General features: G+C 44.5%; 4 protein-coding genes across 8 annotated transcripts; 3 read left to right on the plus strand and 1 right to left on the minus strand.

The window, feature by feature from the left end:
- Positions 1–40,383: 40,383 nt before the first annotated feature.
- On the plus strand, positions 40,384–61,983 carry LOC134395021 (glutamate dehydrogenase 1, mitochondrial-like). Its single transcript, XM_063120962.1, has 12 exons — positions 40,384–40,639; positions 44,864–44,944; positions 46,190–46,245; positions 47,153–47,216; positions 49,264–49,358; positions 49,623–49,802; positions 55,321–55,458; positions 55,718–55,855; positions 57,018–57,098; positions 59,905–60,120; positions 61,548–61,610; positions 61,867–61,983. Exons 1-12 carry the CDS (start codon positions 40,399–40,401, stop codon positions 61,981–61,983), a joined length of 1,470 nt encoding a protein of 489 aa, XP_062977032.1. The 5' UTR covers positions 40,384–40,398.
- Positions 61,984–68,748: 6,765 nt separating this feature from the next.
- Positions 68,749–96,576, minus strand: SNCB (synuclein beta). The gene is made up of 6 exons (XM_063123347.1): positions 96,403–96,576; positions 95,155–95,289; positions 74,451–74,492; positions 73,785–73,903; positions 69,918–70,007; positions 68,749–69,539 (listed from the first exon to the last, which is right to left on the minus strand). Exons 2-6 carry the CDS (start codon positions 95,273–95,275, stop codon positions 69,507–69,509), a joined length of 405 nt encoding a protein of 134 aa, XP_062979417.1. The 5' UTR covers positions 95,276–95,289; positions 96,403–96,576; the 3' UTR covers positions 68,749–69,506.
- On the plus strand, positions 95,298–108,704 carry EIF4E1B (eukaryotic translation initiation factor 4E family member 1B). Of its 2 annotated transcripts, none has more exons than XM_063123344.1 (7): positions 95,298–95,362; positions 104,616–104,699; positions 105,319–105,414; positions 106,707–106,770; positions 107,045–107,158; positions 107,592–107,731; positions 108,585–108,704. In XM_063123344.1, the coding sequence occupies exons 1-7, from the start codon at positions 95,319–95,321 to the stop codon at positions 108,697–108,699; spliced, it is 657 nt and encodes a 218-aa protein (XP_062979414.1). In that variant the 5' UTR covers positions 95,298–95,318; the 3' UTR covers positions 108,700–108,704. The 2 variants fall into 2 exon arrangements, with proteins under 2 accessions (XP_062979414.1, XP_062979415.1); XM_063123345.1 differs by lacking the exon at positions 95,298–95,362 and adding an exon at positions 103,208–103,225 and having other exon boundaries at positions 104,611–104,699.
- A 7,699-nt stretch (positions 108,705–116,403) lies between these two features.
- Positions 116,404–140,019, plus strand: TSPAN17 (tetraspanin 17). Of its 4 annotated transcripts, none has more exons than XM_063120958.1 (8): positions 116,404–116,533; positions 130,232–130,282; positions 130,535–130,681; positions 131,568–131,738; positions 135,276–135,401; positions 136,056–136,103; positions 136,415–136,531; positions 138,399–140,018. In XM_063120958.1, exons 1-8 carry the CDS (start codon positions 116,447–116,449, stop codon positions 138,462–138,464), a joined length of 813 nt encoding a protein of 270 aa, XP_062977028.1. In that variant the 5' UTR covers positions 116,404–116,446; the 3' UTR covers positions 138,465–140,018. The 4 variants fall into 4 exon arrangements, with proteins under 4 accessions (XP_062977028.1, XP_062977030.1, XP_062977029.1 ...); XM_063120959.1 differs by having other exon boundaries at positions 116,439–116,482; XM_063120960.1 differs by lacking the exon at positions 130,535–130,681 and having other exon boundaries at positions 138,399–140,019.
- Positions 140,020–143,537: the final 3,518 nt, after the last annotated feature.

Here is a 143,537-nt window from a genome sequence, read left to right on the forward strand (position 1 = left end):
ATGGCCTCTTCTTATGTTTATGTCTCCTTCTCCCTTGCTAATGTGTGATGAAAGAGAATGCCTGATGTGACTTGCGCATGCTCCAGGTTCTCCTGGACCCACTCCAGCCAACGGAGTCAGACAGAGAGAGTGTATGGCATACAGGACTGAGAGGTACAGAAGCCTAAGACTATAGTTCAGCAGACCTTTTCATCTTTACTCCAGCCCTGCATTGCCATAAGTGATTGTCTCTCAACAGTGAGCATAGAAACAACTATTTGCAATGCAGTATTGGAGCTGATATAGGCGCTCAAGTGCCTTGCTGTGGTGCACTCTGCCTTTCTCCCTTGACTTTTGCTGAACAGAGTCCTACTGGAATCCTCCCTAATTGCTGTTTATTGCTGGATCCTCTTTTCCTTCCCTTCTGAGCCTGAACATGCTCTCCCAGAGCCCAAGGCAAAAATGGCAGGGATTCCAATTAGTGGATGCAAACTCTGCGGGAAACCTGAGCAGTCCGTCCCCACATTTATCCAGTGTGAGCAATACTGGGAGGGCACCATATGATTGAGAGGCACCTCAGCCATCCCAGAACACATGCTAATCCAGCCTTGTGCAGCCTGGGTTGGACTACAACTCCCACAATCCTCAGCCAGAGAACAGTGGACATTGTAACCTAACCCATTCGGTGAGCACCACGTTGGGGGAGGCTGTGCTAATCTAAGAACGTGACTTTTTGATTTTCCAGCCAGCTGATTCTGCCCACTCTTGCTTGCTTAGAGTAGGGAGAGCAGAGGAAAGATACAAGCCGAGGGAAGAGGGCCCACTACCCTTAGTACATAAAGTAAACACATTAGCTGCTGCATCCTGACATTTGAAAGAGGCTAGGGCCGGGCGGATGCCCTATAATTTATCTGATGCTGATGCCACCTGTGCTTTGTGCTGTGACTCACACATGAATCACTCTACAGTTGCTAATTCACACCACCAACATCACTGCTCCTTTCTGCTGGGTGGGTGGAAGGGAAGGGGCCAGGGTGCATAGGAAGAGGGCTAACCAGGGTGCCCTTTCCTTGGGGAACGGGAGCCAAAGGATGCCTCCAGTCTTTGCAGCTCTTATGAAACGCTACGATGACGACACCATGGCAGTTCATCACCTGCCTTCGCCTGGTATTACTACTGTGCCCAGGAGCCATGCTGCCCTTCAGTAATCTGGGGAAATGGCAACACAAGGGAGATCTTGAAGAAGGCCAAAGCCAGTTATGGGTTAAAAGGTGCGTTGCTTCATTGGATTCTGTCATGCAAATGCAAAAACTGCATCAGCTAGGAGGTTTGTTCACATTACAACTCTCTCTCCTAAGCTTTCTTTTCCACATGAACAATGTTCAGAGAATAATAATCCGTAACTCCCCTCCGGCACTCATTTCACAGCCCAACCATGTGTACTGTTAAGTGGCTTTTGTTTTCTGATTTGCATTTTTAATCTTTGCTGACTAGTGGATGCACAGGTTACAGATCTGATGTGCTGAACAACAATTCCCATGATCCCCATCCAGCACAGACATGGGAGTTGTAGTCCAAAGACATCCGGTGGGGGGCACCATATTGGAGAATACAGTGGCAGGGTCCCCTGTAAACAACAGAACATATGCATTTCACCCTCAGAGACCTGAATTGCGTTCTTGATGCATGAACAGCCGAGATGCATGGACTCCTCCTTTGCCCACGAAGCCAGGGGCGTTGGATTCGCAGGATTCTCCGGTTTCTGGTAAGTGGCCCTTTCCCAGTGTTCTGTGACAGCATTTTAAAGATTTGAAAAGTATGGTCCTATTTCATTTCTCTAAGGTTTCCCTATCTTTTCTGTAGCTCACTTTCCCTCTGGCTTTACTCATGACATGTTATTAATCCGAAACCCTTTACTACTGTTATTGCTCTCGCTGGAATTCTTTCCAATTTGTTAAGATGTGTAAAAGTATGGTGACAATAACTGGATACCACCCCAGAGACTTAACCAGTCCTGAATAGCAGGGCCAGTTCTACTATTAAGCAGAGTGAAGTGGTAATTCTTAAAGTGTTCTGGGCACGATAAAAGAGCAGCAGATCGCCAGTTATTCAATTACTAGATGTTTACTGCTGGGTGTGGATGCATAAGGAAGTTGGATTTTCTGTCGCAGCAGGCCTGGCACCAGCTCCACTGTCACGGACAGGCAGCTGCCAGGATGGCCACATTTTCCCACAGAGTGTTCCAGGGGTGCTGCCTTGCCTGGGCTCCTGCCACCATCCACCCAGCGTTGCCATCTCCCAGCAAGCCCTCCTGCTGCCATCTGGGGGCCCCAGTGGCACATATGTTGTCCCTGGCAGCACTGCATCCACCCCGTCCCTCTGGCTGGGCTTACCTAGTGGTAGTGTAATGGCAGGCCAGGAGCCAAGCAGTCACTCAGCTTCCAGCCCATTATGGCACTGCCATAGCCAGGGAGGCCAGCCTGCCCAGGAGAGGGTGGTAGCTGTAGGTAAGGTGGCCAAATATGAATTGTCAAAAAAAGAGGACACACATCACCAAATAAGACAAAAAAGAGAGAGAGATTTGCGTAAAATTTGCATATGCTAATTTATATGTATAAATGCAAACTTTAAAATATTTACTATAATTTAAATAGAAATACAGCCCATCTTACCATAATGTGGACAACAATTACCAGGTGGCCTGTGTGCCTGTGTCTTTGGTCTGCTGTCCAGGTGCTTCCTGTTGATGGGCAACAGTTCTGATGGTTCTTTAATAAATCAGAATTGGACAGGACAGTTCTTTAAATAGAGGATGAGAGGCAGTATATTCACCAGTTGCTGGGGAACATGGGCAGGAGGATGCTGTTGCATTCATGTCCTGCTTGTGGGTTCCTGGTCGTCAGCTGGTTGGCCACTGTATGAACAAATGCTAGACTAGATGGACCCTTGGTCTGATCCAGCAGGGCTCTTTTGATGCTCTTTGGGTGGTCCTCTGCAAAAAGAGGACACATGGCCGTCCTAGCTATAGAAACATTGCTAGGTGGTCCAAGTAGTACAGGGTGCTGGCAGCAATATTGGGGGGGGGGCAAGTGGGGCATTGTTGGAACTTATGCTTCAGGCACAGGACACTTGCCTGAAGCATTGTCTCTTTTGTTGTTCAGGCATTTGCCTGAGCATGTGAGGGCTTAATGTGTGCATTGGGATGGGACTATGTATGCTGGCTGCTCCCACCACATCTCTGGGCCTGCCCCGCTCAGTTGTTGAACTGAACGGAAGGTCTGAAAGGAAGTTCTAGTCATGTTTGCTTAAATGCCAATATAACACCTGACCAGAGCTTAACGCCAACCAGTGATGGGGTGAACTTCTCTGGGCAGTCTTGGGACTCAGTTCAGAAACCTGAACTAATTCCCCCTTTAGCTTGGGGGAGCTGAATATTTTCTTTCAGAGAATTTCTGTTTAGAGTCCCACAAGTGGCATTCTTCACCTCAGGAATGCTCCTCTTCCTGGAGGAAGTAGGCAGGGTCCACATTACGAAATGCCTCTTTGCGGGGATGGACCGCTCTCTTCCCCAGGCTGGGCTATCCCAGTTTGTACCTAGAACACAAATGAAATCAGATGGCTTGTGCCGAATGACCTTTAATGCCAACTAGAACGTCAAACAAACTGTAAGCTTAGAGGAAATCAGATAAACACAGTTTCCACAAGAGTCCGGACTGGAGGATCTTCCAGGGGAGGCCTGACTACTAGACCCACATGTGTAGTGAAGCAGACACCTTTAATTATAGCTGCTGATCCTGGAAGCAAAAGAGGTGGGAAGAAGGCCCTCCACAATACTCAGAGAACAGAAATGTATGGTAAGAGAAATTTTCTGTTTCCTCTTGAGGCTCACAGAAGGCATTGTCTAGGGTGGGTTTGTCAGGAACAGCATAACACAGTGGAGGCTGGTGGTTCCAATGTCAGTGGGGGCAGTGAATCTGCTCCGGGTTTCAGTCAAAACCAGCCAGAACTCTAGAGGAGCTATCGGATAGCTCCTTTAGAGTTCTGGCTGGTTTTGACTGAAACCCGGAGCAGATTCACTGCCCCACTGACATTGGAGCCACCAACTTCTACTGATGTGGCACTAAGTCTTCACTCTCTGCAGGATCTTTCTCGCAAAAGCTGCCAAGGCTTAGGAGAGTTTGCCTATCTTACAATGTTTTAAAAGGTGTTGTACAGAAATTTCCCCAGAAGGCGGCCAACCCTAAGGAGGGAGACCTGCAGTACCCTCTGGTAGGTGCTTGCTAGGATCTGATATATGCCTGCACTATGCACTCCTTCAATCAATTGAGCCCTGTCTAAGTAGATAATGGAGGACCCTGTGTACATTTAGCTTGTGCCAACTCTGTTCCTCAGGTTGTGATGGATTTAGGCAGATAGATTTCTTCTGAGGAAAATGGAATTAATCTTGGGCACAAATGATGGGTTGAATCTAAAGATCACTTTGTATGAGAAATACATTGTTGGGTGCCAAAAGATAAAGCCCAGGACTCACCAGGCCACAATAGTCACAAGGAGGATGCAAGAAGCAATGGGAAAGCAGGTTTAGAAATGGAAGACAGTGTCATCTGGATCCCCCATAAAAGTCCATGAATGAGGCAGGGCGATTGTACAATAAAAGCCTCATCTGGAAGCAGCCCAGGTCTTTTTGTAGCTCAGTTTGCCATGTCGAGAATTTTGTGTTAGAATTCCTGATCTATAGTAAATATAGATTTGTATATATAGTGTGTAGCTTAATGGGGTGCAGTAGGTAATTCACTCCTCTGCCCCCCTCCTGATTTGCACCTGAGACTCTGATGAATGGACATCAAGGTTAGTGTAAAAACAAAGTAGATCCCACAAGGTTTCAGTCTGTCCACTTCTGGCCTAAAACAGTATACAACAGCAGGTTTGTGTTCATAAATCACCGTTTTGACCATGTACTACCTTGCAAGCCAATTTGAGCACATTGTTGCCTATACTGAAGTGGATACAATGCTTGGTTCGTTGTGAGTATGTTTTCCTGTGTAATATAAGTTATACCTCTTGTTTTTACTATTTTTTTATTTTTTTTAATTATTTTTATATGAATTGTTGTACATCTTGATGTCTTGTTACAATGTATTCCAAAGATTTTGAAATATTTTGTTTGAGCATATATGATTTCATAATTCCTTACTTTTGTAAATACTATATTATTTCTTTTAGATTGCCTTGAAGGACTTTGTCTGAAACACGTCGGCAAGTCACCAATAAATAACTTATAATATATCTCCATTTCCACCCCTTGCCTTTGGCTTTTCCTCATGTGTTACTTGGGGTTTCCTTTCCTTTTGCTGGCTTTCATTGTGAGTGCCACTAGAAATTATATATTGTTGAAGTCCAGCACAGCTGGACTCCTTCACAGATTGTTTTCAAGTGACTCTTAGGGACGGGAAATAAAGATCTGAATGAATTCATTCTGGTTCACAACAGGATGACACCAGGATGGAACTGATAAGATCACTCAGTAGGAGGAGCTTGTTTATCTGATAGTGGTTTGGGGCATAACAAGTGGCACAGACAACTCCTTGTACCAAGGTACTATCATTCTCCAACCCCAGACAAGGATTTCTCCTAAAATCTTTGATTCCAGCAGTGGGTGTGCTGAAAAAGTATGAAAAGTGATGAAAGTTGATGAAAGCAAGGATTTAGAGCTTCTCCACACAAGTGATTTATTGTACGGTTGTGATTGGTCACTCACGGACATTTCTAGATCCTTTTCATGACATAGTCAACCCCTGATGCATCTTCTGACATTTTCAAGTGGGAATCTGCCATTTTATAAAACCCCAAAATGCAGCAATAAATTAAAATCACACTGTAAAGCAACGCCATCTGCTGGAGTTATAATTGAAATATATGGGAAGGAACCAGCAAAAAAAGAGTATTGTTCTAATCATGAAGCCCATGAAAATTCTGGAAGTCAAAGCCATGGTAAGGCTGGAGGATTTTTGCTAAATGTGGAAAAGCTTATAGAGTCAGGAAGGAGTATTCCCCAGAGCACCTTAAGGCTCAGTCTACATTACAGAGTTAAAACACTTTAGGGCTTCCTCCAGAGAATCCTGGGAGCTGTAGTTCCAGGAAGTGCTGAGAAAGAATTCTTCTAGAGATCCTCAGGCCCAGGTTCTTTGCGGAAAGGAAACGACCATTTGCTGTTTTAGTCTGTAGTATACAATGAATCCTGGTTTTAAAATTGATTTCTCCTGTAATGCCTGATATCAGTCATAACAATCTAATTATATTTAAGTATGAACAATTACTGTTATTTCAACGTCAATGTCGGTTCTGCAGCGACAAACAACGAGGAAAGAATCCAAAGTTTGTGGTCGAAGAGATCAGAAGTTCAGAAAAAGAAACTTGATAGTCCACTGGAGGAGGTAAAGATAATAACAGAAAACCAGCCAGCTGATAAGGTTCATCTTGAAAACTCGCCTCAAAGACAAAGCCACAAACAAAGAATAATCAGAAATAGATGCGCAACTCTCAGAGGACGCTGCTGCTGCTCAGAACGCTGGAAACCAGAAGAAGCCCCACCCAGGCTCCACCTCCAATTACTGCTATTTATTTTGTGTTTCATGGACACTGCAGGCACAGCTGATATGAGACTTCTTTCTTAAATGATTACAACCCAATGTTGGACGAGTGTTAGCGGGGAAAGGATGGCAAATATCAATATTATTTGGTATTTGCATTAGGGTTATGAGAAACTAAGGGTGCTTTCAGACTAGGCTTTCATTGCGCCATCATCCTGACTCATTCCCGGAATATTACAGGGGTGGTGGTGGTCCAGATGACATCTCGTTCCAGTTGTTACCCTTCCTGCATTTTTCCTTTGCTTCTTCTGCCTTTTCCTTGACTGCAGAAAATCTGTTAAGCAGAAAAAGACAGAACAGCTATACAATGTCTTAACAGTAGTACCCTAAGTTCCCAAATTTCTTACTATACATTGAGGGTGGGGTGGGATCTTTCTCCAGATGCCTTCCTTATTGGAAGACAGGCTGCCTTTGTTCTGAGCAGAGCCCTCTTTGCAGTGGCATTTTCTCTCCTTGTGAAGCCTGTATAGGCTAGCTCCCTTCTTCTTTTAAGATAATAAGCCAAAGTGTTTATTTTTCACAGTCACTTGGATTGCAGCATGCTGTTTCCTTGTCCTGCTGGTGTGTGTGTGTGTGTGTGCGTGCGCGCCTGCGTGTATGTTTTATTAAAGGTTTTTATAATGTATTGGTATTGTACTGGCCCCATTCAGAAGACACCTTAAACCATGGCTTTAACCACAGTGGTTACGCCAGAAAGCTGGGCTTTGTTCAGAAGACACCTTAAACCACAGCCACAGCTCTAACCATGATGAACAAAGCAAAAAGCCTTATTCACCGTGGTTAAGGCCATGGTTTAAGGTGTCTTCTGGACATGGCCTGGCTTTCTCGCTTAACCACCATGGATAAAGCCATTGTTTAAGGTGTCTTCTGAATGGGCCCAAAGTTTTGTAAGCTGCCTTGAGGGCTCTCTGGGTGGAAAGGTGGGATAAAAATGGAAACAACATCATTGTCATCATTGTGATCTCAGAACCCTGCAAGTTAGGAGGATTAGTGTGAAGCTTGGAAGATAAATGTTTTCTCTGTATGGGGAAGGAAATGAATTGGCCCTGGGATGTAGCAAGGAAAGAAAGGGGGATCGAAAGCCGGCCTACCACAGACCACAGTGCACTTGGCAGAAAGCTGGTGATTGCCTCCAAGGACATGCTGGGCTTGAGTGAATCGTGAGCCCTGAGAAGCACCAACGTCTCCTGCCTGAGTGTTCTGTTACACTGTCTTCCACAACCAGCCCCTTTCGCCACCCACGCTCCCCCTTCTATCCAGATCATGTGGTGGCTCTTTACGAAGAGGGGAGGGGGGAGGGACAATGCTTCCAGTGCTTGCTGAATCTGCCTCAACCAATGGGCATCCATGGTGCACCTGGTTGCTAGGCAACACAGGGGATGCAGAAAGAGAAAATGCTGCTTCCAGTAAACAGCGAGGTGGGGGCGGGGGAGGGAGAGACCTAAAAATAGGGAAGGAATAAAAATAAAGTTTATTAAAGTACCAGAATAGTGGGGCCCCCATGGGGCAAGATGGGCTTGGGAGATAAAGAACCCTAGTTTGCAGACAACAGGTGCATGTAGGGATGTGATAGCTTTTTCAATCTTTCATGCAACACGCAGCCCAACAGCTTTCACAGGACTGGATCTTACACTTCCTCCTCCATCCAGTGTACTGTGACTTTTAGCACAGCATTGTGAGTGTATGTGTATAAGCATGTGCATCTTACCACATTTATTTATTTATTTATTACATTTTTATACCGCCCAATAGCTGAAGCTCTCTGGGAGGTTCACATACACGCATATGTGTATGCGTAGACAGTTCTAACTGGATGTGTGTTGGCACATTGTACTCTTTAGATTTACATTCCACTTCATCCTTGGGGCCGAGGGTGGTTTATACTAGCACGGAACAATAAGAGTTACAGTCTTGAAGGTTTGCAATCAATCTCTGTCAAAGACATTTGCTTGACTCTCAAACAAGAGTTAGCTTTCCCCTTCTTATCCACCTGTCATTGTCATCACTATCCAAAACCTCCCAAGCATCCTCCTCACCTCTGACACATTATATCAAAATAGATTATCCATACCACCACAACAAATCTGTTCCCAGTTTAGGCTTTACCCAGGAAATTCCCACTCCAATCCCAGTTATCATAGTCCTTACCTTGACCATCCCTCACCTCCTAGCAGATATTTCCTGTCTCCTAACCCAAGCTCTCCTGGTTACCTGTGATAAGCATCCTCTAGAATCCTAGAGTTGGAAAGACCCTTGGAGGTCATCTAGTCCACACTAGATGCAACTACAGCATCTCTGACAGGTGGCTGTCCAGCTTCTGCTTCCATATTTCAGGTAGAGGAGAGGCCACCACCTCCTTGGGCAGTCTGTTCCACTGGCCAGTTCCTGCAAAAGTCAAAGACAAGCGTGGATCAACAATTGCTACTCTGCTATTGTAAGTAAACCATATTAAACCATAGACAAAATGGATATTGTCGGTTTTTGTTTGTATTTTAGGCTTTTTATGGTTTACATTTTGTATATTTCTTTTTAATGTTTACTGTTTTTAACTTTTGTAAACCGCCCAGAGAGCTTCAGCTATGGGGCAGTATATAAATGTAATAAATAAATAAATAATACACTTCAGCAGCAACAGCTAAAAGACATACTGTACCTTGATCCACCATCTGTTTGTCAATCTTCCTGTTGTTTTCAGCAGTATGGGGGAAAGCAAGGAAGAAAAGGAAGTAAGGGCCCTGCTACTTTACTATTCTTCCCCCAACTTGTTCACCACAGATGTGGTGGAGGAGGTTTCCCCATCCTGCTGCATCTCCTTCCTGCTCAACTCTGATCCTTAGAGAGGGAATGGAGATACATCAGCAGCCTCCCTCCTGCAGCTGCTTATGAAGCTGGCAAGGTAAGCTGTGAAGGCCTGCTTACATTCCACATCTTCCCATGAAACATCGGGTTCTTGTAGGGAGGCTGACTGCTCCTTCACCACCATGATAATGGTGCTGTGGCCAGCTGCAACAATAACCAAGATGCCTCTGTCAGTGCAGCCTGATATGGACCACCTCAAAGCTTCACACCTCTGGCGACTGTCCAAGGGGCCTCCTTCAGCAGCAGCAGCAGACCATCTTACATCAGGGGTTTGGAGTGCACCTTCGTGGCCTTGTGATGGGCTGGAATCCAGACACATCCCCTCCAGTCTTGTAGCCTCAGGGTCAGAGGCCTGATCTTTGTAGTGGCTGTAATGATGATCCAAACGAACATCTGCGGTGATACTAAATGTCAAAGCTGAAAGGCAAAAAGGAGATGCACCAACATTAGAGAAAGGGTTGTGTGACATTATCCAATACATCCACTGGAGGGCAAGACTGGTCACCAGTGTAAAAGATTATCAGTAAAATAATACCAATCTGAGGGTGACAGCTTTCCTCTCTACTGGAATATAATGCTCTGCTGATTGGAGATGCCAAGTTATGTATAGCTTAAGATGTTCCTGCTTTGCCTGTTTCTGCCCCAAATCCTATCATGGAGCCATCCTTCTCCCCCCGCCCCCAAATCTGTTGAAAATACAGGTTCTGCAAAATAGGAGGACCATATGGATTTGTTGGATGTTGTCTTCATAAGACTGGTTGCATCAGAGCTGGTTGAACTGGGTATTTGTTTGTTCCCCCGTCCCTTGCAAAAATAAAATAAAAGAAGGCTGTTGAAAATCTAGGGGCAGATCTACACCAAGCAGGATATAACACCTTGAAAACATTTTTGAAAACGGTATATGAAATGTGTCCTGGGCCCAAACAGTTGTTAAAACCATTATAACCCATTATAAAGAAGTAGTGTAGATCCTGCCCTGGTTCTGCAAAATAGGAGGACCATATGGATTAGTTGGACGTTGTCTTCACAAGATTGGTTGCATCAGAGCTGGTTGAACTGGGTTTTTGTTTGTTTCTGTTTTGTTTTTGCAGTAGGATTGCACAGAAAGCAAAATTAGGAACAAATAGATTGTGATGGCCCTCCAGTCAAGCAAGTGCTTCTTGATCTGCAGCTGTGATACGGTCTGTAATCTTGTTAAATGGTACATGGATTCATTCATCGCCTGTTGAGTGTCCAAAGTACTTTAATTGCTCAAAGCCTACCTTGCTCTTACAAGGGTTAGTTTGTTTCTTCTAACTGACTGAAGATAATGATGTCATTAAGGTAGGAAAGGTAGGAAAGGGGAAAATCCCAATGCGCTCCAGCACAGCATGCTGTCTTTTAAGTGTTGAAAAGGTAGTTGCTGCACTATGAGTCCAAAAGGCATATTGAGAAAATGGGAATAGGGCCTGACGGGTGGAAAACTCCATTTTCTCTCATTCCTGTAGTCACAAGGGGAACTGCTGATTTATTTTTGTCAAGTTTGCACATCTCTATGTGGCATCAGGTAGGCATTAAAATTCACTATTTTATTTACTTCCTGAAAATAGATATAAAAACTGCGGCCATTGGGCTTTGGCACCAACTTTGATTGGTGTTGATAGTCACTTTGAGAGAGTTCAATGATACCTAATCACAGCATGCCTTGAACTTCCCAGGCCAGACCTATGGGGCAGGGCATGTTGTGGAGAAGCAGCTGTCATGCTGACTGTACTGCTCAGCCTGAGGATGTATTTCTATAGTGTGATACACCAAGATCAAATGGCCAAGGGTCTGGGAAAGCCATGAGTTCCTCTTTCTGGGTTCCTGTCAGGTCATCCCTAAACCTGGAAATGGATTTCCACTGGCAAGATGTGGACCTCAGGGAGGCTCCCAGGTTAGTAGTCCACAGGGGTGTGATGTCACTTGGGATTCCAGAATCCTTCCCTTGTTTGCCAGGTCTTAAGATAGTTGACACGTAGATGTCTGGTTTTAGCCAATCCACAGTCCACACCCCAGCCTATCGCAAGAACCCCTTCCTCAATGTGCCTCTCTCAATTCCCATGTTTATACTTTAATTTCTGATCCTTTTTTTTCGTTCATAATTAACTAGCAATCACTACCTGAGCACAAATGAGGTTTCCTTGGAGCTGCCAAACACAAAAACTATGGGAAATGACTCCCTAGAGAATTACAATTGGTCCCCACTATTTTGGCCTTTTAGAAAGGCTGTAAAGATGCATCTTTCCAATTTAGCCTTTTAAAATGTATAGTTCTAATGGTTTAATATTTTTACTGTTTTTAATCATCTTGTTTATAACGTTTTAAAACAAGTGTTTAAAACTGTTGCACACCACCTTGATGAATTTTTTTGGCAGATAAGACAGTAAATAAAAGTAAGAAAATAAATAAAAAAATGCCTTGGGAGCAAGTCTTGGTTGGCTTCCTCCAAAACAGGAGGTGATGGCCACACAAAAGTTCAGATGTCTGCGAGGTCCCATCTTCTGCAAAAAGGGGGTGGGGTTCAGGTACACGTCCCATTGAAAGGGAGAGTCTTCTGACTATTTCTGGTTAATTGTCTTCAGTAGCTGATTCAATCTTCCATCTGGGGGTGGTATGGATGTATACAGCTGCTTAATCTGCAGCACCTGGCATAGTTGTTTCATGATGGATGAAGTAAAAAGAGTGCCTTGATCTGTTAAGATCTCCTAGGAAAGTCCTACTCATAAAAACAATGGCATTAGGGCCTGGGCCACCCTGATATGTGCATGTTCTTTAGAGGCATGGCCTAAGGGCATCATTTGGCATAGTCACTACTAATGGAAATGTATCTGTAACCCAGGTGATCATGGTGAGGGCTCCTGTAAAGTCCATAGTAATCTGTTCAATGGTGTCTCAGTTATGGGCATGGGGGTCAGAAGTTTCTGGAGCTGTCCTCATAAAAATGCCTTCTAGCAGACCTGGGCAAGATTTACAATTGAAGACCAAAAGAAATGATCAAGAATCCATGCTACATATTATTATGTCCTTCAGCAGGGGTGGTACGAAGAGACAGGCTGCTAACACCTTTGCTGTTTAGGATACTAGCGCTGGCCACCTCCTCCAGGCCCTTAAAACATCATGCTACCTTCCACGATGCTCTCCCTTGCTTCTCAATGCAAGGAGGTCTGGCTGCCCACCACTGATTTACCACAACTATTTCTTGCTGTAACTTTTCCAAGAAGGCATGCTCCTCATGGCCTAGCCAGACGTCTGGTGATGCCTACTTCAAATCCAGTGATACAGGGAGTTCAATTCACTTCCAGCAGGTGAACCCATGGGGAAATTTAAAACAAATATTGGGATGCTGGGCTGGCCCATCCCCTAGTTAGGGCTGGCTTCAACCTGCGCCTCCTTTGCTGTGTCCCCCCATTGCTGATAACAATGAGTAGCTTGGCAGTAGTGACTCCAGATGCAGTGTACACTCCAGCGAGAATACAAGCGTGACACATCCTGCTTGCATTCTCAGACTTCTGAGACAGTAATAGCGTACAAGGTAAAGAACAGTCATTTGTACACAACCAATACTGTGACTGCATGGCTAGTATTCCTGCAATAGAAAAAACATTCAGAAGTCAGTCCAAAGGGTACGGTGTACATTTTCTCCTGCTGAGTTTTATCTCTGTAGAAGCAGCCCTAATTCTATACCAGTATCTTTGTGTGTCTATCAGAATTTATTTGAATTTGTCCCAGTTGTTTTGATCTCTAAAAAAACAGTGTTCTTCCCTTATTTGAGAGGTGACGGAAGAGGAGTTAGCTTTCTAGTAGCCCAATAAACCAAACTGTGAGACTTAACACAGGTGGGATCCAAACTGTAAGGTTAGTATTCAACTATCCTTTTGTTAGTCAGGTAATGGTATGAGAAACCAACCCAAATCCAAACTGCCATTCTCACCACCTACCAGCTCTTGCCCTCTGTCTCTTGTTCTCCTCCTCCATCATCTAGCTCTGCCAGTCAGAAAGCTTCATATATGCTTAAAACAAATCCATCTGTGTTAAGATCAGAGCAACAGGTGCCCTGATCCCATAATCACCATGACAACTGTGTGTTACACAAGAAGGATGTGAAATTATAAACTGCCATACCTCTCCTAGAGCTGGGAATAGCATCAAATGAGTGCTCCCAGTCAATGACTTTAACCATCCCTGCAGAGGTGTGTGGTGGTGGTGGTGGTGGTGGTGGTGGTGGTGGTGGTGATGGTGATGGAGAATAGAGATGTTTTGGAAGGAATCTGCTCAACAAGGCTGTATAACCAGCACCTATTTCTTTTGCCACTCACCCTATGTATCATGCAGCTTAAGGACAAAAAGGTTGATGCCATTTCAGTCATCATTTTGGAGTGGGTGTTTAGGTAGAGGTGAACAGATTCCAACCCCAAATCTGTAAAGGCGTATACCACTTGAGAAAGATTTGGCCTTGAATTGCATAACTCTATGTAACTGTCTTCTTGGGTTTTCACAAGTAGCAACTGTCTACAACTGCACACCTGAGTGGCAAAACTGATCAGTATAAGTAGCCAACTAAACACTGCTGCCAATAGCACATGCAGAGAGAGCCTTAACTGACTGGCTTCATTTTAGGTTGCCCGAGTAATCCCTCTGCTTCTCTTTTGTACAGGGCTTAGTGACCTGAGACGGCCATCTTTCTGCCACAGTTTCGCCTATCTTATGGTTCCAGATAGTTGGAGGCAGAGAATTGGTCCTTGTGCTTGACTTCCCCTTGTGGCTGAACAGAGGAGTCAACTGCACCCATCACTTTGCCTGGACTAACACATTCAGGAGAAAGGCTTATATCACATGGCAGTAGATGAGGTGGTAAAAATGTTCCTGGCTTGTAACACTTCAGACTGCAGGTGGGGGATTGTGTGGTTGAATAGGGATAGCGGGACATTTTTCTCCTGTGCTCAAAATACTAGGCATGTGCTCCGCTCTGATTAGAAGCGCAGAAGCAGGAGCGAATTGGCCTGCTCCGCCTTGCCCAGAGGCGGAGTAGAAGCAGACCGCAGACCCCCTAGAAGCAAGGTGAAGAGAAGCGCCCATTTTCGGAGTGCGCCTCTTTCCGCGGTCCGGTCCGATTGCCATCTTGAAACATTTCGCCCATAGGATTGCATTGCGGAAAAGAAAGGGGGATAACTGTGTTGTTTTTGAAGCTATCTTTCTGAAAATTCTTGTGCTTGCAGAGTCGTGGATGGGGGTCATTTTGAGACTACTCTCAGCTCTCTGCGTGGTGCAGGTCGTGTGCTAGAATTTTTTTTAAAAAACGGCGGGAAATACCTTTTTCGAAGGGCTGAGGGGCAGAGTCAACTCCCGGTCATGATCACATGATCCCAAAGTTGGAGGAGGGGATAGGCAAAACGGGTAACTTGGGATTCTGGGAACTTCTCTTTCTTAGTCTGAACGGACTTTTCCAAGTGTTTTTTAAAACAGTAGCCCCACCAAATGCACAAACACAACCTGTGAAATCATATACTAAGCCAATAATAAGAGATAGAAACACAACACTGCTACCCACCCTAACTTTGGGGAAGAACTGAAAAGATGTGGTGCAAGGGGATGAGTTCCCCTAGGGCATCCCATGTGGACGTGCCCTCACTCTCTCCTGTACTTGGAGGGCCATCAGAGCCTTCCAAAGAGAGTAACCCAGTGGAGCAATGCCTATCATGAGTTGAAGTGAGAGTTCTATTTCTCAGAGCTCTCGTGGTGAAGCAATGGCTTTCATGAGTTGAACTGACAGCCTTGCTTCTTAAAAGACTGGACCAGTCAAATTGGCAGCTGCTTCCCCCTCCCCTGGGCACGTCCCCCTATTGCTGGTAAAAGACAGATATAGCCTTTTTTTTAAAGTTCTTCTTGTTGTTTATTCAGCAACACTGCTGCTTTTAATTCCACCCCTCCTTTGTTTATTTATTTATTTATTCCATTTTATATGCATTACTGGCTTATCCTTGGCTCACTTCCTTATGCCCCCAGAAATGTCTGCTGCCTGCCTGCCTGCCTTCCCTCTCTCCTCCCCTGCCCACCTCGCAGGGATGTTGTGTGTGTTTGGCTTTGACTCAGGGGAGAAGTCCTTCCTGCGCTCACTTGGAGTTTTGGAAGTTCCAAATCCATTTTTCAAGTGTGGAAGAAGATTCATACTCCCCAGTTCATGGCATGTTGGGATTTCCTTTGAAATGGCCCCATTGAGATATCTGCAGGTTTAAGCCCCACCAAAAAACAGGGGATGATGGGACTGCCTTGAGTCTGGGCGTGTGTGTGTGTCCCTGGATAAGCTATCATGGTGGCGAGTTTGAGGTTTCTAACGTGCAAATTGACAGAGCTATCGAAAGGGGTGTGAATGGGGTGTTGGATTTTCATAAATTCCCCCAAAATCAGGGGATGACAGGACTGCCTTGAGTCTTGGCGTGCATCTGTATCCCTGGATAAGCTATCATGGTGGCGAGTTTGAGATTTTTCACGTGCAAATTGACGGAGCTATCAAAAGGGGTGTGAATGGGGTGCCCGATTTTCACAAATTCCCCAAAAATCAGGGGATGATGGGATTGGCTTGAAACTTGGCGTGCGTGTGTATACCTCCATGAGGTGTCATGGTGCCAAACTTGAGGTTTCTAACTTTCACAGAAAAAAAGTTGTATACTTTTTTAGCTTAATGCAAGCCTATGGGGAGGGAAAAAACGGATCCGGAGCTCCGCAGCGGAGCGGAGTGGACATGGGCAGAGCGGGGGCGGAGCGAAGCGGCCCAATCCGAAAATTGCAGATCTGGAAGTGAAGTGGAGCGGGGGGTCCGTGCACATCCCTACAAAATATTAGAAAACAGACTCATCCCATGAAGCTGATTAGTGGGAGATCCAGGACAGATCAAAGAAAGTACTTCTTCCCACAGTACATTGCCAAACTATGGGATTCTCTACCACAAGATGCAATAATGGCCAGCAATTTGGATGGCTTTAAAAGGGGTTAGATAAATTCCTGGAGGAGAAGGCTATCAATGGCTACTATTCCTGATGCCTCTATGATACCTCCAGTAGCAGAGGCAGTAAGCCCATTTGCACCAGTTGCTGGGAAATATGGGAGGGAAGGTGCTGTTGCATTTGTGTCCTGCTTGCGGGTCCCTGGTCGACAGCTGTTTGGCTACTGTGTGAAGAAAATGCTGGATTAGATGGACCCTTAGTCTGATCCAGCATGGCTCTTCTTATGTTCTTAAGGCTTCCACATGAAAGGGGAAATCCTTATACATACCAAACCATGATAGCTATGTGTATAAAACCTACGGTTAACAAAACAATGTTAAGGCTCTACAGCTTTCAACCAAGCACCAAAAAGCAGGGAAATTGGGAGTTAAGGCTCACAAGCCTTAACACTACATCCTCCCTAAGGAGGCACAAAGTGCAAGTGAAATTCTCATTTTCCCAAAGCACTTAAACCGTGAGGACAGGATGGAGAATATGATATGCAGAGGTGACTGTGGGGTTGTCGAAAACTGATGATGAACAACTTAGGGCCACCTACTTCTCTTTTTTTGTTTACAGCAGCCCTTCCCCAACCTGGTGCCCACCAAAGGTGTTGGACTACAACTCCCGTCATTGCAAGTCAGTATGTCCCATGGTCAGGAATGCTGGGACTTGTAATCTCAAACATCTGGAGGGCAGCGGGTTATGATATGCAATATGATATGCAGAGGTGACTGTGGAGTTGTCGAGAAGTGACATGAACAACTTCAGGCCACCTACTTCTCTTTTTTTTAGAGCATCCCCTCATGTTGAGAGTTGCAACCCAACACATCTGACAGGCACCAGGTTGGGGAACATTGTTCTACAGCAAGGGCAGGCAGAATGTAGATCTCCAGATATTTTAGAGTTCAACTCGTAAAAGCCTCCATCAGTAAGGACAGTGATCAGGAATGCTGGGAGTACATCAGGGTGGATCTATTTTCTGCCCACATGTGTTCTAAAGTATGATGTTTTCCAGCATTAAGATATGTGATCCATCAAGAAATTCCAAAAGAGCTGCATCACTTTAAATAAATTTTCTTAAACCATATGAAGCAACAATGAATTAATCTTGAATACCTAATCCAGATAGTTCTTCAGACATCAAAATTAATTTTCAACACATGGCATAGGTTGTCTGTTTATTGAATATCAGATATATGGTGTTGGGGGACTAACATAGAAAATTTTTCTTATGTGTTCGGCAGGGTGAGATCAAAGGCAGAGCTAGCACCTAATATTTTCATGCATAAGTATTATTTTAAAATTGTTAATGAAAACGATTTTTGTCTTCCCCATAACACATAACATGGAAGTTGCAGTGCAACACATCTGGAGAGCACCAGGCTGGAGCAGGTTGGTTTACACTTGAATCCTATACATTCTTCTCAAAAGTCAGTGCTGCTGAGTTCACTAGGGCTTCCTCCCAAGTGGCATAGGATTGCAAACTAATCTCATCTGAAAGGAGTTCAAGACAGCCAAACTAATGCTTTTCTGTTCCTCTGTCACTCTGATGAGATGATGTATTGTGGAGGGATTGTAGGGAGTGAACAGTATATTTTGTATAAACACATTTTAAGAAAAAAAAAACCCTTTGGTTCTTTGAAGGGCAGGATATTGACGAAAAGTTGAAAGTGCCAGCACATGCTCTAGTTCTACGTCTGCAACACATAGTGCCCCTTTTGTTATCAATTGTGCTGCTATATGTGAGATGTGTGTGAGAGAAAAATATTGGGCAGACCCTGTATTTGGAAAAGATATAGAACAGCGTTCCCCATCCTGCTGCCCTCCAGATGTTTGAGATTACAAGTCCCAACATTCTTGACCAGCTTTAACTCCCAATTTCCCTGCTTTTTGATGCTTGGTTGAAAACTGTAGAGCCTTAACGTTGTTTTGTAAACCCTAAGTTTTTTATTTAATGAATTTCATGACTTTGTGTAACAGATGACCAGATATTATACAGTTGACAAGCAAGCCAGTGTCAGCCAGGATATTATACCATGTTGACAGCCAATATAAAATCAAAGCTAGTGTTATGTGTTGAACTCATTTTTCAAATTAATAAATTAACCAAAATGCTTACATCTCCCTCATTTTTAAAGATAAAGAGATGCAACTGGGCACCATGATAGCTGTTAAGTAGGGATTTAGCCATGCCAAGTTTGAAACAGATCTGTTCATGCCTTGGTTTTTAGGATTTTTTTAAATTTCAAACATAAATCTCCTCTTTGGGGTCTAGGACTTTGAGCAGTACAAGTTTAAAAAAATGGAAATTAAAGATAAAGAGATTAAACTTGGCAGCATGGTAGCTCTTAAGTAGGGCTTTAGGCATACCAAGTTGGAATCAGATTGGTTCATGCCTTCACTTTTAGGATTTTTTTTAAGACAAACTTTTTTAAAAATTCTAAAAATCAAGGCATGAACCAATCTGATTCCAACTTAGCATGGCTCAATTCTTGCCCAGGTTGCATTTCCATCCCTAGATATTTACTCAAAGTAAGACCCATTGAATTTCCTTGGTTCTTGAAAAGCAACATACTTGCTTTTAGATTTGCCATTCTCAGCACTCTATGTGTGCTATGAATGCCTGCTCTATCTGTCCCTATAGTTTACTGCAAGGCCCAGCCAGGGGAGGCCAATAAATTAAACCCGGGTGTGGAGGGTGGGATTCCATCAAATTCATCTGAGACTGGCTGCTGTAGAACATGGACCTTCCAGGAGGGTTGAGGCTGGATTTCTGGCAGACCCAGCCAAGCAACTTTATGGCCTGTTATTCCCTCTGTTTGGTAGTCCGCAGGAGCACCTGCCTCATAAAGCAAATGGCCACATGAGAACTGTTATTATGGTCTGCTACTTTGCTTGTCTTTAGTAGTCTGTGGTCCAGACCTCTTCAGAAGGGGGAATAGTGTTATGTGGTTGGGGTCAGTCTAAATTATCTCCAGGGGTGCCTTACTCAGTGCCTCTGATCACAAAGAGATTGAGAATTTCCCCCCAGCTCTGTTACTCTTGAAGTTACTAGGCCTGTTGAAAATCGATTTTATAACATAAGCAGGAAAACAGTGAATAACCCTTTTAACTTGTTAAACCAATGAAAACATGCCACACAAGAAATCTTAAGATATGAATGGTTTATAAAGAAAAGTTACTGCTGCTGAGGCATTGCTTTTCTGTAATTAAAAGTGAAATTAAAATGAAGGTTCTGCTCAGAATGTAGTTCAGATGACACACTATGCCAAGCTGGTTAAGCATTTTGAGCTAAATATTATGGCTTAGCGTGCCTTCCTTTCCCCTTGATCAACATCCTTCTATTTGTCGACTCACAAGTAAATCCCATTTGGTAAAGGTCCTTCCCAAGGTTAAGTAGAAGTATTCTGTTTATAGGTCTGCCCATTTTATTGCATATTGAGCTCTGCTGGGGATTAGTGATGAAATGCCCCTTGAATACCCCCTCTTAATTGCCCTGATGGTGTTTGTTCCTGTTGCTAAGGGGGAGGAGGGGGCTTTAATTACTGCTTTCCCTGCATTTTCCTTGTATTTGTTTTTTAAAATAGTGAAATAGCCTCTCCCAAAGCAAACCCCTTTGACTCTGTTAAGAATCTTGTATTTTCCATACCGAAGTATCCTTCCTCGCAAATGCATGAGGATAAACAGCTTTAATTGCAGGTGCTTTTCCTGATATAGCCAGCACTGGGCCTTGTACCAACAGCTGGTCCATCCTCCTTTCTCAGCTAAAAGAAGTGAGATTGGCAAGATAACAATAGCAGAAAGGGATGAGTAAGATGTTGCCGATTGTCTTGGAAACGCATGCTCCCCACCCCGTGTCATAGAAGGCTAGCATCCCAGGCAGAAACACATCCATCCCTCAGCCCCAGACTCTCCTCTCACTTGTGCTAAAAGGAGCATGGAAACATATGCCCCTGTCACCAACACCACCAGGATTCTTCATTTACTGACAGAAATAACACAGAGTGAAACAGCTACACAGATTTTGTAAACACACCTTGCTCTAATTTATCCACAAATGCTGAGCCCAGCCGGGGATTAGTGATGAAATCTCCCTTGAATACCCTCTCTTAATTGTCCTGCCAACCACAAATATTCAAATATATGAGTGAGGACCTCAAAAAAACAGGCTACTAATGACATGATGAAAAAGACACAACAATTAGGTATTCTGATGTGTGTGTGTGGGCATGTCTAGACGGGGCGATATCCCGGGATCATCACTGTGCGTTCACATGACACACAGGGGATCCCAGGGGCAGCGAGGGATGATCCCTTCCTTTTCCAAGGATAGCCAGGATGGCTTTAATCCCAACTTTTCCTGTGGTCTTGAGATCGTCCCGAAACTGCAGGATGTGTGGGTAGCTGTCCCGGTTCCTCTCGGCTCCTCACAAGTAAACGCGAGGAGCTGGGAACCGGGCATGGGTGGGAGGGGGGAGCAGGGTAATTTTTAAAAAAATAAATGCCTACCTTTATTGATCAAGTGTTCATGAGCTCATTTTCGATAAAAAGCAAAAACAAAATGGCGGGCATGACGTTTTCTTCCTCCCTGGGAGTCACACGTTGCATCTAGACTGAGGGGGAGGATCTCTTGATCACCATATCGCAAGATCCTCCCCCTCCAATCCCTAGGTCTACACATGTCCTGTGTGTGTGTGAGAGAGAGAAAGAGAGTTCAGAGTCTAAGGAACACTACATATATAAATACCACCTTTGCTCTGGAATGGTTGTTAGCTTTTCATTTCATTTTCTATCATTTCTAAAAACGCAACAACAAAAATCATCAAGATTTCAAAATGTGAGGCTGTGAATGTGAATACTTCAAAAGCAAGAATTGGCAGCTGTGCAAATGAAACAAGATGCAGCTCTACAAACGCAGTTAAGCTCCCATGAACCCACAGGTTGCTTTACTTCCACACGAAGAAAACTCGTTCAGAGCAGACCAGGTTCATCATAAAGCATCACCTTTCACCCTCCATCATCACACATCATTCATAGTATCCTCACATACCAAACTATTGCTTTAATTAACTATTCTTTTATTGCATCTTAGACTTTTCATTTTTATTGTTGTAACCTACCTTTTGTCTGCTTCACATAGAAAGGAAGCTATTCCTTCTCATTCATGCCCCCCCCCCGCCCCAGTCCCCATCCCCATCTGAGTGAGGCAGATGATGGCCCAAAACAGGGCTTTCTCAGTGGTAGCACCTCACTTTAAAAATACCCTCCCCAGAAAGGCTCACTTTGCACCATTTTTTCAATACAAGGCAAAAACTTTTTTATTTGCCCAGACCTTTTAGCTGCATTGTGTTTTTATCTTGCTGGTTCTGGTTTTGTGTGGTTTGTGCCCTTAATAAGTGACCCAAAAGCAGGGGGGTGGGGGAAGAGAAAATGTACACAGTAACTAGCTGATACAATTAAGTGTTCTGGTGATGTGAGGTAACAGCACAGTTGACAAGGAAAAAGTGAGGGGCGGAGAAATGCAAAAAAAAAAAAAAAATCAAAGATGAATTCTCAAAGAGGCACAATATAAATTAAAGGATTTCTTTATGGGTTTGTATGGCCACTGATTCATAAAGGAGGATTATGGAAAAGTAGGACTTGTTTGATGACAATATAATAATGCTATGGGTCTGGAAGGCAACAATTTCCCTTAATATGGAGGCACAGATGAAAGAATGGCTGCATTGTGGCAAATGGGTATGCAGCTTTTAAAGAAAAGAGAGAAGCTACAAACCTACATATGCAGTTACTTTGTGAATTGGAATATCCTTTAGGCATCAGTCCTGCTACTTTATCTCTCTCGCTTTTGCTTTTTAACTGGGCATTCCTATGCTCACATTATGCCACAGATGGTGGGGAAGAGAACAGCCACCATATCCAACACATGGGCCATAGCTAGACCTAAGGTTTATCCCTGGATCATCCAGGGGTCAAACCTGTTCATCTAGGTGACACACAGGGGATCCAGTGCTCAGGCAGGGGCGAACCCTGGATGATCCCAGGATAAACCTTAGGTCTAGCTGTGGCCATGGTCAGCACTGGAGGGGAGAGGAAAATGCACAACCAGAAAATACAAAAAACAGTCAAAAAACCAGCACAGAGATCCCCAATCAAGGACCATGCCAGCGACAACACCCACATTCCACCTAAAAACAGAGGAGTCAATGCAGTGCTAGATTTAGGAACAAGTCAAATAAGCCATGGCTTAGGGCTTCATAGTATGAGGAGCCTCTGAATATGTTAGAGATAACTAAGATGTAAGATAACTAAGATGAAATCGCTTTAGCTTAAATATGTTGGAAAGTTTGGTGTGACTTACAGCAGAGTTGCCCTATATAGAAAAAGCGTGGCAACACAGCGTTTAGTATTGGAGGCAATAAGTGCAAACTAGAGCAAGTTTAGAAGAAGTTCAAACCAACTTACTTTATGGTTGAGTTCGGACGACACACTAATCAACTGGGGTGGGTGGGTAATAGGAACAGAATGGGAAACAACTGTTGATTAGTGTGTCATCCGAACTTCGCCTATGAGTGTTTTATACCCATCTTCAGAGAAGGCTATCTAACACTGATTAGCTACAAGCACCCCATAATGCTGACTGCATGCATAGAATTGTACCCTAAGTTAGTAATATACACCTAAGCAAACATCTGAATTGACTAGTCAAAGGAAAAATAACTTGTCATGGCAAAGACAGCCTTCAACAAACCTACTGGCCAAAAGGGCCAGGGGCGAGAAAATCTTTGAGTTTGTCTGGCAAGAATGCTCAGGGAGGGAGATTGAGTCATAGCAGCTAAATTAGGCTGGCAGAAAAAACAGGAGTAGAGCTTATACTCTATAGTTCTGAATGTCATTGGCAAGATTTTCTATCCCCCTGCCCCTCCACGACCTTTCTAAGAATAGTATAGATCTGATTGTGGGGACAGGGAGGGCTGGCTGCATCATTTTCACTCTCTCTCTGGTGTTGCTCACTATTGAATTTTAGATTCTCTCCCTTTCCATGTGCAAAGATGCTTCCCCCACATAGTCTGAACATCCCCAGTCTTTTGCTTCCCTCCCCCAGTCCTATCCTCCTCCTGGAACTGAGCAGCTTCTGCTAAAGAACCTTTGAGGCCAGCTCCAGCCCTAACCCTGAGAAAATATTCATTCCAAATACCGCCCAATCAACAAGCTCCTGCCACTTCATTCCAACTGCAGGTAGACTTTTTAAAGAACAACAGGAAGGTTTGCTTATTAAACTGATTGGCTGGCTGGAGAAGACTGGGATTGTAGGGCTTTTTTTTCCTGTCCAAACATGCATAGGGTTGTACCCGCAGTTGTTTAGTGCCTGCTTCCTTCCCTCTCCCTCTATGTCCCACAGCATTTCTCTATTCCTCAGCCTTCTCTCTCTGGCGACATTCAGACAACGGCTGAGTTCGGACGACACACGTCTGTTGTGTTGATTATTGTGTCGTGTGGGGGGCAACACACAACGGTCACACAACTCACAGCACATTATTTTCTGGAATTAAACAATGGGGGGAAACAATGGGATGCTCCGTTGCTTTTCCGCAGACCCGTTGATTAACATGTCATGTGGCTGGCTCCATTGTGTAATCTCCCCTGTCGAGTGCACTATTCTGGAAGGTCATAGAGTGGCTGAAAACACCATCGCTGTTCCTGTACAGGCAGCAGAACTTGCAATGCATGATGGGACAGGGCAGGGGGGGCTGAGGGCAGGAGGAGCACCAGCTGCCCAGAAGGACGCCAGGACTTTCAGCTGCATGGGAGGGGGAGGGGCAACATGTTTTGTGGGGAGAACCTCTGAAATAAGGTACTGTGCGTTGCCCATTCTTTCCTCTGTTGCCTAAAGTGTTGGTTGGTTATTTTGGGGAAATAGTCAACCATGGGGTGGTTTTTGCCCAACAGACAACACAATGGCTGAGTTCAGACGACATGCTAATCAACGGTTGTTTCCCATTCTGTTCCTATTACACACACCCAGTTGATTAACGTGTCATCTGAACTCAGCCAATAACCAACCGTTGACCACTCAACTGACGGTTGACTACTTAAACCTAGTGATATAGCGCAGGATACAATTTTTTAAAATAAAATAAATAAATAAACCACCATTGGTTATTGTGTTGTCTGAACCCACCTCCATCCCCTCTCAGTCTCTATTTCCACTCCAGAAAGGAGTAGGAAGGCCTATTCCTTTTCTTTTGTCTTTTGGAGGGTAATTACATTTTTTTTTCATAACAACAAAGACTGGGTTGTGAAGGTGAGCTGCTGCAGGGAAAGTGTTATATGTAGGAGGCCTTGTTGAAGATAGGTAGATTTATTAGGAATAGTTTGGAATGTCTGTGCAAGCAGGTCTCGGTCAGAAGTTCCCACTGGAGTAGCTTGCTTTCTCCATGTCTAAGCTTTGAAGCTGCTGGTTCTCTGGGAACATGGAAGTGTTTTGGAAAGGTGGGGGGTGGGGGCCACTTATTGAAGGAGTAACGTCACCCTAGTGGGTTGTGCACTGCCGCCCTGGGCATGGTTTACAGGTCAGAGGACCTGTCTGTCAAGTGGCTTTGAATAGGCTTATTACCAGGGTAGCAAAGCTGAAACTTTTGCTAGGTTTCATCTCTTGATGCAAGGCCTGATTGGATCCATCTCTGCTTGGGACTTTGAAAGCACTCTGCACATGGATGCTTTCCTATTTTGACTTTGGATATCTAAGAACTGTGAGGCTTTTCATAGACTTGGACTTGCATTTGCTGTGTGTGTGGCCCGACTCAGCTGGCAAGGAGCTCCCCTGGAGCTAACATTATGTGCCGGGGAGTTCTTGTGCCTGAGATATTGCCCTTCCCTGTGATCACGCCTACCAAGGTCAGCTCAGTGTTCAGCGGGCTGGGATTGACTGGTGTGTGATCTTTCTCTCTGCCCGACTCAGGTGTCAGGGAATTGCCAGTGCTAAGCAGAAAGCATGGGACTCCTGTGCCTGGGTGTTTTACCCTACACGTGATCTTGTTTAGGTTTTAGTCATGTCCCCATGAGTTACCAGCATATGCGGCGTCTGGAGAAGCTCCCTTGGGATGGTTTGCTCAGCCCGTCAAGAATTCCACCCACCCCCCTTTGTGATTGCCTGAAGCATGGAGCCTACAGCGTTCTGACCATCATTCAGCTTTAAGTGTGTTTTTGGAGTGTGTGACCATTAAGTTTGTTACCGTGAGATTTCCTCAATAAAAAGAAGGCTCACTAATGTGAGTGTCTCATGCCAATTTGCCAGCTTGTGTGAATGCCAGAGGGAACGGGCATGCACACGACAGAAAGAAGGAAAACCCAGAATGGATTTCTTTGGAGAGAACAGAAGACTGTATTTCCTAACCATTTTAACCTTGGCTTTGAAAACAGATGCTTGCTGAGCTATGCTGTGTTGAGGCTTGCCAGGGAAGATGGGAAAATATTTAATTTTCAGAAAGAGATCTGCAAGAGACTCAGGCTTATGGTAAACAATGTCATAGGTGCTATTGGCTCTTAATTCTGTGGGAGGGGCAGGATGCCATTTGCTGGGTGAAAGGGAACGATACTCAGCGGCCCATTCAGACGACACTCAGGGCTTTGTGGTTAGTTTAACCATGTTTACCAGTGGTTAATGCTAACCACTTGTGGAACCCTAACAGACAACACGGTTAACCCTTTTGTGGTTAAGTTTTCCTTAACTACAAAAGAGGTCCACCTGGCGCCTACACTGTACTCCTTTCGTCGCCAATTGAAGACCTTTTTATTTTCTCAGTATTTTAACACTTAATTTTAACTTAAATTTAAATTTTACTGTTTTAACTCTGTATTTTAATTTTATATCAATTTTGCCACATGGTTTTTATTCTGGTTGTGCTTTTTATATTGTATTTTGTATTCGTGCTGTTGGTTGTCTTACTATGGTTTTAATTTTTGTGAACTGCCCAGAGAGCTTCGACTATTGGGTGGTATAGAAATGTAATAAATAAATAAATAAATAAATAAATAAAATTAACCACACGCTAACCACAAACCGGTTAGATGAGCTCCTGAGTCCTCCGAAATCTCCAACCTGTATCCTAGCAGTCCTTTCGCTAGGAGCCCTGGCAGTTGCACCCACCATTTTAGGTCAATCGGCAGTGTCAGTAGCCGTTACTTGTATTAATCGGCCCGTAAAGTTAGTGATTCCTGCGCTATGTGCCTCGCAATAAGATCGCCCAGCAGTATTAGGCATCCCCAATGCTATAAGAGGCCAGGACTTATGCATTTTTCCCTACCTCGAAGGCGCGGCAGTGACATTTATTTCCCATTTGCCATTTTGATGCTGTCAGCCATTTTGAGAGGGGAGCCATCATAGGGGAGCCGAGAGTCATCTGAAACGCATGGACGAGCATCATCATCTACCCAGATTAATTTTAAACCAAGAATTTTAAGATTTCTTGATTGTTTTTTTGATAATTGCATTGGTTTTATATGTTCTTTTAATTAATTTTATGTAATTGATTTATATCGTATTGTTGTACTATTGTTGCTCCCCACCTTGATCCAAAGGGAGAGGTGGGTAAGAAATCATCATCATCATCAAACTGCAACATCGCAAATGTGGAACAAGCGGCCGGATTACTGCGCTTTGGCAAGGTATGAAAGTGGGCCAGTTAATACGGGGAAGTGCCCAGGGGAAGTTAAAAAGTTGAACTAACACTACATGCCCCATAAAACTCCATATTCCGCTGGAAAAACTTGGGCGAATATGCAAAATGGCAGCTGAAGTGGCTGTACTAGCAGTGGAGGGGCTGGAGCAGCGATACAGCCTGCAGCCTAGAGCAGCCCAAAGAAGTTAGGCTGCTCTATACTAATTCTTCTATCATTTTGGCCCATAAACCACAGCTGCAGGTCAGATGTTAATGCCACTAATGCTGCATAATGTAGTTAGCAAACCGACCACAATGTGGTTAACAGGTGGGCATAGTTAGGGAAAACATGTGTCAGATGACACCATTAACCATGTTGCTTAACAGTGTCATCTGAATGGGGCCAGTATGTGTTAACCAGTGCTTTACTATATTCTTGCTGGCAAGTAGAAACAATTTTTGGCTAATGTGACATTATTTGTGTCATTATATACTGTGACATTACAGCAGTGACATGATTTGTGGACCCCTGGGCAAAGTTATTTGCACCTACAGAGTTTGTAGTAAGGAGTTGTACCCATCCCTTCCTCCCACTCTTAACGCATGTTCACTGACAAGGTGGAACTCTTTGCATTTGCAACAGGTGTGGGGAAACCCTTGGAAAGGAGAGGTGAGAAGCAAACAGGAGTCAGAAAAGATCAGGGCAAGGCTGAGCCGTGGGAGGCACATTCGAAGCCTGATTTGCTTGGCTGGAATTGCATGGTGTTAGTGCTGAGCATTCTCTCTTGTAGAAAGGCACAGAGATGTCTATGCTCCCCACCCCACCCCCTCCTTTCACAGATGGCTGCTTGCTTTATCTGCAAGAGTGCTCTGCCAGTTCTTGAAGGCAGCCATGCAGAAAGGCCAAGCTCCAAAGCAGATGTGGTGCTGACAGATGGAAAGCAAAGTCTTGACTTCAGAAAGAAGGGGTGGACTCAACCAATGAAGGAGAAGTCTACACACACACACACACACACACACACACACACAGAGTATCCAACACCAAGTGCATAAATATACATTTCTTTTCACCAGTACAAATAGGCAGACCAGAATTAAGCAACTCCTGTTACTGAGAGTGAGAGAGATGCATATTTATCTCTGATGAACATCCCTCAGTCTCTCTCTCAATTTATTGACCCTATCACCCCATCCCATCCCAGTCCAATCCTTGCCACTACTTACTTATTGGCAAATCCCCTTGCTAAGTTAGGTGCCACTAGGAATGCCCTTCAGCTTTCAGAGGTTGGGAAAAATATTTCAGTACATATGGGAAGATTCACAGCAAGGTTTAAAGGCTGTAAGGCCCTGGGTGCGTGTGTGCGTGTTGAACCAGCCAGCATAATTTTGGCCCCTCAACAAACCAGGTCAATTAAGTTCTGTGTACTAAGGGTGTTGTCTAGGGTATGGTTCCAGCTTGAACGCAGTCAGCTGGCACAACAGTTGACCTCACAAGCCAGTGGGGTCATATCAGGCCATATAAGTCCCTCACATCCAAGTCAGCTTCTCAGTCTAAGAAACTGGTCTCATTGAGTTAATCATGCAAGCTTCTTAGCCTTGCCTGCCTCCTCCAGAATCTGACCACTAGCCGTTTTTGTCCATGTCTTTTGCCTCAGGCCCTTTTGACCCTCTTCTGCTTTCTCCAGATCCTGACCAGCTGCCTGCCTTTGACCACATCACTTATTTCTGTCCCTTTAGGTACTTGATTGCTGGCACCAGAACTGGGCCTAACATGTAGCCTGTCTCAGGGTTTGGCCAAGGCCTGCTCTTAGTTATATTCAGGCTTAATTTTTTTTGGGGGGGGGGCAAAAAAAGGGTGTGTGTGGAAACAGTGAATTTTAAGAATATGTGTTGCCCTTACTTTGTATACATTATCATAACCAGAGAGAGATAGGTGCTCCTGAGAAATAGTCACAGAGGTGCAAAATACCGCAGTGGGGAGTAAGCCCTTTTGTCTCCTCAGTTGGTGCCTCTGTGTACCACCAGAAGTATTTTCTCTGCTCATGCTTTCAAACCATTCTGACAAGGAACTCCCTGCGCCCCTGAAGTGACATTTCTCCGAGAGCAGGCCCCACACAGGGAGTCAGGAGATCTCCCTCGCATCTCCAGGGCAGCCAAAACTTTCTGGCAATGTGCAAGCAAACAGACCAAGTTACATCATTAGCTCCCACCTGAGACACCACTCCCTTCAATTTTTCTGAAAACGGCTGTCCCAAAGAATTAACGCATCTCATGTAGATATGGCTGGCTGGGGGTTCCTGGGAGTTGTAGGCCTTTTTTTCTGGTTGGCTGGTGGATACTGGGAGTTGTAGGAGTTTTTTTCTATCTAAACAAGTGTAGGATTGCACCCTAAAATGTCATATAAGAAGTAGCTGCATACTGTCCTAAGAAGTCTTAAAATCTGATTTCAAATGGTAAAGTGTTTGGAGGGTTGTGTGATATGTCTTTTTTATGTTTTGTACAAACAGATATCGGCTGAAGTTTTCAACAGTTTCTTTACATGAAGAAATAACATGGTATTTGACATTAGTGCTAACTCAAAAGCAGGTTTGATTGCAAGACATACAAATGCAAAATGGACAATCTTTGTAAGAAACCTAGAATAGGGGAGGGGTATCTACAAAAATGATGGAAACAAATCATGACTACACATCCTTAGGATCCATCCATTTGCCTGGAAATACTTCAATGTCCTTTTAATATGAATCGAATGTCCTTTTAATATGGATAATATGAATAGAATGTCCTTTTAATATGGAAAGGCATTTAAACAAGGTGAACAAGAAATGGCAACAAGTAGAGAAAACAAAGCCTCAGTCATACCTCCCGTTTACTTCTATATGTCACCAGCTGAAGTTCAGTGGTTTGATGGAACTACCAAAACTAAACAACTGTTTCCAGTTCAAGTAAATGCTAACAGGAACCTTAACACTAGTGAGATGTAGGACCTAAAACATATTTCTCCACATTCCTTTGTGTGTATATAGATTGGGGACAGGAAGAAGGAAATTATAGTTGATCTTCCTGCTGCAACAAATCAAGTTTAAATTATATTGAGGGAGAATCATAGGAAACTCCCTTGTACCTAGTTAGACCCTTGGTCCATCTAGCCAATATTGTTAGCACTGAATGGCAGCAGCTCTTCAAAGGCTTTCAAGCAGGATTCTTTCTAATCGTATCTGTAGAAGCCGGGAATTGAACCTGGGACCTTCTGCATGCAAAGCGGGTGCTCTACCACAGAGCTACAGCCTGTCTCCACCATAGCAAGAATTAGTAACACAAACAAAAAAAATAAGGGATATTAATAGAGCCTCACTCTGGGGACAGGGACTTTGTGTAGGAAGATACAAACGCCTCTGAACTGACAAGTTGACACTTCCGTTAGCAGAATGTATTAAAGAGATGATAAGTACCTTATTAATTACAAAATTTTAGGTTTGCTTTAAAGGTCCTATCGCTCTCAGTAGAGAATGCAACACCAACAAAAATCAAGGTCTAAACTCCAAAGTCTCTAAAGGGAGAACCTTTGAGAATGCACTTTTATGATGCATTGGTATGATTTATGCTCACTAAAGGCACACACTGACATACTCATTTCTGGCTTTGGAAGAAATAGCAAGGAACAAATCTTATGGACCAGAAGTCATGAACTTTGCAGCTGAACTAGCTCCCTTGAAATTACTTAACTTACATGGAAGTGGATGTGGGGGAACAGTCTAATGCAATCCTGTCTTTCATTTCATACAACTATTTTGCATTGTGCACAAACATCTAAAGCTGAGTCTCCCTATAAAATGATGCTGTAAATAACTTCCTCCAAAGTGGCTTTGTTAGAGACAGGACCTTGGATGTCATGGATCATTAATTTGACATAACTATTGCAGTTATAATTAGGAGATTTTGACTATATTGCTGGTCATGCTTGATCACCATCCAGGTAATTGGGAACTAAAGGTCAGAATACACTATTTCCCCCCTTGGTTGGCAGTAGGTCTTACGATTTGACCCAAGGGCTACGTTGTCACCAAGTACTAATAAGCTTTGTACCTACATTAGTCAGGTAAACAAATGTATTTGCCATTCATCATCATTATTATTACTTTGGTAGATGTTACGTGATATGCTCTAGTTAGATCTGTGTACAAAGTCACACACATTCTAACAAGATCTACACACCTGCTTATATGGAGTCTTTAGACATTGGCAAATAGAGCATCTATGCTATGGCTAAGAAGGCAATTCCCACTCAAAGAGATCTACACTCAGGCACTGTTGAAGAGGATAACGCCACAATGGCACATTTATTGATGTTTACTAGTTTTGGAGGAATTAGCTGAGCAAATGGAATTGCTAACTGTTATACCAATTGGGGTGCTCCAGCCTTCACCAAGTCTTGCCTTAACGGGGAAATTAGCTGCATTGTTGGTGAAGCTGAGTTCCACGCCTAAAAGTAGTTTTCAAGACTGCGTGAAGGCTTGAAGCATGCATGCGCGCACACACACACACACACACACACACACACACACACACACACACACACAGGGGAAGGGGGGCAGATGCTCCAATTTGTACTAAAAACCTCCAAGAGCAATATACCTTTCCTTGGGCTGAATCCCTTTCTGCAGACAGCAACTAGTGTGTTGCAATTCCTGATCTCGGAAGGAAAGCAGGGAGCCTTGACTATGGGAGGCAAAGCAGCCACTGATGGCACCTTTATCTTGACAAGCAAGGAGCTTAGTGACTTCAGCAGGAACGAAGCTATTCCTTCTGCGATTTCAGCATGGAGCCTTTCCTCTGGGAAGTGAGACTCAATGATTTCAGCAGCAGCCTGGCACCTGGGGATAAGGCACCTAGTGGTTTCAGCAGCATGGCCCCATGCCTCTGGGAAGAGGGGGATGAGGGACTGGGATTTCAGCTGCGCAAACCTGAGGCTTCTCATACAATTCAGAAAAAAAGTGTGACATGACAGCTTTGATGAACCAGACATTGCTCTTAGGCGCTGGAAATGATGCTGCTTGCTATGGGAGAAAGCTGAGCTGGCCTTTCATCCCATATAGCAAAAGAAGGTACTTAAGGATGGTGGCTGAACTTGCCAGAAACAAAAGTCTTACTGCGTCCTTACTATCACTGTTCTTTTAAGAAAAGATGACATGCTAATACCTTTCTTAATGACAGGTGTCAAGGCAAGAGTTCAGCAATATTAACACCTTGCAGGCAGTTGGCCAAGTAACTTACGAGATATCACCCTTGCTATCCAGCACATTCATGTTTTGCTCAGTTTTTACCCCCACCTTTGACTTTGGGGAATGCATTTTAGGATGTCCATTAGAAATTGAAATGCTTGGCTCACATTGTTTACCCGGGGCTGTTGTGCTTCTTCACTCTTGACACAATTTATATGAGCTGATTACACCAGAGCAGAGGGGTGACAAGGCGGAAGATCCTGCTTAAGTTTCCCGGGGCTCCTTTAAAGGTTTGTATCAAGGGAGCACCTCCCTCCCTAGCATGTGTGCACAGAAGGGAAGGGGAAGTCTTGCTTTCTTAGGTTAAGTTGTGCTGTACTGTTTGCTTGCAATCCTAGGAAAGCCAGGATTTACTTCTGAGTAGATGTAAGATTGTGCTGTAAACCTGCCACCCAAAGCACACTTACTTGGGAGTAAGCCCCACTGAACGCAATAGGGCTTAGATATAAGACCCTTCACACACTTACTTGGGAGTAAGCCCCACTGAACTTAAACGGGTGATCTTGGTGGGGTGGGGGATCAGAGCTGCCTCCCTTTGTTGCAGGGAGGCATTTTACCCTCTTCTCCCTCAATTGCAGATGGGACTCCACAAGTTCATAGCACACTGCTGATTTCACATCATTAGGGTTTATTCTCAACCCCATTCCTGTGCTTTTATCCCGCCTTTACTGAAGCTGTGGATGAAGACACCTGGCTTTTTGGCTGTGTCTCAAAATGAAGTCAGTACTGATCACTCAAAGGAGAGCTACTTCATAACATAGGCTTCCTGGAACTGCATTCCCTTACAAGGATAAATTAGGGCTGTTTTCATTTTCTAAACCAACATACACACTTGCTATCTCCCCTCCTAAGACAGGGGACTAAAGTGGAATAAATATCCATAACTGTCTTTTTAAAATTCCAGATCAAAGATGAATATCTCTTCAACAGATTCTGCTATTCAGATAAGTGACTGCAGCAGGGGATAAAATATGACAGCATCAAAAAGAGAATTCTCTGCCTGAGGTTTGTCAGGAGAACAGTGAAGCATTTTTGGATGATCTGAGAGTTACCAAGGGGATCTGAAAAATCCAAATGCCCTAAAAATAGCTCATTCCTTCACAACGGATTCAACATGGCTACATTCATAGAAGTCTTTTTTTCCCCATTTCTGCTTGGGTTGCATAGTTGCCAGTTGCTCCTCTGCTTCTCTGGAGCTTCCCTTATCCCAGAGACACTGGGCCACAGATGCTTGCAGAACAGTAGGGGAATGATGACAAGTGGTGGCAAGCAATAGACTATGAATGATGAAGTCATTGTTAAAAACAGAATGCCTTGCAGCTTGGGTGCATTGTCTAAGTGACAAGGCTCACATTTACACCGCTGAAAGCTGCTCATCCATCATGAAGTCTGTGGACATTATCTCACACTATATACACTGCACTTTCAAACAAGGGGGGAAGGAAAGTGTCCTTGTGAGTCTGTTCAGAAGCAAAGACTTTGCCAATGGCTGCGGTGGGGCTTGCATGTCTGAGTATATACTATGAAACATTGGATAAGTGCCTGATTTTGAAATCAACACATGGAATTTAAACTAGGACTGCACTACTGTCTTAGCCCCAAGGGGCGTATATGGTGCTGGAGGCACACACACATCCCAGTGATCCTTGCTGACACAGGTCGCACTTTCTTCCCTTCGTGGCTAGCAGCAGCAGGGAAACAGCCATTTGTATGAGAATTGCGGGGGGAGGGGACAACCTTCTCTCCACTCCCTCCCCCAGTGATTCGGATCTCTCTTCCCTTGCTGCTGCTACCAGTGAAGAAAGAGCGATCTGGATCTGGATCTCTGGGTATGGGCGACGGAGGAAAGAAGGCCAGCAAGCACTAGTAGCAGAAGCAATGGCAGCCACAACTACAAATGGTACAACCAGCAGGAAAGCAGCAGGGAGGAATTCAGTGATGGTGGGGCGGGGGAAGGACAAGGCCCCTGGGGGAGCTGCAGTTAAGGCCTTCTTTGTGGGGCCACAGTCAGGTTGTGCCCTCCTGACTGAAACCAGCTGAGCTAGCCGTGGTGTGAAAGTAAAAATCACTGAGAGAATGTCCATCTTAAGCCATAATTCCAAAAGAAAAAAGATACTGCAGGCATACCTTCAAATTTTACTCCATAATCAGATTGAGAAACTTTGAACAAATGAAAGCTCAGCTTCTCACACTTTGCAAATAAGCACTCCCGCTATTGTCATAGGAACATGTAAGATCAGTTGCTTACTGTTAATACATTCACTATGGCAAAGTGACAGACTGGTTGTTTTCAGCTTCAAATGACTTGGGAAAATGCTGAGAAAAGATCTGAGTGAATAAATTAAAGTTTGTGTTCACTGAACAAAATCGGCTCTGGTGATATTTAAGATCTGATCCAGGAATCTCAACCTGTGCTCAAACATTTGCTGCTGTTTGGAAATTCCATCACTGCATTTTAGATGATCAGGTCTTTAGCATGATGGGGTTTGCTGCAGAGCGTACGTCCTCCTGATCTCCATGTCTGTTCTTCCCAGTCCCAATCTGGTTTCTCCTGAGTACATTTCTGTTTTCCCCACCATTTAAAAATGGATTTCCCCCTTTTAAAAACATATTTAATATTATTTTATTGCATTTTCTTTAATGTCAAGTGCTCCAAGCACTATTTGGCTTGTGAATAGGCATGAGCTGTATACACACCATATATATGTTTAGGCCAGAGATACCGGGATTCAAACCCTTGCCCCATGATATTGTTTGCTGGTTTTAAGCATGCAAGCCATTTAGTTACACAAAACTCTTCATCAGTCATAAATGAAAAAAATAATGAAGGTTCAAATCCTTAATCAGGTGGCCTTGAACAAGTCACTATTTCTCTGCTTAATCTCCTTTTCTGGGTTGTTGTGTGGGTGAAATGGTCATGTACGCCAGCTTGAGTGCTTGGTGGAATGCAAATGTACTAGATAAAATTGCGATTTTTTTATTATAGTGAAGAATAGAATACACACCAATTGCACTTCAATAAGTAAAGCTGAACGGTGTATTTTTCTTTTTCTTTGACCAGGAATTGAATTCTACCACTTCTGATGGAAAAATAGTGCACTGCCCTCTCTGGCAGAGCCTTCTGAGCTCCTGGTTCAGCACTTACCCCGTCCTCAACAAAGAAAGCAAAGTTTCCTGCCCTGTTGTGTCATGTGGTGTACACAGACTGTGCTCAGTCCACAATTCCCATCATCTAAAGTGAAGACGAGCTGAGAATCAGCATGACCTAAGCACAAGCCCTTTGCAGGAAATTACCTGCAGAGAAGCTCTCCAACTATTAGGAGAACTTGGAGACTGAGCAAAGGTGGGATTTGGTACAGACAGCACATGTCATGCCAGCGTTTGATTTAGACACAACTTTTAATCGGGCAGAATGGAAAAGTTGCTAATTCAGTGAAAGAAATTTTGTAAGCTCAGTTAAAAAGTGGCCTATCAAAACACGAAACTTTGAGCTTTTCAAAAATATATTGTGATATCCAAATTCTTTTTAAATTCAGCATAAAATATTGTATATGAAAATAAAAAGGTATGTGTAAAAAGGTATGTGTGATTATTCCTTCAAAGGGAAGGGATTCAAATAATTGCATTATTAAGCAACTTTGTATCATGTATACCTACAAATTACAGGGCTATCCTATGCATGTCTAATAAAAAGTAACTTCTATTGAGTTTGATGGGAACGATACACCCCAAGTAAGTGTGTATAGCAACTTTACAGTATAATCCTGGACATTTTTTGTTTTAAGTCACTTTGAGTCTCTCTGTTTTTTGTTTCTTTTTGAGAAAAGCAACTACAAAATATAAAACAACAACAACATTTGCACAGAAGTAAGTACCATTAAGTTCAAAAGGGCTTACACTCAGGTAAGTGAGTATAGGAATGTAACCTTAATTATTTTTCCATTATGACTGATTAAGTATTCTGTGTAACTAAAAAGCTTGTACACTTAATATCAGCAAACAATATCAATCCATTTGTCCCAAGTCTGACTCTAAAAGTAATGTTGGAGTAGAACATTTGGTTTAAAAGTAACAAGCTTCTATTGATGTTTGTGACAGATAATGTTTGCCATAAATGATATCTATGAAGGCTGAACTAAAAAACAATATCAGCTTCCTATTTTTATTAATCTAGAGTGCGTAGCATCTGTGTCTTCCATTTTCGAACTTTATTGTTTATTGCTGTAAACCAAGCAGACTGAAATAATTATCTTTATCTTTTATTTAATTATCTTTTCACCTCTCTATTGCATTTCCCCAAACAAATAATGTTAATTGATGTGCAGCCCAATCCTATGAATATTTACTTTGAAGTAAATCTCAATGGAATTACTTCCAGGTAAGTCTGCATAAGAGTGAAGCCTAAGTGTTAAACTCAGTAATCTAAGAGACCAGTAATAGTGGAAATCTCAAGTGGGGGAGTGGAATTATTTTCCAAGTTTCCAAATATTGGTATGTGTATTAGTAGCAGTATTTATTTAAAATGTTTAAATAAAAAACCTCTCTAGCAAGTGATTTATTTTGGTTTAATACTCACCCATCACATTCCCTACAAGGTTTGAGTTTTGCCAGGTGAATGCCTCATTAAGCTGCTTTCAGAAAACGTGCTATCAACAAATGCTGTTTTGTATTGTTGTTTTTTGACTAATCTTAAAAATAAAATGAAGCAATTTTATTTATTTTAAACTGTTTGATGATCAACTTAATGTCAAAGAATGGTGTGCAGCTGACAGCTCTAAAGAATGAGAGTTTCTAAATTATCACATTATGTTATCACTGCTGAACAGGACTGGCTTCTGCAAGCACTTATGTCACAATGCCTTCTCCAGGGAATTATAATTACTGATCTCTCAACTGAGAGTGTTCTGTCTCAAAAGATCTGTCTAGGAACTACCAGTCCTCTACTAACAAATCACAACCACTGACCCTCAATTTTAGTGTCTGCTTGCATGATCAGAGGGTAAATAGTAATAGTTATTCACCATTAAACTGAAACTTAACACAATAATGCCTGGCTTTTATAGGAATCTGGAAATAGCCTCCATATTACAATTCAGGAAACATAAGCAAAGATAATAGCTCCACAGATCTAGCAGATCACCCGCACTGTCAAGTCTGACACCACCAATCAGGTCTGAATTATGTATGTGTGGATTCTGTCTTCCTCTGCGGTGATCAATAATATTGAAAGAAACCATGTGTGCAGCTCCAGGTGCTGAAGGCAGGTGTGCAGCAACATGCACCCTTCTGAACAGACAGGAATTGATCCAGAAGTGCATCTACACAGGAACGCCTGCTTTTGTGTGTGAATTGTTCTCAGTAGATCAGACAAATGAGTGTGTATATGAGTAAGAGACTTGCCCAAGATCTCTTAACCAATGAAAATGCCAATGAATTAAAACAAATGAAATGTTCTGCCTGGTGGGACATGACATGGAGGAGCCCAGCAGAGGCACCATTTCAGTTGGGGGACAAAGTGTGGTGCAGTGGTTACAGTGTTTGACTGGGACCGTGTATGTCTGGGTTCTAGTCCCCACTCAGCCATGAAGCTCACTGGGTGATTTTGAGCCAGTCACTGACTTTCAGCCTAACCTACCTCACAGGGCTGTTGGGAGGATAAAATGGAGAGGGGGGGGGTCTTTTGAAAAAAGTCAGAATATAAATGTAACACATAAATAAAAGACATTTTAGTGGAGACCAAAATACAGTCAAAGTCCAACAGCCAAGTGCTGAATTGCAAAACGAACCAATACATTTGTAGTGATCATTTCTTAGAAGTACCTCTTGATAACTATGGCTGCAATCCTATAACCATTTTCCTTGGTATAAGCCCCATTGAACTCCATGGGACACTTCTGAAAAGGTAAGGATAGGACTGAGGTATAGCAATAACACCAACGCAGGAAAGGTGTATGTGTGTGAAGCAAAGGGATTTATGCCTTCTATATTTATAGCTGGTACAGACTTATTTAATTTTTCCATTACAATAGTCACTCCAATGCCTAGAATTAGGGAGCTGCTCGGAGATACAGGACCCTATAGTCTGAAAGGTAAAAGGGATGTCTGCCTCCCTTCCCCATCCCCTAATGGCACCTCTGAGTAGCAAATGATCTGGTTGCCAGCTCAGTTCTTGTACCCCAGAGTTAAAGGTGCAAAACTAAGCATTAAAAACAGTAATTTTAAAATAAACTATAGAAGTTTGGGTTTTTTCGACAAAAATAAAAATCTGTGCATACAGTTGTGGGAGGAGCAAACAGATGCAGATGGGAAATGAAGAAACTTTTAGGGGGCACAAAACACAATGAAGAGGGCTGTTCTGGATACACACCATAATTGTCAATGTTTTTCTTTCTAAATGTACCTTTGGGTAACTCTGTATGTACTGTTTTGGGCTCAGTTCAGCAAATCCCATGGCATCTGTGCATTGCCACCCATCTGCACAGTATGCTGGAGAAGTCACAAACCACTGGTGCAAGGCTAAGAGGCACAAGGCACATGTGATTTTGTCAAGAACAAAGGTAGCTCATTTGCAGATGTGCTTTCCATCCCCATTCAGTACTGAGAACTCCTGTATAAAGTTGTCATTTGAAAAAAGGAAACGGAAATATGTTCTTTCTTTAAACAACTAAACAAGGGGCAAAAATTAACAGGGGAAGCTTTTCCTAGCACTGAGATGGAGAAATGGGAAGAAAAGCCCTCTATTGATTTCTGTTACCCAGAACTGCAGTATCATCTGTGCAAAACAAGCAATTAAACATGGATAAACTACAAGGAAGAGGGGGCATTTATGTATTATATATATGACTTGCCCTCTCACGTTCTTGCTGCATTAACGTTGGAGTAAATTAGGGCAATTTCTGGGAACTCCGATCTTTTCAGGCCTCCCACCGCAGCTTCCACTTTCCAAAGAAAAACTACCAGTCCTCATGGTTGGGGGCGGGGGAAAGCACAGAAATGTGTGGTGTAGTGGCTAGAGTGTCTGACTGGGAGTCGGGAGATCCGGGTTTTAATCCCCACTCGGCTATGGAAACCCACTGGGTGGCTTTGGGCCGGTCACAGACCCTCAGCTTAACCCACCTCACAGGGTTGTTGTTGTGAGGTTAAAATGGAGAGGAGGATTATGTACGCCGCCTTGGGTTCCTTTCAGGAAAAAAAAGGCGAGATATTAATGCAATAATAATAAAACCTCAAAGCTCACTTAGTTTTCGAAAAGGGTTCCTCCGTGTCTGAAGCCTGGATTAAACCAGGGGTAGGAAAGGTGTGGCCCTCTAGGCTGGAACTCCCATCAGCCCTAGTTAGCACAGCCAACGGTGAGGGATGATGGGAGTTGCAGTCTAATAACGTCTGGAGCCGAACTGGATTTAAACCTTACTTATCTCCTCTCCTGCTCCACCCCAGCAGCTCATACATTCCACCTCTCCCACCGCCCCCTTCCCAACTCATCGTTCTACATCAGACCGTATCGCTTTCTTCCCCAGCCTCAATAACTCCCTCCCGGGTCGCTGCCGCCTTCCATCCTATTGGTCAGACTCCCCACCAATCAGAAGCGTCAGTATTCCGTGCTCCTCCCTTAACTCTCACCGTTACTCTTCGCGCCTTTTCCCCCCTCAGGCGGCCGCGTTACTTGTGCGGGCTCTTGTCCTTAGGGAGACGAAACGGCGCTCCGTCACCCTCCATCCCCACGTGCGAAATGCAGTGGTTGCTGCGGGTGCGAGGACCGCTTTGGGAAACGGCCCCAGTGGCGGACGCTTCGTGGCATCCCCACGCGGGGTTCGGGCTCCCGGGACGCCAGGCCGCGTCTCCATGGCAACAGCGACAAGCCGGCGTCGGCGGACCTCTCCTGAACAGAAGCGGCGGGAAAGCGCTTGTGCCCCGCAGGTGGAAGCACACTGGCGAGGGCGACGGGGAGCCCAGCTTCCTGGGCATGGTGGAGATATTCTGTGAGCGGGCGGCGCGAGTGGTAGAGAAGGAGCTGGTGAAGCGGCTCCGCACTCCCAAGGACGAGAACGAGCGAGAGCAGCGGGTTCGCGGGATCCTCGACACGATCCGGAACTGTGGCCACGTCCTGGAGGTGGCCTTCCCCATTCGCAGGGACAGTGGCAGCTGGGAAGTGATCAAAGGCTGCCGGGCTCAACACAGCCAGCACCGCACGCCCTGCAAAGGGGGTGAGCCTAAGGCGCTTCCTCTGCTGCAGAGGTTTTAATAGCAAACATGCAAAAACGAGGCTAGCGGCACTCGAAAGACTAACAGATCTAGTGACCCTGAAGCCCGTGGAATGTATGAATGAATATGCATAGGACCACACAGTTATTGTGGTAGAAACTTTAAAAGACTAGACCTCATGTCATGAGCTGCATGAGATGTTATCTTCAGTTTTTTGCTTCAGTAGTTTCAGAGTTTTAGTCTACAAATGACACAGTAAATTTCTTTGTCTCTAAGATGCCACAAGACTCAATGTGTGCTGCTGTGAATTAATGTATTTGCTGTAACACAGTTACTTCTCTAAAATCTGTTAAAAACAAAAAGAATTATATGCCAGAAATGTTACCTCAAGTGATCTAGCTAATCAGCCCTGGAAAAGTGGAACAACAGAAACAGAAATGGGGAGAATCTAGTAGCTAGCAGGATACAATGCATGGCTAGTGAACTGTATTTGGCTTGAGTTTAAGCTGTGCAGCTTTGTTTTGCATCTTATGGGGGCAGTGGAACAAGATTCCAAACATAAATGTTGGGAATAGTTGCAGGATTAGGTAAAAACAGAAATGTTTTTCCATGTTCAGATCTGTCAGACTCTTTCCAGTCCCCTCTGTTCAAATATAAATAATAAAAAGTCTTTTAAATGGGACAAGAAGGTATGGGTGGCAAGTTTTGATATGAGTTGCTTTGAGAGACCATAATTGTGTGAAAAGCAGGATAAAAATGCAGGGGAGGATGCAGTTCTAGCATACACACCCAGACCTGACAGTCCCTTTTTAAGCCCAGAAGATGTTCTTGGCATAGCCTCAAAACGATGCTATCTCTCTAGTACTCCCCCCCCCCCCCCCGCACTCTGCTAACATCCTCCTTAACAATTCACTGATTGTTTCACTCTAGCCTTCTTTCCTAAAGTAAGCCAGGTATTTCCTACCCTTAGTGGCTGCCTCCTCATACAATACCCTACCCCATGTTCTTTTGTTCTTTGGATTTGCATCTTAAAAGGCTTGAAAAACTTTGGGGGTTAAAGTTTCACGCCTGCCACTGAGTTTCACCAATTGAATTCCAATTTGTTTTATTGTAAATTTAATTGATTGGGTAAAGTAACTGATTGAAATGCATGAGACTTTGTCATAACTAATGCAAATCTCATTAATGTCAATGGATTTACTCTAAGTAGGACTTACGTTGGATTTTACCCATTTTAACTGTCCTCAGGAACTTGTTGAAGAGGAATATAAAGTAATAATTAAAAATTATCTGTTCAACAAGTTTTGTTGTACAATCTGTCCTTAAGGCAGTTTTTTTTTAATTTTATTAAATTTTTATTATTAAACAATATACAACAAACACAAAAACAACAAATAAAATCACTTAATACATAAACATAAAATTGCCTTAATATTGTATATTCACATTTAACCTATTAAACATATTTATACTAAACATAACAGTGCTCCCCCCACCACGGGATCTCATTCCTGTTTCCAAAAACTCATAGTTTCATCTGTTGGTGGTTTCCCACTTCCTTTAAAGAACACAAACTTTACGAACTTTTTCCATATACCCTCAAAATCGTTCGTTTTTACTATGCCTCTTTTCATTTTAATATTACATGTCAATTTATCATTTATAGCAATGTCCCACACTTCTTTATACCATTCTTCAATACCATAGTCTCCTTGAATCTTGCAGTTCCTAGCTACAATCAACCTCGCAGCCGTCAGCAGGTTAGTTATCAGTTCTTTCGCTTCTTTATTACATTTAAGTTCTTCTTGCAGTGAGAGTAATGCAATCCTTGGTGTAACCTCTACTTTAAATCCCACAATCTGCTCAATCTCAAAGAACACCATCTTCCACAACTTTTGCACATGTTTACAATCCCACCACGTATGTAAATACGTTCCTTTTTCACCACAACCCCTCCAACAATCTGCTGAAAGCTGCTTATTAATCTTATTTAATCTGACCGGAGTTAAGTACCACCTCCATACAAGTTTATAGTAATTCTCCTTTATTCTTACTGACATATTTCTCAACACTCTCTGTCTCCATAGTCCTTCCCATCTCTGCTGTCCTATTTGTATCTTCAAATCGGTCTCCCAAACCACTTTCCCGACACTATCCAAGACTCCTTTCTCAGCTAATATATTGTATAGTTGACTCATTAACCCTTTTGTCCCTATATTTTGTCCCTTGTCCATCTCTTTTTTTCCGATTAATTCCTCAAATTTCGTCCTCTCTCCACACTCTCCATTTTCTCTTACCCAATTTTTAGTCCATTGTTCCAATTGCCCATAGTTTAACCACGTTAGTTTCAAATCTTTTAAAACTTCTTCCAACCTCTCTCTTGTATTCATCCCCCTTAACCATTCTCTTAATTTCATTTTATTTTTTTATTTTAAAACTTTACTTAGTCTATTCTTTAAATTTTCAGGAAAATTCTTTAGCATTATCACCGGTGTTAAGGAGGAATTACTTGAAAGCATCTCCTTTTTATATTTATTCCAAAGTTCCCAATGGAACTTCAAAAAGTGATTATCTAAATCATTAAGCCATTTACCCTTCCCTTTTTCCTTAAAAAATACATTCTGCAATTTTAACTCAATATTACCTAATGTATTTTCCTCCATCCATTCTAAGTCCCCTACCCCTAAAATTGCTTCGACAATATGTCTTAACCTGTTTGCTATATAATAGTACTCAAGGTTTGGGAGACCCAATCCACCCTTAAGGCAGGTTAAGATGGTAACAACTGGAAGGAGCCTTACGACTCCAAAACCTCCATGAAAGCTACTTTTTAAATTGAGTTTTCAGAGAGGTTGCAAAACCCACCACTTTTGTCACGTCTTTGGCTGAAGTGGGCCTCGCTCTTTTTCTGTTGCCATTTAACTTAGAAAAGTAATTTTTGCTGCTTATTTTATTGATGGCATCATGCTAACCCACAGTGGTTAAGCATTTTGAGCTAAACATTATGGCTTAGCATGTTATGTGAACAATGACTTAGCATGTTGTAAGAACCATTCCTAACTATGGTTTAGCGTGTGGTCTGAACAGGCCAGGACTATTATTTATAAAAGTTGCATTTTAAGTTTTTATGGTTGTAAATTGCTTAGAGTTCCCAGGAAAGAAGTACACAAGTATTTTTAAATAAATACATGTTATGACTTTAGTTGGTTGCTTTCAAGCCCAGGCAGTTGACTTTCTGATCTCTTGCTTGCAAAAATAGGGATAGAGGAAGAGTAGCAAAAGTAGAACTCATTTGAAATATGGTGTGCAACTGCACCCTGCTCCTTTTCTCTTGCTTGGTTAATGCTACCATCTAGCTCAGTACAGAGGCACTACTGTCTGTTGGACTGTGATTTTTAGTCTTGTGATCATTAGCATTGTCCAGGACATTTTTTTTACTTACGTTAATACTAGAAATGGTTCCTTATAATCTTCTCAGTGGTGCATTCTTTTAGAAAGAAGGATTTGACAAAAGTTCTGAAAAATTACAGATATTTGGAATATTTGAGGTGAAATTGGAATATAAGCAATACTGTCTTGCTTCAAACTATTGTAGATATACCCAATATTAGAGATTGGGTTTTAAACTGCTATACCATCAAGTAAGTGAGCATAACATTTTGCCAGCTGGCAAATGTGGGGTGGGGAATAAAAATTAAAAAGATTAGGGAGGAATGTGTCCACGATACATATTAAAAAGAAGCCCAACTTCCCTATCGCTTCTCTCTTTTTGCTGGATTATCCATCAATGCATGAATTTCCTCCTCATTAATTCTCAGTGTGCCATGAAAAGAGGAGTGGGAATACATAAGGTGCATACTGTGATGACTTTAGAGCAGGTAACTCCAGGTGGCTGCTTCTGCAGTTTATTTTATGTTGTGATGACTTGTTGGAACAAATAAAAATATATCTCTCCATATAACTCAAGCCAAGTTATAATGCCTGAGCTGCTTTATATTTATGAGATTGCGTCTTCTCAAAGTGATAATACCAGTACAACAACCTCTATCTATAGATGGCGTTTCAGAGCCTACCAAGAACAATAAACTGTTTTTATATGTGTTGCTCAGCATCCTTAGAATTAGAGTGGGTGGGGATTATTATAAATCGATATAAATAAATGGATCCATTTGTGTTGTACATATGATGACTATGCCCCTGTTTGTTTTTCTCTTACTTTCCCCTAGGGATTCGTTACAGTCAATCAGTTAGAGTTGATGAAGTAAAAGCCTTAGCCGCTTTGATGACATACAAATGTGCAGTGGTAGGTAAGTTAGTACTGTTTGGGTAAAATGCTAGGATGTGGTGATAAAGTTAGGAGGTAGCACTATTGAACTATTCAAGAGATGGGATTCATGGAAGAGCTTGTGCATATTTCAGAAACCTAGTATGCCAATTCTTCTCAGACATTTGGAAGTGGAACCCACCGGTAAAATTATTTCACCTTTTGAGACACACGTCCAAACTAATTCAACCTTTTAAGCCCTACTTTCCCCCTCGACATAGCAAATGCAGGAGTATCACATTATTAGCACTGAACAAGTATTAATGTTAGTCCAGGACAGGGCAAACAATCTTTTGGGGCATGTGGGTACATTTGGCAATTTGAGAAAATGTCCTGGGCACCACCACAAAATGGCAGGGAAGGTTAGGAAATAGCACTGCTTCTGTAACCCGAACTACATAGAATCACTAGTTGTAGTCTCAGTAGCCAATGTTGATGTGTCAATGCCAATACTACCAATATCTCTGTAAGCAAATTTAAAAGTGATTGGATTTCTTTTACTATGTATGTATGTAGAAATATAACAGTGTGTCTCTGTGTGATTGAAAGAGATAAGATTGAGCTTACTGGTGGCAGGTGGCTCTAAGTGGGAGGTCTGAGTTCTTCTGGTTTTGTGAAAAGCTATTATAGGGTCTAGGCAGCAGCTTGTATGCAAGGGGTTGCAGGGACTGGAAGGGTGAGTGTTATTGTGTAACAGAATGCGAAGGTTTTAAAACAGTGAGATCGGTGATCTGTGGGCTAAGGAGAAGCTTGTGAAATAGAAATTACCCTATTACCTTGAGGAATTTGCTGTGCTTTTGCTCTACAGTACTACAATCTACTGCTTCAGCTTGCGGGTGCTGTTATGTGTGAACAGGAAGCATGGTTGTTCCTGGTGGTTATATTTCAGCTTAAGAAACTCCTTCCTCCAAAGTTATAACAAAACCTGACTCTTTTCCAAGCAATAGTAATGCCATTTTATCTTAGCAAGCTTTTTGCCTGCCAGGGAAGAGCAGATGGTTCTTTCAGTGGTAGATTAATTTTTAATATAAACTAACTGCTGGGTTTTAGACATTGTTTTAGGAGTAGGTCCTTACATAAAGCCTTTATGATTAGGGTGGGGTTAAATTCTCAACCAATACAGTCTCCACAGTTCTTAAAGCAGTTGCTCTCATTGCACCTCTGTAGGGCTAGATTAGGAACACGGTGAGATGGCCAATTGCTGACTAGCCTGTCTGGTAACTTTCAGATGTTCCGTTTGGTGGAGCTAAGGCCGGTGTGACTATTGATCCAAAGAATTACTCAGTAAGTGTATATCCTTTCCTTTTCACTCCAGGGGGATTGTGGGAATACTCTGACAACTTGCTTCCTGCCATATTTTAGACATTTACTAAATAACCATATTTAGAAATGTGAACATTTCTTAGAGCTGATTCAGATGCATTATGAAAGAGCTCTAAATTATGTGTCCTAATCACTCTTTGGGAGCTGCATTTACATGGAGAACTCTAGTATGTGTTAAATATACCCTGTACAAATTTAGCCACAGCTTCCCAGTGACAATTCCTGTGATCTTAATAGACACTTTTCAAGTACTGCAGTCACAGATTTCCTGAAGACAAGCTGTGGCTATGACTGTGAGAGACTCAAATCACATGCTACTATCTTCTATATGGATTATGTCAGCAGTTATGGCAAGGATAGTCAAAGGACATCAAGTGGAAGCTTTTTGCAATGTGTAAACTGATCCTTAGTACCAGGTAGGCATCAGGAACTTTCTATGGACATTGCTTGCCAAATGACTGCAAACAAACGCCTTCTCTGGGTGAGGGAAAGAAAACAAGCACCAATTTTTGATTACCATTTGTTTAGCCAAACAGGTGGTAAAGCACAGTGCTGCAAAATTGGAGCTGGTGCATGCCCTTAACAGAGTAGGTGCGTGGTGAGTCATTGTTGGAAAGGAGTAAACATTTTTCCATACAAAATGGAGAGACCCACCTAAGGACAGCTGAACTCAGAATTACATCTACTAATTCTGAGTACCTACTAAGGCAAGGTACCCAAGTTGAAAGATTTCTGTCTCATTAGGATTCAGTGTCCCTCTGCAAACCAACCTGATCTAGCCTGGATGCCATAGATCCATACCCTGGTCAGCTGTTGGCATCCTTGCAAGAACCTATAGTAACAGCTGGATGTTGATGTTCTTATGCAGGAGAATGAACTGGAAAAAATAACAAGACAATTCACAATAGAATTGGCCAAGAAGGGATTTATAGGTAAGGCTACCTACTACTTTTTCCCTTTAGGGTTGCATACAAGAATGACTGGTTTACAGGCTGTCCCATAGGCAAAAGGAAACAAACGTAAACTGCCCAGAGAGCTTTAGCTATGGGGCAGTATAGAAATGTAATAAATAATAATGATTAATTAATAAAAATGTTATTAATGTCTTACGACTGCCATCTCTGGAGGAGGGCTGAAATCCATATTGTCCAAAGTTAGCTAATATGCACTCTAAAAACTTGGGATTCTCACCCTTCCTTTAACCAGGGTTGTATGTATCCTTGTGCAAAGACAGAAAAAGCACGGAATTTGGTGATCAATGCGGAAATCAGGTTTCTGTGAAAATCTGCTTTTATTTTTTAAAGTGTGTTTTAAATCCCTTATAGTTGTGAATATAGCAGGTATGGAGAACATGTGGCCCTCCAAATGTTGCTTGTCTGTAAATCCCATCATCTCATTAACTATGCTGGCTAAGGCAGATGTCCATCAGCATCTGGAGTCCATCAGCATCTGGAGTACCACACATCCTCTACTCCTGGAGTATATGCTTCAAAGTATGTTGCAATGCCTACTGAAATCTCGGAAGGCAAAGATGTGGCTGAAATAAGATTCCAATGGCCACAGGATAGGACTCCAGTGCCCTGCATATCTCTGCTCTATCAATGTTTAACAAACAGAATGAGGGAGCAATCCTATAGCCCCTAGTCAGCATTTGAGGGGCCATACGCTATTTTGGATTCTCCTATCTGAGGTTGGATCCAGCACTCCAACCCCAGAAGGGGGTATCAGAGCTCCCCCCTCCCCTTCCCCTATACCCAGCATGGAAAGAACTGCACCAGCTGCTATCTGAAGTTAGGAACTCGGCCTTGGAGAAAGGGGCATTTCAGTGGGCAGGGAGGGGAGGAGACTGGAGAGACCAGGATACAAGTTATCCTGAGGCCTCTCCAGCCTCCTTCCCTCCTCCTCCAAAGCACTCTAGTTAGATGGACAAAAAAGCCCATCTAGCAAAAAATGCAGGTCCGGAGCCGCTTCTCCCACCCTGCATAGGATGATGGTAAGCCTCCGAGTTCTGTATCCACTTACTTGCGGATAAGTCCCATTGAACTTGATGGAATTTACTTTTGAGTAGATATGTATAAGATTACATTGTGACAGTTGCAAAATGCATATTTGCTCAGTTTGCCTGATTTATGCAGATTACACAATTCAGAATCTTTTGCGCGCCCCCTTTTAAAAAAAATCCAGCCTTTGCTTTGCTAGTCCTCATTGTTAAATGCTGAAAGATTTCTTTTAAAAAGCTTGCAATCCTATGCACACAAGTAATCTCAGATCTGTGGGAATTACTTCTGCATAAACATGCATAGGAAGACACTGTAAGATGCCTAAAATTAAATGTCCTTCAAGTTTTTTATTTTTTTATCTCTATATAAACCTTTTTGAATGGTGAATTTATAGTTTTCAAATTGGAATAAGTTATTAACAATATTATAAAATATGTGAAATATTTCTGTATTCTCTGGTTTTGACATCCTTTGTGGTTGTGCACACAATTAACGAATTATTAGGTATACAAGGCCTAATGTACATCCCTTCAGCTCATAATATATTTCTCTTTTGCCTGTCATGCTAAGAAAATTGCCAAGCCCTACCCTAGTTTATATATCCTGGGGTAGATAACCTTTTCCACCTCTGGAGCATAACATACAGGGCATGTCAAAGAGGAATGATGGCTAGTCTTTCTCTGAGCCTGAGGCTGTCTGTATCAATGCATTTGGGATTCTGTATGAAGTTTGAGAAGGGGTCAGCAGTGACCTCTGCTTAAATGTGTTGATGGCAAAGCTTTGAGGTTCAGTGTGTCTAGAAAATACAGAAAAGCTTTATGTTTCAGGGCTCTACCAATTTTAAATTGTAGAGGCCTGCATTTTCTCCAGCAACATTTGTGAGTGTAGGGTAGAATAAACCTGTCAAAAAGCTGACTACTCTAATTTGTTTAATGTGGGAGAGTGGAAGAAGATTTGATGGATCTATTGTCCCTGGCAGGTCCTGGAATTGATGTAGCTGCTCCTGACATCAGTACAGGAGAAAGGGAGATGTCCTGGATCGCTGATACTTACAGCAACACTGTTGGTTACAGGGTAATGTTATTTTTTCATACAAAAAGGTTTAGTATGTGGCTGTTTTCTGAAAAGTAGTATCTTTCGATACTATTCATCTGCAAAGGCCTGATTTGACTTGTAGGGATACTATAGACTTGGTTCTATTTATCATTATAAAATGTTTTCTCTTTTTGAATTATCCGAATACATGTATTTCTGGAGAGGGCTTGTCTTGTCTTTTGTATAGTAAATGTGCAAGATGAGACAGTTTTGTCATCTACTGTTTCATGTTTTGAATTGTAGGATATCAACTCCTATGCTTGTGTGACAGGGAAGCCCATCAGTCAGGGAGGAATCCATGGACGAATCTCAGCGACAGGCCGTGGAATTTTACATGGAATTGAAAACTACATCAACAGCACAGCATACATGGATCTCATTGGCCTCAAAACTGGATTCTCTGGCAAAACATTTGTATTGCAGGTAAAGATGAAGTTGAGCTATTGTAGTAAAAGGTAAGTATCCATTTTCAGAAAAATCCTGGTTACTTGGGATGCCTAAGAATGGGGGCTGACAGGATATTTTTTCCAGGGATGGTGTGTGCCTAGGTAAGTGTAAGACTAGCTCAGTCCTGCTGAGTTAGTGTTGTGTTTCCTCTCACAAAACCCTGTGAATTAGGTCTCTAGTGTTGCCGGTTTTATACTTGGGGAAATGAAACAAACGTTACATATTATGGCCCCATAAAATCCTTGGGTGATTTGTTAGGTAGTTTAGTGGACTGTTTCCCAGAAATCTGAGAAAATTAATAATGACTCTTGATGCTGTGAAGATGGTCATAGCCTGCCATTGGCAGGCTGGTTTTGACTGCTACAGTTGAGGAGTGACTCAAAAATTATGGGAAATCGTTGAAATCATGAAATTAATGTACTATATTAAATTCAGATATACAAATGAGGAACAGATTTCAGTGCTATTCGTCTCTGATTATTTAGTACTATGAGGCTTGAAATATAGAAATTGTGTTGCATTTGTTGAATATTCCAAATTATTGTCTGGTATTTCTCTGCAGTGTTTTATATATAAGAAAATTACTTTATATATTGTCTTGACAGTATTTACAATAGTAGTACAGAATATATAAACAGTTGGGAAGTGATCACAGAGAAAGTGGTCTGCCATGATCACCATGAGTGCATGGCCAAATCTCCGAGATCAAACTCCAACTATCTACCAACTGTGCAAAACTGGTTTTGCACTTCTGGTTATTATTAAACTTGGAAGAATTGCTCTGGTCATATTTCTAAAATGTGTGTTTGAGAATATGTCACTTCTATGCAAGGATCTAAAGTATGGAAATAGAAGACTACTGGATTTGACTCATCCCATAATGTCTTTTTGATTTGTAATTTTAAGAAGTGCGTTTTAACTTTTATTTTGTGCATTCACATCTCCCTGATTTGGTGGCAGAGGACTCACAATCTTCAGAGTGGTACCTTGCTCCAAGAGCTGAGCAAGATGGAATCCTGGCTCTATCTCCACACATAACATCCAAGGGAGCTTAAATCACACAGCAGACGCCTGAGCCAAACACCGCTGCACCCAGGCAAATGGATTCTTCACCCATCAGTCTTCCAGAACCTCCAAAGCCACTTTGGCACCATGAAGGTGGTTCTGTTTGTTTCTCCAACAGATCTCAAGCTTTTGCGATTCTTTTCCAGGTTCAGTTGCTCCAGAACTGAAGTCCTGAACTCTCCCTGGCCTTCAGGTCTGCTTTCCACCAACACCCTTCTCCAGGGTGCTATGGAAGATAAGTCTTACAGCAGCAACAGTGTTATTAGTAACATCCTATTGGTCTAGATGCCCCATATTTTTAGAGCGTCTCCACCTTGCAAGAGGCAAACTATGGTTCCTTCCAAACCTCTGTCTGCTCTCCCAAGGCCCAGTCATTCACTTGGACCCAGACCGGCTCCACCCAGACACCTGGCTTCTGAGAGGGCAGTGTTAGGTTCCTCCGACAAGGTAATTGGCACCCTACTCTTATCTAGGAAAGATTCCACGATACACATAGGTGAAACTTCCAGGAAGGGCTTCATGCACTGGTGCCATCATAAGGGCCAGGGATATTCATCAGTATAGGGTAAGAGAACTCCTTCTTTTCCTTCAGATAGGCCTGGAGATGGGCCTAAAGCCAAGCACACTGTAGACAAACAGCAAAACCCAGGCCAGGCACTGGTCAGCTTGCATCCGCACCTCAAGCGTGCCTTGTCTATCCACCCTCCTTCAATTCATAGCTTTCCTTCCTGGAACCTCCACAGGGCCATTACATCACTCACCAAATCACCCTTTGAACCTCTTAAATTGACGACTTTATGCCTCATGTCTCAGAGGATCCAGTTTCTGGTGGTCATCACTTCTGCTTGAAGAGTTTCAGAACTTCTGCTCTATCAATTTGAGATGGCCTCACCACCTTTCAAAAAGACAGTTATTCTTCACCCAGAGCTGGCCTTCCTACTAAAAGTCAACTCTCCTTTTCATATTTTTGCCCTAAACCGCTTCACCTGACTGAGAGACCATGGTAGGAGTAAGGCTAACAGCAAGCTATTAAAGTCTTCATAAAATGCACTGCAGTTTTTAGACTGTCCCTTCTTTCCTTTTTGCCCCCTGCTATTGGAAAAAAAAGTATTCAGTTCCACCCTGGTGGGATGGAGTAAAGCTTGCATCTTTACAGCATATGAAGACTGACATCTGCCTAGGCCATCCAATGTTACTGTCCACTCATCCAGGGCTGTCACAACATTGGTTACCTTTAGCACCCATGTTCCTCTGGAAACCATCGGCAGAGTGGTTACATGGTCAATACTCAATTAATTCATAAGACGTTACAAAATTGACACCCATGTCTCAGCAGAGGCCTCATTTGGCAGGTGGTTACTAAAGCAAGTGCTGTCTTCTTCCTGAGACTCAGTGCATATAGATTCACCCTAATGGCAGTATGCTTAAGTATATCCCATATGTGGATGCCTTCCTCACATTTCTCATGGGAATGGAACATTGGTCACTAACCGTGAAGGTTCTTTCTGGATTAGTATGACAAAGGCATCCAAATCATACCCTATAAATCACATCACTATTTTTCTTCAATTGTCTATCAGTTCACAAGCTTGTGCGTATGACTGCAATGCTCACTGTGTATCATTTTGATTTTTGATTATTGTTTGGAGGTATCCTTGCATTCTCTGTCCTTTTCCTTCTGTGATCTCCATCTATTAGATTTAGTCACAGATGGAACTACCAGGGAGGAGCCTGGGGTCACCAGTTAGTCATGTGATACCTACTTTCTTCTGGGCAGCAGAGAAGGTTAACGCATTTGTGGATGTCTTTGTTATACTAATCTGGAAGGAACCTTCACAGTAAGTGACCAATGTTTCATCTTCTGGATACCACAGTTATATGAGGGGCATATAAACCCCACCTTATACCGTAAACCAAGTGACTTCTACACACACTTAAATGGCACACAATTCATTTTCGGTAGACAAGCTCTATGATTTAACCACTTGAGATCCAAACCTTATGACAGGGAGAATCGCGTACAGGATTTACATCAGGAAATCTTAAGTACTCACCTAGGAATGTAAAAACAGAACAACAACAAGGCCAGATGATACCCTGAGTTACCACCTGAGTCACGGGCCTAGCAGAAAAAAAATACCACAATTGCATTTATTATCACATAAAGCTCTTATCTAAAATGTTTCTGATGCATAATCATGGATGTAGAGCCCATCCTTGAAGATTATCCTCTCTCACAAGCCTTTTGTGGTAGGCCTGTCCATGCTTACAGGCACCTCCCCCTCAATCTGAATCAATGTTGACCACCAAGTATGGGCCACCTAAGGAAAATACAAATCTCAGTATCAGTTCTGTTCCTTTATCTATTTGGACGACACTAACATAGGATGAACAATACCATCTTTACAATCAAGGGCTCATTCACCTGCACATCTTCTAGCATGGTATATATCATTTGCTAGTAATGCCCTTCTGCCATTTACATAAGCCAGGCAGGTCTGCCTCTATGCAAGAGGATAAAGAGACATAAATTGAACATTAAAAATAGTAACACACAAACCACTGGTGGGTGGAGGGATTATTTCAGGACATTCTGTCTGTAGCAGACCTAGGGCGTAATCCTATGAATGTTTAGACAAAAAAAATCCTGCATTTTCCAGCATGCCCCTGCCACCTTGTTGACTGGGGTATGCTGGGAGCTGTAGGGTTTTTTCCTGTTTAAGCATATGTAGCATATGTTGCACCTTTAATCACCATATTCCAGTGAACAAATTTCAAAGGCCATGGTGGTTGGGGATGATTGGCGATATAGTCCAATATAACTTGAGGGCCCCAGGTTGGATTGCTGCTGTAACCACTGCACCATGTCGTTAAGGTGCCGTAGCATTCTTGTTGGAGGTTTTGTTTTGGTTGCAACAGAATAATATAGCTACCCCTCTGTACTTTGCAGATTTGTTTCTGTTCCTATGCACAGAATGATTAATTGAACAAGAAAAATATTTTGCTCGGGGAGAACCCTTTTTGGATACGAGCTTTCCATCAGAATGTCTATACTGCTAATATATTTCTTTGTAAATTTTTAATCTGGCCACCTGCCAGTTTCCCTTCAATCCTAGAGAAATCTGTTTGTCCCTTAAGCAATTTTCCCCTCAGGTTGAAAAACATAGCTAGCATTGCTGAGCTCATTCAATAAACTGTCTCTAAGTCACCTCTGTTGAATTATGTTTGCTGAGCAATCCCCCGAGGAATACTTCACTTACTCTAATTAACTTACCAGGAAAATTAAACTGAGAGGGGAAGCCCTCTAGTCTTTGGGGAGTGTTGTCTTTGTGGGTTGTTTTTCCTTGTCTAATAAATCAAGTGTCATATTTCCTCAACAAAATCCAGGAGGGATGCAGATGAGTTAGGTGCTAAATAGTTACGAACAGTTGCTCCAAGGGGAAGAACTCAGCTACTGTGAGTTCTTTCCCATCGGTAATGCTCTATCTATTCTTGGCAGTTAATCTAAACTAGAATAGATTTTATAGTGTGTTTGGCTGTTGCCTCAACTGTTGCCATCATCCTAAGGGAATGCTTTACTGCGGTTGTCATGTTTAGTTTTTGGTGCTCCTATAGATTTTATCTTTGAGAAGTTCATTCAGACAACTGATTCTTTGGTGAAGGGACAGTAAGTTAAGATGTTAGATGACACAAATGATTTAGGCATGGATCCTTATCCTGTAGACACATTAAGAGGAGAAAAGGAAATGCTGCCTGGGGGAAAGGAAAAACTGTCCTGAGCAGTTCTGAACTTCTCTTCTTAAGGCATCCATTCAGTAGGAGGGAAAGGAGACCCACTTCGTTTAGAGTGAAATACATTCTTCTGCTAGGCACCCCCTAATTCTCTAGTGCAAAGGAGCTTCTGGTTGCTTTTTCCTGAGCATTAGTATTTTGTGACCTCAGCTATTCTGACATGCAAGCAAGGTCTGCTAAGGCCTCTCAGTCTTGACTTTATTTTCTAGGGAAGCCTTCCTCAGCAGTGCCTTCTAACAGTGCCTTCCTGAGCTGCAAAGGCCTGGAGGAATGGTTGCTTATGTACAGCTAGTATCCAAATGTAGACCAGTTTATCTCATTTGCTACTTGATAACCACACAACACTTAATACACAATTCTAGTAAACCAAAAAAGAGTTTGTTAATGATGAGAAAAACAGATGGATGGGATAACTAGAACAGATTGCAAAGCAAATAAAATAAAACACAATTTCTAGCCTACATTTGATTCCTTGCTAAGGGGATCACGTTTACCTTTCAACACAATTAGTTCTGCCTGGAAGAATGTGCACAGACCTATGTAATATAGTTTAAACCTACTTTTACAGCACAGCAAGCTCTTAGATGTTTCCTTGCCGACTGAAAGCTTGCTCCGTGCTTTCCAATTCTGTCTTCAGGGCTTTGGCAATGTGGGTCTGCACTCCATGCGATATCTGCACCGCTATGGAGCTCGCTGCATTTGTGTGGGGGAGTTAGATGGTGCCATCTATAATGCTGATGGGATTGACCCCAAGGAACTGCAAGATTATAAGCAGGTATGTTGAATCCCAGAGGAACATGTGGAGGCACCAGTGAGTGTTTTATCTCTAAGAAATACTGCGTAAGTAACCCAAAAGGATCAGTGAGATTTCTCCTGTGAAATAATACTTCATTGGTTGTAAGTATATCCTCTAGTGCCAGGGGCCAACCTGCTTCAGCTACCAGAAGGGCCACTCGATATTGTGGGGAAACACTTGCATGCCTGTTCTCCTTTGATGTCGGGCTTGACAAGCTGAAGTGTGTTTCTCATTACAGGAGCATGGCACTATAGTTGGCTTTCCAAAGGCTAAGAGACTTGAAGGCAGTGCCCTTGAAGTACCTTGTGATATCCTCATCCCAGCTGCTATTGAGAAACAGCTCACAAAGGCGAATGCTCATCATATCAACGCAAAGGTAGAGCTTAGAAAGAGTGCTGCTTGTTCTGCATAACTCTATTTCCAGGGGAGGAAATAAAACCAGTGGGACCTGTTTTATTTGACTGCAAACAGAATTTGGTCTGCAGCAAGCCTTGGGCTTTTTCAACACAGCCTAGATCTGGCCAGTATGGGACCACTTTGGAGTTGATGTGCTTATATGCATCCATTAAATATACAGCAAATATATGGCTGGGTAGTGGATGGATGATTAAACTTGTTCATTGTATATGGAGTAAACTCACTAATAGAGATCCTGTGTGTTGTAGTGGTTAGAGTGATGGACTGGGACTCTTGAAGACCTGGGCTCTAAGCCCCACTGTGCCATGAAGCTTACTGTGGGTGACTTTGGGCCAGTCACTGACTGACAGCCTAACCTACCTTATAAGGTTGTTGGGCTATAAATGTAATAATGAAGCAATAATAATAATCATAATACACAAACCCAGCCCTGGGGGAAAAATTGGACTGTTTTTAAAAACAGCAGAGTCTTGTTGTACTTTAAAGATTAGAACATTATGGCATAAGCTTTTGTAGATTGTTTTGGGGACTGTTTTTCCCTGCATTAAAGTATGCCTAGGCAGCAGATCACGCCACTGATTCTGGAGTCTCCAGAAGCAATTTATTGGGAACTGCCAGGACTAGAATTAGAAACCCAGGGCTGCCCTTGTTAATGTTGAAATGGGTAATATGGTGGGGCTCTTCAGTTCTGGGTGGGTGGAGGAAGAACAGGTAAAACCTTCTTCTTTTGTTGTTTGTGGACCCATAGTCACAGGACACGTGTGATTCCTACATGATCTCCCAATTTGAAACAGTGTTGAAATCGTGATGGAGCTGGGTATGTTGAGCATAGCATTCTTCATGAGACTCTCCTCCATTTTAAATATATAGTTGAAAACAAACTCCACTTCTTATAAATCTCTCTTAGCCCTTAGAGCATTCATATTAAACTCTGTGTATTGGAAAAGGGCTAGACAGCTCTCTGGTACTAAACATACATGGATTGGTGTTAAATGTAATGGATTCTTGAAATAACTTCTTACAGCCTCATTTCCATTCTCTACAAAAATACTTTGCCAAAACAGCAGCTTGGGGTTTTCCTGTCTATCAGATACCTCTTTTTATCTTTTTGTGCCTCACAGATCATTGCTGAAGGTGCTAATGGCCCCACAACCCCAGGAGCCCATGACATTTTCCTGCAAAGAAAGATCCTTGTCCTCCCGGTATGTCTGCACAACTCTTGCCTCCTCTGGTGTCCTATTCCATGCCTTGATACCTGGGCCCCTGGCTAAGCTGCCACTGTTGAGCATTCTCTTCTATAGTATCTTCTCCCTTGCGGCAGAATTGGGCAAGAGTTCTGCACTGCAGTTATTTGATCATGCATGACTAAACTCAGCAGTGTTATGAAGGTAGACATGCATAGGGAAGTCTGGTAGTAATTGGATGTACAAAGTAATTGGATGCTTGAACCAGTTTTATATTTGCTTGTTGCCCCTTCTTGCATTAGAGGCTGTGGTTATTCCAAAACTGAGGTTGGCACAGTATTATCCTGCTATGTTTTTACCAGCTCTAGCCCAAGTAGCTAAAGCAGAGCTCTCTCCATAATCAAATCCTTGTTCCCTGTGATGTAAATATCCATTGTCTCTCATGGAGGTTATTTAATATGTATCTTCTCTGCTCCCAGTGAATGCTAAAGAGGTGCATTATGCTGCTTTCTTTAGTGCTGTGATTCTGAACAGCCATCCCCAAATAAATGAGCTGTCGTCTGAATTAGTCATTCATGGGAGATTTATCCACTTCCTCCAACCCACTTTGGATCAATAGTAACAGCATTTCTCAGGGAAGTCTTCAGTCAGCAAGCATGCAGAGAGGGATGATCAGGTAGATGTTATATACTTGGACTTCCAATCCGAAGACAAGTATAGGGATAAATGGGCAGTTCTCACAATGGAGGGAAGTAATCAGTGAGGTCCTTCAAAGATCTGCTTTGGGACTGGAGTCGGGCGGATAGCATGGTGACGAAGCAGACTGAGAAGAGTTTCAAAAGGGTCTCTCCAAACTGGGTGAATGGATCATAAACTGACAAATGAGTTTCATCTGCTATGAGAAAAAGATGCGCATTGCAACAGTTCCACATAAAAATGGATGGAGTGGAGACTAACCAGGAAAGATATATTGGGGTTAATGATGGGTAGCTCAAGGAACACATTGACTCAGTGTGCAGTAGCAAATTCTGAGCTAGAGATGATTAGGAAAAGTATTGAAAATATAACTGGCAGTAGTCCATGGTGCCGCTGCATTTGGAATTCTATGTATAGTTCTGGACTCCCCATCTCAAAAAGTGTAATGTAGAGTTGGGAGAGATTAACCAAAATGATCAAGGGGTTGGAGCACGTTTCTTATAAGGAAAGACAAAAGCATTTGGGGCTTTTTTTGTTTAGAAAAATGGTGACTAAGTGGGGACGGGATAGAGATTTATAAAATTATGCATAGTGTAGAGAAAGTGAATAGAGTGTTTCTCCCTCTTTTGCAGCGCTAGAACTTGGGGTCACTTAAACTGATTGGCAGCCTATACAGGACAGAAAAGAAAAAGTACTTCACATAATGCATAATTTATGGACTTCACTGTACTAGATGTGGTGATGGAGGCTGGCTAACATGGCTTCAAGGGAAGATTAGGAAATTCTAGGCCTCTCAATGACAGCAGATTTATCAACAGCTATTAGGCATAATGACTAAATGAAAGTTCTGTGTTCAGAAGCAATATAACTCTGAATGCAAGTTGCCTAGGATGGAAATAGCACAGGAGATCAATTGCCTTCATACTCTGCTGTGGGCTTCCTGTAGGCATCCAGAGTGGAAAACAGGATGCTGACCTAGATGGACCCTTAGTTTGATTCAGCAGGATTCTTATGATGATATTGGTGTAAAAGGTGTATTTTCCCCCTGAGTGATGGCTGTTTGGGAACATGGATTGTATTCGGACAGTATACATTTAGTGATGATCTCTCTGGACCCATGTTGTGGATCCATGGACTGACTGACAGCTATGTGTCATGCTGAAAATAAATGCTGCCAGTGCATCTGTTTCATTCTGAGATGGAAGTAGCACAAAATGCTTGCCCTACTATTGGCAGGCCATATGACTTAAAGTTATTACTCTGGAGTATGCTACAGCATAATGGTGCTGTTATTCTGTATTTAATCAGCTCAGTGTAAGCAAATCAAAACCTCTAGACCTTTTCAGGGGCTTTTCATAACTGATTTGACACAAAGCAGTGTTTCCAGGTGGCCAGAACAGAAGGTAACGTGTTCTAAATAAGATACATTAAGGAATACGAGGTATACCTAAAGCATAGAGATTGAAAATCGCAAATTGATCCAAATCTTCAAATGACTAGGAGTCACAAACATCCCACTGCGTGTCTTTGCCCCATGTACACACATATACACACTCATACACCTGATAGCACTTCTCCCTCTTTTCCAACAGTTATTCCTTGCAGCTAGTTATAGTACCACTTCTCTCTTATGCCCCCAAGTCCTCTGCTTCTCTGTCCTCCCCCATTAAAGCTTTGGAATCTTGAAGATCTATTATTTATAGTGCAGTTACTCCAAATTCTCCTCGACCAAAGTGTCACTGTGTGGCTGGTATAAGAGTGGAAGGGGAAAGTATGTCCATGTACACCATCTATCCACAGGAGTCAAGTCCTTATTCTCCACCAAGTTGGCCACTTTTTATCTATTCCCCTGGGAAGCATTCCATGCAAGTACTGTGGACCCCCTAGCAGCACATAATGATCATAATTGGGATGTTATTCTAAAGCAGAAATGCAAAGAACTGCTATAACACTTTCAGTTTGTTGCTGCTGTGCTCATGGTGCTTTTTACAAGATGGGTCTAGCAGGAAAGAAGTGCCGGTAAAAGGATACATGGATATCTCTGAGTAGATGGCATTATGTTTCTGCAGCTCTCTTGTTTGGAGTTTTCTAGAGAACTCTTTAACAGTTTCTTGTCTCTATGGGGCAGGATTTGTACATAAATGCAGGTGGTGTGACAGTCTCCTTCTTCGAGTGGCTGAAGAACCTGAACCATGTCAGCTATGGGCGCCTCACTTTCAAATATGAGCGTGACTCTAATTACCATCTGCTGATGTCAGTGCAGCAAAGTCTGGAGAGAAAGTTTGGGAAGGTCAATGGAGAAATCCCTATTGTGCCCACACCAGAATTTCAGGCCAGGGTGTCAGTAAGTAATAATACCCTTCATTTATTTCTTTTATTTATATCCCACCCTTTCTCAGAAAGAATCCAGGGCAGTTAACAACCTATATAACGTACAGTACACTACATAAACACTATTAAGGTCATGAAAATCGTAATTGTATAATAGAAATGCAATAAAAGCATCAACTCAGTCAATCAATCACAGTGATTATACACTCAGTCACTTTTCTGGCTGTTTTTATTTTCTTTGAGGAAGCCCCTGGGGGACCAGCCTTTAGGGCCCCTTTTGCTTTCCTGGGAAGCTACATGGGGTGATTTCATTCCTGCCTAGATACAGCACGGCTCCCAATTTTTGGATGATGGGACCTAGGACAGTCTGTTGCCAGGCTTTACTCCAAAAGTCACCTTAAGTTTTATCTCTGAAACAGTAAGCCCTCTTAGTTTGGTAGAGCCTGTGGGAGCTAGGAAGGTGTAGCATTTGCTGCTTACTTGGAAAATGTTGTATGTTAAGTCCTTGTGTTTCTGCCATTGTACTCTCCACTTTGATCACCCACCCATGCTCTATTGAACTTTGTGTGACTTCAGTGCCAGTTGAGAGAAAAAAATATATCTTTGACTCTTTTCCATTCATAGCTCCCTAGTCCTTGGCCTATCTTCCTGAAATTTCCTCCTGATATTTTGTAGGTTTCTGCCTAGGAATACTTCTACAAAATATGCCATTTTCATGCAATGGGCCAAAAATCCCCTGGAGGGGGGTAAAGAGAAATTGAATCACTCTTCTCCCCACCTTGCCAAATTTGGACACTCCCCTTCCACAAAAAAACCACTGTATTTATCCTGAATTTTTTGCAGGTTCCTCAACTAGAGCCACCTCTATGCTGTATGTCATTTTCATAATAATCACAGACAAAAAATGTAAGGAAATAAATGCTTCCTAGTTTGGACCCCCCAAAATGATTAAGGCTGCTGTTTTACAAAGCTCCCTGAAACTACAAAGTGTTTTACAAAGTTCATCTGAACCTTGGCAGGCTCAATCCCCTCAGAAGGGGCAACATTCATCCAATTCTGCCAAGAACTAAAAGTTTTCTTTTTTAAATAAATAAAATAAAATAAATAAATACATACAATTTTAAGGGTGCATAGCACAAAACACCTGCACCTATTTTTCTGATATTTGATGGGTGTAGTCTGCTCATAAAGGACTTACTATGCATGCAAATATCATTCAAATCAGACAAATCGAAAAAGTTAACCCATTTGTTGATTTGCAATGATAGTTAATGGGAGGCATGAAGATTAGGATTTCTGAATCAAGATTTGGATGCAAACTGAAGTGGGCTGCTTCCAAATTGGGCTGTTTGCTGAAATACTGAATCTTGTGGTCTGTGCTCACTCTTAGCAAATGTCAATATTGTGCTGCATGTTTCTCAAGATTGTATTTTCTTGTAGGGTGCCTCAGAGAAGGATATTGTGCACTCAGGTCTAGCTTTCACCATGGAACGTTCAGCCAGGGTAGGTGCCCTAGCATTGCAGTTCTCTGTTGACTCAGTATATTTTTTTAAGGATACCAGGCCAAGCCCTCATCACCACATAGTGAGAAATCTCACTTTTGAATTATGTGCATTCTTTTGTAATATCAGTTATAACGTTATAAAAATTAGTACAGTGACACCATAACCCAATTCCTTATAACCACCACCTTTGAAGTTTTGGATGAGCGCAAGTGTACTGGGACGATGTTTGCTGATGTTTGTGCTTTATTTTCTAGCAAATCATGGATGCAGCTACAAGATACAACCTAGGTTTAGATCAAAGAACTGCTGCCTACGTGTGCGCCATTGAAAAAGTCTTTAAGGTTTACAGTGAGTCAAGTTTCACTTACTGATGCTGTGTGCTTGCTGGCCTGCTCTGTTGGCTAAAGACTAAAAAGTGTGTATTGCCCTGGGGAAAAAATGAACATCATAGTGAGAAAATGGGCCCGAAGTGTTGCTGAGGGTCTATGGAAGCTTTTCCTTTTGTTTGTATCTCACTCCTTCTTCAGAGTTTCAGAGTTTCTCAGCTGTAAGCCCTATTTGTTCGGAGAGCAATTTGTCTTAGACCTGTAGATGGTGCCAGCAGTCTGGGGATTTTGCTGCTTCACTGAATTGTACAGTGTAACTGTTGAAATTAAGCATCTGTTGGAGTTCAGAGTCTCTTATCCATCATTTTATTCCATATGTTTCTGTTTTACTGTGTTCTTGGAATGCTCTGATTCTCTCGTTTAAGGGTATATCCATTGCAGCTGGCCGAAACCCTTAATTGCTTCTTGTACTTTGATCTTTCCAACTGCTTGGTGACTTCTTCTGCAGATGAGAACCATCATGATAAGTGAATCCGCTTCCCTTATGCCTGCTATAAATGTGGGATTCCAAGTTCTAGCACATATTTTATTCTCTGTACTATATTTTACATGCTGCAATATATTATCCCCACCTGTAGCCTATGCACTCTGTTCCATCCAGGTCATGGTATGCCTTTCTCATGCATTCTCGGAACCTTCAGCATTTTTTCTTAAAGGTACACAAAATATGACCGCCACCTGAGGCACTGCATTTTACTGAATATATTAATGGTGAACTCCATGTGCCTACACTGAGGCTTGGGTGTTATTTCTGCATTATGCTGCTTGATACAAGGTGCTAAGCTTTTCTTGCTACTCTTTGATGCCTGAATCTCTGTTAGGAAGATCATGTTTCCTGTACCTTGCTCACTTCCACCAGAATCAGTCCATCCCCATATGTTGTCAAAGGACTTTATTGCACTTTTTGACTAAAGACTATTGGAGGATTGAAGAAGTATAGGTTTTATGTATTGCTGCGCAAAGCTCTAGGTAATTTTGTATGAATTTAATACTCTACCAGTTCAAAAATGCACTGCTATGTGGCAGAATTGTCATTGTGGCAGAATTGTTGAAAAGAATTGCTCAGCTTTGAATATACAAGGATTGGCATACCTGCTATGTTAAAAAGGATTTAATGTTGCCGGTGTGCATGCTGGCTTGGGGTGGCAGGTGCTCATGGAGTGTTTGTCTAGAAGCAATATCATACACACTATTTATTACAGAGATGTAGTCTAGTCAACCTGCTGAATTTACTGTTTACACAGTGTTATCTATTCATTTTGCTTAGCAACTCTGCCCATTGGCTGAAGGCGACTTCTCATATTACAGTGAGCTTAGGAATCTGCAGGAGTGGCTCCTATAACTGGGTGTGACTCAGTGGGGAAGGATAACAAGAAAGCGGAAACTCAGCTTCAGCACAGACATACTGCCCCTAGACATTGGGATTGAGTTTTAAAAATTACTAGCAAAGCATCAATATGGCCTTTTGGGAAATATTTATATTGTGAGTGTGGTATCTTTTCTTTTGGCTTAGTGTTGTGGAGATTATTAGCCTATGAAAAAGTTGAGGCTATTTTTAAACCTTCTTGAAAGGATTGTTGTCCCTATAGCATTGTCCTAGGGACCTAGACACACTTAATGGCAGGAGTTGTAGCATATAACTGCCATGCCAAGTAGTTACAGTGCTTCCATTCCTCAGGGTTGTAAGTTTTAAGTATCACTTTTTCCTCACACTGTATGAGCACTTCTGATTTTCCCAGTTGTAAAAAGTGATGGATGGGAATGCCAAGTTTAGATATGCTTCAGATCATATTGCTTCTAGGCAAGCTATGATGGACAGCTCCTCTCTCTTTCCCAGCTGGCACATAATTTTTCTGCACATTATCACCTGCAATTATCACTAGGTTGAAAAGCTGTTTGTCACCAGAAATCCCTACTTTTTTGCTCACAAGTGAGTCATTGGCTCAGTTCAGACAACACGTTAGTCAACGCAGTGTGAAAACTCCATTCTCCTCTGCACAGCATGGATATTCTGCGTGCAGTGTTTTCCAAAAAAACCTCCACCATTGCGTGGAGTTTTCCCACCAGACAACACATTTCTCAATGGTGGTGTAAAAACTCTACCATGGAGTTCTAAAAGCACCATTGAGAAACATGTTGCCTGAACTGAGCCATTGATTAAAGTAGATTCATAATACCATATTGTCACCAGAAAGCAAGGGGGGTGTTTTTGAAAATGTTTCACAATGAAGATGGTCTTGTGAATGTTTCAGCATATATTGTCTGATTTTGGACCTGCATTATTTAGGCATGCTTGGTTTTTCTTCCAGATTGACACAAATTGGGCTAGGCTATGATTGGACCATCTGTTGAATAATTCAGAAAACACTAGGATGCCCAAAGAAGCCCAATGATTACAAAAGCCACTTCATTCTGGAAAAAAATGGTTCTTGAATCCTTACTGCTGGAGTTGATATATCTGAAAGTCTTTATGGAAACCTTTCCAATACACATGCAACCTTTTGGAAACAGGAACAGACGATTGGGTGGCTTGTGGAGAGCTTGTTAAGTTTACTTCTTGGCCTTACTGAGATGAACATGCCATCTATTGTACCATTCTGAATTTCAGAAGGTTTGGTTGGCTGATCACAAACTTTGTCAAGGTTTAGCAGCCTGGGGGCTGTTTAGTTGGTAGCAGGTGTGCTAGTTTCTGCTGCGTGCTGAAATCCTTTGTCCCTCAGTAAACCTGAAGGAAGGACACAATTTTCAGCAAGTTTAGTAAATACATCGCTGGTAAATAACCAGTGCTTCTGGTGACATGTGTCCATCACAGAGTGTTAAGAAGAAGTGTCATTTGCTGTCACCTTGATGCAGAAATCATCCCAGAAAGACAATGCAGTCAGCATGGCAAATGCCTTAGTGCAGGAGAAGGCACTGTTGATTCTGCCTGGCTACTGGTGGTTTTTGTTTTGTTTTGTTTTTGCTGAGAATGCTCTAGACTGGTTGATCTTCACTAAAATGCCAGAATTAGAATTTGAATCTAGGGATGTTCTCTGTATGATTTAATGGATTGGAGCCTCTCTGTCTTGCTTAGGAAGAATACTTACTAGGATTTTTCTCAGCTACAAAGCAGTAGTGTTAACTGCTTTTGATATTGGTATACATTGTGATGGTTTATTTATCCAACATCATCAGTGATATGTTACTTTAAGAGTAATGGTCATGTGAGTTATTGGGAAAACATACCAATGAATGTACATATAGACTTTCCATTGCTTGCAGTCTTTCAATGAAGTCTAAATGAGTCCATGACTCTAAAGATGTTTTCATGTCTTTCTTTCGCCACGGATCTTAGGCTTTGTTAGTAATTAATTTTTTGCTTTTCGAATTCTCCGAGTAAAGCTCCTTCCAGCCATGTCCCAATCCAACATCCTATCAGGTGCTACAAATGCCCTATAGAATTTATAGAAAAGGAAAAGCCACTGGTTTCCAGCATAGGCCTGGAGATGTGCCACCTGGAAGATTGTTTCTGGGAGATGCATTGTATGTACCTGTGTTTAATAAAACTTAGTGCACAGGGAGAAAGCTTTTATCAGTGCTTAAAGGATTCAGAAAAAAACAGACTCTCATAAATTGACTCAAAGAAAGAAAGGAGCAGAGGGAATGAGTTTTACCTACATAATAATCTACCTGGCAATTACTTTCATTTTCATTTTGTTTTCATGCTAATTTACAACACTGCTAACTTCCAGTTTGCACTTTATCCTGGATGACTGAGCTAGTCTAGACATGAGTCTTGTCAAAGGAACTGGCATTCCCCCAACATGTTTCCCTCTCTCCCAGCCCTTCTATTAAAATAGAATGACTTGTTGCAAGAGTAATCACTGACACATTTTGAGTTTTCCTACCCATGTTCCACATCAATGGCCTTCATTGATGGAGTCCAGTTTTCCAATTCACAGAAAAGTGGTACTTTTGCTTCCCCAGAACATTTTGGGTATTGTTAGCATATTACTACTACACAGGGAATATATATAATTAGCACAGATAATGAATAAATGAAATTACGTTTTGTTTTGTTTTTTTGCTAGAATGTAAACTTCCAAGTTGGAGTCAAAAGCCTATGGAAAAACTTGGTGATCACTCTTGGCACTATTTTACTGAAGTATTTTCGTTTGTGGCCTTAGAGCGGAACTGCTGTTGGTAGGGGCCTTATGTTCGGGGTTGAGTTATGAAGGAAACACTAAGTGACTTGCCTGAAATGCAGTAGTACCAAGTGTGGAATCACACATTTGGGAGAAATAAATGTTTTTGTTGACAGTTGAAGGCATTCGCTGGAAATATAGAGGAAGATAGAGATCTTCAGAAAGAAAATCTAGAATTACTTAATAGAGCCATATAGCTTGAAACTAGAATTACTTAATAGAGCAATTTCAGGATGGCAGGATGTTTGAATACTGGACAGAATCTAACTACTACTTTTAAAAGATTCAGAGTTAATCCAGACTAGTAAACCTGATGTATGTGTGTCAAACAAGTATATGTTCTTCGTGGTTTCTGTGCACCACACATATGGGTTCTGTGCCTGCACAGAGCCCCATTCAGGTAGCTTCTATAGCGGAGGAATTTTTGGCGGAAACCCTCTCCCACTGCCCCGGTGTGCATGTCCGTAGAGGGTTCTTGCTTATTCCCTCAGTTCTCTTTTGACTATTGTGGTAGCCTTGTTGTTCACTGTTCATATTCTACCTTATTTTTCAATCCTGTCCTCTTGTTGTTTTCTTCCTGTTACTACTGTTTTTGATTTTATTCATTTCTTTTGTGTTGGCAATCTCCACGATTGACTACGGGCATATGGCCATGAAGGCCCCATTTTGGAGGTGTGTCCATTGTGACAGTAAATTGCCTTCCACTGACAGGCACTCCTTGTGTCTTTTCTGCCTGGAAGAAGGGCACGAAGTGGAGGCCTGCACTCATTGTCAAGCCTTCACAAAACAAGCAAAACGTAATCGTTCTGACAGGCTGCAAAGACCAGAATTAATAGCTATGTATAAAGACAGCATATTAAGGCAACAGTCACCATAGCATTTGCAAGGGAAAGCTAGGCCTGATTAATCTATTTCAATGTTCGGAAGATCTGGAAAAAATATAGACTGCTATATAGCCAGGAGCATGTAAAATGTTTTTTCAGAAGACATGATAATGACACTTTTTAAAAAAGGTAAACCATTTTTTAAACGGTATAGAGTACAGAAATTACTAGCTATATAATTTAACAAAATAATGTGAAAATTGACTGTTGTAATGCCTTTTATAAAGCTTCCTGTAGCAGCGATGTTGATGATGGCTGGACAGTTAATCAGGGATAAGCAGCCACTATAGACGGCTCATACTTGAAAAGGATTTATTCAGAAAATCTGTGTTAGGCTAAACGTCTTCCTGTTTTCAAAAGTGCAGGACACAGAATATCTTCCCTCTGGTGCAGCCTGCCTGCATAACAGCTTTTGAGTGGGCATTTTGCTTTTTTCTAAACGTACAGAGAGGTACACTCCTAATACCTTGCTCAGCAAGACTTGTACATGCTGTTTCTCCCCTCCCCCACTTTCCAATCTGTCACATGTACAACACTGCATATGACTAATACACTAGCTGCACTAGTAGCCCAGCTGGTATATGCAGGTTAGATGTAAATTGCTCTATTAATATGTAGAAATAACTGCCTCAGAAGATTATCAACAGTTGCCTTGGGGTTTGAGGGTGTCCAGATGCAATGCTCCTGTATCTCGTGCTATGTAGGAGAGCACATTTTGACAAGTACAACTTAAGAACCTAAGATTAGTTCTATTGGATCAGATTAATGGCCTATGTTGTCCATCATCCTGTTTCCCAGTGGCCAGCCAGATGCCTCTGGGAAGTCCATGAGGGCGATAGCCCCCTCCCACGTTTGTCACCAAGCAACTGCTAATTAGAAGGCATGCGGCTTCTAAAACTGGAGGCAGCATATAACCATTAAGACTTGTAGTTACTGATAGATTTATTGTCTTTGAATCTGTTTAAAAAGCCTTCTAAGATAGCAGTCATCACCAGATCTTATGGCAACGAATTCCATAAATAATCTATGTGCTGTGTGAAGAAGTCTTCCCTTCTGCCTGTTCTGAACCTCCTGCCAATCAGTTCATTGGAAGAGCCTGGGTTCTAGTTTTATGAGAGAGGGAGAAAGCTTCTATCTACTTCCTCCACACCATGCATATATAAACATCAATTATGTGTCCCTCCTCTCTTCACTCAAGATTTTTCTAAAAATCCCCAAGTCTCAAATATTGTAGCCTTTCCTCATGGTGTGTGTGTGTGTGCGTGTGTACGTGCGTGTGCTTAACTCCTCTGAACATTTCTGCACATTTCGTAGCTCTACAGTATTCTTTTTTGAATGGGGAGACAACAATTATATATTGATAAAAGGGCATTACAATACTGTCAGTTATAATTATGATCCCAAGCTTGTTACAGGCGAGAAAAATGTACCTGCTGTGCAGCTATAAACAGAGCCTTCTGTTTTACTTCTAGCTGACAAAGTTTTGCTGGTGTTGCATTGGTTTACTTTGCTAGAAGCAACACCACTTGCTGCCCCTAGGAAATACCACTCACACTGTCTTAGGCCCCTGAAAAACTAGTAGCTGTAGTACACCTGGCCCATAAAAGCCACCTTATTCACAACACAAAGCAAGGTCACTGCTCTCCTCTGACTTGTGAACAATGTGGAAGCAGACAAGGAGCTACAGACAAGAGTTGGCTTTATTCATGGACAGAGGGGCAGCTGTGTCACTGGCAGCTGCCCCAGGATTGCACACACAGCGACAGTGGGAGGTATATATCCATGCCACAGTCACAACACAGAGCGCTGGGGACAGGAAAGGGAGGGTACTCCTTTTGTTTGGGATACACAGACACAACTTCTGCACTGCAAAATCAGGGAGTCTCTGTTACAAGACCAGAGGGGTCAGGAAAGGGAGAGGTCACAAAGGCGTAAACAATCCATTCAAAGATATAAAAAAAAGTTCCACCAATGGTAATGGAGCGGAGTTGGCGTGATTCACGTGCAAGCAAATGTACAGCAGGGCCAGCGCAGGGTCCCAGCCGAGGTGATGGGATGCTCTGCTTAAAAACGGAGAAGATACAACATGCTTCTTACAGACACAGGGAAGCCTGGTCTTACTGCGCTGGGAGGGAAACAGGGCAGTAAGACCGGGCTCACAAATGCGCGCACATACACAAACCGCTGCGGTCAGGGTTTGTCTTCAGAATTCTTGGTTTCTCTTAACGCTAAAGACCACGATACATAAAACACAGATCCCGATGAGGTCCCTTGGAGCAGAACTGGAGGAAGAACTCATGACAAGATGGGGGTGTGGGAGCTCCTCTCCGTCGCCATCAGCATCAAGATCTTCCTTTGGAGAGGTGGATGAGTATTGGGAAGGGGAGGGTCATTATTGTTATTGTGCTGCTGGTGGAAGTGTCGGGAACAGGGATGGCCATTATGCTTCCGGCTCGTATTCCTGATATTCCTCCTAAAAAGAAACAAATTTTCTTTCATGAGATGAAGGAAGGGCATGGGCCAAAATAATGCAGCATTGGAGTTGGGCAATGGCCAGGCAGGGGACACCTGGACAAGCTTATCTGAGGCAGAGCTTCCAGGCTCACTCATTCTATTCTAGTGGGAGATGCCAAAGATTAAACATGGGACCTTTTGCATGTAAAGGATATGCTCTACCACTTGAACCATGTCCCTTCCCCACCTACTGCTTGCAAGTGCAGCTTGGATCACCAGTTGATGGGATATGTGAATCTGTCCCTCGGGGGACTGATGGAAGGTTAATATACTTTGTTTCCCAGAATTCCCCCACTCCCATTTCCTCATCAGATTGCTCTAATTCACCTCCACTCACCTGTGGTGGTTCTTCATAGTTCTCACCCTCAGGTTCCAACATTGGCTCTATCAGTGGCTCCTCCACAGCTTCCTGACCAACCTCCTCAGGCTGCCAAAGACAGAAGTGCATATTACTCATTGCTGACAGCACCCTCCCAATATATACCCTCTGAAAGCCCCAGCATAGCCATAATCAACTGTCCTTGGGTACTGTTGGAGCTCAGGGATCTATGTAAAAGTTATGTAGGATGTATATGTTACACACTTTTTTTAGTCCCATTTTGGAAAACATTTAATCAGGTTGGTGATAGCACTGAGCCCTGGGGAATAGGGGTGGGTAGGGTGAGAATATGATGTCATCAATTAGTTATACAACAGGGCTACTAGGAGAAGAAGGAGGGGGTTGGTAGAGGGCCAGGTTTCCACGACTCCCCTGGAACAGGTAGTTACGTGGTCACAGCCTCTTCCTTTGGGGCAGGCAAATGACTAGATAATACAAAGTGGACAGGATTTAGCCCTTGCTAATACCCACCCTATTGCTGTGATAATCCTGAATTCCAGTCTGCAGCCTCTTCCTATATCATGCCTGAGATATTCTCACAACTTGTATCAACTCCCAGGAGTGATCCAACATTGCTCCTGAGTCCCCCTTTCCAGTACAGGTACTGTGCTTGACAACCTCCATGGCTCCACGAGTCCTTTGTTTCTCCTAGATTTCTGAGACCTGTCGCAAATGTTTACATATAAGGAAGGAGGCAGGCCATGTTGGCAGAGGCCAGACAGGTTTATAGATTGGATTCAGACTACACTATGCCTTTTGCTGCCACATGAGTATGCTGGAACCTTTCTAGAATGTCTCAATGGAAACTCCAGCCTCGTTCTTGAGGTCGTGGCCACCAAGCTACCTTCAAGGGCCAACCTGTGAAATTGCTCTGACAGGAAGGTCTGTGCTAAATAAGGTCCCATTCTTTAGAGGGGCCCTGGGATAGGATCTGTTTGGGACAGTAGGTTCCTGCATTTCAGTGTTGATTTTCTACTTTAGATACAGGGCATAAATAGCAACTGCTACAAAAGTAGCTCATCCCCAACTTTCAGCTGCCAGGTATAAAATAGCCTTATGTTAGCTTTGCTGTAAAAAGTGATCAAGCAAGCTTAGAGGTGGGCCTGAGGAGCTGCCTGTCAAGAGAGAGGCCCCTCCTCCATGATAAAATCAGAGAAGGGAGGAGGAGAGAGCACAGCCTCACTGACTGTTGGGATTTGTCAGTTGGGCGTAGACAGCCTGAGAGAAGGCCAGTTTGTGGAGGGGTGTGTGATCTAAGCCCACCTGTGTCACCCACATCTCATTGTGGCAGCCTTTAAATGACCCCAGAGTTAAGAGTCAGTGTAGCTAGGGGATTGCAGCAAGTTTCTGTATTTCTCGAGTATATGTTGTCTCTTGAGCCTTGTTTTCCCCCTGTAAACCCTGCTTTTTTGCCTGAAATAATCAAATGCCATTTTAAATATCTGGTGAATCCCGTGGTGTGATCTTAGAGATTCCTTCCCCATGATGCCTTATTTATTTTTATTTATTTACACATTCATACACTGCTCCATATCTATACTGGTTCCGGAACAGACAACAACAACAACAACAAAGGCACAACTGTACAAAAATAAAAAGAATAAAACACCATATTAAAAATTATTAAAAACAATGCCAATAAGAACGTGGCTGGTCATTTAAGAAATGCTTCCTGGAACCGAACTGGAAACACTAGCCAGCTCTACCATGAAGTAAGAGGAAGCAGGAACAACAGGTGGTGGAGTATGGGAAGAGTGATGCTATTCCCCTTCAAAGGGTCTACCACTTCTTGGTCCTGCTGGCCACCTGCATGGCAGGCTGGCTAGCTAGCCAGTCAGTCATGCAGGCAGCCAGCAGGTCCAAGAAGCAGCTACTTGTTAGCTTCCTCGCGTACTGCACCATGCCTCTCCTCCCATTCCACTCCTCTGCTTTTTGGGCCTGCCTGCCAGCTGGCTTACTATTCTTCGCACATGCACACGCCTTCCCAGCATGCTGCCTGTACAGTATTTCCACCTTCAGGAGCCATGCAATGCCTGCATGAAGTTCCAGGACATCTCGTGATACTTGGCCTGATGCATAGGTGCCGCATGGCTCCTGAAGGTGGAAACACTTTACAGGGAGCATGCTGGGAAAGCATGTGCATGTGCAAAGAACACTAAGCCAGCTGAAGGGCAAAAAGTGAGCAAGCAGGCAGGCAGATCGATCGAGAGGGAGGCAATGTCAGCTGATCCCTGTTTCAGGTGGCGACCTGCCTTGGGCTGGGCGGAAAAAACACAATGTTGGCGCCTGTCTGAACTCCAAAGGCAGGGAATTCCATAGGAAGGGGGCGACAACACTGAAGGCTCTTCTCATGGTGGGCTCCATTCTCAACCTTGCCTACTGAGTCTGGATTTATAAAGCCCAAGTGTGCTCCTAGCCCAGCCATGGGGATATGGCAAAGAGGGATTAGTGGAGGTGACACTACCTGAGCAGAACCTGGGAATAAACAGTTATTTATTAATATTGGAGAGCTTCCTAAGTCATTGAGTATGTGCCACAGTTGCAATTCTTGATTGGTGGGGTGGGATGGAGGAATTTAAGAGACAACTGGCTGGGAATAGCTGGGAAGCTACAAATAGTCCTGACTTAGTATTGACATGTGGGAAGGGGGACCCAGAGTTTTCTGAGCTTTTCTGTTCCATGCACAGGAATGCCCTTGAGGTAATAGGGGTGATCTGTCTGATGACTTGGCTTACCCATGTTTAGATAATTCAGGGAGGACTTACATACTCAGCTATTTTATTTCCATGTCTCCAATTCCATTGCAAAGGTCTGCTGAGGCTATGGCTGGTGGATCTATAACCCTTGGGTTCTTTGTTGCTGGTCTCTCAGCCCCTCTTTAGCTTGACAGAGGAGTGAGTTGTGATTGGCACAGAACATCCAGTCCCCTGCCCATCCCAGAACAGGAGCTGCCAAAGGCAGGGGAGGAGGGGGATACCACTTCAGAGTACCCTTCCCCCATGCTGAGTAGAAAAGAGCGCCTGCTCCTGCCCGGCTGCGCTGGCCTCATTTCTTCTTCAGCTGTTGCTATTTTAAGCTAAGCTGGAAGCAAACGGCTCGGTGGCAGCTTGGCTGCAAGATTCAAGAGACCTTCCTCAGATCGACCAGCCCTGCAGCTTCCAGACCGTTTCAGTGCATGCCGCCTGCCCACCCACCCAACTGTGCAAAACACATTCGCTGACAACCGTGCACGTAGGCATGCGTCTGAGCACATGCCAGCACAAATGTACTGCAAAGACAAAACACAGGAAGCCCCATTAATGTGTGATGCTGACATAAACGATTAAAGACACCATTTGAATGTACACAATTATTGGCATGTACATACATGCTTGCATTGCGTTATTGTATGGTACATGGCACACGTGTTATTGTATGGTACATGGCACACACTTTCTCAGGCATGGATGTTGTTCTCGTGCACAGGCATGCCTGTTCCTGCCCACACGATTTGTACTCTCAGTCTGACAGATGTCAGAATGACTGGCAACCTGGACACTCTCATATCCCTGTCACACAAGCTTATTGCTGTTCCTCTTTCACTGCTCACCCAAATGCACTTGTGTTCTGCCAAGGACAGGGTACAGCAAACCCAATACTGTGGCCAAGATTCTGTTTTGTGTGATGAACCTAGGCAAGCAGGACCTTGCACCAATCCCAGATTCCACTTGTTCTCATTTCCCCAAGAGATTCTAGGGATCTGCTGCCCTTTGTTTTGATGAGAGATTCGTATTGCCACTGGCTGCAGACCGTTAATAGCAGACCTGAAGGCTGTGGGATGCTCACCTTTAGGTCAGTTGGGAATTCATCTTTTTTGACCAGGCCTGTAGCAGCTGCGATATTGCCAGCCCCAGAGAAGACAGCTCCACCCAGCTGGGATGCCTGCTCCTTCGTCTTCTCAGCAACTATGAACACCAGGAGAGGGAAACCAACAGACTTTACGAGGCCATGTAATTAGCTCTTTATACAGTCTTCACACTATGTGGCCTTTCACACCCTGTATGAGGGGCCAAGGCTCTTGACATCTGGAAGGCTGTAGTGACTATTGCAGTAGGCAGATGGATCATATAGACATCTTCTGCTATCTACCTATGTGTTCCATGCAATACCCCTTCTCTGGGCTTGACACTGCTTCATCTATTCACTATGCATTTAGGAAAGCCCATTTCTTTCCCCACCTCAGTACTTTGCTGGCTCAAGTTCACCAAACCATTCAGGTTCCTATGCCCGCCTCCCATGAAAGCTGAGGTTGTATCTTAGCCAATCCCTTCAGCTGGCTCTGCAGGCATATGAGAAGCAGCTGAAAGCTTTGTCCTGGGTCCAGTTACATAAGAGGCTTTAATGACATCACTGACCTATTAGCCTGTGATCTCTTTAGCCACCCACTCACTGACCAGACAAAGCCAATCCACAGGGGGTGTGTGTATGTGGAATCCAACAAACAGCCAGTACCTGAGGCCACACCTTGTGCAACGCCTTCCCGAGTTATGCTTCCTAAAGGGAAAGAAAGGATGAATAATTAAAAGAGCCAGACATGTGCTATTTCTGGGAGGGGGGGAATGTGCACAGCAACAGCCAACAGGATAAGGAATGGTAACTTAGCCAATGCCCTGAAGTCCCAGTCACATTTCCCTGTCCCAGTCACAGACTCCTCTCAGGGAGATAGTTTTCCTGTAGGATAAAAAATGATGTGATGTGGTGCTTCTTCATGTATCTCATCTTTTATCCATCCTGTTCAGTCTGATCAATCCTATTCAAGTTGCCTTATCAAGGATTAGGGGAGAAAATTCTAGACATGAGGCCTTCAGGAAGAGAAGCATTCGGGAGGGGCAAAGGGTGTGTGTGGAGGTATCAGGTCGTGTGACTATGCCACAGGAACACCTGAGGAACTGGACCTATGCAGGCTCCCAGGGACAACAGGGACCCACAGGCCTCAAATCGATGGAAGTTCTCCAATTCACAGACTGCTTATTGTTTTCTCTGTGGGCAGCAGCTTGAGGCTGGATGTGCTATTTCAAGCACCTCTGGCCAAATGAGGTTGAACTGACTTCCCTTGGCGATGACGTCTAGGCTTGCATTGCTATGAGGCCCATTTGAACAGGAGCAGTTCCTGTGATCTGTAAAACCACCAAGAAACAAGGGACAGGGAAGAGATGGGAAAAGGATGGTGTGGAGTCAAAAGGCACATCAAAGGTGTCTGAATGAATCCAGATATGTACACAGATACTGAAACAAAGCTGGCACCTCAGGATTTATCACAGACATGTTAACTGATGAAAATAAAATGGGTTTCGTAAACCCTTAAGTCACCAGTAAAGATTAACTGAAAGATAAGGCACACTAATATGTCGGGTGATCAAAAGCAAAGGAGGGCAGGGCTCCTGTACTGTTCAAAGATGAAGAGAAGGAACTGTGGCAGATGCAACTTGTCGCACAAGGTCCAAAATGCTCCACCTACTGAAAATTCTCTCTTAAAGGTAAAGGAGCCCAGTCCTCCTTTGTTTCTGACCATTGTAATGTGCAGGTGTGTATCTGTCTAGAAGTGATACCCCTCCCAGTGAAGGTGTCGTGTCACATTCCAGTACCACCCCTGCTCTACTGCAAATTAGGTAGACTGAAGGATGGGCTTCAATTTCACCATCTAGGCTGCCATACAAGCCTGCTTGAACTGTAAGGACCAATCTTAGCTTACCGAGCTCTATACAGCCCAGGACACAGAACTAGAAATGGCCAGAAGTATTAACGCCATGGAAAGAAAAAGGCAGTTTTTTGGGTCTGGAACCCAGAAATGTTGGGGAAAATTGAAAAATATGTAATGTTTTTACTCTTTACAGCTCTAAAGATACGTTGTTACTTTAGGAACATAAAAGGTTGGTTTCAGATCCTTCGTTGTGCCAGCAGAACACCGTTTGCAGAACGGGACTTCTGTGTCCTCTCCTCCCTGCTGCAGCTCCTAATGCACCCTCCAAATCTGCTCTAATGGTTGAGGAACCCCTCTGGAGCAGATTTGGAGGATGTATGGGGTGGGGGCTGCAGGGGAGGGATAAGGATCTGGAATCCTCATTCTGCAAAAAATGTCCTTCCACAGGCAGAATGAAGAATCTGGATCTAAGTCCAGATGTATTATGCTTAATGTGGTTTGCTCATATACATTTTTAAAAAATTAAAAACAAATTAGCTAAATTTGTTATTACTGTCTGAATAAACTATACTTTTGCATTTAAGATACCAAACATGATAACTTTATGAGCAAACCAAGATATAAATGTCATATTTTAGGTTTCTATATTTTGTCTGATCCGAGGGAACACAGCAAGTAGTCCCTGAGATACCTAAACCATTCTAGTAGCCAGAAAAAGCATGAAGAACTGGAAGCAGAGGAAGATACGTCATCTGTTCCTGTTTGTGAGGAATTGGTTGGGATGGAATTTAAGGAACGCTGATCTGAAGGAAAAGCTTTGAGAGCTTATTTAACTGGGGAAGACTCTCTTACCTATTAGGAATAATCAAGCATATTTAATTAAGAAACTTAAAGCAATCTCAACCTATTTGAAGAGTGACATTTTATTCCCTTTTGTAAATATTTCCCCATAATAAACATCTTAATTGTTCATTTTGAACGTTTGTCTCTAGAGGTGATGTCAATCCATGCATATGTCATAGGAGACAGACCACTGACTTTCCCCACCCCTTGCTTTTACCGTGGCTTTATTTTGGTGGCAGTGGTTAAAGATTGTATAGTTGAGGTAGCATTCCCTAATGGTGAGTTCTAATTGGGAACTTTATTAAAAACTGTGACCATGAGTTCCATAGAAAGAAACATAGGTGGGATATTTGACACACATTGCCATCACATGTGGTGACAGTGTTTCTCTCATGTGGGTTTTAAAACTACGTTCAAAGCATCTAACCGGAACAAGCCTAGAAAACAAAGGACTCTAGAATAGAACACAAATGGTCAAGAATGCACATTTTCTTCACATATTATATGGTATCGCTAGTCACATGTTGGGAAATTTGCATGATGTGGAACCTCCCTGAATGTCTTTCAGTAAAAGATTCATTAGCTAAATAATTTTAGTAAGGGATAGAGGAAATAACTATGCTGGGAATCTTACAGAGAAGATTAAGAAACCATTTCCCCCCATAACTACAACATTTCCAGAAATGTTACATCTCTAGTCTTTGTCTTACTATTGTGTAGTTTTTAGAAATCATTTTGGGAAGAGTAAAAACTGGGTAGCAATATATGAACACCTTATCTTATATATTTTACTTGTCACTGTAAAATAAAATATTTCATAATAAAAAAAAACATTCAGTGTTTCAAAAGAAAACAAACAAAAGATCCATGGTGAAAAACGAATCAAAACAGAAAGCAGTGGCATCAGGGAGGGGAGTGTGTGTCCCAGAATGTTTCTGGGGCCGGATCGACACTATTGCTTTAAAGCGCTTTATAACAGTTTTATAGCGCTTTAAAGCAGTTAAAGCACTTTATAACTGTTATAAAGCGCTTTAAAGCAGTAGTGTCGATCCGGCCTAGGTTTTCTTCCTGGGCCTTCACAGCGCTACTGGGAACTGGCTCCTGAGTCTGAGCAACTAATCTCTAGGGTGAGGAGGCTGTGTAGCTCTTGCTTCCTCATTGTCGACTTGGATCTTGTCCTCTGCTTGGCTACATTTACATTTAGGCAAGTATATCCTTCTTTTCCAGGCAAACCCCCTTCACAATGCAGCTTACAATAAGTTAAAATAGCGTAAATACAAATTAACTTTGCCCTTCCACTTGACTTTGACCCCCTCTGATCCTGATTTGTTGTTTTGGAACTCAAACCCTGCCCCTTTTGGACTCTCCACCTGCTTCTGGGATTTATATATAGGATTGCAGCCTTAGACTCTCAAGATGGAAGATCTGTGGCAGGTGTCTCTCTGCACCCATTTCTAGTATGTTGTGTACTATTGCTAGGTGCTGTGGGATTTAGAGTATTCAAACTAAATGGCACTCCCTATCCTATGAAACAGTTAATTTATATTTTCATATAGATGGGGAAGTTTGGGTGGGTGGGTATTGCAATAGAAAAGTGGTAGGTGTGTACAAAACTGAAGTACTCCCTCCCAGCTTCCTCCCTTCCAAGCACCCATTCCCAAAGTTCGTTTTCCTTACAGGAAATTGCTGTCAGGGTTTAAATGGACACATATATGTGCAACATGCAGCTTGCCCCTTAGATTAGGGTGCAGAACATGCGGCCCTCCGAATGTTGTTGGACTGCCACTCCCATCATCCCACACTTTTGGCTCTGCTGGCAATGGATGATGGAAATTGCAGTCCAGTAAGATCTGGAGAACCATCCATTTCCTCCTCCCCACCTCAGATCAAGGGCTTTGCTGGACCTACCATGGAATCCGTGCAAGAGGAGGGGTGAGCCCGTGCTACAAGTAGCGTGGGCCGTCGCGCCTGTCTACACATAAGACGCGACGGGCTGCAGGAAGGACCCGTCACGTCTGCCATTTTTTTTAGTTTTAAAGGGCCATGTGCGCAGGAGTGCACCAATGATAAAGGTAAGGTGTTTTTTTTTAAAAAAGGGGTTCCCCGCTCCCCCTGGCTCCGATGTCCCCCCGCTCTGGTTCCTATGTCCCCCATCTCCTCCTGGCTCCGTTTCCCCTCCGCCCGCGATCTCGGTTTCCCCTCCCCCCGCGATCTCGGTCCCCCCCACCCGGCCACGACCTCTGTTCCCCCGCCCGCAAGCTCCGTTTCCCACACACACACACGTGATCCCCCGCCCGCGATCTCCGTTTCCCACCCACCCACCCCGGCTCCAATTCTCTCCCATCCCCCCTGGCTCCGATTCCCCCCCAATCCCCCTTGATTCCAATTCCCCCCATCCCCTCCCGGCTCCGATTCCCCCCCATCTCCCCACCCTGCTCTGATGGCCGCAGCGCTCCTGTGGAGCATTGCGCGCCATCTGCTGCTTTTCCCAGCTACTCGTGAGTAAATGCAGTAGCTGGGAAAAGCAGTGGAACAGGCTACATGCCCACAGTCTCGGGCTCAGCCCGAGACCGCAGAAAATACTGGGCCACAAGTGGTGCCAGTTACCCCAGGGCCAGGGAGGTTTGACTCCTGCCTCAGACCAGGATCCCCTGTGCGTCATCTGGACGCACAGGGACGAGCCCAGGCCTCGCACCGGGCTAACCGCTCATCTAGCAAAGGCCCAAGTCTCTCAGGGTCTAGCCCCTCTGGTCAGACAATCCTGAGAGCTAGTCAAGAGATGGGGCCAAAAAGGAAGCTAGAAATCTAATCTAGAGTAGTGTGAGAGAGCAGTAGGCAGCAGATTTGGGAAGGAAAGTGTCCCTGGTTCTAAACATGTGGGGCTAAAAGCTGCTTAGCATATCTTGGCACTATATAAACATATTACAGTGGTTGTCAAAGAGACTTATTTACACAGAAGGACAGATGATTGGTCGCTGAAATGCAAAGATGCACGGCCCTACAGCGTTCTAGCTGCAAAGCTAGGCAACTATCACAGCAGTATGTCAAGGTCTTGCGCTGGAGCTGAAACAAGAGTTGACTCTCAACCAGCAGGTTCATTCCAAGCCAAAGGACTGTGCTGTATGTTGTAATCAACCATTTAAATCCTCCAGAACCCCACCATTTCTGGGTTTGCAATGGAGTGACCATAATTGAGTGACCAATTAACAGGAAGCCAGTCAAATCATTGTTCTGACAAACATGACTGTCCAATACATGCCTTCCAAATGCCTCTCTGTCGCATTCACATGTTGCCTTTTTACATGTGTACTTGGGCAGGGTGGGGGCACTTAGGCATATACCTAAAAAGCATGATGTACAGAGTGGTCTATGATGTCCAACTAAAGAGATAATGAAACCTGGAAGAATGGCAGCTGCTTCATTTCGCCTTTATTTTATTCACTCATTTATTGCATTTACATCCTGCCTTTTTTCCTCCAAGGAAACCAAGATGATGCACATAATCCTCCTGCTCCTCTCCATTTTATCCTCACAACCACCACCACCCTGTGAGGTAGGTTGGGCTGAGAGTCTGCGACTGGCCCAAAGTCACCTAGTGAGCTTTCATGGCTGAGTGGGGACTAGATCTCCCGACTCCCAGTCCAACACTTTAGCCACTACACCACACTGCTCTTCCTTAGGAAGCTCGGAGCAGCTTACATTGAATTCTCAGGCAATTTCCTATCTGAGCACTGGCCAGAACAATGTAACAGCATTATGTGCCAGCATTGGGCTCCACATTAAAATTAATAAATAGTAGTTGCTGTTGTGCAAGAGATATGGAATAAAAGTCCTCGTCCAGCTGAAGTCAGGGGCAACATTCTGCTGACTGATAAGGTTCGTATGTATGTATGTACATAATGTATGTATGTATGTATGTATGTATTTGGTCATACCCAATTCTGCAGTACATTCTACAACTCCCTCATCCAATAGCCATGTTGGCTGGGGATGATAGTTCAACACATTTGGAAGGCACTACGTTGGGGAAGGCAGCTCTGAAACATCATCCCAGTGGTGAAGCTGGGTGTTTACAAATGGAACCACTCATGCCACGTGCAGATGTCTGCATCACAACTGATCCTGAGGTAAGGCCAGAAACTCCAACAAGACAAAATCCAAATCAAGTGAGGCTGGGGATCTCAAGGAACATAGCTAGTGGCAACCATGCCCACTTGTCATGCAAGATGTTGGTAGCCAAAAGGTGTTCCAGACAGACTGCTGCAGAAAGCATCCTCCTTACTATGACTTTACAGCAGATACTGAGAGGTGGAGCTGTTTACCCTTTTGATGGAGGAACCAACATCCTGGGCCCAGAACTCATCTGATATGGTATAAAAGGCCCCCTAGTGGATAAATCTGGGCTAACGGTTCTGTGCACCTCACGGCTGAAACTGGGGCCTTTGCAGATCTTTGATGAGTGTGCTTGTACACAATCAATGCACAGATATTACTCCTGTGGGACAGGGACCTCATATTTTTTTCTTCAGTGTAGTAATTCTGTGGAAAGTATATTGTATTCTTCTAACACCTAACCCAGAAAAGTATGATTCACCACCCCACCCACTCCAGAATAGAAATTGCAATTGTGAGCGAAGTGTGGAATGTGGTTGCTTGAGCTGTCACAGACACCTATGGGACAGGGCCTGTGACGTCACTAGGAATAAGAGATGGAACCGCATCCATTACTTTCTCCCTCCAATTTGTTTTGTAACTCATGACATAGTTTTTGGGCACAGGTTCTGGCTGAAGCTAAGCAGGTTTAAGTCTGGTTAGTATCCGGATGGGAGCCCACTTGGGATGACACCTTGGAGTTCCACAATGGAAGAAAAGCAGGATATAAATGTCCTAAATAAATAAATCTTTTACATTATTTGCTTTCTTGGAGGCACCACTGAAACATGCCCCCCCCCACTCATGTACTCATAAAAAAAAAAAAAAACCTACCAAAAACATTTCCCTGCCTTTTCTAAAGGGAATTTTAAATAAAACAAAACAATAAATAAATAGTATTGAAAGAGTGTGCATTCCTCCTCTCCCATGCTGGGGCACACATTTCCTCTCTAATTATTTTAAAGTGTTGAACACAAGTGCAGCTATTTTGCCTTGAAACAAGTTTTCTCCCCTTTCTAGTCCATCAGGAAAGGATATTGAGCTACTGGCACAGGATCGATGCTAGCGTTAAGCACAGCACTAACAGGAAAAGCACAGATTCTGTTATTTCCTTGAGAAGCCTTTAGCTGTAAATTGCATATTGATGCTTGGGGTGGAGAGAGGGAAAAGTACCCTATTTAATGCTTACGTTCGCTAATGGACAATCTTTTGTGAGGTGTAAAGATCTTCCACCAAGTTCTTATGGTACTTGGAATTCCAAAGACTTGTTGCATAAAAACAATTGGAGGCAGTATAGTGTAGTGGACTGGGACCCAGGAGGCCTGGATTGTAGTCTCCACACAGCCATGAAGCTCATTAGATAACTTTGGGCCAGTCACTGACTCTCAGCTTAATCTACCTCAAAGAGTTGTTGTGAGGAAAAAATGGAGAGGGGGGCCATGTAAAGCCACCTTGGGTTCCTTGTAAGAGAAAAAAAATGTGGGATTTAAATGTAAAAATACATAAATAAGCTACACCTCTACTCTTCAGGTACCCAAAAGGGTGAAATGGAGCCTGGTTTATATCACATATGCTGGGAAAAACTGGGCGTTCCTCACTTTCAGCTCTTAACAAGGTCCAGGTAAAAAGTGTAGGTGTAACTGGGGTCTGCCAAGTTCTTCAGTCAAAGCATTCTATCAAAATTAAAGCTTCTGTAAATCAGCCTCCATCTTGTCAGATCATGAAGAAAAGCTGCAAAATGTTAATTTACACACAAGGTGAGTTGCTGAGACTGCCAAGATCCTAAAGTGGAGCCACGTTTGCCCCCGCCCCGCCCTTGCCCCCACTGAATTTGTCACCATGGCGATGGCAAGAAAAGTGACAATTTTGCAAGAAAAGGAAGCACCTGCCTTGTTTGGAAGCCAAATTGGAGCATGATTCTGCTTGCGAACAAAGTGCACATTCCCCGTGCACCTTTTCTTGCAAAATTGCTGCTTTCTCTGCTGCCGCTGCTGCCACAACAGCAAATTCGGTGGCAATTTCATCAGCAACAGTTTTGCTGAATTGGTGGTGGTTTGGGCCCCAGTGGGTTCCAGGGGCAGGGAAATTAAGCTCCTCGACCCCTGATGTTGCCCATCCTCTCCTAAAGGCTATGTATCCACCCAGCTGGTTAGTATACACAGCAGTGTAGCGGTGTGGGTGAACCTCTGCAACGATGCTTCCATTTAAGACAATGTGATTTTTGGTTCCATGAGGGCTGGTTTCACCCTCAGCTGCTGTGTGAGACACCCTAAGGCAACAGTGTGGATGGACCTCGTGACTCAAGGAGCAACGGTATGTGTAGGAGCCTTCCTTTGCAAAGAGGGTAGATGTTCTCTGGAAACAGCGGGCGTTTCGACATCTACCTGAATCTGCTGTGACTCATGCAGGAGGCCATTTGTAACTACAACGTTCAACACTCGTCTGAGTGTGCAAAGAGCATGAGACAATCATTTAGAGTAGCATCACAGGAACCGCACCAGGAAAGCTCTACCCTCAGATCTAGATGTGTGACAGTGCCCCATTGTTACTCAGCAGTGAAATAGTGCTCCGTCTATGTTCAGGGGCACTCAGTGATGTAGTGGAGCAAGGACCCACATGGTCAAAACGCCAGGAGTTTTTGATCAGCAGGGACGCTGATGTCATTTGCTGCTACCCCCGACCCCCCGCTCAGAATTCCCTGTTCTCAGCTGAGCTGAGCTGCAATTCTCACAGGGGGTAGGGCTGGGAAATCCCCCCCCCCCCCCGCAACAATACAATGTTTTACGCTATCCTGGTTGTAACACAAAGTATTGGGGGGTGGCTTGGTCTTGAATGAACAATCAAGACCAAATAACTTTACAAAAGTTACCTGTTCCGGGTGATGAAAACTGCTAGAATTGGTTTGTTGATATAGATCCACACAGCTGCCTGTATTTTTGGAATCTCCTTGGGATGGGGGTGGCTATGGGGACTGTCATGAAGAGCGCCTGCACTTCAACATTTACCACTGCACTACTGGAGGCACTCCTATCTCTCTATAAAGAACCATAAGGTGATGCATAGCTATGAGAACAACTTTGTATGCTGGAGGTTCCAACCTGTAAGAAGAACTTTGTGTTGCTAAACACCAGGATATATAAACACAGCTGGGAATAGGAGGAGCGGCTGGGAGGGAGCAGAGGGAGCGTCAGCATAGAAACGTATCTTTGCTGAAGCGGTTTGCACAGAGGCCTCAAGTAAGTGGGAGAGGGGACAGCGGATGCGATTGAATGGGGGAGCGTCTGGGAGGGGGGAGCCCAGAGAGGACGCTGGGCAGCTTGCCAGCACACATGGACGCCTCAGATAAGTTCCATGGGTCAGCGGGCAGCCGAGCAGGGAGTGGTGAGCAGCTGGGAGGGAGCGGGGGTGAGTGCCTTGGAGTGGGAAGAGTCTAACGGACTCCCGGTTGGCCTCGCACCCGGCTTTTCTGGGCACGTGTGGAAAAGCTAGAAAAGTATGATACTGAGCAATAAAGTACTAGTGTGCACATACACCAAGGCTAAGCCCTTATGCTAACTGAGTCCTGGCATTATTTAATTTGCCTCTCCATAGAGCGTATATCTCCCTCCCTTCTAATTCCACTGCTTTCCATGGGCCCAGCCTCAACATATTTGGGCAAGCATGCACGAGCTCTCCTGTAGCCAACTTTTTAGCCCTGCTTGTTACCTCAGCCTCCGGTGGGCAATTCTGAGACAGCACTTGCTGTGCTCAACTTCCCTTGCCAGCAATTCCAATCTGCTCCCCCAGGGGCAGCCTCCCCATGCAGCAGGGTGAAGCAATCCGCTTCAGGTGGTGTCATAAGGGAGTGATGGGGTGGGGGTGGGACATAGATGAAGGCAGAAATGTTAATCTGAATGGTGCAGTAATAGCTTTTAAAGGGGAGAGGGACAGATACTGTTGAAGTGCAACTTCCATCAGCCCCAGCCAGCGTGAACAGGGGTGGTGAAACCTGGAGGGTCACAGGCTTCCCCACTCCTGCTTTAAACTAGGCGGCCCTGATGAGTGGCAAGGGAGCATTTAGGCTGTGTGCCAGGCAGCAAAATGTCTGGCAATGGCGCATTGACATTTCCTTTGTAATACTTTCATTGGCCACCTCTGCCCAGCCAATGAGCCTTTCCAGCCACTGCGGCCAGCTGCACCCAGCTTTTCTCTCCACGTTCCCAGTGTGTCCCAGCAGCCTGTCCGAGCAACGCCTGTGCATTTGCCTCCCAGCAGAGGGCCCCTGCATCGCCTTGACAAGCCTTCCTGCTCCTCACTGGGGCCTTTCAAGCCCTGGGAATGCAGCTGAGGCCAACACACTCCAGCCCTGCCAGCAGGGAATCCCATAATCAGCCATGGGAAAGAGGCTCACAGCCTCAGAGAGTGTGGTAGGTGAGGGCCGCTGTCAGAGCCATCGCAGTAAGTCCTCTCTTAGGCAGAGTAATCTGCCATGATCTGATTTCCCTTAACAGGTCCCGTGGGGACAGGCCAGAGTACGTGTGCACAGGACCTGAAATATCACCCACCTGGACAATTGGGAAAAGAGGGCTCCAGCCCACCCAAGGCTCTCTCCGCTACTCCTTCAGACAATGCAATTGGCAGGAGGGCTGTTTGACTCCCTTGGAAGCTTGCCAGCCACTGCCCCAGAGAAGTGAAAATCCTTCCCTGGCAAAGAGCATTAGCGTGTTGACTGCCCAGAGGCCAGGCGCCGGCCAAGGATTTCACACCCTTCTCAGTCTGCTGGACCGGGGTGACCTGAGAGGTTGTAAACAACCGCCATTCCAAAATGGACACCTTGGGGCAGCTGTCCCTCCGGCCAAATCCGCACTTCAGAGTTTCCTATGGCACATCTGCCCACAGGGAGATGCACAACCCAGAATAGTAGGGATTAGCCATCAAACCCAGCACAGCTGTCTTTCCCTTCTTGCAAGGCTCTGCTTGCTCCTGGAAAGTGTGGCGCAGGAGAAGCGAAGGGGGGCGATTGACACACATGATCGGAAATGCATCTTTACCTCTAATATTCAGGTTTTAAAAAATGCATGTTGGTGCCCATCTCCCCGCCCCCAAAGCAAATGCCAACTTCAGAAGAAGGGGGATTTTCCTCAGGACAGCAACAAGGAAGGAAGGAATTAAATTCCCTGTCCATGCCTGCTCTGATCCCATTCGTTATCATGTCCCTCCTGCCCCCCATGGGCCCAAACAAGTTGATGGGAGTAGGAATTTAAAAGAACCTATACATTAGATGCAAAGACCCATTTAATATCAAATATAGATTGGACCTTAGATAGGGCCTTAAAAGATCCTGCAGGCCCTAGTTACTAGGTTGGGCACAGAACTATGTGACAAGGATTCAAAACCCTTGTCAGTCATGCACTTACTCTCTCTCTCTCTCTCTCTCTGTGTGTGTGTGTGTGTGTGTGTGTGTGTGTCTGTGTGTGTGTGTGTGTGTGTGAGAGAGAGAGAGAGAGAGAGAGAGTAATCCCTCCCCCCAGAATGAGTTGTTGACCCAGTTCACATGATCAAACAACCCATGGTTAACAAACCATGGGTTGTCTGTGAGGACTTGAAGCTAGTGAGCCTGCTTGTTCCGGCATGTTCACCCACTTCTGCTTTCCTAAACAACCCAGGAATGCCCCATTTCTAGATTATCATTATGTCTGAACCCAGAAAGTCCAGTTTGTTTGGGGATTAAACAAGCCAGAGTTAACCCAACAAAAAAATCATGGTTTTACTCTGAGTTATTTAACCCCTAAAAAACCCAGACTTTCCGGGTCCAGACATAATGGTAATCGAGAAATGAGGCATTCCTGGCTTGTTTAGGAAAGCAGAAGTGGGTGAGCACGCCGGAACAAGCAGGCTCACTAGCTTCCAGTCCTCACAGAGAACCCATGGTTTGTTTGATCATGTGAACTGGGTCAACAACTCATTATGTGTGGAAATTCTGGGTTCAGAAGTAACGATAACAAGGAAAGCAGAAGCAACAAGTTTGCAGGAGGCAGTGCACTCGCTGCCATGCAGCCACAACTAACTATGGGTTAGCCATTACGCGCAAACTAGGTAACTGACTGCAGAATTCAGCTTCCTAAATATTTCAGGTTGTTGATTTCTTTTTTTAAAAGCCAACTTTCCAGCCCTTATGGTTATGAAGATAGGCTTGTAAATATTTATTTATTGCATTTATATACCGCCCCATAGCCGAAGCTCTCTGGGCAGTTTACAAATGTAAATGAATGGGTTACGATGAAATCTCAGAAGTCACTACAGTTACTGTGTAAAATGGGAGTTCAGTGTCCTGTATTGTTCCTTGCTTGTCCTCATGGCTTTCAGAGTAGCAGAAAAAATTATTCACAAGTAAGAAAAATACAACACCTTGCTAATTTCCATGATTACATAGAAACATAGGAGGCTATCTTATACTGAAGCAGTTCATTGGTCCGTCTAGCTAAGAATTGTTGTCAATGACTGGCAATGGCTCTCTGGGTTTTTGAGGTAGGATTTTTTCCAGCTGTACCTGGAGATGCCAGTGATTGAACCTGTGAGCTTCTGCATGCAAAACACAGCTTTCCCACTGAGCCATGGCCCTTTCCCTGATTTATGCAAAGTTTTCAGAATTTGACTTTTCTCACTGCCAAATTTGGGTTACCTTGATTCATGACTGTGATTCCAACCACCCCAAAGCACACCTAGCCTTGGGTGCAAATCCCCCTCTGGGAATGACGATGAACTACCTCACCACAAGAATAATGAGACCAGAGAGACTCAAGAGGAGTGAGGAACAGTAGTGCTTCATGGAACACTTGAGGCTGTGGAACCCCCTTGAAGAAGGGGCAGGCTGGAGGTTTATGAACGTATAAACCTGCCCAACTTGATGCAAACCACTGGTCTTCTAGCTCTGTAATGCTTGGGCTGACTGACAACAGACCTCCATTTTCAGACAGAGATCTTCCCCCAGTTTTCACTACCTGAGATCCTTTAACCCAGGGGTGGGGAATCTGCAGCCTTCCAGATGTCATTGGACTCCAGCTCTCATTATCCCCGGCCAGCATGGCCAATGGTCAGGGATGATGTGAGTTGTAGTCCAACAATATTTGGAGGGACGCAGGTTCCCCACTCATCCTTTAACAGGGAGCTTGGACCACAGACGTTGTGCATGCAAAACATGACCACCACTACGAGCTCCTTTGCCTATCTCCTCTCGTAGATCCACTGCAGCAAGGGCGTTGAATCTCAGGCCCATGGGCCAAATGCATCCTTCCAGGATTCCCCCCGATGACCCCGCCCCTTTCCCCTAACTGCCAGTCAGTGGTTTCCCAGCTTTTGTGCCATTTTCCTCCATTCTAAAAAGCTAGAATGCATCTCTTAAGGCTTAGTTACAGGTACTAAGAGCTTTCATTGAATACATGGTGATATTTGTGCTACTTGGGGCCTCACCCCTTTGGCCCCACCCTCTTTTGCCTTCAGCCCCACCCATCACTAGAATGTGGTCCCCAAGAACTTCTTCAAAATTGAATTCGGTCCTTTGGGCTGAAAGAGGTTCGACAGCCCCTGCACTGGACCCTGGGGATGGGACCACTAGGAGGAAGTCCCATGAGGCATGCAGGTAAGACCTGATGATGCAGCCTTCATCTTGGAATATGGTTTTCCAGTTAGGCTGGAGGAGAACTTTTCTGGTTGTTTTTAGGCTAAAGCCCAAAGGCTGTACAGGCAAAGATGACAAAGCATTTTGCAGACTGACATAACAGAAATCCATTCCTCTACATTTAGGTTTGGGACTGAAGCAAGGAACTAGCTACCTCTCCTTGGTGCTTCTGCCATGTTCTCTGTAGTGGATTGAGCTGTGGGGTGGAAAAGGAGTTCCTTGAGACTTCTCAACACAGAGACCACCTCTGTCTCCTTCTACTGTGCTCTCCCACTGCAAATGGAGAAGGTATTAGTCTATCTAGCCTACAAACACTCCTTCCCTCCTACTTTCCTTCACCTCCCTGACCTCTTGTTCAACGTCTCTTGGGGTCTCTCTTTTATCATTTACAAGCATTAGTTCATAAGGGTAACGGAGGCATTAGATCAGATTGCTCTAAGGGACATGACTTGCTTCCTTGGGACATTCCAATTAAGAAAGCAGCTTTATTATACGGCATCAATAAAGTGCACAATCCTGTTATTAAGTACGCAGAAACCAGAAGTGCCTGTATTAGGATCCCAGAGGGATCCGTTGCAGGCCCAGCGGTCTTCAATATTTCCCTTTAATCAGCAATCTGGAGAAAGGTATTAAAATCCCTGCCAATAAAACATGCCCAAGATACAAAATGGCTCTAGTGGTAATTAATGAGAAGGACGGGGCACTTCCAGCAATCTGGACTGCTTGCTGAGCTGGGCCTGTTCCAAAGAAACATGTTGATGCGGCCAAAAGCAAGGTCATCCATCTAGGAAAGGAACAACGAAGAATGTAGGGCATACCTAGGGAATGGGAGACTCTGTCCTGGAAAGCAGCAGCCCTGGAGTTGTGCAGAAGAACATGGGCCCAGATTCTCTACCACATCCTTCATAGTGCACGAAAACCAGCCCTCGTTGCATTTTCTCACTCGCTACATTTCGGAATCGCCAGCCCAACACCCTACATGGATTTGTTACGCCTTACATCCGCTCACCAACCTTTCCTTTGCACAATCAGCAAAATTAATGAGATGCAAAATGGTGTTTTCTCTCTCTGCTGTTACACTGGTTGCATGCAGAAGTAATTACAATAATTAACCATTGGCTTGTGGGCGGGGTGAATTCTCTACTATAGGCCAAGGCTAGACTCTCCTGACAACTGGAGTCCATAAACAAATCAGCCCTTTTCAGGAGTTCTCACGCTACCTGCCTCTGCCACATTCCCATGCCTGGTCCAGCCACCCTCCATGCATTGGAGGGCAAACATTGGCAGTGGAGAAGCCTGCTCTATGCATGTAGGCACTCAGGGCTGGCATCAAAGGTAGGCTTGGTCGGGCACTTGCTGAGGGCCCACACGGACAAGAGCCCCCTTGACATTGCTCCTCCTCTCCATCATTGTGATTTGCTTTTGCTCCGGCCCAGTTGACAGCAGTGGTGGTGAGGAGGAGCAAATGCTCCTGCCTCCTTGCTCTCTGCCTCTCAGGCAAGTAAGGGGCGGCCATGATGAGAAAGATGAGGAGCCACAGCAGCTAGTGACAATGGAGGTAAGAAGATAGACTCGGTGAAGGAGGGGACCCGCTGAAGGTGTCATGTTGAAGGGCCTCCAATACATGGAGGTTCTGTGCACGATACAGCAACCTCCATGACCAGGGTTCTTAAATTGCAAGTACAGAAGGCTTCCTGCTGCAGATATTTACTCCAATGTGCAGAGGACAGCAAGGCCAGGCTCGAGAATGCAATGGAGGGGGTGGAGCTAGCTAGCACGTCCCACCCCTCTTGTGATTCTAAGCATGTGAGGAGAAGACCGCCTGCACAGGTCTCTAGAATTCAGGGCATCTGAGGCCATAATAACAGAAGGACTTGCATAGACCAATGTTATGCAAGTCTTCTTGGAAGTAAGCACTGGTGTGTTATATGGAGCTTAGTCCCAAGTGAACACAGAACCATAGCATCACTGTCTTCTGTGAATCCAAGATCCAGAAGTTTCTAATGGCAGGTGCAGAGACTCTCTAGGTCAGCCTTGTCCAATGTGGCACTTTAAAAATGTATTGGACTACAACTCCCATCTGTCCAGGTCACCAGGGCCAACAGTCAGTGATGGTGGGAGTTGTAGCCCCAAACAGCTAGAGGAAACCAGGTTGGGGAAGGCTGGTATAGGTACTCTCTCCCTGTAGTAATTTCTTCTGCCCTGATTGCTAACACCCACTCTGCTAGGAAAGGTTGGGACTTCTCAATCTGTACATATAAACAACAAGAAAAATATATTCTGGGGTTCTAGAATTCTGAAAGAACCAAAATTTGAAACAGTCCTGGGAATCTCAGCTTCCTTTATTTTTTTAAAGGAATGGGTTAGTGGTATTTCATAGCTGCGGAGGCCAACCTGAAAATGTAAACCTAAAGTCAGACATGATCAGGCTCAGGTGGACATCCAATGCTCACATGGTAGGACTTCTTTAGTGAGCACCACCATCAGTCACACCTTGTAACCTCCAATCAACTTCACCCTAACCTTACAAGTCCTTTCTCTTTCCCTTATGTCTCAACCCTACTTTTATAGTTGAATCAGGACCTTAAATACGTAATAGCAATTTTGCAAAGAATACAAATCCCTAAAATGCAATTTAAAAGTCATGCAACTATGTTAGGTGTGTAAAGCTATGAAATTAAGCATTTATTTCTAAATTGGCATAATGTATTCCAGTTGCAGAATCTCAACTTTTTTGCTGCAAAACTGAGATTTTTTAAAAGCATATAATTCCAGGGCTCCTGATATCCTTTTTTTAATGGCATCTGTGCAGAAACACTGCAGAGAACTAGACAAAGAGTTTTCAGAAAGCCTGGAGAAATACAGGCAGCAAGGAATAAAGTGGGAAAACATGGCAGCTACTGCAGTCCCAGCTTCTGCCAGGAAAGACAGGGATATAAAAGATGAGGAAGTAATTGTGCACAGGTGCTTCCAAAAGGGGGCACCGTAGAGCAAAAAGGCAGAACTTATCGACTGGTGGAAATTTCCTTACTCCAGTTACTATGAGCGAGAGGTATCTTAACTCCACTGCTTCCAACAAGATGTGCTGCTATATGCCACGCCAATTAGCAGGTTTCTAATTTCATTGGTAAGTCGTCCTAGAAGCATAAGATGCAAATAATGGTGCCTTTTCTGTAGTAAAGCAACCAAGAACAGAAAAACCCTATACTTTGTGAAATGGAGGGGGAAAGGTATAGAAAGATAAGATGTGAGGAAGAGAAAGATGGTCAAGATAAACAGCAGGTAAAAGTGAAAAATGGCCTCTAGAGACCGGAGAAACTAGGCTCAAGTAGCATCCACAGGGTTACTTCAGTTTAATGAATACACTTAAACTCTTTCCACTCTTTAAGTCTTGTAGCATTCACACTGGCCCCATTCAGAAGGCACCTTAAATCATGGATTTAACCATGGAGGTTAAGCTAGAATGCCAGGCCGTGTTCAGAAGACACCTTAAGCCATGGTTTTAACCATGGTGAATAAGTCTTTTAAGCCATGGTTTAAGGTGTCTTCTGAACACGGCCTGGCATCCTAGCTTAACCACCATAGTTAAACCTGTGGTTTAAGGTGTCTTCTGAACAGGGCCACTGAGAGAAAAAGTAAAGTGAAGATGGAACAGGAGTAGGGGCTCCTCTTTAAACCTCAGGCCACCATCCTCTGCACTCCTATTTAGGGCTAAGTCCCCTTGCCCTCAGTGGGATTCACTCCTGAGCAGACATGTATAGGATTGCATGGCTGTTCTTCAACTGTTCGTTCATGTGATCATCACAGGAGAAGGACCTGCTCATCTCATTCTCAGGTGGGCACTGCTCTCCATCACACGGCATGGTTGCTTTTGGCACAGGAAAAAGAACCAAGAAGAACTCTGGAATATCTCACCACCACACCTCCACTGTGCATAATCCTCCACATCACAGACCATCAGCAGTATGTATCCCCAATCTTAATACATGTGTGAACAAGTACACGGGTTATTAGCACATTTCCTCAAGAATAACCCCCTACAGAAGCACCTAACTCTAGCTGCTTGTACATCTGTGACTCCAACCTAGCATTTCTCCTAGTTTGTGCCTGATGCTCCCCAATGAGACATTGATCACAGTCTGGGAAAGTCTGTAATGATTTGGATTGGGAGAATGCAGAGATTTGGATAAAAAAAGAAAGAACTGGATCTATAAAGGGCTTAAACCAACCTTATTCACTATGAAAGCCTTCCCCAAACTGGTGGCCTCCAGATGTGATGGACCACAACTCCCATCATGTGGCTGGGGGAGATGGGGGTTGTGGCCCAACACCCCTGGAGGACAAAAGGCTGGGGAAGGCTGGCCAAGGCTTTGCGTTGAAAGATGATCCAGGCAGGGCTAGATTCCTAAGCTGGCTGCTGGGAAGACAAGCTTTCAGGGAAGGCCTTCTCAGGGTGTGTCCAGACTGACAGTTGGTGCATATTCCATACCACATCTGGATTTTCTACAGGAAACAGTTTGGACCTTATAAATGGATGGGAGTCTCACCCTCATCGCACTATTGCTCTGCTCCCACTCCAGGATCAGGAGCTCTTTTTTCTTTCTAGTAACCATTGCACCGATGCATCTACATTCCTTGTCAATTTTGTTCTGCTAACTTATTCTAGCAGAAGCTGCTAAACCCACCTTCCCCAACCGGGTGCCCTACAGATGTGTTGGACTGCGACTCCCATGATTCCCAGCCAGCATGGCCAATGGCCATGCTGAACATGACTACTTCCAGTCCATACTCCCTGACCATGGCTACCTTATGATCTTAGTCAGAATTTTTTTTTTTACAAATGGCATCAGATTTATTAGTATGTGGCTCCGATTGCATGCATTCCATGTTGATTTTCTCTTCAGTTTTATTGAACCTACAAATCCAAGGAGGAGGAAGAAGCCCTTGTATGTACAGGAAGATTGCAAAGAAAGGTACCAGGACAGTGAATGACAAACTGGAAACCTGGTGAGAAGATGGAAGTCCTGGAAGGAGAAGCTCCCTTGACATGTGTCTCATTGTCCTGATTAGGGGAAGTGGTACACTTGGAGAAGGTTTGGCTAGTCCATGCTGATGGGGAGGTTTTTCCTGACGAAGCTATAAGAACCAAGGCAGCTCCTGAATACAGAGCAGTCACATATGAATATTCATCTATCCATCTTTTATGCTGAGTCAAACACAAAATCAACCACCCTCATGCCTTTTCCCAATAGCATTCCCCAAGGAACTATAGCTTTATGTTCTACCTGTGACTTAGCAGAAGACTACCAAAACACCAGTGTAGAGACTAGACACACACATCACATCTAGGAACTGAACCTTTCTGAAATTGGGGTGGGTGAGGAGGAGCCCTTAGTGAATTCCACAAGGACAGGCCCCTTATACCCCACCCCAATTTTAATCAAATCATGGTTCTTCTATCACCTTCTAAAGAAAAACGCCCAAATCCAAATTAGTGTAATATCTTTATTAGGCCAACCAAAAGATCATAAGAAACATGCAAGCTTTTGAGAACCCCAGAAAGCTTTCACATTTAATGTGATCTTTTGGTTGGCCTAATAAAGGTATGACATTAATATGGAGTTGGGCATTTTTCTTACAGATAACATGGCCTCCCTTACTTTTCCTTCTAAAAGGAGTAGTTAAGAGGGCGAGACCTCCTCTGCCCCTCTGCAATTCGAGTCACGAACTGAACACGGACTGCTGCATCAGAGGACCTACATCTATAGGCAGCAACTTTGAGTTGAAGTTGTTTTGGAAAGGTGTTGAGCCAATGGCCTGCATTATGGTGTACATAGGAGCAAACATAGACATGCTGATATCTTTTATTGGACAAACCCATCCTTTAAAGAAAATAAGCAAGACTTCACAGTTAATAGAAGTCTTTATCATGCAAAATTATACTATTCCTTTCGGTATATTTGTTTGGCTTGACCAAGACTTCTGTAAAAACTGACAGCTTGCATGCTTGCCCCTTAAAGCTTGCACTTATAAATGATTGTTTCATCCAATAAAAATATGCCATCCATCTTGCATCCTTCCCCCCCCCCCCCTCGTGGGACCAATCACATGAGAAGCAAATAGAAGAGAGGAAGGAATATCGTTGCAGAGGTTGGGTTTCAGTCTGAGGTTTCAAGAATCCTGGATGCATAACCGACTGTGTTGCTAAGGGCATGACATGCATTCTGTGCACCTTGGTTGGAAGAGCTCGGTTCAGGGGCTCCTCTAACGAGAACTGCCGGCAGTGCTTCTATTTAAATAAAATAACCACTGTGCGATTTGGCGGTGGGGGGAAGAGGGCTATAAAAGTATTTTAAAAACAAAAGATGCACAGGGGCCCCACAGGTAAGCCTAACAGGGGAAACCTTTTGCATGTTGGTAGCAATCTGACACCAGGACGAAGCCTGGCCTCTATTGGGGGGGGGGGTAGGGGACTACAGAAAATGGCTTTGCAGATATTGCTCCAGAGCATCGTCCTCTGGGTTTTGGGGTCTGCTGTCCCCCTGTGAATTGTGCCCTCTCACTCCCCCAGGCCACCCTAAACAAGAAAAAACAAATTTCAATCAGGGAAGGAATGCCAGCTTGTCAGTTTGGAAGCACTGCCTAGATCAGCCTTCCCCAGCCTGGTGCCCTCCAGATGTGTTGGACTACAACTCCCAGAATCCACAACAGGGGAAGGCTGTTCCAGAAGGATAGAAACGGAGGCTTCCCTCCTCCCTCTCTACTCTTTCCTCCTCCTGCCTGGCAGATTTGTTCCTCCAGCAAGATGGGGAGGGGGGCACAGCCCATGGGTCAACTCTGCAGCTGCACCTGGAGAGCCTTACCGACATAAAGCACGCCTTCCTTGGTTTTCTCCGCTGCCACCGCTACCCCTTCCTTGGTCTTCTCCGCTGCAGCAACGACCCCTTCCTTTGCCTTGGACAAGCCCTTCATAAACGCATCCATGCCGGCACTGAGCTCTGCGCGGGGAGACAAGACATCGTGCAAGATGGCTTCGGCAGAGGGCTCTGCCGCTGCTTCCATCCAGGGAATGCAGTGGGGGGAGAGACAGAGGGGGTGAATCTAGCCTTGGAAGGGTGGGAAGACCTGGGAACGGCTCTGGTGGCACTTCCCCAGGCCTGGAGCCATCGTGGCAACCACAATAACACACCATCCATAGTCCCCAGGCGGTGCCTTCTTGCAGCCACAGCCTCCCTCTTGCACAACAGTGCCGGAACAGACAGGCAGGAGACTGTCACTGCCAAGGGGATCCTCCATGGGTGGAAGGCGGGGGGGGGGGGGAGCGTTAATAGGGCAGATGCCCCAGTCCAGCTTGGTGCTACTGGAAAGGCAACCTCCTGCCCCCAATTCAACAAGTCTGGTGACAGCTGTTTCCACTGCAAAGGCTCTTCTCTTCCCCCCCCCCCCACACACACCTGCCACTGCTCCCCCTCCCCTCTCAGCTACCATCCTCAACATCGCCCTGGCCTACCTTAATGGCTGCAGCTGCTACCGCTCTATTCATTTTTACCCGGGGATGGAAATGCCCCCCCTTTCAAGCCCCGTTCCTCAAAAGCATCCGCTCCCAGCATCTCTCTATCTCTCGAGAAGAGGGCGGGAGGGAGAGAAAGAGAGAAGGGAGGCTGGGATTTAACCCGGATTAAAGCAGTCAGAACGGGAATGACACCCGTGTCCTTGAAACCGGAGCAGGGAAGGCACGGGGTGAGGACCGGAGAGGCGGCTCTGTAAGTTATATGGGGGGGTGGGGAGGTTAGAATATCCGAGAATATATGAAGCATCTCCTTTCTCTATCAGGAGATCGATTCCCAGTGGAAGGGAAGGAAGGACCACGCTTGCCGGAGGGGGAGGAAAGCGATCCACCCCACCCCACCCCCGCCAAAGGAGAGAGACCGCAATTCTGCGCACTGGGGGAAGGATTCACCTTCAGGCCACCGTTCTGCCTCCTCCCCTCCCCCGTCCTAGCCATCCATCCATCCATTGGGGCTGTCTCGTGCTCTCAGCCTCGTCGGAGAAGGTGGCGGAGGGGGGTGGGGGGGGGTGGAGGGCGGAAAGCGCGCCAAGGCGTCGCTCACCTGCGATCGGCGATAGCACTGGACTCGGGTGCGTCTCCGCCGGGGGAGTTCAGATCATGCCGGGCCGGGCGCGCGGGGTGGGGTCGGGGCGCGGTGCGACGGCGGAGTCAGGGCAGCCGCTCTGCCATGGAGCGGCTTGGGTGGGGGGAGGCGGAGGAGGAGGAGGAGGAGGAGAGAGCAGACGAGACGCCGGCGCCTTCGCCCTGCCGCGGCTGCCGCTGCTGAATATTGCAATGAGCCGCCGCCGCCGCCGCGTGCCCTAGACCCGCCCGGCGCGGGGATTTCATCATCGCGCGCAAGCCGCGCTCCCCGCCCCTCGGCCAGCCCGGATGCGGCAGCGGGAGCCCCGGTGGTCGTTGTTGCCGCTGCCGCTGCTGCCGCCGCCAGGACGCTGACCTGGGGCGGGGCATCCGAAAGGAGAGCGCAAGATCAACCTGCCCGCCTGCCCCAGAGCCCGGGAAGGGCCTGCTGGCCGCGCCTCTTGTGATGGCTGTCGGGGCGGAGGCGCGCCGAGCGGAGCTTGCTTTGCACGGATACCGAGGGGGACACGGCTAGGGCCTCTGAGAGTTGAGAAGGCGGCAGGTAGACGCACAGGCTTTGCCCGCGGATCCTGTGGCTACCTACATGGCCTGGTCGCCCAGCAAGAGGTGGCGCCCTCTCGCTTTGGTGGCTCGAAGAGGGGAACGGGTACACGGGAGGCGCCGTCCTGTGCCTGTTTAGTCAGATAAAAGGCCGTTTGGGGCATAGGGTTCAGCCCCTGGGATAGCTCCTTTAGAGGTCTGGCTGGTTCTGACTAAAACCCAGAATGGATTTACAACCCCACCGAAATCGGAGCCACCAGCCTCCATTGACTACAACTCCCAGCACTCCCAGACAGCTGGGAGTGATAGGACTTTTTTTCTGTCTAAACATCCATAGGTTTGTGCTCCCAGGGAGACGGAGAGTTATCTCTTGACAGCCCTTCGTCAGGATGCTCCCATGGATCCTCCCGATTCAGTGCACCCCGGAATAAGTGCCATTTGCTGGGGGCGGGGGTAGCTATTCCCTTCACGCGCTGCTTCTGGGCTTCCTGGGCATCTGGTTGGCCACTGCAATAAGCAGGATGTGCGACTAGATGGAGCTTTGGCCTGATCCAGCATGGCTCTTTACAGCACAATCCTACACATGTCTACTCAGAAGTAAGTCCCACTGAATTCCACGGGGCTTACTCCTGGCCCAGCAGGTAAGTGTGATTGCAGACTAGTAAGACCCATCTTGCTTAGGATGCTTCCTGAGGAGGCTTTTATTGTAAAATCTCACTGCCTCAGTCACAGAATTATACAGTGTTCCAAACGACGCCATCCACTTGTGACCATCTGGTGTTTCCCCACTGCTTCTTCCATCGTTTTCCTTACCACAGAAAATCTATTAAGTGGGGAGGGGAAAGGGGGGAGGGATTGCTACACAATGTTTTCCCTTTTGGTAGTACTAAGGGCCCTCCATGTGGAAGCACTTAAAGAGAGAAAGATGGAATAGCTGCTCTGTGCCTTTTGATTGCCAGTGGTAGGAGTCATCCACCTGGAAGCCACCACAGTCTCAAGAAGAAGAAGAACATCTAGATTAAGAATGAGAACAAAAACAAAAAAACCCTAGATTTCAAAACTAGTTAAGGGTTAATGTGTGGTGCCAAGCTGTTTTAAAGCAAATAAATATGATGCCTGGAATGCACTCTTTGTATAATTATTTTACGTATTCAATTAAAACATGTTGAGTCTTGTTCATAAGTACTTACAGGTTTGTTTGTTTGTTTGTTTGTTTGTTTGTTTATCTCCATTATTAAAAACATTGATATCCTAATTTTTGATGTTGTAGAACCACAAGGTGGCTATTCAAATATTTAAAATCCATTGTACAAAACAATAAAAATGCAATAATTAAGTGGAAATATAATATAATATTTAATTGAGCAGTACGAAAAAGGAAAAATGGCATCAATAGCAGATCTAACCCAGGAATGCACATAATCACAAAATCCTGCTTCCAACATGTGCCGAGGACATAGCAAAGCAAAACAAAAACTAGTGGGAAATAATGATAAAGAAGATTAATGAGATTTTCCAATTAAATTAGAGCCTTAACTCTTTTTAGGTTTACTGAATTACGTGAAAATTATTCTTCCATTAGGCAAACATGAGCCAATTTTATGTATACTTAGAAATGCCAGAATTTCGATTGCTAAATTATGGAAGAGGAATCAAAACCCCAAGTAGAACATTAAGAAAATTTAGGATTAATTTGAATTGGTTAAGTTTACAGTCTTTCAAAGTATGTACGTACACACACACACACACACACACACTGATGATGGATAAGTAGAATGATGTGATTCAATATATTAGAAAAGACTTAGATATACATGATATGAAATTATAAGATTTAAAATGGGAGAGGTCAATCTTAAAGTGTTAGTGGGAATATATTTTGTAATTAACATTATGTAATTTGTACGTTTTTTAATATTTGCATTTCATATAAATATGATTTGTTTTGTTCTGTATTTATAGAAATAATAATAATAATAAAATATAATTAATAGAGTCCCCCAAAGCCCTCTGAGAAACAATCACCTTCACCTGGTGCTTGAAAGCCAGCAGGGATGGAGCAAGATGAACCTTCCCTAAGAAGGGAGTCCCCTAGTTTAAGTACCACTGCAGAGAACACCCTGTCCTGAGTATGTGGGGCATGCTTGGGACAGACACTCGGGGCCTTCAAGGAAATCTCTTCATGTATAGATACAGGTAGGTTCATATGGAAGAAGGCAGTCTTTTCTGGATGAAGTTTTGATTTGTTCACCCTCATCCAGTTCACCACTGATCTCAGACACCTGTTTAGAGTTTTGATTCCTCCCAAGGATTTGATGGAAAGAAGAGAGAGAGAGGAAGAGAGGTGTCATCAGCTTACTGATGGCACCATATCCCAAATCTCTGGGCAGCCTTAACCAGTGGTCTCATGTAGATCTGTAAGTGTAAAAAGATGAGATAGATCCTTACAATATCCCCAAGCCAGCATCACCTTTGTCCCTTCAGGAAGAACCATCACAAAACAGTATGCTTCCAGCAAGGTGATTGGGATAAATGCCATGGTCAATAGTATCAAAAAAACCATTGAGAAGAACGAACAGAAACTTACTCCTCCTGGCCATCTCCTGCTACAGGTTGTCCACTGGGATGATCAAAGCAGTTTCTGCCCCCAAACCTGGTTGAAAAGCCTGATTGTATCCAAGAATCTTTGGAGATGAGTTGCCACAGCATGCTGTAATACTTTGCTTGAAGACTAGGGGCTAGACAAAAGTTATACAAATTGCTTGGGTGGGAAAGTGAGGGTTTCTTTGGGAGTTCCCTCACTGTGCATAAGAACAGAGCAAGGGTTCATCCAATCCAGAACTCTATTCACACAGTGGCCAACCAGCTGTTGACCAGGGTACCACAAGCAGGACACGGTGCAACAGCACTCTCCCAACCATCTTCCCCAGCAACTTGTGTATACAGGCTTACTGTCTTGGATACTGGAGGTAGCACATTACCATCAAGATGGCCTCATTTGGAACTGTGGTCCATCCACTTCCTCAAGGAGGCAATTACCACCACCTCAACATAGTTCCTTGGCCCACTTCTAACCTATCTAATGAGCCAGGACAGATATGGATCAAACTTTGGCCCCAGACCTACCACAGAAACACTTGCACCATGTATACAAACCTCTCATCCCAACCCTTGAACTTTAACACCTGAATGTGATGTGGCAGATTCATAATTGGATCTCTTGATTTTCCCCCCCTATTTTAAACAGGAGGCTCCAGTTTTTATTGAAAAGTAGCAAATCTTTAACACTTCCCCTCCCCCTTTCCATGCCACTTTCCTGATCTAAATCACCCCCAACCCTGAAGCTGCTTTTATACTGGGGTTGTAAGCCTGTGATGGGAGCTTTGGACTGCAGATGGGGATTCTGTAAAACAGGAGCAATCTACAATCTATGGAAGAACTGAAGGTTCATAAAGACCTCACACATTGTACGGTGTGCTTGCCAGGGACCATTGGCCCTTGACAAGTACAATGTACATCACCTAAGCTGCCTGGCGAAATGGTCCTCGGCTTGCTCCTTAAAGCATCCATCCAGATTGATTCTCAGCACCTGATGTCACAGACAGCCTCTGCCACCATACACCTCATCACAGGCTCAAAGCAACATGAGCAGCGATCTGGAAGTCCCTGGTTCAAATATCAATTCCACCATGAAGTCAATGGAAAGAGTTTTGCAAGCCACTGTCTCTCAGCTTCCCCCTCCCCCACTTCCTAATTGAGGATAAATAATACCGTTATACTGTTGTAAGGATTGCTAAATAAGGAATGTGAAATGTTTTGAGCACTCTGAAAATCTGGTATATTCATACTCTAGCCCCTCATCCAGTCCAAAGTGCTGAAGCCAGGACAGGTCTGGTCCCTGTTGTGGAACATCCCTAAGCACCCCATCCTCTCAGCTTGCTTGCTTGCTTGAATGCATGAGGTGACAGCCCTAATAAATCTTCAGTGTCCCTTTGTTCCCCCAGATGCCACTCTTTGATACTTCTAAACACCAGACACAAAGCCCATGCTTTGGAGAAACGGCCCCTGTTGGGACAAGAATCAAGAGAGAGCGCTTTGCTGCTGTGGACAGATGGAGACAATGAGACAAGGAGAGCCTCATTGCCAGGCTGTGGACAAAGGACAGATTTTAAAATAAAATCACTAATCATCATCCACAAACAATAAACTGGTGCAACAGAATTATTCCCCAGCTGTGTCCTCACCACTGGACAAGGGATCTGAGTTGCTGAATTGAATGCCCTTGCTTTACACGGATAGTGTGACCTGTGATGTGCTTAAGCAGCATTTTTATATTTAAATTGGCTTACTCATATAGAATATGTTAGAAATAGAATGCCTCCTGACCCTTCTATCCAAACTTCCCTCTCTTGTATTTTTGTCATCATCAGAGGGACCACAAATTCCTCCGTCTTTCAGGCATGCAGCCTTGGCGGTCATCATCAGCTCGTCCCTTCTCTTAACATCCAGGTTGTTTACTTCTTCTTCCACATTTATTTATTTATTTATTTATTTATTACATTTTTATACTGCCCAATAGCTGAAGCTCTCTGGGCGGTTCACAAAAATTAAAACCACAATAAAACAACCAACAGGTTAGCACAATTACAAAATACAGTATAAAATACACATGATCAACTTGTGGACCTCCAGGTGTTTTGACCTACAATTCCCATTGACCCTCGCCAGCACTGTTGATGGTGAGGAGTGATGGAACTGGTAGGCCAAAAATCCTGGAGGGCTGCAAGTTGCCCACCCCTGTTCTGCATCAAGATCTCCAAGGTCTGCCCCTTTTCTCTGCATTTGCTGCTTGAAAGCTGCCAGTTGGTCAGTTCATCCTCCTGCATTCTCTCCTCTTCAGCAAGTTTAGAGTGCTGCTGTTGCAGCAGCAAAATCTCCATCTTCCATCACTATCTTAATGATTCCTATAACCTTAAATCTTCAGGCTGATTCCCTTTTGCTTCTACATCAAATTTGGATTCTGAATCCTTACAGTTTAAGGCTTGCTCTCCATCTCTCTTCTCTTAATTACATCACCTTTCTTATCTGCCTTATTTCCCTTGTCGCTATCTCCATTCTATGAATGCTTTATCTGCTTGTTCTTTTCTTTAATTTTGTGCTTTACTATACAGTTCTATAACTTCATCCTCTGTATGTCAAGCTCCTTCTTTTTCACCTTCAAATACCTCTTTGAGTCATATTTCTCCTGAGAAACTTTTCATTGACCTCACCTTTTCTGTATTACCTGCTACCAGTTCAGCTGCCACTATCCCCTACTACTATCCCTTTGGGGGTCTGTGGGTGACATGGGACCAGACAGACAGAGGCCCATGTTACATGCTCTGCACCTGACAAACATATCAGAAACACGCATGATTTCCCTGTGTGAGATTTATATATTGGTGATGGTGTGCTATGATTGGGTGTGGAGTTACACCAAATGAGGTAAAGTGGGTGTCTACTTGCCCAGCACCTCCGTTGTGATTTTCTGAATGCATGGTGAAGACCTTTTAATTTTCCCAGGCTGCAGGAGCCCTGCCCTCTTTGCTAGAGTGCCCAGGTACAAAAGGGGGCAGGGCTCCTGCAGCTTTAACTGTTGTGATGAGGGAATTTCACCAGGTGCTGCATTCATTCAAATGGCACCTGCTGAAATCCCCTTTTCAATACAACTGCAAAAGATACAGGAGCCCTGTCCTCTTTTCCATATGGTCACCCTACCTTTATCTGGTCTACAAACCAGATAAACAGTTCTTATTTAGTTATTTGTTTGCAAAAAAAAAAAAAAAGTTAGGCAGCGAAAAATTATGGGGGTTGGCTCCCCTAGGCTCCCTCTCCAGCTGAGGACCTGTTGTACTTTTCATAACAGGTCCGTAGCGAGAATCTCTCTGCTGTCCCTGTTTTGTTTTTTTCTTCATTTTGACATGGAAAAAATTGCTCTATTTGCCACTTAAACCCATTTATTTTTAGTGACCTTATTTTGGCTAAATGTTGTGTCCCAGCCAACAGAGAGAGAGGAGAGAGAGAGAAGAGTGGTCAATTCCACACTCCCCTGGTCTTAGAAGGAAGAAAGAAAGGAGGGCCTGGCTCTTTAACAAGCCAGGTTTCAAAGTCAAAGGCGGTACTCAAAGGTACCTTCTAAATAAAAGGAAGATCTGAAGAGGTAGGACTTGTTTTTGTTTAGGAAGATGGCAGCAGCAATGACGGTAAGTAGCACTCAGCCTTTGCTGAGTTCTTGAGCTTCTTTCGCCCCAGGGATAAACTCTGGGGTTGTTGTGTTTCTCTGCAACACCATTTTAGCACAAAAACTTCTTGGTTTAACTTTTAGAAGAGGCCTTATTAACTTCAAGGGAAAAGAAAAACCAGGCTGGGTATTCAGTGGCTTTGTTTAGTATTCTGAACGCTTTGTCTCTGATGAAAAGCCAGCAATTTCCCCTGTTAAAGCTGCAGTTCTGGGCACATTTAATTGTGGTTGGGGGGTGGGTAAGTTCTGTTGAATCCAGAGGACTCACTTCTGCACAAATATGGGCTGCATATTGGCAAGCCTTCCAGGTGGAGGTCCTGGTTTGCCCAAATACCTGTACCCAGGTGACTTGCCATTTCTCTCTCATCCTATGATGAGACTGTTCTGTGCATAAATAGGGAGGAGGCCTGCTTCTGGCTTCCAGTCCTGCTTCTAGTCCCTGTACCTTTATCAGCAGAGAGAGAAGCTCTTCCCACCATATGTTGGGGGCAGGGGATGGGGAGAACGGGGAAGAGGGGTGGATAATCTTCACCTACTGAATTTCTGCTGGTCATGCAGCTCTTAAAGGTGCGCAGTCCTTGCCAGGAGAGAGAAAAAGCTGCTAATCCTAGGTCTGAAATCCTGGTACCTCTAGTACCTGCAGCAGGCCTAAAAATAAAATATTCTCTTGCTTATTTATGCAGTAACTAAGCCTTAGGAGAGGCATTTCAACTTTTTAGAACGGGGGAGGGGAACTGCACAAAAGCAGGGAAATTTGGGGGGAAAGAGGGGGGCAGGGGCAGGGGCTTTTGGAAGGCCTGGTTTGGCTTTCGGACCTGAGATTTTGAGCTCGAGGCTTGGGCCTGCCCCATGTGGTGTTGGACTCCTTTTTCTCAAGTTCTGTCAACTACATATTGGGCCTGCTTCAAATAGCTGGCACTCCTCTTTGGGCCCAGAATAAAACTGGGGCAAATCCCTCTTATTCTTCCAAAACTTTGCTCTCAGCAGTGTGAGAAAGCGCTTGCTTCTCCCACTCCAGGGGAAGGATGTATTGGCTTGCTACACGGGGTTTGTGTTTTTAAGGGTGTGGTTTGGATGGCAGCTCCTTCCAGCTTCTTTTTTGTCCCTGAGAGACAACATGAGCTCAGACCATGTAGGGCTCCCAGTTCCATAAGAGTCAAGCGGCTCTTGTTTCTTCCGCGAAGGCTTGCTGTTTCAGAAGCAGCCCTTCTGTTTGACTCCTTCCTGGTCCCCACCTCTGTTCTTTGCTTAGCTCATCAGGACCTGTTCAGGGAACATTTGCTTGGGACAAATCCGCAAAAGGGGCCTGTAATGCCTGTTGCCCTAATGCACAGTCCATTTGCTCAGGTGAGCCTGCAGGAAGAGCAGCGGAAGCGCAAGGCCGGGAGAGGAGAGGTGGTGGTGGAACACTTCAGCAAGCACCCCTTGCAGAACAGGTATCAGCTGAGCAGCAACACGCATTGTACTACTGATTTGCATTGTCTCCAGTTTTATGGCTCTTGCCCTATTTCATTACCTTTCCAGTGCAATCCTGTGGTGTGAGTTTTTGTTCCTTAACTGCCATTCCTCCTGTTACCCTGAAAAATCCTGATTAGGTGCCAAATGTGGCCAAGAGAAGCATGCCATGATACAGCAGATATTTCCTGCCAAGACATCTTTGTTGTTTGGTTTCAAGAAACCCTTCAGATCCTCCTGTGTTTCTGGAGATATCATTGCTGTTAAACATGAAAACTCTATACTCTCACCTTGAATGTCCCTTAACTCTCCTTATTCTCTTCTCATTGTGGGGGAAAGGGGAAACCAAACCCCACAAATAATTTAACCAATCCACATCCCACTTGAGTGCCTCTCATTATAGTGGGTCTAATCAAATTTGGATGAAGATGAGCATTATAGTAGGTCTAATCAAATTTGGACGAAGATGAGCAATCACCTTCCAGTTAGAACAGCAAGTGTGTAGACTTGTGGCAAGATGTGCTAGCATACCCAGCATATAGACACTCTCCTACATGGAGTTTGTGTTGCATTGATTATGCCTTCTGGTCACCTCTGTAGATGGGCCCTGTGGTTCTTCAAGAATGACAAGAGCAAGACCTGGCAGGACAACTTACGGCTTGTGACCAAATTTGACACGGTGGAAGACTTCTGGGCGTGAGTGCATTCCAGTGCTTCCTCTTGCTCTTAGTGCCTGGATCCTGAAAAAGGAACATCATTACAGGGTTGAGTCTTTTCCTTTTTTAAGTTAATAAGTAAAATAGCAATGTTCCTATATTGAGAGGAAAGGTAGGAGACTCTGAGGGTGCTGATCTAGGAGCCTCTAATATATACTCAAATAAAGCCCCCATCAGAGTTATTTTGCCAACTTTTCTTCATTGGTGGATCAGCGTGAAATGAGTCTATTCTATTAATAAAAGGTCGGTTTTTAAAAAAAGATACACTTGGATACGTAGAGATTTTCAAGCAATGGCATTATACACATTCTGTTATTCACTGCTCCAGCAAAAGCAGCTGTATAACAGAATTCAGAAGCTTCTTTCCTCCACGGCATCCCAAAAAGAACCTTTCAGTGTCGGTTTCTTCTTAAAGAATTCTTGAGGGCGCACTTGCACTGGATATGCAGACTGGCTCTCTGCTTTCCAGAGGGGCTTGTTGTAATAGAAACAGCCCTATGGCACCAAAGTGAACTAGAGTCCTGAAAATTATACCCTACAATAAATCTGTAAGAGAACTTAAGTCTAAGGTCTAGTGTTGATGTCTGTGCTTGGGAAATGAGTTGCGTTTAACATTCTTGTTAAGAGTTGTGTGAGAAACAGGAGCATCAATATTGGACAAAGCTGCTTCCTCTTTGCTGCCCCACACCTTGTTTAGCATGTAGTTGTATCTTCACGCTAAGCATGTTACATGCAGCACATCTTAAAATGCAGATATGTGCTGAAGAAAGCGCCTAATGTGTCATGGTTTCCTGTGACATGTACCTGGGTTTTGATTTTGGGATGTTTATGCAAAGTACCTTACGGGCTTCTCCACATGGGGCTTTTATTTTGCGATTGAGATTGGAAGTTTGCAGGTCCTTTCCATGACATCGTTAACCTCCAGTTGATCTTGTGTTTTCTGAGCATTTCCATGGCTTAATTTGAAACAGAAATAATGAGCTAACAAAAACAACTACTTTCAATCAGTCAGAATTTTTCATAAAAAGAGATGGCACTATATGACAACAGCACCATCTAGGGATTGTATAATGGAATATATAGAACTCGCAGATAAATGGGGGTGGGGGAAACACAGGGGGAAGCCCATGTAAAGGGCTGCTTTTAATCACACAAAGAATCTGGAAGCAGAAGCCCTGGTAAAAATTGCAGAACAAAAAGTTTGTGTGTAGAAGCCCAATAATATGCCCACTCTGTTTCTGACACATCTGTCTCCTCTCCTTGAGAGTATAGGCTGTACAGCCATATCCAACTGGCTAGCAAGCTGACATCTGGCTGTGACTACTCCCTTTTCAAGGTAAGTCCTCTCCCAGTTGGCAACTTCTGACATCTCTCCCTGTTCATTTACACCCCATGTGAATCTCCTGTGGGAATTTGACCAGGGAAGATGCACTCAACCTGCAGTCATATGGTCTCTTTTCATCTAGGTTTGGGTTTGGCCACAAGCTATGTTTGGGCTGCTGGGACTGTAGTGTGTTCTGGATGAAATAAGAATGCCTTGTAACTTCATCTAGTAATGGGGTGTGTGCCTGACTTCTGTGTAATGAGGTCACTTGGCATTTTCCTGGCAGGATGGCATTGAGCCCATGTGGGAAGATAACTGGAACAAGCGTGGTGGTCGTTGGCTTATCACATTGGCCAAGCAGCAGAGGCATACAGAGCTTGACCGTTTCTGGTTGGAGACTGTAAGTAAGCCAAACAGGGTGCCTCTTTCCTTTCTTGAATTTGCTATTTCCCTGGTTTCTGACCATGTTCCTGGGCTGGGCCCAAGGCGTCTCCCATTCCCTTGGACAGGTAGGAATGCTCCCAACGTTGTCTTCCTTCATTATATTCCTTCCCCAACTAAAATCATTATGGCATATTGAGTTCGAGATGACTTGTACCACATGATGACATGGTATGGGAGGAAAAGCTATATAGTGTTTATCTGCCCAGTTGTCTGCTGGGTTTCTGCATTATGCTATCCACTCCAGTCCTTCCCATGCAATGAAACTTTTATTTTTTATTAGGAAAGCTGCTTAAAAACCTTGATAACTGCTTTTACTTGACCGTACTGCATGTGCTAGCAACTGGTTCCCTGTGCATTTCTTGTATTTCCTTCTTGCTGTTTCTGCGTAGCTTCTGTGCCTGATTGGAGAGATGTTCAATGACTACAGTGATGATGTCTGTGGGGCTGTGATCAACATCCGTGCCAAAGGGGACAAGATTGCGATCTGGACCCGGGAGGCAGAAAACCGGGATGGGGTCATCCACATTGGGTATCTGACAGCTGCATTTGTTATATCTTTTCAATCTTCCCAATAACAAATGGTATTGCAAAATGCAAAACAACAAATGGCACAGAAATAAACATAAGATATATTAAAAACAGCCATAAAATCTAAACTCCAAAATGCCTGGCAGAAAAGAAAGGTCTTCATCTGGCACTGATAACATAAAAGTGTAGGCACCCTGGGGGTGTGGAGGTCCCCCAAATGGGGTGCCACAACTAAGATGACCCTTTCTCTTGAAGCCATATGCCGAAGTTCCTTCAGCAAGGCACCTGGAAGAGGGCCTCCAGAGATTACCTAAGGGTCCGAGCAGGTACATCTGGAAAGAGACATTCCTTTAGATCAGCCTTCTCCAACCTGGTAGTCTCCATATGTTTTGGACTTTGACTCACATCAGCTTCAGCCATCATGGCTAATGGTCAGGATTTCTGGGGGATGTACTCCAAAACATCTGGAAGACACCAGGTTGGGAAAGGCTGCTTTAAATACTGCATTCTCATGCTGTTTAGGGCTTAAATGTTCCACACCAATGGACTGGAAGCCAGTGCTGCTGACAAAGCACTCGTATTGCATGATCATGCTGTTGTGTTGTGTGAGTGAGGAAGATGCCTTTGTAACTAAACACAATTGGGATTCTTAAGGTATGTTTTTAAAAGTGTCTGAAGCTGTATGTGAACGGAGACGTGGAATGGGTTTGTGGAAGTCTCTGGTAGCCTAGGCGTAGAGCTCTTCAGTGGGAGGAGATGATGGACATACTGGTGATAGCTACAGAAGACAGACAAGCTAAGGTAGGCCGTCTGGTCACAAAATGATGTGGGTCTTCTCTCTCTCTCTCTCTCAGGCGTATATACAAGGAGCACCTGGGTCTATCTTCAAAAGTGGTGATTGGTTATCAGGCTCATGCAGACACTGCCACCAAGAGTGGCTCCCTCATGAAGAACAAATTTGTGGTGTGAAGCTGCTAGGATGGAGCCTCAGTTGGCAGTAACTGAGGCAGCAGGATGGACATGTGATGGCGATCTAGCTTATATCTTCTCTTAGCATTAAAGTGCATATGAATAAAATGTATTTTTTTTGACCTGGGAGTATTGTGGAAGCCACTCATTTTTGGGATCAGCATCCTTCCCGTTAGCCTCGTTTTGACTTCCTTTGCCCTGAAAGGGGCATACTAGGCACCGGACCTGCTTCGTGTGACTTCCTAGCTCTGTTGAGGGTGGGAGGAAGGATATACACAGTTACTGTACAGGAGGGCGCAAACACATTTGGTACTTAGGTAACAGATAAGTTTGCCAGTGTGTATTTCCTTCTTCTCTGCCACTCCCCCAGGTTGAATCCCTTCTTGGCTTGCATGGATTTAAGGCCAGGTAGTGAGATAACAAATGGATTTTCCCCTTTTGGTGGAAGGTGATTTTATGCAGATCCGCAAGGAGAGACATTTCTATGGTACTATTATGTTGATATATGGTACTAGTAGCAACATGCTATTGAGTGTGTGTTTATTTAATTTATGTATTATGTTTATATATCATCCCATAGCTGAAGCTCTCTGGGCAGTTTACAAAGATTAAAACAGTGAACATTAAAAACAAATATACAAAATTTAAAGCCATATAAAGCATAAAAACAGACAATATCCATTTAAAACAACTATTCTGGGGTCAGATGTGCAATTACATGTGTGGTGTAGGTGGGAAGTTGTGTATTTTTAGGTGAGCACCTTCACATTTTAGTGTTAAAGAGAATTTCACCAGTAAGAGGATTATGTAACCGAAGATGAAAAGCTACTGTTAGTGTCGAATTGTTTTAGGCAGCAAAGAAATAGCATAATAGAGCCTGAATGCTTTGGCTAATCAAATAGAAACCAGGCAGACCAAGTAAAAATCTTGACGGCTAAATTGGTAGAAAGAAATAGAGTAACAATTTTTTTAAAAAAAACCTTTCCTTTAGAAAGGAGGAAGCTGGCCAGAGTTGTTAAGATGACAAAGTTGCAAAGGAAACACTCAAAGCAAAAACACATTTCATTAAGTCCATTTATAGACTTAAGACTGTGTCCCACTGGTACGTTATCCTCCCAACATCCCTCCCCAGCCCCTATTCATAAACTCTGGTGTACCAGCCAGTTTACACTTGGATTTTGGAGAAAGGTACCTAAATTACTGTGAGTTTTTCTATATGAGGCTGTTAATCCACTCTATCTACTTTCGGTTTTGTCGCAGAATTGAGATCCAAGCTCTACACAGAACTTTTCTTTTCTTGCTTTTCTGCTACGTAACCTATAGGTGGCACTGTGCTACAGCAGAATATTACAATTACACAAGTAAGAAAATACATTTCCTTTCATTTTCAGAAATAATACTCTAATTTTTTTGGCTCTAACCCCCCCCCCCCCGGGAAACTGCTCAAAAGTGAAACTGGACATCCTCTAATGAACCCATAAATAACCATGAATAAGGAATGATGAATACACGATAAATGTTTTATTTCGAAAAGCTTTGTCTGACCCTTTTAAAAAAGGTGTAGCTATGGAGAGCACACAGAGCTCTTTAGTGAACTCAATTAAAAAGATAAAAACAAAAGGCTCACTTTAAGGCAGGGGTTGGGAATCTGTGGCCCTCTGTTGGGGCAGTTGGGAGTTGGAGTTCAATAACTTCTAGAGGGCCACAGTTTCCCCACTTCTGATTTAAAGACTTTTTTAATGAGCTTGATAAGAACCTCTGTGCTACAGATCTTGAACAACTGAAGCAGTCCTTCAAATCTGCCATGGGAGCACACGAGAGAAATGTGGCAGCCTCTGGTATTAGTGCTTAGCACAGAGACTAGCCAGAGAGACTGCATGTATTTGGGTCTGTTTTGCTTCCCCATTGCCACCTAGCATTTAAAAATATATATAACCAGGGTGGCATCCTGGTTATATCATGACTTCCCCAGGCAGGCTTGCCTGGTGCCGTACATTTGATCTTTTTAACACATAGTGGACTTTTTTTTAAAATTTTCCCAGGCTTTTTAGTCTTTCATTTTTGTTTTTGTGGAGTTTTGTTTTTAGATCTTTCACTGCTGCTGGTTTTAATTGTTTTAAACTATAATAATAATAATAATAATAATAATAATAATAATAATAATAATAATAATAATAATTAATAATAATAATAAAAATATTTATTTATTTCTTACCCGCCTCTCCCTTTGGATCGAGGTGGGGAACAACATTAGAACAGGAATCAATACATCTTAAAAATTCATGATTTAACATTGATTTGGATAGGCCTGCCGGAAAAGGCTAGGCTTTAAAGCTGCCTTAAAATCACAGAGAGTTAATTTTACGAATCTCCTCTGGCAGGCCATTCCACAATCTGGGGGTGACAGAAGAAAAGGTCCTCTGGGAAACTGATGTCAGCCTAGTTTTAGCTGACTGAAGTAAGTTCACCCCAGAGGACCTGAGTGTGCGGGGCGGACTATGTGGGAGAATGCGATCCAGCAGGTAACCTGGACCCAAACCATTTAGGGCTTTAAAGGTAATGACCAACACTTTGTACTTTGCCCGGAAACTAATTGGCAGCCAGTGGAGTGATTTTAATGTTGGGGTAATATGCTCACCCCTAGATGTCCTGGTGACCAACCTGGCTGCCATATTTTGAACTAGTTGAAGTTTCCAAACTACATACAATGGGCTACCATTGTAGAACGCATTGCAGAAGTCAAGCCTTGAGGTTACCAGCGTGTGCACTACTGTCTTTAGATCTTCTGACTCTAAGAAGGGGTGCAGCTGGCGTATCAGCTGAAGCTGATAGTAGGCACTCCTGGCCGTCGCATCCATCTGGGCTGTCATTTGGAGCGACGGATCCAGGAGCACCCCCAAACTGCGAACACAGTCTTTCAGGGGGAGTGTAGCCCCATCCAGAACTGGCTGACACACCTCCAAACCTAGGTCAGAGCCCTTGACAGCAAGCACCTCTGTTTTGTCTGGATTCAGCTTCAGTTTGTTTTTCCTCATCCAGCCCATTACCGCCTCCAAGCATTCATTCAGAGGAGACACACTATCCTTAGCTGACGCTGTTATTGAAGGCATAGAGAAATATATTTGGGTGTCATCAGCATACTGATAGCACCCTGCCCCATGCCTCCGGATGATCTCTCCCAGCGGTTTCATGTAGATGTTAAACAGCATTGGGGATAGGATGGCACCTTGTGGTACGCCATACAACAGCTCCTTTTTTGAGGAGCAACTATCCCCAAGCATCACCATCTGGAATCTACCTGAGAGGTAGGACCGGAACCACTGGAGCACAGTGCCCCGGATTCCCAAACCCCTCAGGCGTTCCAGAAGGATTTATTTATTTATTTATTTATTTAAGGATTTTTATGCCGCCATTCAGCCAAAAAAGGCTCTCATGGCGGCTTACAAAAGTATTTCTTGACAGTCCCTGCCCACAGGCTTACAATCTAAAAGACATGACACAAAAGGAAAGGGGATTTGGAGGGAGGAGGAGGAGGGGGAAAAGGAAAGCAAACTCAGGCACTACAATCTTAGTTGGAAAGTTCAGCAGTTACAGGTGACAGCAGGAGGGAGGGGGCTCTCAGCTGGAGCTGGACCCAGGCACGGTGGAGAGGTGCCTGGCTGCTGCTTCCTCCCTCTCTGGTAGCCTCTGCAGTTACAGGTGACAGCAGGAGGGAGGGGGCTCTCAGCTGGAGCTGGACCCAGGCACGGTGGAGAGGTGCTTGGCTGCTGCTTCCTCCCTCACTGGTGGCCTCTGCAGTTACAGTTGGTAGCAGGAGGGAGGGGGCTCTCAGCTGGAGCTGGACCCAGGCACGGTGGATACCATGGTCGATGGTATCGAAAGCCGCTGAAAGGTCCAAAAGTACCAGCAGGGACACACTCTCCCTGTCAATACTCATGCGGAGATCGTCTGCTAAGGCGACCATAGCTGTCTCAACTCCGTATCCTGCCCTAAAGCTAGTTTGAAATGGGTCTAGAAAATCTGTATCATCCAAGACTGCTTGGAGTTGGAGTTATATTTTTATTGTCATGTTTTTTTTTTAGGGTTTTCACATTTATGAACCGCTCAGAGAGCTTTGGCTAATTGGGCAGAATAGAAATGCAATAAATAAATACTTAATCCCATTGAAATCAATGGGCTTAAGCATGCCTAACTGTGTCTTGGATTGAGACCTCTTTCTCCTTTGGCATTTACAGAGCCATTTATTGGCAGAGGGTGAGGGAAAACGCCCAGCTGTGTAGCTCTGGGGCTGGGCTTTTGCTCCCAGGTAATACTTTAGAAAAGCAAATAAAATGAATTTGGAAGTCTAAAAATGGCACAAGCACAGGGAGCGGGGTGGGTGGGGGAGAATTACTTGAAACTATTATAAACTCAGGTAGCCTCCAGCCAAATTTCCCATTGTAACTGTGTGTTCTGGGAACAACCTTATTCCCACTCCAGGTACAAAACCATGCACTTTGTATACACAGAAAACTCTTATCACTGCAACAGAAGTGCTAACATTTGAAAAGATGTTTGAATCTCATGCAGATATTGCTGCACGACACAAGACTCCCTTAGAAGCAAGCAATCCCCACTTTGTGATATTTGATCTTGCATCTCATGAAGTGAACCGTGTCCATGAAGGTTTATGCCGGAATGCATTGGTTAGGCTTTAAGGTGCCACAGGACTCTTCTTTGTTTTGTTTTTCTGCAAGTGATTAACACAGCCACCGCTTTGAAATCTGTGATACTTGAAACCAAGTCAATGCAGAAGCAAGGCCTACTGACCTCAGTTGGTCTTACTCTGCTAAGTATGGTTAAGGTTTCAGCATGAACACAAATGAATTGTTTACAAATGTATTCACTGCAGAGAACAGTAGAGGGTGACCCACACATAAAACAATTTCTTTTTTTGTATTTTTAGGTAGTAACTTTTAACTAGCTCTAGCTAAACTGAAATGACACAAGGAGTTTCTATGCAATGTTGCAGTGAAATCATATGGTCAAGTTCCCTACCCTAGCTTTTCTCAATCTGATGCCCTCCAGATGTGTTGGACTACAAATCACCCCCAGCCAAATCACCCCAGCATATGGCTATGCTGGCTGGGGGTGATGGAAGCTGTAGTCATACACATCTGGAGGGTATCAGGTTCGGGAAAGCTACCCTACACTGAAACAGGGCATTTGCTTGAAAACAACTGGGAATTCCTCTGATGCTGGGCCCTAACTCGTCGTAGTACTTTTACAATTGGGTCATGCTTTCTCATCATATTTACCCAACCTCTACATCAGTGGTTCTCAACCTGTGGGTCGGGACCCCTTTGGGGGTCGAATGACCCTTTCACAGGGGTCGCCTAAGACCATCGGAAAACACATATTTCCGATGGTCTTAGGAAACTGTATTGACTGAACTATGTCATGTATCATCTTTTGTATTATTAAAGCTATTGTTATTATTTATATTATTATTTTCATTATATGTATTATTATATGTATTATTTTCATTAGCAAACCATCCCATGACAATGGATCGTGTAGAGAAGAACGAAAATAATTTTATGGTTGGGGGTCACAACATGAGGAACTGTATTAAAGGGTCGCAGCATTCGGAAGGTTGAGAACCACTGCTCTACATCCTTGTAGTTGGTAAAACCACAACTGATTGTTTTATCTGTAGGAGACAAGATGAGCAATCTATTATTGCCTTCCATCACAGATCCATTTGTCAGCTTTCCAATAGTAAATATCTCTTCCTTTCCCTACAACCCCTATTTTTCCCATACTAAATATAGTGCTCTGTTGTAGCATTTTGTATTCTGCCTCTTTCCAAATTGATGCAAAACTCTAGTGCCCACAACTAACTACCATATGCCAGATATGGTCTTACCACTGTTGAACAGAGGTTTGTCTTATTTTTGGACTCCTTGGGTGGGGTACATGTTCATCATACTTTGACCATGGCACCATGTGCTGTATTGCTTGTATGAATCAGCCATCACAGGTAAATAACCACAGACAAGACCTTCAAATAACCCAGTATGAGCAATTTCTTCAGTAATACCCATGAGAGCTGGCAATGCCTTCCCCATTACTGGCCACAGTTCAGTATGCTGTAAGATGGATATTACTTATATCTTAGTTTTTGGTACAGGTCTCTGATTATTAAAATGTAATGTTCTCTCAGGATTCAGCCGAGCCTCAATTTTGTTTATCTGGAGTGCATATTCATTCCTCTCAGGCAGTTCACCCCCACATGTATACTTCAGGAGTAGCCTTGAAGTATACAGTATACGGCTGTATATTCCCTTCAGTATTTATTTATTGTTGCTGTTGTTAAATTTGTACCCCATATTTAAGTCTCGATTTCAGCCTTCTCCCTTCCCATGCCTGGTCGTTCTGAACTCTGCCTCCCTCTTGTACTCTGCAACAGCATCACTGGCTTTCTTGTCTTAAAACAGGCAACGTATTCCACCAGCCAAGAGACATAATGAGTGTGCATATTTTCCAGGTATGGTACAACTATGGTTACGCCACAAGCCGGCAACTGGAGTAAGAAAATTGGGTCTGCGTCTATCAAATAGATTCAGGTGCAAAGGATAGGGAATTTTGACATTTTGTTGCAGTGGCTCTGTAAGGCAGTATTGATCCTTCCCTGCAGTGGGTCCTAGCACTGACAACCAGAAGGCATTGTGCAGCTATTCCATATTTTCTTACTATTTTCTGCATCAAGGACGAAGACAGTGGGAAAACATGAGGTAGTGTTTTGTTTTGTTTTACAAGTGGAAGACAATGATACCTGGATGACCCCCGGCCCCCGAGCTCTGTGAATGAGCCAGGGCAATGACATGAAAAAAGGCTTGTTTGGAAGCACTTGTGAGGATCATCACCACTGTGATAAACTGTGGAGGTTATGAAACATGTCATAGTATTATTATTATGGCACTTGCACATGAACACATTCAAGTCCCCATTCCCAAATCACTTTAGGGTGCAATCCTATGCACTTTAGATCAGGGGAAAATCCCCCCCACACAAAAAGTATCGCTGAGGAATGCTGGGAGCTGTAGGCCTTTTTCTGTCTAAAGATGCATAGGCCTGCACCCTAAAGTGATTTGGGAAAATTAAAACACGAGGGGCATGTCAGAAATCATGGTGTGCAGGGGTGGGGAACTCCCTGGATCTCCCAACCGTTGTTATCTCCACCCCCCTTTTCATCTCATCTATATTTCCTAGTTTTTAAAAATAGCAACCTGGGATGTGCGCGGGGTCAACTGTGGGTTGTCCAAGAGCCCCCCAACACGTCACTATTCCTCCCGCGCCACATTTTTCAGCCTGCTTTTGAACCCATGGTGTTGACGTTTGTCGCCCCTGGAATTTACGTTGCCTCTCGTCGTTCCCCTTGGTTCCACCGCACCAACCGCAATGGCCCCAACCACCAAAACGGCGGAGGGTGGTAGCAGGAGCGCGAGCTTGGCCGTTCACCAACCCTGCTCAGCCGTAGTCCGAAGAGCGCGCGCGTAGCATGTGCACGAGGGACAGGCGGCCTCCTCTTCGCTGCCATCGGCTCCTGCAAGCTGCAGCGCCCACTCCGTTCCTCCAGGGGGCGGGCGAGACAAGGCCAGGCGGCCGGCGGCGGCGGAGCTGGGCCGCTGGCGGGCGGCATGGGGCTGTGAGCCGGCCGGGCAGCTCCCAGGCCCCGCCGCGCCCAGGCCCCGCCGCGCCCGCCATGCCAGGCAAAGCCCAGCAGTTCCAAGGGCCCCAGGTCAGCTGCTGCGCCAAGTACCTGCTCTTCGCCTCCAATGTGCTCTTCTGGGTGGGTGAGCGAGCGCGACGCGGCCCGCCTGGGATGGGAAGGGGGCAGCGGGGAAGAGCGGAGCGCCGCTCTTATCTCCGGGCGGGGTGGGGAAAGGGCAGGAGCTGGTTTGGGGCGCGGGCAAGGGGGTGGGGTGGGGGGCGCGCGGGGGGCGTCGGTATTTTCCATCTTATTGCCCGCAGCAACGTCTGGGCTTGACTTGGAGGATGGGGCGGGGGAGGGAGTCGCTGGCCTAACGGGAAACAGAGTGCAAGGGGGGGGGGATAATGGAGGGCAATCTCTAGGTAAGACGGTTTTGTAGGTTGTTCCAATAGGAACCCCGCGAGGTGCCGTCCTGAGCCCCAGAAAAATGCCCTTTTCCAGCAGCGCCCATTTCCCTGGTACTAAGAAACTCAGGCAAGTTACTTCAAGATCCTGAGCGCAAAAACAGAAAGGCAGGGGTGATTTGACCCATAGAACAAAAGGACACATTGGCTGAGTTCGGACGACACGCTAATCGGTTGTTTTCCATTTTGTTCCTATTATCCGCCCCCGCCCGTTGATTAGCGTGTCGCCCGAACTCAGCCGTTGTTCTGCTCCATCCTGCAGCAGCAACCCATTATATAGAGAAGGCAAATCGAGGCTTGTCATTGCAAGATCATTCTTGCAAAATGGGGTGGGGGTTGCGGGGAAGACATTCACACAGCCGCACAGTAAAGTACTCCTTTGAATCCACACTTTCGGGTCTAGGGGGGTGGGGGGGAGACCCCATTGCGCAGAAAAAGGCAAAGTGAGGTGAGTAACTTTGAGACCATGAGTGGGAAAGTAGACTGAAAAATAGAGGGGGGGGGGAAATGGAAATACGTTGGGGGGGGGGAGAAGGAAGTATCAAGTTGTTGGGGATGCTTATGACACCTTCATACCCCCCCCCACACAATTGTTCTCATATGCGCCCCATGCTATTTTTTAAAAAATTATTTATTTATTATGTTTCTATACTGCTCAATATCTGAAGCTCTCTGGGTGGTTCACAAAAATTAAAACCACAAGTACAGCATAATAGATTTTTAAAATGAAAAATGTAAACAAAATGGGGCGGAAATGGCAAGGGGTTTGCCCAGGCTTATGGCGGCACATCCTAATTACCCACATGTTTAGTTTTTAATCGGTTTTTAATGTTTTATGTGTGTACTGTGTTTTAGAGTTTTAAATTTTGTATACTTGTTTTTACCTCAATTTTAGAATTTCTGTAAACCGCCCAGAGAGCCCTGGCTATGGGAGCGGTATATAAGTGTAATAAATAAATAAATAAAATAAGGGGTTGGTAACTCCATGTACACCCACACACCCCATGATCAGTAGCATGCCCCCAAGCCTCCTTTTTTTAAAAAAAGGAATGTTGAACCAATTAAACACTGATCTTTTCCAGCAGGCCTACCCAGCTGAGTTTTAAAATGCCTTTTAATAATGTGCTGCTTTTAATAATGTATTAGTTTTCTATATTTTAATCAATTATATGTATTTTATGGTGTTTGCATTTGTGTTGTACTCCGCCTCAATCTAGGGGGAGAGGCAGGTAACAAATAAATAAATTTATTATTATTATTATTATTAATAATAATAATAATTACATTTAAAAATAGCTAGGGGCTCCCAGGGCCCCTACTGACCTACACACACACACACACACACACACACACCTTTAAACTCACAAAGGAAGCAGCCCATATTCTGGCTGCTGGTGCTTCCCACTAGTTTCCCTTGAAAAACAACCAGGAACAGGAAGAATATTCTTGAAAAAAACCAAAAATACCTCATTAGCTGTGAACATCTTGAGGAGAAACAAATGCCTGGGTCCTGGTTAGCTGTAGGAGAACAGATCAGAACCATATCTGGAAGTCTGGCAGAGCAGTCCTCACAGATGCTGTGACTTAGGCATCCTTAAGGATGTAGAGAGAAAGAGAGTCCCTGAGCCACAGAAGGAAGGAGACAGAGAGTTTGCTGCTCTCAAGCACCAGCCAGTCACCGGGGACTACAAGTGGAGGTTGGGAAGGAGGAAAGGAGACAAGAGACCAGTGCTACACAGTCAGGGCAGTGACTTGCTCTCCCCTGGTGAAAGGAGGAGAGAATGGACTTGGCTGGCAGATCACTCCCACCACCCGTAATAAGAAATCACCCCTGCTTCTAGCATTCCCTCGTTCGATATATGAAATGTGAAGCTGCCATTTTGAGTTAGACCGTTGGTTCAAATAGTCCAGTCTTATCTATTCGGCGTCATCTCCCCATGGTTGCAAGGCCATCACTTCTGAGCTCCCCGGGATTGAACCTAGGATGTTTTTCATGCAAAGTATCTCTGAGTTATGTGCTTGGCCCTCCAAAGATTTTTCTAGTATATACTGCTGGTCTGTGTTTCAAATAGAGCAGCATTCTCTATCACACCCACCCCTTGCAACAGCAACAAAAGTTATTCTCTGGCTTAGAACGTTAGATTAGATTCTGGGCACACATGACCAACATTCAGCAAACTAGGTGCTCAGTGCCAGCTACCCCAAGTTCTACTCTTGATGAAACTCACATTGAATGCTCTAAGCTATATAGCTGTCCCATTCCACCAAGCAGCCCTTCGTTTGGTGAGTATCTTTCCTATTTGGGTCATTGCTCTTGATTTTGTTTCTTGCAAGGTTTTTTTGCAGTGTCTGTCCCGCATCCAGATCCAAAAACCCTCCCTTGCTCTCAGGTGTGTTGTGGGAGAGAACAATTGAGAGCATGACCAGGAGGGTTCTGTTGCACTGCTGGTTAGCAACTGCTTGGCCACTGTGTGAATAGAATACTGGTTGAGATGGACCTTTGGTCTGATCCAGCAGGGCTCTTCTTATGTTATTTTATGTTAATTTCCAAGCAGCTCCCTGCCATGGCAGGTGCTTTGGGACAGGTGCTGACTTAGCAGCTGAAACAAAACTACAATTTCCAGGGAGCGGCGTGATAAAATTCATGTGCACAGCGCCATCACTGCGCATGTGCCAACATTATGAGCTTTTCTGAATGTTCTCAGTGAAGGTTTTAGCTGGGCTCGCTCACCCACCACTACATCCAACCTCTGCTGAACTTTCTTCTTCTTTCCTTCCCTCCCTCAACCTCCGCCGCTGTAGGGATCTGCATTCATCTGCCAAGCTGGTTCTTTCAAAACGTGTGGTTCAGCAGCTGCAGGACTGAAGCTTCCTACATTTGTCTGTGGCTTTTGCCGGTGGCTGACATAACCCCAGCAGGCTCTGTGGTTAAGATAGGAGTGGCCTGCGATTCCAGATGGCAAACCTGCTCCAGTCATTGATATTTCCCTGTGACGTGCATATCACAGCATTGTGTTAAGAAGTGTCTTGTGCCTGGCATATTAGCTGGTGCTGTGTTAAGGGGGCAACATGTGCCTGATTATGTTTGATGGAAATAGCTTTTAACGGGGGTGGGGGAGAATCAGGAAGTGGTCCTGGTGGGCATGTTGCAGCCAAAACAGTAAGACTGTTGTTTTTACAGGGAAGCTGCCCCAGTCCCTGATGCATCTTCAGGGTATGAGCAAGTTACTCCTTCCTTGAAAATAAAAATGAACATCTGTTTCCAACCATAGTCTGTAAGGAGAGGTGGGGCTGCTTCAAGTGCCACAAAACTTAGGACACAGAAAATAGTTCTTCACAAAATACATTGTCCATCCCATCTCAGTATGTGTACACTACAGTAAAATGCATATATACATAATACATATGTCCATAATAAAGCTTTCCTAGTCAGAATTTTGTCACTTTGAAGTGGATTTGAGATTCTCAAGGTTAGCGGCCTGTTCTGAGCTGTTCTAGACTGTACCAGTCACATTTGGTTAGAACAACGTGGCATTATTATGTATGCCAGGGAAGCCGGGATTAACTGGAGCTGCTCCCTATATCACATTTCTTGTGTTGATGGTCATTGGCCTCTGTACCTCTTGCACAGAGACTGTTGCTCTTAGTGAAATGTGTATTTATTAAATAAATAGCTATACTCTCTGGGTGGTTCACAATACAGATTAAGCAACAAGACCATGATAAATAAGAAAATTCACAACATAAGTCAAAATCACAAAGCAAGAATTAAACCCAATAATTCTCTACAGGTTAAAATGTCCATCGACTCTAGGTGAAATAACATTGTCTTGACTTGCTTTCTGGCGAGGAGGGGAACCAGGAAGAAGGATGACAGGCAAACCTGGGGCTGGGAGTTCTATGACTGGGTACCACCAGCGAAGGCTCCTCCAGATCAGCCTTCCTTAACCTGTTCCCTGCCACATGTGTTGGGCTGCCACTTTAGAAAGGCTGCAGCTCAGTGCTAGAGCACCTGCTTTGCATGCAAGGTTCCAGGTTCAATCCCCGGCATCTCCAGATATGCCTGAACCCTGGAGAAAATCCTGCCTGAACCTTGGAGAGCTGCTGCCAGTCAGCGTTGACAATGCTGGGCTACATGGTTTGACTCAGTATAAATCATCTCCCTCTGTTCCCATCAATCCCAGCCAGCACAGCTATGCTAACTGGGAATGATGGTAGATGCAGTCCAACAGATGCAGTTCACCAGGTTGGAGAAAACTGCTCTAGATCTTGCAGCAACCAATGTACCTCAGTCACAGCTGAGCCTATTCGGATGATCTGTGTTCAGGAGGTGTTCCTTCAGATAAGAACATCTAAAGCGGCCCATTGTTTGTACAAGTCCTGGGACTTGACACAACCTGCTGAGCAGCAGGGCGAGGCATCTCGGCTGAGAGCGCAATTAAAAAGAGGATCTGGGAGGCCACCTGGCAGAAAAATCAGAAATCGGGTCATGCAAAGCTAGAGACATACTATGGTTTTGGTGTAGGTTCCCTTGAATTCCTTGCATGTCATGTTCAGCCTAGGCCTTATCTAAAGCTTTACCCTGTCCATTGGGTTTATAAACATACAATATTTTCTCATACTGGGCAGAGCTGTTGGTGGTTTCCAACCATCCACTGACTCTTGGTTAGGGCTGATTTTATGGATCCATTTCAGTCCTTGTTTGGGGACTGAAACCGCTTTGGTCGCTCGGTGACCTCTCTAGCCTTGTGAGGTGGGGGACAGTGGGAGGGCAGCCCTGTTGATTCTCCATGACTTCTCAGTGGTTTCAATACCATTGACCAAGGTATTTTTTTGACCAGGTTGGGAGTAGGCAGTACTGTTGCAGTGCTTCTGCTCGTACCTGCTGGCCAGTTCCAGAAGGTGGTGTTGCAGGATTTGTGAATGAGCCAGGGGCATGTATGAAACCTCTGAATGGGGTCATCCAGGGATATAGAAAGTGTTGTCATCAATATGCAAGTGACATACAATTTTATGTCTCTTTTTCATCTAATCCAGGTGTGGTGGTGGAAGTCCTGGATCAGTGCTTGGTCATGCGTCTGGACTGGACAAGGGTTAACAATGCCCCTTAATCCAGACAAGGCAGAGGCAGTGTTAATGGGCAATTCCTCTGTTTGGCTAAGTTTTGTTCAACCTCTTCTGGAGGTTGGGAACTTACGTTGTTGGACTAGTACTCCATCAGCCCCAGCTAGCATGATCAGTGGTCAATGATGATGACATTTGTAGTCCAGCAATATCTAGATGGCCACAGATGTTCTCCACTCCTGCCCTAATGGATCAGGTGTGTAGTTGGGTGGTGCCGTTGGATCTATCACTGGATCTATTGGCACAGGTGACCCTTTATCAGCTTAGAGTGGAATACCAGCTATGGCCCTAGCTGACTGTGGATAACCTGGCTTCAGTGAGCCATGCTCTGATAACTTCCCAATTGGATTAGTGCCATGCACTGTATGTTGGGCTTCCTTTGAAGATGGGCCCAAAAATTCAGCTAGGGCAAAACATGGCAACACAAGTTTTAACCAGGACCGGGTGTTATGAAGACATAACATTGGGTCTTTCTCACCTTCACTGGCTTCTGATTTGTTTCTCGGCCCAATTGAGAGGGCTAATTTTGACCTATAGAATCCTGCATGGCTAGATAGTATCTAAAGGAATGCCTCTTTCCACCTGCACCTACCTATGCTCTAAGACTGGTTGAGGAACTTCAGGCCCAGTTGCCAAATCCAGCCCCCCTGGGATCCTACTCTGAATTCTGCCCTCCGGCCGAAAGAGGTTCTCCTCTCCTGTCCTAAGCTGATCAGAGAGGAGAGGCTGTAGCTCTAGCAGAGGGTCCCATGCTCAATCCCCGGTATCTCCAGACAGGGCTAGGAAAGGATCCTGACTGAAACCCTGGGGAGCTACCTCCCCGTTGACAATACTGTGTTAGAGGGACCAAGGGTCTGGCCTGATTTAAAGCAGCTTCCTGTGTTCCATCGGCAGAGGCCCTGGGCCGTCTCTTGATGGCATCACGTCTGTGCCCTGAGGCTTTGAAGTCCTGCATTGGCACTCCTTCCCATTATCTGCACGGGAAGGAGTGCAAATGCGGGTTTTGTGTGAAGGAGCCGCTGCCACCCCCCCCGTGCGCCCGTGCTTACTATGGGACATTGAACAGGTGCTGGGGGGGGGGCAGCCTTTTTGGGTTCATTTTTTAAAAAACCTGTAAATGCAAAGCTTCACATTTACAGATAAACAGGGGGGGTAACAACCGGGGGGAAGAATGAGGCACTCCAGCTCTGCACATCCACTCCCTTTTATTTATTTATTTATTTATTATTTTATGGCCTGCAGAGGTGCGGAGGTGGTCCAGCGACTGTTTGGCTCACTAGCCCACCCCCTTCCCTGCCCAGCCTATGGCGACCAACCAGGTGTCACCATCACCTGTGGCACATCTCTGGAGCAAAGCGACCGACGGCAGATGCTGTCATTGCCTCGCTGCAAGCAAAAAAAGTCAGCATAAGTGTCTGACTTTTTAAAAGCAGGACTTTGGGGATTTGGCCCTGGATGGCTTCGCGATGGCGGCTGCATCATATAGATGATCTGCCGCCACTCCGAATCCACCCTGGGGCAAACCCCTCATCAAGATGTACCCCTGGTCCAAGTGCTGAAGAGCATTAGTTGGCTGTGAGGGAGAGAGGTTCCCTAGAAAGGCTTGAGTGGCACCTTCAGTGGCAGACAAAAATTAGCATTCTTTTCATGTCCTCTCATTCTAAATTACCATCACGTAAAACTGATATTATATTTTTGTCTCCGCTTTTATCATAGCTGTGCTGTTCTTAGCTCTTATGTCTTTGGCTCTTATGAGATGGGATTAGCTCTCCACATGACTAGGTGAATTTTGATGGTAGCTGTTAGTAGATATTCTTGTTTGTGCTGTTTTACATTTTATTGTGGTATTTGTATTTTATGTTTTCTAAAATTTGTTTTACATTCGTTTGTACACCACCGAAAGAACCGTGTTACAGGGTGACATAGGAATAAATAAACAGATCTATCTAGTCCAGTGGTAGACAACCTGGGGCTCTCCAGATATTTTGGACTACACCCCCCATTAGCCCCAGCCAGCATTGCCAATAGTCATAGATTATGGGAGTTGTAGTCCAAAACAACTGGAGGTCACTAGGTTGCTTACCTCTGATGTAGCCCATTACTGTCTGTTCTGATGGCTCTCTAAGGCCTTGGGTGGAGAAAGGTATTTCTCAGTCTTGGTACCTGAAATCCCTTCAACTGGAGATGCTGGAGACTGACTTTCTATATGCTCAGCATGCGCTCAAGCCCTGAGCTATACCTTCTTCTTCTTAATTAAGTTTACATCTATCAGTTGACTGGGTTTTCTACTCTTGACTTATTCCATTTTGCACTATGCTGTTCAGACAACCGCTTTTCAGTGTCTTAGCCAGGGTATGCAACACCCTGTAAAACCTATTTGACCAAACTGGCAGAGCAAAATAAAAATAATAAATAGCCAGATATGCTGCGGCCAGTGCACTACTTTTATTGTATCACCTTAAAGTCTCTGAGGAAACTATTGTCAGAGTCCTGTCTAGGTAGAGCTGCTGTCATGACTGCCTGGTTTGTAAACTACTGGCCATGGCTGGTGCTGGTGCTTAGCTCTGTTACATTTGGGGGCACGTGCATAGACAAACATCTGGTCAAACTCCAAATGCAGGAGCCAGCAGTCCTGAAAACTGGACTGGACTTCCTGTCAGCTGGGGCCATTTCAAGGGTTTCTGCTGTGGTGTTGCAATAGGGAGGTGACTGAAGTGGTGGAATATCTCTTTGGTTCTGCATTGGAAAAATTCCATGATTTGTGTTGTCTTTATAGCTGAGAGATTTTATCAGCATGACAGGATCTCCTGGTTGTGTAGTATGGAAAATTGGTTTGCGTTGCTTCTAGAACATTTATCTTTTCCTCTGGGGTGGGTGGGTTACTAGATCAATCTTTTTTCTTTCCTCCCTTCCTCGTCTTCAGCAAGAGCTGTTCCAGTGCGGAAACAGTACTGTTGCCGTTGTTTGCAGATTAAGATTATTGCAGACATGACTGCTGCAGATTTACATGACTGCACAATTATACAGTAATCCAGAGTGGGGGGGGCGGAGGGGGGGGAGAAACTCACCTGGGTATGAATGCCATCTCATGCATCAGGGAAAATGGTCAGGCAGAGGAAAAGGTTGACAAGGAAAGATCAGATACATGCCATACATGAGGATTAATGCAACCTTCGCAAGAAAGATTTGGTGGGGTTGTATTCTGTGTAAAATGGTTTGCCTGCTGGAAAATGAGAAGTTAACGTTGGCAAAAATGGCAGTTCAACCCTTGAGTGTCTTGCTTGAAAGAAGGACTCTTAAAAGGCTGCAGATGATTCTTCTTCACAGCAGCATCCTTTAAACCATGGCATCCGTCATGTCAAGGTGGAGTCAGGGGGAAAGGAGGATAGCAAGGTTGGAGTGACTGGTTTGAATTCAAGGAATGAGGCTTTCTAGGGTTGTAGAGGAAACTTTGAAGAGCTCTCCAAAAGGCCTCATGTTCTCCCTATGAATGCAGGCCTGGATGCATATTTTTTAAAATGGTAAAGTCATCACAAAGTAAAAAAACAACAACATCTGAATTATGTGTTGTGAACATTATATTTGCGTGAACTTTACATTTGCATGAATCCTCAAGTGGTGACAGTTGGCATTATCAAACCAGAATGAAGTTTTTGTAAACCTGATGTGGAAAAATCACCTTTACCATGTCCAAAGATTATGTGAGGAGCTTGGCCTTAGTAGGGGTGAGTCTAAATCCTTCCACAACTAAACTCTGCTTATTTGTATGTGAAGCATGCTATACTGTTGTGATTTTGTTGGGGTCAGAGCATGGCAAGATGTGAAGCTGACTATAGGCAAAATGTCAGTCCAAACATAATGATCTTGGCCTAATAAACTATGGTTTGTTATCTCAGTTTAACCATGATTTATTAAGCCAAGGAACAACATTTTGCTCATATGCTTCCTTATGCACCATCTTCAGCACTTCTATAGTGATTTGCTTAAGCCACAGTTTCCTACTCCACCCAAACTGGGAAACTGTGATTTACTCTCAGGCCTTAGCTAGACCTAAGGTTTATCCTGGGATCATCCCAGGGTCATCCCTGTTCATGTAAATGACACACAGGATATCCCAGGACCAGGCAAGAATGACCCCGGGACGATCCAGGGATAAACCTTAGGTCTAGCTAAGGCCTCAGTTTACTAATCAGGCTCAGATCCTGTTTTCATAATGTAGTATACTAAGGTTAAACCATGGTTTCCCAATTTGGGTAGAACAGGAAATGGTCATTTAAACAAACCATGATAGAAGTGCTGAAGCTGGGCATGAGCGGGTAGCACACAGGTGTGATGCTTGTTCTGTGCTTAATAAGTCATGTTTTATTAAGCCAAAATCATTATGCCTAAATTGTCCTTAGTTAAACACCACACTGCATTCTGAGGTTGTATCTTTGTGTCCTCTGGGATGGAGCAACATCATCCCATCACTACGTTGGGCCATTCCAGGGGCACCTGAGTCCTCTGTGTCCTGACAATTGAGACGCCTGTATAAAATTTCCCACAGGCGGGATTAAGCAAGTGGCAAGTGCCATCAGAAAAGGGCAAGGCCTAAACTGTGGGCCAGGGAAGAGTCCTGAACAATGCCGCTGCTGTTTCAGGAATGACCCCCTCCTACCATGGGAACAGAGCAGCCATTGTCTGTGTTGTGCCAGGCTTTGAATGCTCCAGACGCCGCGTCTCCGGCCTTCTGTTTCACAAGGGCTGGCAAGTCGGGGCCCAAATCAAGGGTGTGTGACACTAGTGTTAAAGGGGCTGGGAAATGGTGGGGATTCAGTCTGATTCATCCCATAGTGCAGCAGCATAAAGTTGGCCTTGCAAGCTTGACCCTTTTATTAAGGGTCTTGCTTTGGTGTTTGACTGCCTAGGTGCAGGACTGGGAGCATGGCAGGCTGGGGGATGTTGGGAGTTGTAGTCCAACACATCTGGAGGACACCATATGCCTTGATTTAAAGTGGGCCACTTCCTGTCCACTGGGGATGCAGCACAGCTGGGTAGATCCAGATCAAAGGGATCTGGATCTAAGATCCCCATGGCTTGCAGGGGATATGGCTTCCACAGCCAAAGGAGATAGCTGACAATGTTATACTCTCCATCTGTACCTATTTAATAGCATGGCCTCTGTTGTCTTATTGTGTGCACAATTGCTGGTGTGTACTCAAATGAGTACCTAATGTTGGAATGTACTCCTGCCAACTATCAGCGATATCTGTGCTGTGACAGTGGCCAAGTTTATGCCATGGATTTGTAAATACGTATATTCTGGGCTCTATGAAAGTGTAACTTTGGAAGAATGCTTGAAAAATTCTTGGATGGGTGACAGCATGTGGTGTCCCTATTTTCCTTTGCCACATGTTGAAGGGTCAGGAAATCCAACATTCATTTTATAAAGAGGATCTTAAGATCCAGAGCAGGGGTGGGTGGGCAGGCTGAGTTGCCTCCATTCCTCTGCTTTTATGCTCTTGACTCTCCCTGTTCCTCTGTCCCAACATGTCTTCCTCCGTGTGGGATGATGCACCACACTAAAACCTGTTTCTTTATCAAAAACTGCAAATCATGCAGCCATCCTAAACACTGATTTCCCCCAATCTGGTGAGCTCCAGGTCTGTTGTACTCATACCTGCCTGGATATTGTAGTCCAATACATCCGGGGGGGCATCAGGTTGGGGAAGGTTGGACTAGGGAGTAAGTACCATTGAACCCAGTGAGGTTTACTTCAGAGTAAACATGCATAGCATTGTGTTGTAAACATTTTTAAATGCTGTGTGTGTGTGAGAGAGAGAGAGAAAGAGAGAATGAAATTTCTTGCACTTGCCAAATTTAGGCTTGCTGTTTGCAAAAGTTGGCATTGTTTTAGATCAGAATTCAAGGCTCTCTAATTACCAGGCTCTGGGATCCAGATCAGCAGAAGAGGGCAGCCTCTATGTTGGTCCTAACCTAATATCCGCTGCCAGGCACGGAGGCTCTGATGCCGAATCACACACGGATGCCTAAGAGATGTCCTATATTATTTATTTATTTATTTATTTATTTCATTTTTAAACTGCCCAATAGCCGAAGCGCTCTGGGCAGTTCACAAAATTAAAACCATAGTAAAACTACCAACAGGTTAAAAGCACAAATACAAAATACAGTATAAAAAGCACAATCAGGATAAAACCACACAGCAAAATTGATATAAGATTAAAATACAAAGTTAGAACAGTAAAATTTAAATTTAAGTTAAAATTAAGTGTTAAAATACTGAGAAAATAAAAAGGTCTTCAGCTGGCGACGAAAGGAGTACAGTGTAGGCGCCAGGCGGACCTCTCTGGGGAGCTCGTTCCACAATCGGGGTGCCACAGCGGAGAAAGCCCTCCTCCTAGTAGCTACCTGCCTCACTTCCTTTGGCAGGGGCTCACGGAGAAGGGCCCCTGTAGATGATCTTAAGGTCCGGGTAGGTACATATGGGAGGAGGCGTTCCTTCAAATAACCTGGCCCCAAACCGTTTAGGGCTTTAAATGTCAATACCAGCACTTTGAATCGGGCCCGGACCTGGACTGGCAGCCAACGAAGTTGTAAAAGGACTGGCGTAATGTGATCTCGCCAGCCAGTCCCTGTTAGTAAACGGGCTGCCCTGTTTTGTACCAGCTGAAGCTTCCGGACCATTTTCAAAGGCAGCCCCACGTATAATGCATTGCAGTAATCCAAATGAGAGGTTATCAGAGTATGGATAACTGTAGCTAGGCTATCTCTGTCCAGATAAGGGCGTAGTTGGTATATCAACCTAAGCTGATAAAAGGTGCTCTTTGCCACTGAGTTCACCTGTGCCTCAAGTGACAGTTCTGGATCCAAGAGCACCCCCAAACTACAGATCCGATCCTTTAGGGAGAGTGCAACCCCGTCCAGGACAGGGCAAACATCACCTTGCCAGACAGATGAACCACCCGCTAATAGTACCTCCGTCTTGTCTGGATTGAGTCTCAGTTTGTTAGCCCTCATCCAGTCCATTACTGTGCCCAGGCACTGGTTCAGAACAGTCACTGCCTCACCTGGGTTTGATGAAAAGGAAAGGTAGAGCTGGGTATCATCCGCATATTGATGACACCTCAGTCCACATCTCCGGATAACCTCCCCCTGCAGCTTCATGTATATGTTAAACAGCAGAGGGGATAAAATAGAGCCCTGTGGAACCCCATGGCTTAGGAGCCACGGCACAGAGCAATAATCCCCCAGCACCACCTTCTGGAATCGGCCATCCAAGTAGGAGCGGAACCACTGCACCTCCAACTCCCAGCTCAGACAACCTATCCAGAAGGATACCATGGTCGATGGTATTGAAAGCCGCTGAGAGGTCCAGGAGAACCAACAGGGTCACACTCCCCCTGTTTATCATCCGGCAAAGGTCATCCCACAGGGCGACCAAGGCAGTTTCCGTTCCAAAACCAGGCCTGAAACCTGATTGAAATGGATCTAGATAATCTGTTTCATTCAAGAGTGCCTGGAGTTGTCCTGCAACCACCCGCTCAAGCACCTTGCCCAGGAATGGGATATTAGCCACCGGCCTGGAGTTGTTAACATCCTCCGGGTCCAGGTTAGGCTTCTTCAGGAGTGGTCTAATTACCGCCTCTTTTAAAGAGGCCGGCACCACTCCCTCTCTCAAGGAGGCATTCACAACCTCCTGGACCCAGCCGGCGATCCCCTCCTTATTTGATGTAATGAGCCACGAGGGGCAAGGGTCAAGCACACAGGTGGTCGACCGGACTTGGCCAAGCACCTTGTCCACATCCTCGGCCCTCAATAACTGAAACTCATCCAATAAAACTGAACCGGATGACGCTCTGAATGCCCTTGTTAATGGGGTTCAGGAGGCTGCTATGCCTGACTGTGAGCGTGCATGGGGGTTGGCAGTGCTAGAGAGAGCAGAGGTGCTGCCTTTTAGGAAGAGCACAGTTCATGGACAATGTCTTCACCTAGAGGAGGCATTTTGCCTAACCCAGTCCACAAGCTTCCAGTCCTCATTGTTCCCTGTATCCAGGCAAACTTGTCTATGCTTCTAAAGAGGCAGCCCTCCTAGGAGTCTAAAAGCTTCAAACAGTGTGGTAGGTAGCTTGATTGGGGATGTCTCCGGGATTAAAACTTCTGACCTTATTCCTCACCAGAATGTGCAGGGGGGACATCTCTCCTTCTTGTTGTGCTCTGCATGACTGTGATCTTTCCTCTTTTGCAGTTGATGGGGGCTGCCTTCCTGGCCATTGGTTTGTGGGCCTGGGCAGAAAAGGTAAGTGTGAACATGGCCTTGGCTGTCGCATAATGGGGGGAATTTGTGGCACAAGCCAATGCTACCAGTACCTGACACTGAACAGCACATAGATCATCTTTACATACCTATAAGCCCAACGTCAGGAATGTTATGCCAGGTTTGTTTGGTCATGTGCAGGGGAAGCCTGGCTCTTTCTGGAAGGGGCCTTGGCTGTGGGTCAGGTTCAGCCCATCTCCCCTTCACCCCCTTCCCTGCCTTGTCTCCCTCCAGGGTGTGCTTTCCAATCTGTCATCCATCACAGACCTGGGTGGCTTTGACCCTGTCTGGCTCTTCCTTGTGGTTGGAGTGGTGATGTTCATGCTGGGATTTGCCGGCTGCATTGGGGCCCTGAGGGAGAACACGTTCCTGCTCAAATTTGTAAGTCTTTCTTCCTGCTTCCTTTCTGAATGTCTAGCTAGCAACACAGGAACTGGACATCCCCGGTTCAAATCTCAGCATGGCCACAAGGTCAGTGGGCAGGTGGACATAGCCCTCAGTCCACCTCATTTGTAATACAGAGATAATAACACTGGCCTACTTTATAGGAAGACTGGGATACTGTATGTGAAGTGGTCTTAGGAGATACACCATAGTTCAAATTTCCCCACTCTGTGCTCTCCAGACTTTTTGGACTGCAGCTCCCAGGATTCCTACCCATTGGCTATGCTGATGGGAGTCAAAGTCCGATACATTTGGAGGGCATCAGGCTGGGGAAGGCTAGTCCAGACCACTACTTAGTAGCAGTATTATTCCTGACCCAGCCTCATTGGGACCCAGCCTTGAGAGAGGCTGCAGACAGGCTTGGAATGGAAGTATTATGCTGAGAGCCGATTTTTTTGTGTGTGGGTGGAGTGAGACTTAATTGCTTGCTTGCATTTTTTATACTTCCCAATAGTCGAAGCTCTCGGGCTTTTCACAAAACAAAACGTAAAACCATAAAATACATAGTATTTTACTCCGCATAGCATAGTAAAACATAATACAAAATCCTTCAGTTTCTATCAGGATAAAAGCAAACTAAAATCCAGCAGCAGTGCCAAGATCTCTCCTCCTTCCTTATTCCCCCCTCCCACTATATTTATAGGCCACCCTATAACAAAAGTTCCCAGGGCTGCTTATGTCTGATCAGGGTGAAGGCAGCCCTTAACCCTTTAGCAGGGCAATGTGTGGGTTCTCAGAATGCACCTGCACTGCCCGGACAAGCAGGATTCATGGGTCTTGCGTTCTGACAATACACCTCTGCTTCCTCTCCCACCCACCCCAGTTCTCTGTGTTCCTGGGGCTCATCTTTTTCCTGGAGTTGACTGCTGGTGTCTTGGCCTTCATCTTCAAGGACTGGATCAAAGACCAACTCAACCTCTTCATCAACAATAACGTCAAGGCCTACCGGGATGACATTGACTTGCAGAACCTCATAGACTTTGCTCAGGAATATGTGAGTTGCAGAAATTCCTGCGAGCGGCAGGCCTGTTCCTAGTTGCTGTGTGTGTGGTGTTACTCATATGAAAAAACAACAACTCCGTTTTGTCACGTGGCAGCTTGACAAGCAAGTCTGACAGTCAAGTTAAGGGTTGCTTGTCCTTGGTGAGCAGCTGGCTGCAAAGCTACTCCCAAAGATACTTGAGGGAGTTCGTGTGTGTGTGTGTGTGTGTGTGTGTGTGTGTGTCTGCCTGAGACTTGAGATCTGTTGGAGGAGCCCTCCTCCACATCCCACCACTGCAAGACTTACATTATGGTGGGACATGGCTTTCTCTGTTGTGGCACCCCGGCTGTGGAATTCCCTCCCCTTAGAGCCCCGACTGGCTCCAGCTTCCTTTCAGCACCAAGTTAAGACATGGCTTTTTAACAAAGCCTTTGATGGTAAAATTCACCAGGCTTACACATAGTTTGAATTGTTTTTTACGGCTTTTAAATTCTGCACTGCTTTTAGTTTGATTACTAGTTTAATTTGATTTTAACTGTGTATATTTATTGTTCTGTATTGTTTGTATGATTTTATCTGTACACCGCCCTGAGATCCCAGTGTACAAATGTTTTAAAAAATAAATAAAATAAAATAAAATAAAATAAAGATCCCTTCCAAGCTAATACCATTAGAAAGGTGAGGTGTAGATTTGACTGAAACAATGTTTTGAAAACGTCGGACCTCTCCTCCCTTTCAGGGAGTATTCTCTGGCTTTACAATGCCAATGGCTGTGTACAGCAAGGATGCAAACTATACGTCTGGCTCATACTGAGTAGGTTCAGGGAGATACACTGTTCCAAGCCCTAGTGCAGCGTTTCAGCCCAGGGAATGCAGCAGGCCCACAAGATCACAAGGCCAATAATCCTCACGCAGTTTTGGTTCTCTCTTGAGATGCTTCCAGACTGGTGGCTCCCTGTGCTACCCAAACATTGCTCTTTTGCGCTAAGCTATGTGCAGAGTTGCAATTGATTTTATACACTACTGGGAGTATAGTGCTTCTTTGGAGCATGCAATCCACTATGTTCCAGCCATGCTAGTGGCCCTAATGTGGTAAAGTGGGCATGGAATGGACAAGTCACCTGAGTGGGCTATTTTTAATTCATTTTTCATTCTTTAATTTGAGCAAAAGTACTTTTATTTGGTGCTATGGCGTGGTTACTTCCATAGTTGTTGTCTTTTAAATCATTATTCTAAAGGTAGGCAAAAAAAAAAGTGTTTTAGTGCTAATTAAAGATCAGCACAAATATCAAAACCAATAACATGGTGCTAAGATGGTGTCAAGCAGAAAGGCAGCATGTTGTTTTTTATTCTTTCTTTCATCAGTGTTTAAAATTGTGCTGAAATGCTTTCTCATGTAAGTGCTATTGTGTGAATATTTCATAATTTTTAAAAAAATGGGCAAGGAGGCGTTTTGGTGCAAATTAAAAGATGAATTAAAAAACAAGCACTCTGATAAAACGGCACTGATGGAAAGGTATGCCAAAGCAGATGCACACCTTGATAGGTTCATCCGCTGCACATGGCAAAACCAAAGGGGCTTGTTCCATGCCAGTTGTTTACTCTGGAACAGCCATGCTTTTTTCACTTAGTCTTTACAGAGCATCTTCATGCTGTCTTCATCATATTGTTGTTCTCCTGTATGCACCTCTTTTTAGACCGCAGGGAAAAAAACCCCAGAAAGTAGCACAATCTCCCCATGTTGCCGTAGCGCATAAGAACATAAGAAGAGCCCTGCTGGATCAGACCAAGGATCCATCAGATCCATCATTCTCTGTGTGAAGAGGCCAACCGGCTGTGTGAACAGAGACCCACAAGCAGGGTAAAGTGCAACAGCACCTTCCAACCCATGTTCTCCAGCAGCTGGTGTATGTAGCCTTCCCCAACCTGGTGCCTTCCAGATGATGATGATGATGATGACAATGGTGATGATGATGATTTCTTACCCGCCTTTCTGTCCGGATTGAGGCAGGGAACAACAATAAGTATAAAATACATAAAACTGAATTAAAAACATAATATACATTATTAAAACATCCTAAAAACAACAACATCTGACCCTTGGCAGTGTTAGCTGGGGCTGATGGGAGTTCTAGTCCACAACATTTGGAGGGTACCAGGTTGGGGAAGCCTGCCTTCGTGCTACACCTGTGGAGATTGTGCTGCTCTTCCATTCTGTCTGCAGTGTGAAAAGAGGTGGAAGAAAACGCAGGAGCAGAACCATGTGATAACGACCTCATGCAAATTCCTGTAAAACGTTTTCTTTAAGAGTCATGATTTTGATGTGCCCGGTGAACTATTGGGTGCATGAATCTATCTCTGTGTATTTACTATGACATTAACTGTTATCTTTCTTGCCAGCACCACTTTATCAGTGTGCGTGTTTTCAGTGAGCCTTTTAATTTGCTCTGAAATGACTTTTTGCCTATCTATAAAAAAATATACGTTGACGTATTTGCACACTAGAGTTTAAATGAAAAAAATAATTTCAGTGCAAACATTTTAAAATTGATACCTCCCCAACACCGCCTTTTCAGTCAGTGCCATTTTAGCACTAGCTTAATTTTTTATAACAATCTTTTAATTAATGCTAAAACCCTTTTTTAGACTACCTTTAAAAACAACAACTATGAAAGTAATCAAGAAATAGCACCTGTGAATTGTTGTAAACCGCTCAGAGAGCTTCAGCTATTGGGCAGTATAAAATGAAATCAATCATAACAATAAATAATTTTTTAAAAGATCATTTAAAAAAGTAAATATCAAAGCATTGATTTTAAAAATGGTGTGCTCAGAATTATCCCTTTCTTTATCATCACTCTTTTGTCACAACCACTAGCGTGGTTGGAATCACATTGGGATCTACGCACGCAGAAACATGCTTTACACTCCAAACTGTGGGAAGTTTACATGTAAATTTGCATATAGTTTAACAGAGGAAGAGCAATGATTAGATAGTGCTAGGATCCACCCGTCTGGAAGAACCCCCACGCCCAATAAAAGAAGATGGAAGAGCAGTGTTTAGTTGGCCAAAGCCTGTGGGGATTGTACTACTGATCCTCTGAAAAGAGATGGAAGAACTACGGGGAAAACCCAGGAGAACAGCGATATGATAGCAGTGCTGTGTGGATGACGTGTAAAAAGTGAGTGAATAATACATAGCTATTCCAGAGTAAAGAACTAGTGTGGAAGCACCTCCACACTAGAATGATGTGAGGTCCAAAGTAGAGGTGCTCCTGCCACCTGGTGGCTGATGATGCAGCTGCAGCCTTGCCAAAATGTTTCTGGAAGCCGATGTATGAAAGCAACGGGGACTCTGTGCTACCTTTTATGTGCCCTGTACAAGGGCAGTGAAACAATTGGCCCCATCTAATATTTCTGGCCACAAGAGGTTCTTCCTCAGGGCCGGGCTTGTCAGTCACATCCATTTCTGTACCATGTATTAGCGCTGCTGTGTGTGCGCTTGTTTTCTGGACCCTTGTCCCAGTCTAGCACTGTCTCCCTCTCTAGTGGTCTTGCTGTGGGGCTCACGGACCTAATGACTGGAACCTCAACATTTATTTCAACTGCACTGACTCCAACCCCAGCAGGGAGCGCTGCGGGGTGCCCTTTTCCTGCTGTGTCAAGGATCCGGCGGTAAGGTGCTGAAACCAAAGGAGGGGAAAGAAGCTGCACATTTAACCTCAGGGACAGCCAACTGCAGGGTGGGGTGGATTCCTTGTTGCTTGTCTAGACCCAAATAATGTTACTTCTACTACTACTACTACTAAATAATAATAATAATAATAATAATGATGATGATGTCCCCTCTAGACCCAAATAATGTCTGTAGACCATGCTTAAGATCAGAATTGCTCAAGAGCGGGGATCATTGCCTAGACTGGGGTATGTAATAGGGCCAGATTAAATTGACTATGATCCAGGCTGGCCCAAAATATTTGCAACTCCAAAAACCAGCTGGGCACAGCGATGTGTTTCATGGGCTAGCGTTGTCCAGAATGGTGGGAAGCACCCTTCCCCAGCCTGGTGCCCTTCGTGTGTTTTTCACTCTTCAGCCCCAGCAGCACAATCTGATTGAGGATTGTGGGAATTATAGTCCAAAACATCTGGAAGGGAAAGGCTGAGGTTGAGGATGAAGCGAAGGGTTGCCGCTGAGCAGCTTGGAAGGATGTGGAATGCAAAGCCAAGTGCTGGAGAGAATCAGAGGAGAAGCAGTGAGCCCCTTCCCAGGGAAATGCTTAGGGAGCTTCCCAAAAGCTTGGATTATCTTTGTGTCTACTCTTTCCCCAGGAGGATGTTCTTAACACGCAGTGTGGCTACGATGTCCGCCTTAAACTGGTGAGAGCTGGGTTGGATTGTCTGGGAGGCACCAGGTGGGTGTGACTTTTGGGACGAGGCAGAGCTGGGATCAGAGCACATTCGTGGTCTGGGTGAAGGGCAGAGATCCGAATGCAGTGTTGAGACAACACGTGTTCTGAATTGGGGCTTGTGGATGGGAGTCCATACGGGAGTGCTGGGCTGGGACTAGTGACCAGGGTGCAGATGGTCTACAGGGAGTGGGAGGGGACTGTCTGGGCCGCTCCTGCTTGTAGCTGAATCCATGCTGCCGGTACGCCCTGCTTGCCTTCCTCACCTTTCCCTTTCTGCAGGAGCTGGAGCAGCAAAGCTATATCCACACCAAAGGCTGTGCTGGACAGTTTGAGAAATGGCTCCAGGACAATCTCATTGTGGTGGCCGGGACCTTCGTGGCTGTTGCGCTGCTCCAGGTATAAGCTCTGGTGAAGCTGGGGTTCTTTTTCACAAGCACAGCTCCCATATTGGAAAACTTTTTAACATGGCCCTGAGTTTCAGATTGTGCAGCAGGAACCTGTAGGAAAGCGCTGTTTATTTCATTTCTAAGATTTATCCATCACCCTGTAGCCAATAACTCTTCGCACAACACAGTGAAGTACATAAAATAATAATAATCCAAAATCTACATAAAAACAGAAACGGCACCATAAAACAATCAGTGAAAGGCAGCCGTCTGGATCCTTTTCCCTGGGGATCAGGCAGACCTCTGTGCCATCCGGTCTCTGGGCTGATCCTGAGCAAGAAAAGGATCATGGGGAAAAGCGCACCAACTGGCCTTCTTGTCTACCCCATGCAGAAGTTATGCCCCTGGCTGGCCCAGAGTGGGGCCGTAAGTTGCTGATCTCCCAGTGATCCTTTTCTTCTCTCCAAAAGGGAGCAATTTCCCTGCTGGCATATGGGAAAAAGTGTAGTGCTTGTTAATGGCTGTGTGTGTGCGGGGTGGGGAGCTCCTGAGACTTTGAGGTTTGAGATCTCTATCTCTATCTCTATCTCTATCTCTCTATCTCTCTATCTCTCTCTCTCTCTCTCTCTCTCTCTCTCTCTCTCTATCTATCTATCTATCTATCTATCTATCTATCTATCTATCTGTCTATGCTGCCTTTTAGGGCAAACCCTACCGAGGCAGCTTACAACAAAACTTAAAACCACACCATATCAAAACACCCATCAAAGCAATGCAAAAATTGAAAAATGAAGACCAGATGGCATCATATATACAACAACCCCGGTCGATTCCTAACTCTGTTATAGGCCATGGTAAACAGGGGAGTCTTCAGGGCCTGTCATGATGAGGCCAGGTGGGCATCCGTTGGGACACACTTCCACAAAACATGGGAGGGGTGTGTGTTAGAATGACTCTGTGTGCCTGCCATTGTTCTGATTTGCCAGTGCAGTGGAAATGACCTGAAGCAGGGAGGGTAAACGAGGCTTTCAGGCTGTTTCCTTAAGAATATAAGAAGCACCATGCTGGATCAGACCAGGGGTCCATCTAGTCCAGCGCTCTGTTCACACAGTGGCCAACCAGCCAGGGACCAACAAAGCAGGACGTGGTGCAACAACACCCTCCCACCCATGTTCCCCAACAACTAGTGTATACAGGCTTACTGCTTCTGATAGTGGAGGTTGCGCTTAGCCATCAGGACTACAAGCCGTTGATTGCCTTCTCCTCCAGGAATTTATCCACCTCCCTTTTAAAGACATCCAAATTTCTGGCCATCACCACATCTTGTGGTAGTGAGTTCCATAATTTAACTATGAGCGGTGTGAAGAAGGACTTCCTTTTATCTGTCCTGAATTTCCCACCAATCAGCTTCAATGGGTGGCTCCATTGGGTTCTAGTGTTATGGGGGAGGGAGAAAGATGCCCTCGTTCTCTCTTTCCCTTGGTGTGTGGCTCTGGGAGGCAGGAGGTGAAATTGTCTAGGGACCCCCCATCCTCTTGCCACTCACCCCAGTGGGGGCGGTGTTTGGCCCCAAGATGGAGCCTCCAGTGCACATCTCTTCAACCTCTGAAAATGCTGCACAGAGAGTCAGGGGAGCCTGCTGAATGGGGGGAGCTGTGCTGGGTGGGAGAGGGGATCCCTAAAAATCAGGCAGAGGCGCTTTCTGTGGGTGGAGCTTTTCCATCCACAGAAAGGAGATCCTGGACACAGCCCATAGAGTTGAGAGCGAAGTGTGTGAAAGAGAGATGAATAGCCTCGCTGTTGCGTGTGTGCCAGCATGCGATCACAAGTGCTTCTCATCCTCTCTCCCATGACTCATTGTCAGCCTTGTCTTTCAGATCTTTGGTATCTGCCTGGCACAGAACCTAGTGAGCGACATCAATGCCGTGAAAGCCAATTGGTGACACTGGAAGAGGGCCTGTGCCATCGTCTTCCATAGACTTGCCGTGCCCTCCACAGGACCGAAGCCACAATCCCAGCCACAACCATTGGATGCTGCTGTGCTGTGTGACCAGCTCTTTGTTTATGTATGTGTGTGTGTGTACGTGCATGGGTGGAGCCAGTGCTACCAGTGTTAATGGCTGCCCGGAGCCCTGCCACTTTCCCTTCGTGGTTGGGGCACATGTGCCGAATGCACTGTGGATGGCAATGTAAATAGTATTTATATAGGGCTTCTGGGCAGGGCTCCTTCACCCCACTGCATAATCAGTGGAGCCAGAGGGCCCGTTGCACACCTGCAGGCCACAGCTGCCAGACGATAGAGGCGGCTCTGGATTTGTGTGGGTTGCCACAGAAGTCCCCTGTGGAGGAGGCATGGCCCGTGTGGCTTCCTGGGTGCAGGGGAGCTGGTTGGAACCCTTGTCCTATTCCTGCTGCCTGGAGCAGCCCTTCCTCCTCTGCCCTCCCCAAAGCTTCTACTTGAATGTTCTGTGCTCCTCTCCCCATCTGCTCAGGTCTCCTCTCTGCCAGGGGGACATGGGGCTGGGCTCCCCTCTTCAAGCGAGAGTGGATTTTGCTGACTGACATGGATCACCGGGTTGGTCTCTGCCCTCCTGATCCTCTTGTGGAATCAGGATCAAGACCGAAGGGTTACCGTCAGGGCGAGAGGCTGCTGCGCCTCGTTTTCGGTAGCAACCCTCCCCTCTGCCTGCTGTGTTTTTCCAAGAGGACTTTTAAGGCCCCCTTCTGCAGCTATGCACATACGATACAGAGAGGAGTGTGCCCAGACGGAACCAAACATGGGCCCGTCCGCACCTACCCACCAAGAGTAGGAGACTAGCAATCCGCTCTGTTGAGTAAAAAAAAAAAAAAAAAGTAGTAGTGACACTGTAATTTCTGACCATATGGTAGTACTCATTTCATGTATTAAAGGGGGCGGGGGGAGAGAAATGTACGTGTGTCTTTAAACTCAGTCTTAAACAAGTTTGGGAGAGCAGCTGTTTGCTTGAGTGAGAAATATGCAACCCTTTTATGCAATACCTTCTCTTGTTATGCATTTATCGGAAAGGCCCATGGGGAGCACTCAAGGCCTCTGCAGCCTAAGCTGAGCCATGCTCCGGCCTATAGTGCCGGGCCCTGTCCAGGAGCTGCCTCTTGACCCATGCTTCAAGGACGGTCAGGAGACACTGCTGAGAGAACGTTGGCACAAGGCAAAGGCTTTGTGTTTACACCCTCGCCTGGGTGGCCATGGTCTTGGTTCTACTACTTTCTTGCCCAGGTTCTCTCTCACAGGGTTCTTCTCTAATTCCCGTGACCTCTGCTGCTAACAGGACTGATCGGATCATTTGAGATTCTGCTGACCTGCTGTTCCCAATAAATTGATCCCTACCAAATAGTTGTTGTGTTCATTTTTCTCCTAACTAGCCCAGCAGGCCTTTGTGTCGAAGGAGAGATGTCCTTGCTTTTGGCCCAGTTTATCTTACTATTGGTTTGTGAAATGGATATATGGGGGTTGGAGTGCATGGGGGTGCTCACTGGAGGCTGGTGGCTCTGATTTTGGTGGGGCTGTGAATCCATTCTGGGATTCAGTCAGAACCAGCCAGAACGCTGAGGGAGCTACCCAAGGTGCTGATTCCTAGCCCTAAAATAGGTCCAGCACCTTGGAGAGCGCCTTTAGAGTTCTGCCTGAAAACCAGATTGGGGATGCTGGGGCCCACCTTCCGTCTCCTTATCCCACCCCACCCTCACAGGAGGATCAGACCATGCGTTCATTGGCTGCAGTGCCAGCTACTCTCCACACGAGGGGGCTCCTGACTCGCTTTCCTCCCTGATAATTGCCAACACTGGGCCTCTGTTGTTGTTTATTGCCTGCAGCAAGGAGAAATGTATGCTTTACGCAAAAGTGTGTGTGTGTGTGTGATGAGGGAGGTGGGGGACTGAGGATGCTTAGCCAGTGCCTGTCTGCCATGGGTTTCTTATTTGCTGTCACCTTTGGCAGCTGAAGCGTGTTTGCTGATGTACTTTACAGTAGCATCCTTCCCCCCACACCCACAACCCAACCCCCCCAAAAGGGAAAGCTATTATGAAGCTGTCAACCTATATGAAAATGGAAACTAACTACTGCATATGTAAAAGCTGCAACCTATCCATCTTAATCAGAGAGCAAAAGATAACTTGCTAAGCAGATTTACTTTCAACTCAAAACGTCTTCCGCGCGCTTGACTGTTGTAACTGTTCTAGGGCTTAGTAATACAAATGCGCTTCTAGTGAAACTACAGGCTGCCTTGACAGCTCATGTCTGCCTCCTCTTCTACTTAGGATTTCTTATGCCATTAATTTGCATCTTGCTGATTTTTCTAGGTTGTTGTTCTTCCTCCACCCCCTACACTACATTGTTGATGCTCTTTTCAGGTCAACTCGCACTCTCCCTTGATTCAACTTTGGCTGCTGGTTGTAGGTGTTATGCCTCATGACGCTGGCATCTATAAGTATTTGGTAGCCAAAATGGGCAAGGCAGGAACAGGCAACCTGTTGCCCTACCAATGTCTTGAATTACACCTCCCGGAAGGTCTACCCTTGGTGTAATGGATCTTTGTTTAAATTAAACCAACTTTAGTCAATGGACTGTTTTTGAGGTGCACGTTTATTTGTGCCTGCAGGTTGACTCTTGCCTCAAGCAAGTTTTTCTCCATGTGCGTCCTTATCAATCATCCTCCACGTTAGGCCTTTTGTAACATTCCACATTTCTGCACCACTAACTGTGGCACCTGCAGGTGCTTTTAATTTTATTTTAGTTTAAAAAGCTGTTAATCATAGATTGGTTCAGTTGTCTTCCGTGTCTGCTTGCTGGAAGAAAGCCTCGTTTTGCTTGAAGGCGAAGAGTGTGTAATGACAATGTGTGTATTTTTTCCTTTGACAAAAGTTGTTAATTCTAAAGATTATTTTCTTACCCATCTGGGCCACCAAATAACAGCAGATGACAATTGCTGCTATTACTGTCAATGACTTTTCAACTTGTTGCATTTTATATTGTAAGATGCCCAGAGAACTTTTTCTTATAGAGCAGCCTACAGAAGCTGCAAGTTTAGATTAACAACAAAACATACAGCACCCACCCAGCAAAAATGGCTGGGAGCAAATTCTAGGAAATTAATTTTGGCTGGAGGTTGTAGGCTAGCACATCTGGAAGGTGCCAGATGGGGAAAAAGCTGTTTTAAAGATTAACAAATTTGTTATGGAGGGATGTTTACTTCACTTTTAGATATCAGAAATATAATGGATAGATTGTTATCAAGATTCATGAGTACAAAAAGTCCTTCCTTACATCCTGAATGGAACAGAAAAAAGCAGGTAGGGTGAGAAATGGTTTGATTACCCCACCCCACCCACAAGCACTCTAAGGGAATGTGTCAATCTGAGACTGTCATTCTCTACTTGTACACAACTAAGTGTAACATCTTGCTTGGCTTCCTTATCAGTAAAAAGATAAAGCACATGAGGGAAAAGTTGGTATTTGGAATGAGTCATATAATGCAATAGAAGCCAACCTTTAATAAACCTGGAAAGGACTTCAGTTGAGCTCAGAAACATTCAGCCTCTTTAGATCTGTGGTTCAATAAGAAAAATTGACTTTTAAGTAAATATTTGTGTCCATCCAGTTAGGGATTGTTGGAATTCAACTAAAGTTTAATACACTCCACTAATACAATATAGGCAGACTAGAACAGCTCCTTATATATTGGTGACACTCTATCACAGACAGCAACCATAAAAGTCATTTCTTAGGCAGATTTGCACTAAATGTAAAAGGAATACGTTATAATTATTTTAATGTATAATGCCAAATTTACATACTATCAAATGAAGGGTTGCAGAATAGATAAGACTAGGGTCTTATTCAAATCTACTTAACTGATGATGTGTTGAGGAAATGTAGCCAGTTTTGGGGAATATATTAGCATCCTGGGTACCTTGGATTACTCTGTTTTCAGAATCATGGCTCTCTGGGCCCATCTACATTGTAAATACCATTTTTGTACTATTTTACTGTCATGGTTCCCCTCCATCCTTAGCAATATTAGTTTGGTGACAATGCTGAGGCTTCTTTGTTGAAAATCATGACACAATCCTCACAAAGCTACAGTGTGCAGGGATCCCTGAAGAAAGAGGGGGTGGGGGGTGGGTAACATAAGAACATAAGAGCCATGCTGGATCAGACCAAGGGTCCACAGAAGTGCATTAGCACCCTCCTGCTCATGCTCCCCAGTAACTGGTATTGAGAGGTGTGCTGCCTCTGATACTCTTGATACCATCTTGGCTAGTAGCTATAGCTAACCTTATCTTCCACCGATTTGTCTAATCCCCATTTAAAGGCACCTATGTTGGTGGACATCACTACGTCTTGTAGCATATTCCATAATTTAAATATATGCTGTTTGTAGTATCTAGTACAGGTGTGGGCAGAAGATAGTTTGGGTCAATCTCTGGGTCACTTGCTGGTTTGCAGTACAACCACAAGGGTTTCTTTTATTAACAAATCCCAAGGCGGTGTACAATATTCATGAAAAACAATTAAATTTGAGGTAAAAATCCACAATAAGACTGAAAATCTAACAAAGCTAAGCATTAAAATCAGGAGATTCTTAGTTAAACAAATACTTTTGGAAGTACATCTTTTGGTCCTAATCCCAATAATTTAACAACAACAAAACTCTTCCCTGCACCAATGCAACCCCCTGAATTAGGCTGGTGAAACTAAGAAAGTTTCAGGGAAAACCAAGAATGGATTTTGGGTGAAAGAACTGGTATTGAAAGCAAATTCCTGGGCTGTACATGTCTTCAAAGGCACCCTGTTCCTCCATTCTAAGAGTGTGGCTATCCCATCTGAGCTGCTATTTTGCACCTGGTTCTGGCTGGAAGACCTCAGTTTTAAGAAAAAGAAAAGTAGACTTTGCAGTCCAGCACATCCGGACGCTTCCTAGTTGGGGAAGGTTGCACTAAGCCAAGTCGATCAATGGTGTTGAGTTAGTATAAGGCAG

The sequence above is a fragment of the Elgaria multicarinata genome, chromosome 3 (assembly GCF_023053635.1).
Source record: "Elgaria multicarinata webbii isolate HBS135686 ecotype San Diego chromosome 3, rElgMul1.1.pri, whole genome shotgun sequence".
In the NCBI taxonomy this organism is placed as follows: domain Eukaryota; kingdom Metazoa; phylum Chordata; class Lepidosauria; order Squamata; family Anguidae; genus Elgaria; species Elgaria multicarinata.

What these genes read in the sequence shown, in the direction of transcription:
- LOC134395021 (XM_063120962.1), top strand. Translation starts at nt 40,399, where the DNA reads ATGGTGGAGATATTCTGTGAGCGGGCGGCGCGAGTGGTAGAGAAGGAG. An exon ending in CCGCACGCCCTGCAAAGGGG is followed by an intron (nt 40,640 to 44,863) that starts GTGAGCCTAAGG and finishes ACTTTCCCCTAG; the next exon opens with GGATTCGTTACAGTCAATCA. An exon ending in CCATGGAACGTTCAGCCAGG is followed by an intron (nt 61,611 to 61,866) that starts GTAGGTGCCCTA and finishes TTTATTTTCTAG; the next exon opens with CAAATCATGGATGCAGCTAC.
- SNCB (XM_063123347.1), bottom strand. Translation starts at nt 95,275, where the DNA reads ATGGATGCGTTTATGAAGGGCTTGTCCAAGGCAAAGGAAGGGGTCGTT. An exon ending in GGAAGGCGTGCTTTATGTCG is followed by an intron (nt 74,493 to 95,154) that starts GTAAGGCTCTCC and finishes CTTTCCCTTTAG; the next exon opens with GAAGCATAACTCGGGAAGGC. An exon ending in TGCACAAGGTGTGGCCTCAG is followed by an intron (nt 73,904 to 74,450) that starts GTACTGGCTGTT and finishes TGGTGTTCATAG; the next exon opens with TTGCTGAGAAGACGAAGGAG.
- EIF4E1B (XM_063123344.1), top strand. Translation starts at nt 95,319, where the DNA reads ATGGCTTCGGCAGAGGGCTCTGCCGCTGCTTCCATCCAGGGAAT. An exon ending in GCTGCTTCCATCCAGGGAAT is followed by an intron (nt 95,363 to 104,615) that starts GCAGTGGGGGGA and finishes TGCTCAGGTGAG; the next exon opens with CCTGCAGGAAGAGCAGCGGA. An exon ending in GATGGGGTCATCCACATTGG is followed by an intron (nt 107,732 to 108,584) that starts GTATCTGACAGC and finishes TCTCTCTCTCAG; the next exon opens with GCGTATATACAAGGAGCACC.
- TSPAN17 (XM_063120958.1), top strand. Translation starts at nt 116,447, where the DNA reads ATGCCAGGCAAAGCCCAGCAGTTCCAAGGGCCCCAGGTCAGCTGCTGC. An exon ending in TGTGGGCCTGGGCAGAAAAG is followed by an intron (nt 130,283 to 130,534) that starts GTAAGTGTGAAC and finishes GTCTCCCTCCAG; the next exon opens with GGTGTGCTTTCCAATCTGTC. An exon ending in GCTGTGTCAAGGATCCGGCG is followed by an intron (nt 135,402 to 136,055) that starts GTAAGGTGCTGA and finishes CTCTTTCCCCAG; the next exon opens with GAGGATGTTCTTAACACGCA.